This window comes from Centroberyx gerrardi, chromosome 5 (assembly GCF_048128805.1).
Source record: "Centroberyx gerrardi isolate f3 chromosome 5, fCenGer3.hap1.cur.20231027, whole genome shotgun sequence".
NCBI classification, from domain to species: Eukaryota; Metazoa; Chordata; class Actinopteri; order Beryciformes; family Berycidae; genus Centroberyx; species Centroberyx gerrardi.
Window position 1 is genome coordinate 5,292,129 of NC_136001.1, and position 144,179 is coordinate 5,436,307.

Consider the following 144,179-nt stretch of genomic DNA (forward strand, 5'->3'; position numbering starts at 1 on the left):
GGTAAATGGCCTAACTACCTGAGTCAGTACAGGTGTGACAGTGTTGTGTAGTCTGTTGGAAAGTGATGGATTAACATATCTACATAATGCTATTTAGTGATTCAGAAAATGGCAACGTTTGGCGATAACCGCTAACCTGCGCGCTTGGCCGGTTCTTAGAGCGCCGCTAATGTCTGATCAAAGAGTATGAGTTTTACAAGATAGTTATGATGCCATGGAAGTTCCGAGTGGATGCAGGTTTTCATTCCAAGCAGAGACCAGATGATTTTACTGATTAACACAAGTCACCATTCAGAAACAGCACAGAAACTGTCTATTCTCAGTATTTATGACCAAGACCTGTGGACCGCCAATATGGTTTCCAGCCTTTAAAACTACAACATTAGCTAGCCATATAGCTACCAAATGCCTACAACTGCTATTTGTTGCAACTCCCTCATGAAAATACCTCTCAACGCTATCGGTAGCTTACCAAATGACCTTAATGTTACGCTGTGTCGCTAACTCAAATAAAGCTCTCGCAGAAAAGAACATCCGTTCTAGTCCATTTGGAAGGGTATACGCGAGGACGAAACAGGAAGCAGAAAGGAAAGCTCTCGCTTCGCCTGCTGTACTCTCCGGTGTTACACGAGCTCCAATCCAGGAAGTGAATACAAAGCCCCGAGGAGGTTCGATCAGCAACTGATCTACAGCAAGCTGGAATGCACTAGTCTCTACCAGTTACATAATATGGACGACCACCTTATCAAGCGGCTGGAAGTTTGATTTACAGAAGTCAAGGAAGGGGAACGTTTGGTTCGCTGATCTGGGAACTGCATGGGAATTTACAAATAGTGATTCTCCAGGGGAAGAATCTTTCCTAAAGCGTCTCTGGTAGTGATTTAACCCGGAGAGACTGCACAGACTAGATGTGTTACTCCATCTGACAGCTCGGCCAATACGTTTTTTGTTGTTGTTTGTATTAAAACCTATTTGAGCTACATTTGGCTCGGAATGGATTGCATCACCTGCTGTATTTGAGCGACGTCAAGCTCGCCAAAAATAGGACCGGGAGTGTATCGATATTTTATTCAAAATAAAAGCGTTTGGGGGACAAAAAGTATAACGAAAATTGTTATGCCGTGAAAAGGATATTCTGGAAAAAGCGTGTATTCTCATTTTTACAGATGCCCCAGTTAAATATATTCTGTATTTTCAAAATTCTACTATCACAGTGAGGTATGAGATTTTCTTTTCTTCAGACTCGAAGCATTTTGGAGGGAAAAAGTATGTGAACAGAACAACAAAATACAGTGAAAACGACATTTTGGGACAACAAAAACAACTGTGTTTTCATATGTCTCCTTAAATATATTCTCCAATTTCATTTTATTCGGCTACATTAATATAACATAAATAATCGTAACAACGAGAACGTGTTACCTTGATGGGGATTTTATTTTAATCGTTTTCTACCGGACGTCGTATTATTTTTCATTCTGGCTAGCTTGACACTGCTCTTTATTATTGAATCGCATCCCCACCTATCACCCCATTTCCCCCCGTCTTGCTGAATGATGGAGCTCATACAGTATCCCGGCCCAGGGAGCTTCTCTCTCTGCTTTAGCGTTACGTTAACACCAGCCGGAGCCGGCGGCCTCCAGAGCAGGTAGCGGCCCGGAGGGGAGCGGCATGCGGGCGGACGTGGAGTACAGCCCGGTGGGAGAGGGGCTGGGGATGAGCGACTTCTGGCTCTACGTGTGGATGCGGAGGGTGGCGGTGATAGCGGCTCATGTAACCGGCCTGGGTCTGACCCTCATCATCTCACTGCTGTCCCGACCTGGAACAAGTGAGTGGACACGCGCACACACACACATAATCACACAGCTTCCCGTTACTTTCACACTGTACCTTAATGAAAATACACCATAATAACTGTAACCATAATAATCACTATAATATTCCTACTGTCTGTGGTAGTCAGTAGTAATCTTGTTATCACACTTTATGGTATTTTCTATATCTCCTGTATACTACCACTATAATATTCCTATAGGGATTTACAGTGCATCTCCTATGGTATCACTATATTATTGCTATAGTATTCCCATAGTGTTTATGTGGTGTTCTATAGTGAGTTTACGGTACTTGTATCTCCAATGGTATCCCTATAATATCCTAATATATTACTATAGGGACTTAATATTTTGCTGTGCTATTTGTATAGTATCTTTCTAAAATGTATCACAGGATCACTGGTTGTTTCTCCTTAGGCGAGACACCAGGCTGTGTATTATTTATGAGAGGTTTGGGTCATATTCTGATAGTCATTGTCAATACACTGGTCCCAGCTAATGGATTCTAAGATGCTTACTGCTGTTTCTTATTGTTTCAGGTCTGTTTTCCTGGCATCCAGTGTGTATGTCTGTTGCAGTAAGTAACTTTCTTTCTCACACACACACACACTTTTAGCAAATGCAATCATTATATATTGTAGGAACTTTGATCTTATTACAAAAATAAGCTGGATACCATCAAATACGTTGTATTTCAGCTATCCCACTTTTTTCACCTGCAACCTTCTCATTTGCTGGAACCTATCCCAGCATGCATTAGGCGAAAGGCATCACAGGGATAACACACAGACAAACACACTCACGCTCCCATTCACACACAGTTTAGAGTCTCCAGTTCACCTGACCTGCATGTCTTTGGACCGTCAGAGGAAACCCATGCAAACTCCACACAGAAAGGAAATTCTTCTTTCCATTGTGAATAATGGATAGGGGTGTTGGGGACAGGGAGGGGTAAAGGTAGCGACTGAGCTATTCTGTTACAAGCTGACCTAGAACACGCTAGGGAATGCAGCTTTCACACTAAAATGGCTGCTAGATGCGTTAGATTATCCAGTAGCACTATGAGATATGGTTTTGCTGAAATGTGCACACATACAGTACACACAGTAGGGTTTTCTCAGGTTCAGTACATTTTGATGCATCACCAGTATGTTCATAATAAGTTGGTTCATGACAAACCTGTCTTTCCCCCTGGTTTCCTTTGTGTTGCCAACTTTGACTGATATGACTGATAGTTATCCTCCATCATAGTGCCGTATTCAAAGCACATACAAAAGAATGCTATTTATAGCTCGTTCCATGTTGTTAACTACCACACACACACACACACACACACACTAGAGGGAGACTGATATATGGGGCTAATATTGTCCTTCCAGTCAGTGTCGTCCACCTCTGATATGATGGACTTTGATTACATATTTATGGTAGAATTGATCAATACTACACTGGTTGTCTATGAGAAAACCTTAACTGATTCTAATGAGCGTTTTGATCATTTTGATCAGATTCCACACAACTATGCATGATTATTGTAATTATCATCATCATCATCTTAGGTTTCAATGAAGAGTCTTAGTGTTCCATGATGGTCTAAAAGCTGTTTCAGATGCTTTTTTTTTTAATGACATTTGGGGGAAAATTTAAAGATATTGAATATTGGCAGAAACCAGGATGTGTCAAACCCTAAGACACACACACAATCTCTTCTGCCTTCCTCCATAATAATCAGGTCTTGTCCCTCCCCCTCCAGTACTGCCTGTGTATGACCGAAGGCATCCTCCTCTTCTCGGCCGAAGGATCCCCCTTCTGCTTCAAATCTCGCCAGGGTAAAGTGCGTCTCCACTGGTTCTGCCAGGCTCTGGTCCTGGTAGCCGCGGCCACCGGGCTGGGCTTCATGGTGGCCAGCAAGAACGCCATGGAGCGCCCCCACCTGGTCAGCTGGCACAGCCTGCTGGGCGTCGGCACGGCGGCCGCCACCCTGCTCCAAGCGGCCTGCGGCGTCTGCCTGCTCTTCCCCAAGCTGCTGCGGGTGTCCTCCCCCCCCCGGCTGAAGCTGTACCACGCCACCTGCGGCCTGGTCACCTACCTGCTGGCCACGGTGACGGTGGTGTCGGCCATGTTCTCCGACTGGTTCCAGGCCACGGTGAAGGGGGCGGCGTGGTGGGCCTTCCTCCTGCTGCCCCTCTTCCCCGCCCTGGTGGTGATGAACCAGATTACTAATGCCTACCTGCCCCGCAAGAAGATCACCAGCTAGGAGGGGAGGGGGGAGGATGCTTAACATTTGTTTTATTCACACGGTGGTGTCTGATACTCATCTGACGTTGGACTTTTCCTTTAACATTATCTTGTGAATAAAGCAAATCACCTCACACACCCTGCTCATCCTCGCACTCCAACCCCATCCGCAGACATGTGAACGTGTCACAGAGGGATTCTCAAAGAAACCCATTCAACTGGATTGCAGTGCTCTAATAATGTATACATACACACACAAAACTCACAAGAAATAGTCAGGTATGGACTGACTGACCTGAGACACTACTGCAGGCAAACTTGCACTTGGAGGTGGTGGACTTGTCTGTGGCTGAACTTGACTTCTTTTGTCCACTGGCCTCTCCAGAGGCACATTTGCACTATATATATCCAGCGAAGGTCTGAGACACTTTACTGTATGTAGACTGGTTTCCTCAAGGAATATGAAGCACCTACTGCTGCTTAGTTGTAGTAAAGTAAAGCTGAATGTGTGAGGAAACAGCAGCAGATGATTATATACCAGCCCTTTTCTTAAATTGTATTTATTCATTCGTGGTATTTTTTTTTTATGTTGTGTTGTCTGTCTTTGCTCCTTGAAGGTGCTATGTGTTGCATTTTATCATCAATAAGTCATTACCACATTAATGTTAAGAGACCATCACTGTGGAGATTGTCAGCCTCTACACTGCATTTTACATTGTGAGCTACAGCATCAGATTTGGATGGAAATCTGCTTTACGGCACAAAACAGGAAGAGGGCGCTGTTCTTCTAGCGCAAACAGAGCTAAAGCTTTCAGAGTTTCTGGCAATGGAAGATGGTGGAAGGAGTGAAAGGCCGATGGAAAAATAGCCTCCTAGATGTTTATCCTCTTCAATAAAACCAAAAACGCCAGGGAGGAGGAGCACCGAGGTTTGTGGGAAATGTAGTCTTAATTTGGAGAAACACTAGCGCTAACAATACCAGCCATGGTTTCATTTGTTTACAGTAATTATACCAAGGTATCAATTAATTTGACTATATACTGTATATTGATGTTTAAAAATGCTACACACAGCACCTCTAAGTCCATGAACTACTACTCATTTCAGCCAGCGTAGACATGTGACCCCTTCCTTTCCCATTCTGTCCTCTACCTTGTTTTTGTCAGCCGCGCTCTATTGTGTTTTCTCTTGCCTTTGCAGTCGATGGGAACAGTGCATGTGCGTGCGCTCCTGCGTTGTTTGGTGATAACAAGGCCGAAGGTGTTAGATTTCTCCTCGCTCGGATGTCATCGGCACGGTCTATTTTTAAACTCCGTTGCAGAACCGCCCTGATGCACAAAGACCTATTGAATGTACTGACCTTCCGGCGCCATGCCTCAACTCCTCCTTCAATAGGAAGCCTATGTATTTATGCAAAAACAAAGAAGTAGTTAATCCATTTGACCTTATATTCCTAAAGCAAGTCACCCAGTAGCAGCATGTTGTCTGGGTGGGTGTTGGTTAGTTCTAAGTCTTTGGAGCAAAGCTAGGCTTCTGAAAAGCAGCACCTCTGTGGTATCTACTGTGTCTGTTCATTTGTTCTGATAAAGTGCTATCAGTGTATTTGGAGTGGTGAAGGATAATTTATAGGGCTGCAACTAACGATTATTTTCATTGTCGATTAATCTATCGATTATTTTCTCGATTAATCGATTAGTTGTTTGGTCTATAAAATGTCAGAAAATGGTGAAAAATGTCGATCAGTGTTTCCCAAAGCCCAAGATGACGTCCTCAAATGTCTTGTTTTGTCCACAACCCAAAGATATTCAGTTTACTGTCAGAGGAGTAAAGAAACCAGAAAATATTCACATTTAACAAGCTGGAATCTGAGAATTATTTTTCTTAAAAAATTACTCAAACCAATTAATCGATTATCAAAATAGTTGGCGATTAATTTAATAGTTGACAACTAATCGATTAATCGTTGCAGCTCTAATAATTTAACATGTTTAGGTTTTTCCAAAAGCATCTTGGTTCCACTGACTCAACAGGGAGGCACTTAATGCTGGGATCCATTTGAGAAAACCAGCCAATAGTAGAGTATATGTGATTCGTGTTTTTCCATTTAAATATTCTACACGTTTAACTTCTTAACTGGGTTTGAAGTTTTCTCTAAATTCCATATTATTCCAGAAATTCCAGGACTTGTGGGAACCCTGTAGTCTGAATGCTCACAACTAAAATCACATTATGGAAAGATAGAGGGGTGTACAGTGATATAAAATATGTAGACATGTACCGCGGCAGAACAACACTTTCATATAAATTTCATAGCCATTCCCAAACTTTTCGAGTTTGATTTAATTCTCTTTTCTTTTTTTTATCTTTTTGAGACTGTGTAGGAACCCCACTTTACTTTCAGAAATTCAGAAATCATTCTTTCCCATTAAATTACATGAACATAGCACTACACACATCGCTCTTATAAATATGCATAATGTGCTTCATTCAAGCTGTATTACTCAGGACTTTACGCTATGAGACCATTCAGCGTGTTTATAAGGTGATCAGAGTCTTGGTTTCAGGAGGTTGGCCTATTCGAATCCTGGTCACCAGGTTTCTGTCTGTACTGAACAAATAAATACATTTGAATTTTGATCATTTGTTTTTATTCATCACAGGAAAAATCCATCCCTGACATCCCTGTGTCAGTCTCTCAGAATCAAAGAGTGAGGGCTTCTTTCTAGAGCCGCCATTTTGCACCAAGAGACGTTCAACAATCATACAGGGAGAAATCCATCGTAGAAGAGGAGAGAGACCAGTGTCTCCACCCACAGTAGCCTCGATAGACCAGAATGCAGTTCAGCCACAAGACATGTTGCCTTTTTGCGTAATTGGAACCGGAGCACAGAACACCGCAGCATTGTTCTCTCTCCACTCTCACTTTCAACTGAAAAAAGCCACGCTCTCCACTTCAAGCCATCTATATGCCCAAACACCTGTGTTTGATTGACAGCAGCAAGTTCACGCCTGTTCTCTGGGGGATGTAGGAAATCTCTAACTGAAGTCGAAGTAGACGAGGCAGGTTGAGAAAGCGGGTTCACCAAAAAAGTAAATGACAACACTTCATCACAAAACAACTCCTGGAATATACTGAACACCACAAATTGATATCTAACAGTGTAAGAGTGTCAAGGGTGGATTTGTCATTTAAAACCTTAGCTTCCTTCAGCAGTGTGCACAGTCACCCAATCTGCTTTGCCACTCGCCAAGCTTTCTTGCTTTCTTAAATGATTCATCATAAAACGTGAAAATTCACATGGTGAGAAATCAGTTATTATTGATTGATCAAAGATCATTACCATCACTGTGATCAATACTATCATCTGGTTTTATAAGTTATTATGTTTCCAAAACAGAATAGTAAGTTAATTAAAGTGACGTGCACATCCACCTTTTTTACTTAAAAGGTTTGGAGTAAGAATAAGTATGGACCTGCCTTGAGTTCTACAGAACGGAAAGAGTCCTTGGCTTGTGAATTATGACGGTTTTGTCTTTTTGTAGTTCCATTCATGATCAGAGGAGAAAATTAAAACCATAAAACTGGTCATTATCCAGAGGAATACTCCAGGGGTCAAAGGTCACAGTTCAGAGTTGGGAACTGACAGTTTGTCCTCACAGATGAACGTGACCGAGCCGTTCAGCAGGTCTTCCATGTTGACCGCCACCACCTCCGACGACGAACCCTCCTCCTTCCCGTCTCCCAGGGCAACAAACACCTGCTGGGAACTGCCCAGCTGCGATTGGTCCACAGAAATAACAGTCTCCGCCCCCTCGTCGCCTGTCGCCTGTGTCGGGATCGCCTGATTGGACAGAGAGCATGTCGGTCAAGCGTGTTTTTCTAACTACTAATCTCTTCCGTGCGTTGAATATTTTGGAAAGGATGGGATTTCTTCTTTAGTATTTTTAATACTTCTGGGTATACTGGCACTTAAAACTAGGGTCATGTGAAACACGATAAGACAGGATTCTGAAATATTTTCCATTTCAAATTTGATGCTTTTACTAGCTGTTTATCTCTTGGCTGGATCTGAAGATTTTAGTCTGTGTTCAATATGATTAAGGGTGCTCCGATCGATCGGCCACCGATCGTTATCGGCCGATATTCGTTCTAAATAGTTTGATCGGTGGTCTCTATAAAGGCCGATCAGAAGAGCCGATCAGATGATGCAAAACACGCGAGACAATTTCTCTACGCGCCGCTAAAATGGCTTCACCGGTCTGGCAGTTCTACCAGGTGTCTGAAAAAGACAATACATCTGCAAAAATGTTAGGGAGAGACGAGTTGGGAAGAGATCCAAACAGAAGTAGTCTCTTTGTGCGGTCTGTCTCTGTCTCGCTCGCTCTCTCTCTCTCTCCCCGGACCCGTCTGTTCGCCTCCCATTGCACACGCGGGCGTGAGGGATATTTTCTTTCCCATGCCAAGAAGACGTCCGGCTGAATTCCCAAAAAGAAGAACTAAGGGTTATTAACGTTATTCGGAATACAGCTGGGTTTCCGAGACTAGCAGATGAGCTGTATATAGGCTACTGTAGGTGCTAGTCAGTATCCACTGAGAGGACTGAAAACGTTAATATTTACTTTTTAACTCTGAATGTTTGCTCCCTCAATCCAGATTAATATTGAAAAATATTTTGTTATGTTGCAGTTTTTATAGTCTCTAAAGCTGGAGTAAATTGATAAAGGCCCGGTGTTTTCCGTCTATTGGAATTGATTTTTGTTGCCTCAGTAGGCCTATATATAATTTATTGTTCTAACTTGGTGTGTTGTGCACATTTAGCTTTTATTCTAATTTTTATTTTATAAAATTGTATTTATTTTATTCCACAGGAAAGCTATATTTGTTAAGATCTAAGCTGCTCCCAATAACCAAGCATAGGCTGCTATGGTTTAAGTTGTGTCTCTAAGAGAGAGAGTGGAATATGTTGCACATGTTGCCTGCCAATAAACAGTTGTCAATTCATGATACTTTCTCATCTCTTAATTTTGATACTTAATATACAATGTTGTTAAGAATAGTTAAATAAATAAATAATGCTACACGATGAATAGAAGGCTTCAAATAGACCCCATGATCGGTATCGGCCGATACTGCTTCCAGCGATCGGTGATCGGCCCCAAAAATCCTGATCGGAGCACCCTTAAATATGATGTATGGTAATATGATATGATGTCATCTAGGATAAATCACTCAATATTACAGATACCTTTCACAGCAGCACCAACTATCACAATTTATGAAATGAAAGTACAGACAGATTTTAGTGTCAAAGGTGGATTTGGGCTGTACGACAAAATCCCATAGTTTTCCAGACTTCTTGTCCAATTCCAAAACATTTCAAGACCTGGCAATGATTGAAGTCATTGCCGAGTTTCCATACCTGGGTAGGAACCGAAATGTAACCAGTATTTTCTAGTAGAATTTACCATCTGAAAGCTGAGGTGAACAGTATTTAAGTAGAAAGCCCCTATCGCCTTTCCCATATAACATGAATGCAGCAGGAGAGTTCTCTTACTGTGTGGGAGGTGGATGCCTGCTCCTCCCCTGCCTCCTGCTGCCCCTGCGCCCCCATGTGGCAGGAGAGCAAGTGGTCCTGCAGTTCCGGCTGGGAGGGGCACACCAGGGAGCAGAGGGCGCAGCCGAACGCCGAGCCGTCCCGGCTGCGGTGCTGGCTGCTGGCGTGCTCCTGCATCTCCTCCTCCCTGCTGAACGCGGCCGGGCAGTACGGACAACGTGCCGCCGCCGCCGCCGCCGCCGCGTCTGCGGGAGGAAGACACGTTCAAAGACAGCCCACAAGATGTCGCTCGTGGACCTTTCCTAAACCACCTACGCGGGACCGGGCGTCCTCACCTGGGTGTTCGGTCGCCTGATGTTTGGACAGGCTGCCAGCGCTGGGGAAGAACTTGAAGCAGACGTCACATTGGACCAGGGTCTTGAGCTGACGACTGGTTTGGCTGGCAAATACCTCGGGGTGGTTGGTGCGGTTGTGGTACCACAGACCTGATAGTTGCTGTGGACACAGAAAGAAATGTATATGTAATGCTGGAGATGCACTACAGGACTGACCAGACTAGTTCTAGAGAGAAAAAAAGTGAGAGTGTTTTTAAAACCCACGTGTCACACCTGATCATTTTCTTCTTTTGTCATTGTCAGGTTATCAATTTTTGGCCATTAGAGTTTGTTGAGTCAGAATCATCTAAAATGTTACTGGACCAGTGGTTACAATGGTGAAGCCATCCCTACCTGGTAAGACTTGTGGCACAGGTCGCAGCTGAAGGGCTTTGTGGCCGTGTGCGCGCTCTTGTGTTTGTCCAGCAGGGCGGCGCTGGTGAACACCTTGTGGCAGACGGGACACTTGTGGAACTCCTTCGGGTGGCACTCCTGGATGTGCTGCCGATGCTCCTCCAACGAGGAGAAACTGAGACAACACTTCTGACAATCGTGGGGCTCCGATATGTCTGACACCGGGTGGGATAAAATACTCAATATTATATCAAATAATATTTAAGCAATATGGTATTAATATTTATGGTGATTTTAGAAGAGCTAAGAGGCGTTGTTTGGCACGGTGAGAAACAGTAACAGTAGAGCTTTTATAAAACAGCAGTAACACCACTGTAATAACAAAGAACACATGTTCAAGAAATGTGATGAAATATGTTTTCATCAATAATAATTAAATGTTATTCTTCTGCCTTTCAGTAATACGCTTGAAAAAGTGGTTGCGGAGTGCCATACGTACCAGTATGAGTTTTGATTTTCAGTTTGTGCAGGAATATTTCAATGAACTGTTATGTGGTTACAGGTCTGTGTTTATAAATTATATCATGAATATACAAATTAACTCTCATTGGTTTCGGGTATTTTACAACGGCTTCAAATGTGGCTCTGCCAATCAGAACTCAGGACCACAACTAGCCGTTTCATATTGTAGATTGTCAGTATTAATTAAATATTTTTAAACTGTCTTAAATATCACTGACTACATTTCCATGCAGTCAATCATATTAATCAGACTTATATCAGATATCAGATACTTATTCCCAATGGCAGGACGTCATATAAACACCTAATCATTTTAGAATAAACCAACCAATGCTAATCCGGTTGAAAATGCAATCCTCTTGGAAGCCTGCATGTAAACGTAATCACTGTGAAATATGGCGATATAATAATTAGTCAATAGATAAATACAGTCAGATAGATACTTTTTTATGTAAATATATATCTGTCACTCATTCATCCAACTGTCAAGCAAATTGGAATTGTTGCAAAAAATAAAATATTAATTAGACTCCCTGAATGTAGAACTATATATATATATATATATGTATATACACACAGTATATATACGTATATATATGTTGAAAAAAAAAAAGTTATTCTAATGCACCAACTAATGGTCATACAACCGTGATGGAGACTTATACATTGAAGTGACAGCAGGTATTTCAGACATTTTGTCAGATATACAGACAAACGTTGCTACATATTTATTCAACAAATACGTTTCCATTGCTATTCAGCACATAACTTCTTTGTCGACAAAAACCTTTCTTCCTGAAGCGAGCATAAAAATATGGGATATTGAGGAAACTTTTCTGTTTCCATTCCGCTTTTATAATTCAGTACATCAGAATTAACCTAAAATACTTGGAAGGAAACCCAGCAACTGTGTTGGTTTCAGTTAATCAAAGCGTTAATGCATGCGTCCGTCTGGTGTGTTCTTACTGTGGAAGGTGTGGAGGTGGACTGTGAGTCCACTGGCCTGGCTGTAGCCTTTTCCGCATTCCCGACACACGTAAGGCCGATCGCCGGTGTGCGTTCGCACGTGACGCGTCAGCTCGATGGACTGCGCGAAGAGGGCCTCGCAATACTGGCACGCATACATCTTCCCTAAAACACACACAAAGAACACACACTGAAATGGCATTTACTGTACTGACTGGACATGTGAAAACACTTAGGATGCAGGCGTCCAAAAATCCAATAAAGACTAGATGCAAACAGAGCTCACATGGCGAAATGAAAGAAAAAAAAAAAATCTCAAACTGAGACGGCTCAATGCAAAGATTCCATTTCCATAATCAGTGCCACTTTTCAGCAGTGCAACAATGCTTGGAAATGTTTTGGAATTTTTCACTGAAGCACCTTGTTGGTCAGATGTAGATTTGAAATGGCTTGCATTTCAAAATATTGGTTTGAGAAGTTATTTCTTCCACTTGGGAGTGTAAGCACCCCTTGCAGTCTAAAAGACACACACACAAACACATAATATGTACATTTTAGGCATTTAGCTGATGCTCTTGGGCTGTGATCAGATCAGAAGCTTTTTTTCTCCAGCTCAAATGCAGAGTGTAGCTGTGAGCGTCACTAGTAACTGAGAGCAAAAGCTCAAAGGGCACAAGACATCATTGTGGTTGTCATGCAACACAAAGTTTGACAAAGAGATTGCAAGCTATCTAATTAGTGGTTAGCTAACTAAGCTGAGTAACAAAGGGAATAATGTTGAAAATAAAAATGAACGAGATTAAGACAGAAATTGCTCTGCTTTAGGACTGGACAATGAATCGTAGATAAACATATGTTGCGATCATGTAATTTGGCTCTGTTGATGCGTTTGTTATATTTTCAATTCCCCTGGAAGCCCTGGTGTGGTATATCAAGCGCGATATGAAGCCATTACACCTGGCCAATCACAACCTTTGAATGTGCATCGTCCACCATGTGTCCAAAACGACACACAGAAACTTAACCTAGACTATGTCTGGAAAAATGTTGCAACGAGCCAAGTGCAAAAGAACGGATCGTCCCAACGTTAAGAGCCTGAACCTGAAAACTTTGTTTTAGTTCCTAAAGGTCGATCATCATCTGTCATTCGGAGATACTTAAACCAGATGAAACCAGATGACAACAAACAAGTCCAGATTCTGTGCAAAATCTGCCTTAGAGTTATAGCTGCACCTTTTAATTTAATGTCATTTTTTTCACACTAAGATGTGACGGACAAAGATGGCTGTCACACATATGGAGAGGAGAGATCACACCAGATTTTGTCATTCAAAAGCATCTTAAGATCATGGCCTTAACCAGACTGTGTGTGTGTGTGTGTGTGGGGGGGGGGGGGGGGTACCCTCAGAGTGTTTCTTCTTGGTGTGGTAGGCGAGTGCGGCAGCCACGCTGAAGCTCATGTCACAGTGTTTGCAGTGGTAGGGTTTCTCTCCGGTGTGCAGCCGCATGTGGTTCTTCAGAGACGAGTTGGCACCGAACTTTGCGCCGCATTCCTCGCAAGCGAACGGCTTCTCTTCAAAGTGTTCGGTCCGCTTGTGGTAAATCATACCTGAAATATGACAGGGAGGGAGGGGAAACACGCTGATATGACAGAAGATGAGAAGAGCTCACATATATTTCAGTGCCAGTCATTTAATACTGGCCCAACAGTAATAAAAAAAACATTATTTTTTAAGCACAAGTCTATAAATAAGCTTTAAAAAGTGATTTCAAAGATGATACTGAGGCTGTCATGAATGGTTTCCTCCACCATGACGCGAATGTGGCATAACTCTCCCTGGGCCGGCTATTGCTCACCTGATGGGTGGGCGAAGGTTCGTCCGCAGAGGTCACAGGCCACCTTCTTCTTGACCCGCGCGGCGTCCGGGTGAGCCTCGGCCCGGTGGCGCTGCAGGGCCCGCGGGTTGCCCAGTACCTCCGGACACAGCGGACACTGCTGCTTGAACTCCTGGGACATGGAGCAGCGCTTGGCGTGGGACAGCATCCGACACTTGTAGGCAAAACCCTTTTTACACCAGCGACAGGAGTAGGGCTGGGAGGGGGAGGGGGAGGAGGAGGAGGAGGAGGACGACGAGGACGGGGAGGAAGGCTCTGTCGCCGTGGCTTTAGGTTTGCTGTCCGCTTCCGTCTCTCCCTCTGTGTTTTCATCCTCTCCGGCCTCCTCCTGCTCCTCTTCAGTGTTGGTGCTGTTCTGCTGTTCTGAGCCTGCTGTGGGAGATCAGGGAGATTAAAGTGCTCACTAACAAGATAAAGACTGCCTGCTACATGTAAGCTCCTGCTTCCCAGTTTGGATGTAGTAGATATAACTTGTTGTACAGTTAAGTGCTTTTGTTGGGAAATAACAAAATGGACTCAGTAACAAAAGCAGTTTTTGGTGGCGGTGGCTGTTGTTTTACTTTAGAAAAAGATTTAGTTACACACTCCTTATATTTGTTGGGACATTTATTTTATGCTTTTTCTATAGTTTATCATTACCAATAGTCTGCAACTCTTGTGTGTGTGTGTTCTATGTATTTACTAGCTAACAGAGTTAGTTTGTGTTGCAGCAGCAATATGAAGCGGAGAATATGGCCGTCAGCAATGTAATTGATGTTTTCATTAATTTATTATTGTTCAACTAAACGTAAAACAAAGACAAAGAATGAAGACAGACTTTCCCAGTCATATTTACCACTTTTTTGGGTTGTTTATGTGTGCTCAACTTGTAACTACATTTCCAACAGCACTTGAAGGCAGCACGATAACAAAATGTAGGTTTTTTTGGTGGCTGTTGTTTTAAAAATCATGGTGCACAGAGCCACTTAGTAGTAGTAGTAGAAGATGTGCATTAGGCATGTATAATTCATATTTTACCAAATTAGATTTAGCCAAAAGTTAACGCACACACACACCACCCTGACGTACCTGCAGTTTCCCATCCATCCCCCTGCTGTGTCTGTCTCTCCACCTCCTCCAGCAGCAAGAGCAGTCGTGGGGGGAAGGAGGAAGGAGCTTTCTGCTGGACTGTATGGAGCAACGTGAGGACCCCCGCCTCACTGAGAACCCCCTCCCCCATTCTGCTTATCAGCCTCTCCATCGCTGGGCCTGGATCTGCCTGCTCACAGCACTGACAAACCACCTGGGCGGAGGCAGAAGATCTATGTTAAAACTGTGTTTAAGACATTTTAATATTTTTAAATACTTAAATCTAGATCATTTAAGACTTCTCCAGGACCCGGGACAACCTGATTACCTGTCTCTCCTGTTCCCCGAGGCTGGTGTGCGCTGCCTGGCTCAGGAGCTCCAGGACAGACGGGACGTTGCTGAGGAGCTCCATCAGCTCGGAGGAATGTTTCAGAAGAAGAGCGGCGGAGCGATCGGACACCTCGGCCATCATCGCGTTGTTTTCCTCCACTATGCTCAGCAGGGGCTTGGCTTCTTCAGGCTCTAGGTTTATGAATATGAAGATGAGCGCCACATGGAGCTACTTCCGTCTGGGGTTTGTGATAAAGGCGCACATGCAAACGGCACACATGCAAATCTGCACATTCTATACATAATCTCTACATCAGTGAACACATTTCTGCCTCCAAGAAATGGTTGTATAAGTAAAACTCCAATCTGCCCCAAAACAGGACTTTGACATGGTGGGCAGCTGAAACTGACCTGACGCTCCCGGGACACCCTGACGAACTCTTTTACATGGTGATCCTTCTGCATCTCCGCTGCATCTACGATTCCTTTCCCCTTCCACCTCCGCCTTCACCTCAGCCTTGCCTGAGATCAAAGCACCCTTCTTGGGTGAGGCTACCCCCTTGCCGCCCACGCTCTTGAGCTTGTTGACCTGGGTCTGGGCGGACGGGACCGCGGCCGGCGGGTTTATGAGGCTGGTGAGGATGTTCTTGAAGCCGACGGCCACGTCAAACATCTGCAGGCTGTCTGCAGCGGCGACAATGCGGCTGACGTTGTGTTTGCCCAGAGGCAGCCTGCCGGTGTAGACCATGTCCAGCAGGCAGCCAAAGTCCTGGGAGGAAACGACGGCCGTGTCGATGGAGATGGTGTCTGAACCGTCGAGGAGAGACCTGACAGAGATGAGGAGAATTACATTTCTCTTCCAGTTTCCGAGTTATTCAACAACAGTCACAGATCAGAAACGGAATTTCTTGCTCTAAGTCAAAAGTGACTGTCTGTGAACGAATGGGTGGGATCTTTCCCTCTCTTTTCTGTCTGACTTAGCTGCTATTAATGAAAATAAAACCACTTATGGAAAAATCTACCCATGGATAGTCTTACACTGTTAGATATCATCAGTAGAAGCTCAAGTATCTGAAACTCTGACAACCAAACTGACCGGTTTGCTGAACAGACATAATCAACATTTACATATGTACTAAATAAAAACCCAACCGTGTGCCACTGTCGATTATTCCTTCTGATAAATGCAATTAAAAGTATTTCAACAGCAAATCAGGCTGCACATAGTATTTTGGAACATGTGCATGTACATGTTAGGGTTAGACGGATATATTAGATTGCCGATATAAGGCTGATATTGGGCTTTTATTAAATATCAGATATCAGTCAGTTAGTGCCAACCCCCTCCGATATGACGGAGGTCCCTCCCTGACCACAGCTAAAAGTCTGGAAAACACAAAAAGTCTGGAAAACCTGTAATAATATTTCTATTTTCTGTGGTCATTGTATTTATTCATTAAATTGTTCTATTATGATCCATAAAGAAATAAGGGGTGGGGGACTACCTGAACAGCATGCTGGAGGCGGCCAGCACTAGTTTATGTGCGCGGTGGGGACTGTCTCCAACCAGGATAGTGCAGTCACAGAAGTGACCCTCCTTCCTCAAGGTCCACAGCTGCTGCATCAGCTGCTTGCTGTAGTTGGGCAGCTCCATGTTACTCCGCTGAGGGCGCTGGAGAGAAAGGGAGAGAATGTTCTCCCTTTTCTGGAGAGAACGTCACGCCAAGCTCCTTTAAAAAAAATCTGTCAGTTTCATGTTTACTTGCTTATCGGCAAAAGCACACACCTACAAGAACATGACTGAGGATCTCTAATGAATAATTAGGGTCTACTGGTAAATTTGGCACTTATTTCGGTAAAATGTCAACTTTTAGAATTGGTTCACACCGGTCGCTACCGCCCTCTACCGTGTATTTTGGAGTTAGAATATTATGGGAACAACCACGGAAACCAGTTCGAAAAGTTTCATTTTTTTACTGAAACAGGAGCTGGTTGGTGTATTGCGGGGGTGTGTAACCATGTGCCATGGATAGCCGAGAGTCTGCAGGTTTTCATTCAAACCAGAGACTGCACCAGCCAGGTGACTTCACTGATTAGCACTCCTTCAACCAGAGAGGAGGAACTAATCAGTGAAATCGCTATCTGGTTGTGTGGTCGGTGGCAGGAGGAAAAGCCCGAGTTGTCAGACTACGGACTTTAGTCAGTTGATTTGGGGAAATACAGGTTCATCTGGCCAGGTATCGCCAAATAATCAGCCTTTCTCTAAAAGCTGTTTGACAACACGGAGCAGCTATGTTAATATTTGTTTCACATCGGCGCTCACTGCCCTGTCTCAGAGTGAAGCACATAACCTAGCTATTTCACAAGCTATTGTATAAGCTAGCCGGCTCTTGTACGGCATTCAACGCTAGCTTTAGCCTCTGAAGGAACATGTAATTCACGTTAGGTCGGTTAAAGTCCTGAGGGGGGGAGAGAAACGGCAACTTTAAGAATAAACTACAGACTAACATCCGACGTGCACTTCCCTTCCCCGTCTTTACCTTCAATGTTATTCAAATGATCCGGCTCTTTATTTAAACTTCATTGATGAACAATTCTTGGCTGCGCAATAAAGCTTGGCTGTTTTGAAAATGGCGACGGTGGGTAAAAAAAAAAAACGAATGGTACGGTGACCAACTGCGCATGCCTAAAACAGTAGTCTGACATGTCCAGGTCAGGTCTGAGATTATTTGGTACACGCCAACCCCCAATAAAATAAAACATTGAAAATAAATAATTTCTCTGTAGGTGTTGATGTTGCACAGGGAATGGACAGAAAAGTATAATCAGTTTGACTTCTAAGCACTAAAATGAAATTAAAATTACATTGTCATAATTGAATTACATGGTATTATAAAATTTAAATAAACACTGTACCACAAATATTTCATATTAAAGTGGGTCATTTGTTGGACCTAATATGTTAATTAGAAGTAACTAAGGACACACTGATTTGAAAATATCTTTATTGTCCATATGAAATAACAGTGAAAAGAATAGTACATACCACTGCCTGCTTCCCGTTTCTCACTTCCCAGCTTCCCACCCATGAGGTTTGCACTGATGGAACTCCTGCAGGAATTAGCCTATACATACCGTGTAGCTATCTATCTCTAAATGCCACATGGAGTATATTTCTATAGCTTTGTTGTTGAGGTAATAAATGTTCAAACATGAAGAGCAGTTACATTTGTAATACTTGATAGTTAATCGTGCATTCATTTGACATGTTTGAAGAAATTGCAGTGAGACCACAAGCTTCCACTTAATGGGAACACGATTCGAAAAAGAAATTGTTTCCTTAAATTTTTCTTTTATCATAATTAAAAAAAAAAACGAAAAAAAACGAAAAAAAAAAAAAAACGGTGTCTAAAACCAAGCCTATTTTCTTAAGTGACAGTACAAGTTTACTGAAGCCGAGCCCCAGACTAGAAGATATCACTTAGCTTCCTCAACCTGTTTCTATTAGGTCAGGGCAAAAAGCACTATCACAAAGTCCTTGAGAATGTATTGGGATCTTTAAATATCAAAAGCCAGCAATCTTTTATTTAATGTACAGAAAAAACAGCGGAATTGCAACATAGTCACAGTTTTATTAAAGAAAACCTACTCAAAACTTAAAAAACAAACAAATTAAAGCACTTATTTGTGTATGGACACTTGACAAATTCAAGCCATTTTGATTTTCGTCCAACGTCCGTCCAATTCAAGCATAGCTAAAGCAAAGTTTTCCTCAGTGCCCGAGAAGCCCAGTGCCTGCAGAGACAGACGTAGGTGATTAGACAGACACCGAACCGAATACATGCATTCTGCAAAAAATATCCGCCTGTATCATTTTTTTAAGAGAGGTTGGCCTAAGATCAAAAGCTTCAAAAGTTAAGAATAATCAAGATTCAAAACAAATAGAGAAAAAGCATGCTCACCTTTAAATCCTTCTTCAGGCATTCTCACTGAGAAAGAACAAGTAGATGACTCAATATAAGGAAATGTTATCGTGATTCCGCCATGGTTATCAAGGTGAAATGTCACAGCTGTAGTGGAGGTAAAGACGAGAACACCACTTACCCTGATAGACATCATCCATTGCTGCATAATCTGCTATGGGTTCATCAGCCTGCATGGAAACAATGGCAAGAAAAGTTTGAGACCCAAGAAAACCAGCTGGTCTGGAAAAGCGTCCATGGCAAGATTTGTATGCAAAAATACAGCCATCTTACAAGCCTTAATCATGAAGTGGGGCTGCAACGGAGAAGAGTGTCTCATCTCCACTAATTGAGGCACTATAGATTCATCCTATTTACCCAAATTCAATTCTGGAGTCAGCAGGGTGACTGGTGGGAAATCTTCTCCACCCACGAATTGACAAATCCAAACTTCAAGTAATAATCTGTGACATTTTCATATAAATAAATGTCAGTTTTGCTACTCTCTATCACTGATTGGTATTAAAATAGTGATTTAACCTATAGAAAGTGCTCGAAAGCCTTTACATTTGCTTTTCTGAACATCTGGTGTCTGGTAGGTCTTTCTTGCTGTTGTGGCAAAATTTGTTTCCATTAAAAAAATGTGTTTCCCCTGATAGTGCGTGTTCGCCTATATTTTACACCTGGGAAAAAAAACCCAAAATAATTTAAATTGTTGTGATCGTTTTCTTATCGCTGGCTTTTCAAACGGCAACAAAAAAGTTTTATAAACATTTCACAGGATTACAAAAAATGAAAGCAGCCTACCAAAAGTAACCTACCTAGTTGCCTCATAATGAATGGAGATCACACTCGTTTGGGACAGTACATCCAACCACGAGTGTCCATTGTAGGGCTGAAACGATTCCTCGAGAAACTCGAGTAACTCGATTACTAAAAATCATCGATGCAAATTCTTTGCATCGAAGCTTCGTTTAATCCATATAACTATATACACACTCAGTGTTTTGCACGGATGATTATTACTGTTGCACAACGCGCTGGAGAAAGAAAGAGAAAATAGCGAGGGGCGAAGAGAAGAGACAGGCCAGAGAAAACGACAGAAAATGTCCAAAGTTTCGGATCCAGTGTTGCCAACTTGGCGACTTTGTCGCTAGACTTAGCGACTTTTCAGACCCCCCTGGCAACTTTATTTCTCAAAAGCGACTAGCGACAAATCTGCCGACTTTTTCTGACCATGGGAAGCAATGTTAATGTGTTGAATCCCAAAGCATTTGGCAATAAATTGGTTCGGCTGATGCCGGTTTTCTCTACTTGCTTGTCTAATCCAGAGAGGTCTGACGGTCACAGCGCTCCCCACACACAGCGTAGCTCCCTCCCTCCGCTGAGAGCAGGGACTGTAGGATAGGGTCCACTTGTAATTGCTACCGGCGTACGCCGAAACTGGCCCGGGTGGGCGGGGTCAGCACTTAATATTAAAACGGGATGAGATGAAGGCTAGTAAAGAATGCACGTTAATTATGGCTATATGTAATGGCTAGTTAAGAACGTAAATCAATATGGTGGCTAGTTATGATGTCCCTAAGTTAGCTAAGTTTTGCTCAAGAAAATAACCACAGAAAATAAAATGCTGCAGTCAATTTGTGAAAGCCTGAGCTTCATTCATGTTATTATTATGATAGTCACACACACACACACACCCCACACACACCTACTCCCCTCACAGTGATGCATAAAATACCCCAGAAAGCAAAATATCAGGTGGTGTAAGTAGCAATTGGAGCCTAAAATGCACCAGTCCAATACAGCAGGTATATTCAGTTTAGTTTGATTGCAGTGAGTAGGGTCAGCAGGTGTAGGGCAACCCTTCAACATAGCAAATAAATGTACATTAGCCAGTCTTATGAACTTGTATGATATTTAGGCCTAGTAATAAATATCAATAATAATAATTATTTCACCTCGCTTTCAGTAAATCACAGTGTCGTATGGACAGCTTCGTGCGGACAGCTTTTCTCTTTTGTATATTTACTATTGCTCTTTAATAAAGCAAAAGTATTTCTTATCCGATTACTCGATTAATCGATGGAATAATCGGTAGAATACTCGATTACTAAAATAATCGATAGCTGCAGCCCTAGTCCATTGATTCTACAAGTTATCAGGCTACATCAACAGAAATATGTATGTGTGAGTTCTCGCTTTTCCTCTGCTGCCTCCACTGAGCATTGTTCTTACTCAATGCTTCTTATTCAATGATTTTGTACATCATACATCGGCACAACCCCATCTTTGTGCGATGTTTTCCTTGTGCTGGAGAGCGTTCTGAGTCTGCGTTTTCACTGACAAATGCTAACGAGCCATATTAGGCTGTCTAGCAGTGTAGAAATCACACATATTTTGACATGCTGCTGTGTAATGTACCTTGAGACAGATGATGCTCTCGGGGATGACGCCCAGACTGCCCAGTGTGGCCGAGTCGTCCGTTAGACATTTTCCATCAATGGAGAGGTTCTGGTCGAACGGAGCCACGGAGAAGGCGTGCATGATCTGCAGGACCACAAGCACAGTTAAAAGGTATTCTTGTGAATACAGTTTGTACATTTTAACAGTTTAAGACCTCCCGGTTAAGAAAAAAATGAACACATATCATTATTTTTGACTCTGCATGTGCGTGTTTCAACCAATGCGTTAGTCAAGATTGTAGTGGCTGACTAACCTAAACACTTTGCATTCTACACTAGTTGATATTTAATGAGAGAAACTGATCTTTCCAAATGATTAATGGTAGAGAAAAAACCGTCAGAGGAGAAAGAGTAACAGCAGCTGGAAGACCAACCCCTATCCATGAGATTTTGTCAGCAGCCTTTCAGACACTTGATCCTTTTTGACAAAGATGGATTTCTGAAGTATACTTATACTAATATTTTTTAATTGAAGCTGCTGATAGCAAATAATTTGTGCAGTTATTCAGTATCTTTAAATTTGACCATTCTCATGCCAAAGCATACAAGTATTCGGTTTTCCCCAGAAATAGTAATAACAACAACAAACATCCATGGATATCTGTGTGAAATATGATCAAATGATAATCAAAATGTTGCATTAGAATGAGTTCAGGTTAAGGGCTTCCAATAGATAATCAGTGTAGTATTGGTCAATTCTATAATAAAAATGTAATCAAACAAACATGCATTCTATCCATCCTATCAGTAGTGGACGACAATGACGAAACCATAACCACTTTTTAATAAAGATTAAGAGCCGTGTTTCAAGCTGGTTTTGGGCTTTCACCTGTATTTTCAGCTCCTTCAGGGTCTGATTGGCTGAGACGATAAGTGCTTTCTCTCCTCGGAGTTTCCTGTGCCGGGTGCTTCTCCTGATTCCTCCTGGTTTGACCATACTGGCCACAGGAACAGGACCTCCTGCTGCTGCTGCTGCAGCATTGCCGTCACTCAGCTTTAGACGCTTCGCTCCGTCCTCTGACTGGAGGAGAGAAAGTCATGTGACTAGGAAGTAAGACTCACATTGGGTGATGGCTGCATCATCTTGCAAGCACCAAAAAGGTATCTATCATTCGTCACATCAGTGGTGTCAGACAGTTGACTTGTGGCAACTGTGTGGCGTGTCCCTCAACTTATCCATTAGCTTATTGCTATAGCGTGGTGATGGACTTACCTGGCTGAAGTCTGGGTCTTTCTCTCCATCCACCTTAGGTTGCTCTTCCTTCTCCTCCTCTGCCTCTGAGCTGCTAGCATTTGGCTCTGGAGCCGCCTCCTTTACCATCTACACAATGGACAACATGAGAGACACAAAATTGGACTCTCTGTGTCAAGAACGGGATATCTGTGGTTACAGAGTTCCCACTATGGCCCAACGTAAAATTCCATGACTTAACCACGACTTTCTATAATTAAGTCAGACTGCTTCCATGACCTAAAAACGTCCTTCTTTACTGCTTTGATATTAAACCAGTAAAGAAGGTGAACAGTCTGGTTTTCACTCCGGCTGGGCTGAAAACTTCTAGCTTAATGCAACAAATGTGTGAAACAAGATGGAAATACATTCTGCTACACTCCGTAAAGTGATTCCCTGAAATTCCCTGACCTCCCCAGGGAATTTATCGAATTCCCTGACTTTCCCTGTCTGGAGTACACCTCTAAATACCATCATATTCCAGGAATTCCATGACCAGTGAACCCTGAAGATGAGATGAGGGAAAATATGGTATCATGGTATAGACACCATGTAAAAGATGCCAGTATACCGCCTGGCATTAATCAACAATGCAAATGGAGACTGTCCTCATGGATTCTTCTTACCCTCTTGTCTTCAATGACTTTGCGGATATAGATGGTGGCCTGGGTGTACTCTCTCAGGTCCCTCTGCTGCTGGAAGATGAAGCCCTCTCGGCACTCCCAACACAGCTCTGGACACAACAACACACACACACACACACCCACGTCAACTTTAAACTGAATCTAGGAAGATGAGCAGCCAAAATTTCAAACTACAGGACAACGATACGAGTGCATAACACTATGCAGAAAAATAGAACTCTGAGCATCTTGGGGTGATCCACTCGCCCCAGCGTTCCCACTCTTACCGGGGTGAGTGCTGTACTGGGTGGTGGAGTCGCTGGGCGTGGCCTGGCAGGAACAGTGGATGGAGATTGGATGGTCTACAATGAAGAGTCTGCTGATCACCTCCCATTCGCTGGGCCAGAGCAGAGCTATACTGTGCAGGACAAACATCACAACATGAGACCACAGTGGCACACGCTCAGATACACACACCGCAGTGCATGTTGCTGGTCAGTTCGCCCTACTGTGAGCTGCGCTGTCTGTGCCGTCATGAAGTGAATAGCGAGGCAATGTCTGAAACATAGCTTACATATGTTGAGGAGGTAATCCATTTATAATTAGCTGTATGTATTTGCTTCACAAAAGTAGCGATAATCAGATGGAGTATAATAGCCAGCTAATGTTGACAATGGTAAGTTAACTCATGCTTGAGGTAATAGCTAACAAAGTAAGATATTGAGCTTGCTAAATTAACTGTTAATAAAACACCCATTCTTGAGAATTGGGACATATCTTGTCTTACCAAAAAACCTTAAAATTATTACTCAACAAATTGATTCCAAATTTCTGTGGTGAAAAATTATATTTAAGTGGTTTATATACTTTCTTTTTTATTTTTTTTTACCTTCTATACCTGTTCAGTGCCCGAAAATACCCCTGTCCCAGATAAGAATTCACAATTTCAAACAATTAAAAAATGTGTAAAAAAACACTTCAAAACATAAAACAATACCTACTGATAACACAGCTGTGAAAATGTACTGTTATAATCCTCTTTGTTTTAAAATAGAATTTTTCTGAAAATGTTGGCCCTTGAAAGTTGTGTCCCAGATTTTTGTCAACACCGTCAGATTTCCACAAAAATGTAATTTAATCAGGCATAAAAGATTAGCTATGTCCTAAGGACCCTTGTCTCACTTCCTGGTTTCACAGAAGGCAGCAAGGCTACTCATGCACTGTAAGATATTGAGCTTTCTAAATGAAATGTTAATTAAATGCAGTCTGTGAGAATTAAATGCAGTGTGTGAGACACACTGGACTCCAGCATGCCACATAATGCTTTGTGTGGACTGCGTAAGATTGTTACTTGACGACTGCATTGGAGTGAATCCGTTCAGAGGTTTCAGAGGAGAGTTGTACTGTTACATGATGGTCTAAATGCTGTTTCAGAGCCTTTTCCACCCTGTCATGTATAACATTCTGCGGAAAACACTGGATACTTGGCCTTGAAAAACCCCACACTCACTGTTGTGCATCTCCGTTGACCAGGGAGTCGTAGGTGAACATGAAGCCTCCATGGGGGCAGAGCAGCAGGCTGTTGCCCACGCTGGACACTGGAGACGATTTAGTGGGCCTCCTAGAAAACACAGGGAGACATGGGAGAAATGGCATTTGCTAGGCTGACCTGCAATCCTGCTGCCGACCGAATCCGACACCATTTATCTTGACACGCACCAACACTGTGGCACCAAACGCCATGACATCACCAGTTTCAACTGTTGAATTCACTGTGGAAACAAACGTACCTGATGAATTTTCTCCACTCGTCCACAAAAAACAGAGGGACTATGTAAAGGACATCTGTGCCCTAGAGGGACAAAAGCAGAAAGGATTTTTTTTTCCACATTCTCCTACTTTCTCAATTGTTGTTGTATCCCAATATTTTCATTGCATTTTCATACAATATATTTAATAATTTTTCATTACAGTTTCATATTGTACATATTTTTCATTCACTTTTCTTTCGCAGGATGCTCTACTGCTGTTATTTTGTACACCGTACATACATGCTGTAATTCATATATTTTCTACTTAAAGGTGCTATGTGTTGCATTTTTAAACATCAATGTATCATGATGCCATGGTATACAAAGAACAGCGCACTCTTCTTTTATATCGCCATAAAGCAATATCGTTTGTGCTGTAAAACAATACAGCAGATTTCCCGCCGTTTCTGACCTCGTGGCACACAATGTAAAACGCAGCGTAGAGGCTGTCAATCTTCTCACTGATGGTCTTGTTTGTTTATGGTAATTATACTAATGTCTCAAATCTAACACGTTAATGATTTATTAATGTTAAAATGTTGCTCTTCTAGTTACACTTCTAGAGTTTGTAATTGTCAGCTGAGTTAAGTTTACCAACACCTATTTGCTCTCTTATTTTCATCCTATTATTATTATTATTTTGTTCCTATTTTGCTGCTGCAAGGACCCGATTACCCCACAGGAATCATTCCAGTTTCATCTAATCTTCAACAGCTTAATAGATCTGAGCAGGTTTTCATAGCTACAGAGGACTGACAGTTTACTGCTCCTCTTCGTGGCTACCTGTGGCCACTTGGTGAGCGTTGGCCGGTTCTTCTCCTGGAAGAGGTTGAGCAGCTGGTTCTTCTGGTCCAAGGCCATCATCTTACTGACCGCCTCATTGTCCTTCTCCTCCTGCTCCAATGTCTGGGCAGACAAGAAGGAAAAGTTTGCATACGACAGTTTACACAGAGGTTCACACCAATGCTGTGGCTTATTTGATAGCAGGATGCACCTTTCGTCAAGTTACATTTAAGATTTTTTAAAACCTTTTTAATGTCAGTGAGAATTAATCATAACACCAACTTTGCAACTGAAGCTGAAAACTAGACCTATCAGAATTTACGTCTGCATGACTGGGCTGTTTCTCATTGGGAAAAACCAACCCACAATTTTATTTGACTTAAAAAACTGAACTAAAACTGAATTTAAGACTTAAAATGCTTCAACAGTAGTCAAGACCATTTAAGGCCTTTTAAGAGTTTAGATAAGATATTTTGTGACTTTTGCATGACACTGCAGACACCATGTTAAGACCACTGCTTACAAAACAAACATTTTAGGTAATCTAATCACAAGCTTGAATTAATTTTAACATGAGGTAACAATTTATTACAACAATGAGCACATCTACTTTTTAATATCCATCTATCTCTCTAAATTTTGATACCATTCACACAGCTTCCATTACCATTTCTCCAAACGTAAAACATAGGTCTGAATGTAGAAAAAGGCTGAATGACTCATCGGACCATATTACTTTTTTCCATTGCTCAGGGCTCCAGGTTTTGTGTTCCTTACACCAGGTTATGAATATATTATGTATGTATTATGTGCATTGGCCTTGAATACAAGTAGTAGCTCAGTACAGTTCTTGTTGAAACTGTCTCACAGAGGTGTTTTTTGTTAATTTTTCAGTCTGTAGTTTTGTAGTGTTTAGTAACTATCCTGTTAAGTGTCTCTCTATCCCTGTTGGCGAGCTTTGACTTGCAACCACTGTTCTTCTTTGCTGATGCAGTTTGTGTATAACATATGTTGTGATGATTTTTCAGATTGTGTCCCTTGTCACATTCAATAATTCTACAGTTTCTGTGATTGATGCAGTTGCCATTTGACCTGTTTGGAACTCAGTTGCTTAATGTTTCTTTGAAAACTCATAAAAGCTCTTTTAAATCTGACACATACTAATTGGTATTCAACTGTGTAGCTGCCTTTGTAATTGTGATTTAGTTACTTCAAATTTTAAGTGTTTTTTCAGTGTTATGTTCCTGCTATTTTGTCTGTTATTTTGTATTGCAGCGTTGGTACGTCAGTGCCCACTCACCAGGCACTGCTGACAGGGCTCTTGGTTTTGGGTGAACTCTGGGGCTTTGGGGAAGTACGCCCTCAGCTTGGTCCAAACCTCAGATGATACCAGCCTCCGCTCAGAATCCAGGATGCTCAGACCCCCTGCAGCAGCAATACACATATAAGGAAGAGGATTAGAGCCACATGTGAAAAAGTGATTTGAGTTCTGAGATTAATCTCAGAATTCTGAGATTAATCTCAGATCTACAATTTTTCACATAAACCATCTCAATGTCTTGAGATGAAGGTTTGTGTGTGTGTGTGCGTGCGCGCGCATGTGAGTGAGTGAGAGAGACCAGGATTCGAAAATCACCTGCCACCAAGTGCCAAATACTGGTAAAATCTGTCTTTGAGAGATAAATCAATAAGGCTCACCTGCCACACTGGCTGCTAACTTTTAAAAACAACACTTCAGTTATATACAGTCTTTGCCTGTTCTCAAACTTTGTCCCTGCTGCCCACTGTACACTCTCTCTGACTGCGAGCCAATAAAATCAAGGCAAAACAATGGCTCTGTATCAAACAAGCTCCTGATTGGCTTCCTGTTACGCTGCTCTACATTAAGCGGTAACATCTAAACTCCTTGTTCTCTGCTGTCTGGATGGTTAACTTTCGTTCATTTATTCCCATGTGACAACACATAGGTGTGAGGCCAACAAAAAGAAAATACTAAGACAAAAGCAGAAAAAGATCCACTGTTCAAGTGAGACAGCAAGTTTTAAAACTCAAAATCTACTATTGTATCTTTATTGTAGGTAGGGTGACATTTTTAAGTGGAAAATGTACATTAAATGGCCACTAAAGTTACTCTTGGCAGATAAATGTATTTAGTTCACCAGCCCTGGGCAGGTGAAGCAAAAAGCTCATTTGGGACACCGTGGTCAGTACCGTGGCTGCAGAGGATGTCCTCATTGAAAGTCTTCATCTCCTCCTCGTTGCCCTCTGGGAGCTCTGGGCCGAACTCTACAACCAAACAATTAACCAGAGATGTAAGAGTCGCTACTCGCTATCACAGATTGATAGAACACACTAGTGATTCAACCTAAAGCCTAAAGCTTTTCCTTTTGCTGTTCTAAACACCCGGTGTCTGGTAGGTGTTTTCCTGGGAACAATGCTCTGGTATACAGGAAGTGATGCGTTTTACATTTGTGCTTTGTTTAGAATAAACAGAAGAAGAACTGGGTAGTTAGCATGAGCAGTGATAGCCACCACGGCTGAACAGACAAAGAAAAGAGCGCCACTGATAGAAACTCAAGGGAATCAGCTTTAATAAGTGTTCCCACACTTTTCAATGACTTTCACGCTCCTTTGTGGTGAAATTCAAGCACACAAAAATGGGCATGTTTTGGGGTAAGACACTTGGTCAGACTTAAGACATCATACAGGCTTCATTTTTTTTTACTCCTGATCTCTCCTTTTCCTAAAATCCACAAACTTTCAAGAATTTTCAAGAACTATGGAAACTCTGTAATAAGTAAAAAAAAATAATAATAATAACAAAAAATCGATTACCATTACCACTCCAGCCATAACAGCTACCTTTGCTGTTGGTGGTGTGTGGTCCCTGTCCATTGGTCTGGCCATTGCTGTGTTTGGTTTCGTGTTCGTCCTCCTCCAGCTGCTCCATAGCCAGCTGCCTCCAGCTACGCAGAGACGCCTTGCCCACCCAGTAGCCCTCACCACTGATACACACACACAGAGTCATATAAATATATACTGATAATGAGAACAGAAAGCAATGCACATTGTCGCTTTTCCTGTACATGTTTCCCACATCTGTATATTGAACATAATTGATAAGGTGTGTAGTTTTTTACAACGCATGTCTAACATCTTCATCTTCTTCTTTGCTTACCCTCAAAATGTGGTAGTTCAGTACTTTTTATACTTTTCATTTATACATTTCTACAAATCACGTTCATGTGTTGCCTTGGTTGTGTTTTGTTTACTACCATTCACTATCCTATCACAATTTGCTTCTGCAATGACACAATTTGCCCACAGGAATCACCTAAGTTTCATCTTATCTAATCTTGACTTGGATGCACAACATGACAACGCATTAACTTGCCGTGGGTGTGTTTACCTGAGTGTGCGTTTGACCTGGCTAGAGACTTCCCGGTAGTCCTCGTTGAGCTGGTTCTTCAGCCGCAGCACTCGACAACGCTGGCCCACACACTCCTTACACAGAGATGAGCCTGGACACACACACACACACACACGTGGTGGGACAAACCCAACACACTAAATAACCCTTTCCATGTACATTAATGGGAGAAAGGAACTCAGAACAACCATCCACCAGTATAAATATCCAACCCCATAGCCAGTGTCAAATTGAAAGGTCTTTCTGTGTGCTTTTATTTATTCCCCTTTCACAGGTCTGGAAGCACTGGGGGTAAACAAGCAAGTGGGAAAGATGTACCAGCCATAAATATTCTGATACATGGGAGAGACTGATGTCTGCAGTTTTGAGTAGGGCTGGTATAGCAAAACCTGTACCAAATACCAGTCGGTATTTTAACTATTTTTGCCATATAATATTAGTGGCTATAGAAATACTGTAGAAAATACATGTAGAAATACTGTAGAAAACAGTATTTCTACACGCCTTTATTTTGAAGGCTAAACGCCCAAACCGGAAATCTTGTTTCTGGTAATTCGAGCTAATCTTACCCATCTAGTTTTTGAGGGCCGGGATGCACAGAAACGTGACATTTTTTTAAATCAACAGCTAGAGTGGTGATTTCAGCTAAATAATGGTGTAAATGTCGGTCTTTTCAAGTCACTTTGGGATCGTTTGGCTTCAGGAGGCTATTATGCTGGGCGAGCTGTATGGAGTCATTTTATGGTTATTTTCTGTAATTTTTTAACTCTGAAGACAGGACCCCAGCAACTTCAGTTGTTTTGGAGAAGGCCGCTACGCAGTTCCGCTGTGGAGCTCAAGGCCTGCTGTATGGACTAACAAACTTTACCTGAATTTCAGCTGGCATGGGGGTGAGTAGATAATGACTGAATTCTCATTTTTGGGTGAACTATTCCTTTAATGGCACGTGCTCTACCGGTTGAGCCAAAAAGTTAGGTGGGATTAGGGCTGTCGCGGTGAAGGAATTTCCCCTGCGGTGATTTAGGGTGGCTCAACAGCGCGGTATGCGGTGTATGCGATAAGAAATCGCTGGATGACGTCACATGCTAATTTGCATATCAATATATAACCTACGGTCTCCGCTCGCAGCGGAGGGAGGGGGCTACACTGTGTGTGGGAAGCGCTGTGATCATCAGACCTCTCTGGATGACAAGCAAGTAGAGCAAATCGGCATCAGCTGAACCAATTTACTGGCAAATGCTTTGGGATTCAACACTTCAACATTGTTCCCCATGGTCAGAAAAAGTCGCCAGATTTGTCGCTAGTCGCTTTTCAGAAATAAAGTCGCCAGGGGGTCTGAAAAGTCGCTAAATCTAGTGACAAAGTCGCCAAGTTGGACTGCGGTTACATGAGACATTTTTTTTCATTCTGAATGAAATCATTCCGAAGGAAGATTGCTACGCAAGTGTTTACATGAGCGCTAAATATAACGATCGCATTAAGATGTGCGTTTACATGCTCCACAGTATTTAATCAGAATAAAAGTTTCTGACATGCGCAAAACACTGAATCCAGCACTCTAACATGGGCTTACGTTTTTTAAAAGATGGACCTGTGTCGGTTATTTCTTTACTGCTGTTCTTTCTGATGAAGCAACAGTTTTATCAAAACATACGACTCCATAAGTGTCAGAAAAAGACGTTTTGTTTTGCCCGTGCAATGATTGGGTCCATTTGTAATTTTCACCGCTGTAAACCGAAACTGGCCCGGAGAGGCGGAGTCAGGACTTCATATAAAAACAGGCTGCGCCGCCTAACGTTACATCAAGCCCGAGCGCCCCGGGGTAAATAACAAGCACATCCATTCGAATCCTCCCGGAAAAAAGGGGTAACGTAATTGACATTACTTACGTTAAATGCGGGAGCATGTGCAGAAAGAAGCAAGATAAAGAAAGTGATCGGAATGAGTGTTTACATGATGAAATTTTATCCATCGACCGGATTATGAAAGGGTTATACCACCCCTCTCAAACTGAATGAAATTTCATTCGGATCGGCCAGTTTATTCTGATTGAGGCGTTTATATGAGGCATTTTTATTCTGATTGGGCTACTATTCTGATTAAAAGGCTCCATGTAAACGCTGTTGGCGGGAAACAATACACTCTTATTGTTTTCATTATGAATTTATTTAACATTCAATACACACGCATTGAAGTGTAAAACAAGAAGTGCCTAGCCTCATGAAAAAAAGAAAAAACGTGAACATAGCGTGGTTGTGGCGGTTGCTTGCCATCCACCGCGGTTGGCTTGTCTATAGCGCGGTATTGCACTAGTGCGGTTATTGCAACAGCCCTAGGTGGGATGATGGGCCGCGCTGACCAATAAGAAGTCCAGCCATCGCCTTACTCTTACCACATGCCAGTCAACCTGTGGCATACTGCTGTAATGGAAAATACCACAGCCTAATGTCTGACAATAAAACAAAATAACAAAAATGAAAGAGTCTGAAATCTAAATTTTGCCAGTCTTCATGGGGCAACAAATTTTAGACTATTGATTTTCTTATTTTCAATTTTGTATCAGAATATTAAACTGATAAGTACCACACGGCCCGTTTTTGAACTGTACTGCGTTTGAAGCTCTGACGACCTGTATCAGTATTGAAGAAGCCCATGTTTTGAGAATAGATCCCACCCTCTATGTGTCTTACCGTCCAGTCTTGGTCCTCCGCCGTAGCGCTGGTAGAGGAGCTGGGCAGCTGGCAGAGAAACCCTCTTGGCATCTCCCACCTTATCGGGGTGCAGTTTGCCGTGGGAACACAAAAAGAGGGAGTTGTCGATTTCTTTTGTGGCGGTGGAGTCGTCCAGCCACTTCTTCAGCCACTCCAGGGGGATAAACTCATACAGCTGGCCTGAGGAGGGGAAGTAGAGGGACGCATCAAACATGAGGAGAAAAATAACCTGTATAGCTGCAAGCATTTTAAAACTTATAGTCCATTTGCTTTGGTCTAAATCAGAGGGCGAGTTGTTGCATTTACGTACTGGTTCAGTTGGGTTTCACATGGCAAAATTTCAAGTGAACCATAATTTATTAACCAAACATGAAAATGTTTAGTAAATTTGACTCAAACAATGGCTTTGCAATTATTAATTAATTAAACTTTCTATCTGATATGATTTGGTTTATCATGGCCAACATTGCAATTACAGCAGTAGTTGGCTTTGATGATTTTGACTGGCTGTCACCCGGGCTACAGGTGAGGATAACACAGTGGTAATGTGGCTCTGTTGTATTCACAACTGTGGTAAATTTATGAATTAGGTGAAATGACCAGGTTGCAGATTTTGTGCGCTGCCATTCTGTTACTGTGGAGTTTTATGAATGAGTCCCATTGTGTTTTGACTAAGGGCTGTGTCCGCAATTATAGACACATAACCCACAGCTGAATGATCACACTTTCAAGCTATTTATATGGCCATGCGCCCCCCTAGATTGGTAGCAACAAGTTCACGCCCCTTCCCTAGGGGTTGTTGAAAGTCATTCTGGAAACATAGGGAATCACTAACTAAAGTAGAAGTAGACGAGGCAGGTTGAGGGAAAGTGGGTACACCAAAAAGATAAATTACAACACTTCACAAAATAACTCTTGGAATGCACTGAACATCACAGATCGATGATCAATAACAATGTAACAGTATCCAAGGTTGGATTTATCCTTTATCCCATAATTCACACCATGTGCACAGTGCTTCCTGTAGTTTGGTTGAATCACTCCAAACAAAGCTCCAGGATTGGTAGAAACAAGAAACCTCTCTCTCAACAAGGTCTTGGTCACATTGCTGTATTATCACATGGCCAAATGGCCCCAAAACACCCCAGGGTTCAAATAACTGCTCTAAACCAAACACTAATGCTCCAAGCAAACAGAGCTCCTTATAACATATTTTAGTTTTAACTGCACCCGTAAACATGATGTGTTTACATTTTACTACAGGTTCAACGTACTAGCGCACAAAATGTACGTGTTATATATATAGCCCTATGGTTCAGTTTTCATTGCAAGTCTAGTGCCAGTTGAGGACACACGTTACATAGGTAATGTTTTACTTCTTATTCCAAGTTCAGTGCACTACAGCACACAACTTAATTTCCCCATGCCTAAGAGAAAAAATGGAAATATGAATATATCGACAATGCAGGTTTACATAAGAACACACAATATACTGTGTTGCTTATATGAGATCTCTGGAGATTTCAGTCTTATCATACATACTGCTGTTGTCATGTGATTTTCAGGTCTTTACTTCTGTTTAAGGATTACATGCTGGAATCGCTTTCAAAACCCATTGGATTAACTCAAATCCATGGTGGTCCATCTGAAAACAAGGCTGTTTTTCTTCATTATATTTGGGGAAATATATAGCAGTAATACTGATATATCAATGACATGCATTATTACATAGCTTTGTTGAATACGCAATTATGGTTGTCCAATGAACACATTTTAAGGTCTGTAGAAGAACTGCCTGCCGTTTCACAAGCAGTCTGCTCAATTTTGATGATTTCTAATTAGCACCATTTTGTGTCAAATAGACTAAAGACAAATTTGCTTGTAATAAAATCATTTTGCATCAATATTTTGTATCAAATGATTTTAAATGTATGTAGGCTTGTAATAAGTGGGATCATGACATAAATAAACTCCTTCAGGGTGATGCTATACTTTGTGTCACGGTCTTCATTCACCCTGCTGGGGCTTATTTTGTGATAATGTCTGGCTCCCTTACATATCTATTAGGGGTGTCACGATTTCGATTCTAAATCGAAAATCGATCGAAATGAGCGTTCGATTTCGACCTTCGAAATCACAAGCAGGTTCGCGATTCTCCCAGTATTTTTTTTCTCTCCACCCCTGCCTACTTGCACACGTCTGAAGAAAAAAAAACATTTCAATGATGACACAGCGTAGCTGCTAGAGAGTGCCCGTTCTATATTTCACTATAGCGCCCAAGAGCGCCCGTCATTTTTAAATCGTTTAAAATGTACCAAAAACTGAAAATCAAGTTATCAGCTTTGTTTCATATATACTTCAAGTTGTCATCGATGAACCGGAACCGGAAAATACTGTATATCTGGTGACACTGAGACGTTTGATTTTCCCCGGGTTTAGTCATCCTCCACTGGTAAAAATGGCTTCACCGGCTAAGCGTCATGCTTTTAAAACCTTCTGGAAGCTGTCAGATTGTGCTGTGAGACAGAACCTGACCCGCCGTATGTAATGGAAAGTTACGAAGACATTGTGAGTTGAAGTCTTTTGATCGAAATCTCTTGTTCTTGTTCGATAAAACAAGACACAAGATCACCTTCACTAAACAGGGGGAACTACCTGCTCTCACCGCCGGAGACGGACGCCGTTTTCCGGGAGGCGGTGCGCCGAAGACTCGGTAGGAGGACTGGCCGGGTTGCAGCGATTTTTATCCATATAAGTTTGGCGACTTTTTCCATATTTGTTTGGCGACTATTATTGTCTGATCTTATTACTGTGTGGGCTGAAGCGCTGGAGGTTTTGTATGTATTTTGAAAGCTTATCGTTAGCCAAGATAGGAAGGATCTGTTGTGTTGTCATACTGTGAATGACACTTAAGTAAGGAGACGCCCTGAATCGCCTTGTCATGTATTTGGTACCAAATTAAAGGGAAAGTTGTGTTTTTTTAAATGGAAAAACTTTGAAAAAATTTGACCATATGGCTTTAGTGTGGTACATTCCAAAAAAAAAAATATGGCAGTTATATCACACTTGATACCATCTTTTTAAAGAAGAATTTAAAAATGTAAATGACAGTTGTCAGGGCATAAAACCAATGACCTGTTGATCTTTACAAATCAAGACTCAATAGTCTAACAATGGCATAGCCGTCAGTGCTGAAAAAAAAAATGTTTAAATCGAAAATCGAATCGTGACCTTAAAATCGAAAGTCAAATCGAATCGTGGATTTGGAGAATCGTGACACCCCTAATATCTATATATTGATACTATGTATGGAAATTGTTTCAAATCATGTATTTGTGTGGAATCAGGACCCATAGTGTCAAAACTGAATCATACTGGAAGGTCCTACACCAAGCCAATCCCAAGTCCTACGATTTATGATACAACAGATCAACTCCTGAATCCTTCTGACATTCCAACACCGGAGAACAGATGTATTGATGTCATTCTTATACACATCACTAAATTATTTGCTTTTGGGAAGTTTTTTTTTTCAAAATAAGAAATTATCCAGAGTCTACTCAGTAGAGCCAAGGTGCTGTGGTGTAATAGCAGAATTAGTACAGACAGGGGAGCTGTTGTGACAATCAGGCAATATCCCCCATTACTTTGACTGTCCCTTTACAACACTATCTGTCCTTCTGGTGTGTTTTGAACTCAAATTCACATGACATACTTCTTACACTCTGTTTAATGTTTCTGGTTAAGTGGACTGGGGGGTGTCAGGGAGTGTTTTTACCGACCGTCTCTTGCGGGTAAAAGCTCGTAGAGCTCCTTCACCTCCTCGTGCTTGGCCTTGCCCTTGTCCACGCTCTGTTTCCTCATGTCAGCCATCTCACTGCACCACTCCTCAAACTTATGGTTGTCTCGGTCCACCAGCCTCTGCAGGAAGGCTGGAAGACATGGCAGAGGTACAAAGGAAGGCATCAGACAAGGACAAAATTCTGAGATTGGGATATTTTTGATTGTGTTAGAATGTCATGTGGGGATGCCAAAATTTGTTTCCCTTAAAAATGGATTTACCCTGGTGTCCTGTATTTTCCTTTGACTGGCTTTTTAAACGATAAAATGTTTTAAAAATATTTCACAGGATTAGCAGAGAAACATGGATGCCTGCAAGATTTTCTTTGCCCAAAGTAAAATACTGTTCCCCATGCAAAGCTGTTATGTCAATAATATTTGGAAATGTTTAGCAACTGTAAGCGCAACCTTACATTTTAAATTTAGATGTTTAACCATCTACCCCACTGGTGTTTTGATAAATTTAAGGACATGTGATGCTGAAAATTGAACTTCAGTGTATTTTGAGGATTACAAACAAGTTAAAAATAATGCTGTGTAATGTTTACAGTGTAAGCTGCCATATTGACTTGACGTCAGAAAAGTGCATCTCGGAAACCTTGGGGTTGAGAAATCTTGCCAGAGTTTCCTACTTGGAATTGAAGGGTCGTTCAATTGCATTTTTCCATGTAGGAAGTCGGGATTTCCGAGCTATGCCTATATATGTGACATGGAGGTTATATAAAAAGGTTAGCAACTGAGGTATGTATTCAAATATGCATAGTCTGTAAAAAAAAATGTCTCACCATCTATGGATCATGCTTACAATGCTGCTGGATGTGAGGTGTATTTGAGGATCGTGTGATGCCTAAACGCCCTCACCTGGTACCTCGACGTTGGTCCTGGAGGGGTCTGAGGCTGAGCTCTCCTCTTCCTGGACCTTGTACACCAACATGTAGGCATTCCTAGAGCAGTGGTAGCCTTTACTGCACTTGGGCTTCCGCGCCTGGGACTTCACTGTTTCAGCTAGGGAACAATAATGACCAGGAGAAGAGAAAAAAAGACCTCAAGACGTGAACCTCAGACATCGCAGTTAGCCTTGGGCCAATATTCGATAATATCGAACAGCGCGATAACCTCCCCGGATTTCCCACACATTTCCAAATTGTGTATTTTACACTGTATTATGTAATGAATTTAAAATGGCTGCAGATGAAACTGTATGTCCAGTTTCCTGCCACTCACCGATGTCCTCCTCGATCCCCAGCTGCAGCTTCTTGCCCTCCATTTTCTCGATCTCCTCGTCATTGAACTTGTACCAGTCGCTGGTGCGCGCGTCCTTCACATGGGCGATGTAGTGGCCTGAGTAGGCACTGACACCCCGGTGGATCAGCACAGCGCTCAGTTCGTACACACACTTCTGGTCTGGGGAGGCAGCCCAAACACATACACACATATATATAAAAACAGACTTACTTTCCATGGAGTTGTATTCTCTGGCTGTTAGGGCGTATTGTTATTGTTGTTGTGATGATAATGACAATGGTAATAATGATTATCACTATTATTATCATTACTATTATTATTTCTTGACTTACTGTTTGGGCTTAGTATGTGCAAATGTAACTTATAGCAATTTAAACCCACTTTAGCCTCTGTTTGAAGTACCCCCCCCCCCCCCCCCCCCTATTGCTAATACCTTCTTTTCCTTCCAGGAAAGGCCCCATGTCCAGCTGCTCTGGGAAACTGATAAAGGTGTTGAGCTTCTTCTTGTGACCCGTTTGTCTGGAGAGGACATTTCAATGAAGTACTGCAAAACCCTTTGTCCCATACAAGTAAACAACATACGTGCACTGATGGTATCAGGGCTGGGCAATAATTCAATGTTATCATTTATTGTCTTTCAGTAGAAAAATACGGTGAAGAAATGACAGTTATTGTGATGCACTATGCTATTGTTTGTTTCACAATACTATGATATAAAGCAGTTACTAATTAAAATCTCTCACAAAATGAGATCTGAAATAAATTAGGGAATATTATTTGAAAATTACAGCTTTATCATACTTTATATTACCATGCAGTTCAATGCAGTGAATGTCAATTTGATTATTTAACATTTGATTTTGCATATCTTGGCAGATATTGTGATATATCAGTATCAAAAATAATTTCTTAGGATTTTCATGATAATCTGAATAAACTGTTCTTATCTGTTAACCTATTCTGAATAAACTATGCTATTTTATCATCATTATTCATTTTTAACCAAGCATTGTCACACAGTGTTCAGTACAGAGCAGGGGCTGACCTGTCGAAGACAAAGCGCATGAGCTGCAGGTTGAGGGTGGGGGGGAGGCTGTGCAGTCTGATCCTCCGGGTGGCGCTCTGTTTACTCTGACAACTCTCACAGAAGTAGCGGTTGTCCCCGTCCAGCTTCTCCTCCTGCAAGGTGGAAGATGATGAGTTAACAGTGTACGCAGGACACAAACAAATACGCACTGAACAGTATATTTTCTAGCATAGTATTTACTTTAACCTGGGACAAAAAAAAGCTAGATTCTAATGCTTTTTGACCACTGGACAAAACTTGTCCACTGATTTGATGCTACTCAGTGCTTTAGGTTTTCTGTGTAGAACTTTTTAAAGCCACAATGAAATGAAAACTGACTTTTTCACCCTTTTATCTAAATTTCCATGTCATAATATACATATTAGGTGGAGCTTTTGCATTTTTATACCTCCTTAAAATTTCCTGCATTCTAGGGCCTTAAAACGCAAAAAAGGAAAAGCCTTTAGACAAAGAGGGTTAAGAACCAGAAATCATGACATTCCTTTGGTTTGTTGGCAGGGGATCTCAAAAGGTTTTGAATGGATTTGCACAAAACTTTGTAGAAATGTTGGTCATGGGGCATAGAGGAACTCATTAATTTTCCACACTGATTGGCCAAAGGGGGGCGTGGCAACGGGTTCTCACATAAAAGCAAATAACTTCCGAACGGATTCACATAACAGCATCAAACTTTATGTGCCTATCAGCAGACATAAGCAAGCCACCCATTAATGGACCAATCAAACAACATGGGGAGCTCATTTCCTGTTTACCACTTGGTCCAGTGATAGAAGGGCAGCTCTAATGGAAACTGAACAGATATAGAGCTGATGGGCCATGTGGTGTTGTGATTATTGCAAGAATTTGAACAGGCAGATCTCATGTCCCATTTCAGGTCCAGTCATGAAAATGTGAAGCATCTCCTGATGTGAAACAAGTTGGTAATGTGGCATGGAAGAAATTATTAACTTTTGGTGAAAATCCCACATGTGGAACTGGCATGTGGAACTATTGACAATTGCATAGCACTGGTGGAGGAATGCGCTCTACTAGGTCTGTGTTATCTATATTTTTATGTGAACATTCCAAACCTGGCTTCTAGAAAATATTTTTTGAAAAATAATGTGGATGTGTGGATATAAACGACAATGGAAAACAGAAATAAAGCATTCCAGTCGCAGATGAGGGGGAAATTGTTACACAGTGGCAAGCAAGGGGTCAAAGTGGCACAACACCACTGTTACAGTTTTTGGGGAGAACCCTGTTGTATTTGTTATATCAAAAAGCCATTACTTTTACTACCCGGAAAACAGTAGCAGTAGTTTAACCTCATTGCGTACCAGTATAATACCACCACTGATTTTTGAACAATACCACCCCTCCCATCAAATAAAACTGCCTTTCTCTCCCTAACACATATCCCATTGGTTTACACTTGTGAATGATCCCTCCCCACATTATGTCCTGTCCCAACATCCTGTTTCAACAGGAAATACATCAAATTAAGGAAGCAAGATGCTCTCAAAATGCCATTTCATTGTGACTTAAATGGACAAGCCCAACCGACTTCATCAGAAGGCATCCCACATTAAATCATGAGGATGAGGATTTTTTTCTTAAATGCAAGAAAAGGCATTTAGACAGCATGCTGTCTAAATGCCTAAATAAATAATTATAAACATATATGTGTGTATACTGTAAGTAGAGTGTTATGTGTAGTCCACTGTCTGTTATATATCCTACGCTGTCACCTTGCATTGAATATGAGGTCCTGTTGTGTCTGTCAGTTATCAATTCCAGCAACGTCTCCAAGACAAAGTCTTGTACAGTTACTGTAATTGGCAAATAAAGTGATTCTGATAAGCATAATATGATGTTTACATGTGCCAACCCAAACTGAATTGTGAATCTGAACATTCCAAATATGAGTTATTGGTGTGGATGTAAATGCATTCAATGTGGCATGGACATTTAAGTGTTACCTTGAGGAACTCTGTGACGCACTCTGTGAGGTTCTTGTGGCCCTGGATGTTGAGCTCCAGTTCGTAGAATCGGGACGGCAGTGGAGATGCTCGACCACACTGGTTACAGCTGGGGGACAACAAAACCAAGACAGAGATTCCACCATTGCACTTCAGGAAAATTTATTTTTCAGGCCCAATATTGCAACTCAAGCATGCCCACCCTGATAAAATCATGACAGTCAACCAAATATCTGTGTATCTCCCCGTAACTCTGATCACAATCCAAATCATGACTAATAAAAACATAACCTTTACATTCACAAAGCCAAGCCTCATAAAAATACCCAGCATCAGGCTTGCTCTGTTAACCTGACAAGAATAAAGTTTCCATCTGCCTCAAGAATGGAAAGAAATGGCTATTAAATCTACTTTCACTTCTGACTGGCACCACATCTGATAAAGTGCTACATAGCCAGACGGCTTGACTTTATAAAAAATGCCCCTAGGAAGAGAGAACAACACATCTCTCCGAGCAACCAGAGAACTTTCCCTCTGCAAAAAACAAACTTTTTCTATATTTCAAATTACTGCATTCTCTGAAATGACCAAATCTAATCTCTGACACAATCTCAAAGTAACTTGTAATGCATCCAGCAGCTTGAGAATTCAATGGACTCAGACCACGGTACCTTTCCCTCATTTTTATGTGAAAAACAGAAAGGCTAACGTAAAAAATGTCATGTTTATGAGTCAAGGCCCGACGCCTCCCTTGAGATAAAAGTTCAGGTTGTATTTTTGTGAGGCTGGCAAGGCAACAGAAGAAGTTTGAGCATTGGGTGGTCTTACACAGTCACGTAGGAGAACTGTCCACAGAACTGCTGCTGGATGACGTTCTGCAGGCTGGGGCTCTTCTGTTTGGACAGCGTGTCCTCCAACAGAGACAGGAAGAGCTTGGAAAACTCCTGAGCGTCCTGGAAATTAAAAATCTGAACTCAGTGCTGAGAGTGAAGGAGGAGAGAAGGAGAAGGTGAGCTGGGGCCTATACTACGAAGCAAGTTAAACAAAGTCAGGGTATCTTTGCCTTAGCTGGCTTCACTAAACCTAACATTGGCGATCCTGATAACCGGTCTCACGTAGCTGGTTATCAACTGGCTCTGTCAACCCAGGATTTACCTATCCAGCTATGAGCGCGTTCACATGAAAGAGGCGGGGTTTGTAACAAATAGCCAATCACATGCAACATGGACAGATCTAAATCAGACAATTCGGATAAGATAAGATGAAACTATTGATCCCCGTGGGGAAATTAGATAGTTGCACAGCAAAAGTAATATGATTCAGCGGGGAAAAGGACATAGAATATAAGCGCAAAACTATAAAAAGAAGTAATAGCCTAAAAATAGGCGAAAATAATAAAATAGTCTAATCAAACAATAAAAGCCATAGACAATAGCCCTAATTATAGGACGATATAAGCCCTAATATTTCCTGCTGACATTTTCAACACATGGGTATCGGAAAGAAATGGATAGCTAACATTGGGTTCTTCTCTCAAGAAGAACAAAGTCTTATAATGAATAACTGTCAGCATTACAAAACATAACCGCGAAAAGTAAAAGTTGTTTCTGCTTCCAAGGCTAGAGAGGATTACTGGAGGAACTACCCCGTCATTAGGACACAGTGGGCATATTTTTCATTGATAAAATAGTTTGTGGACACATTGAGGCTGTAAAAAGATTTTCTATTCATAAAGTCGGTCTCTTGTTCTTCGGGGCTGCGGTAATGGAATATGAAATAGCTGACATTGAACCAAACACTGTCGGGAATCCAAATAAATAAAGTCAGCGCAATTAATATATGCAACAGTAACTTTAATCCATTAATAATATGGTCAATGCCTACCTGCTATATCTCCGATATAATAAGTTATCATGGAAAACAACGTGATTCTAATGATCTGTAAACACGTCGCCCTGCGAACAGCACTTCTTAGGCTACTGTCTGTTAATTCAAAAATAGCCTAACAGTTTTCAGTTTTTTATTGTGATTTTCATTTGTATATTTGTCCATATCAGGATCCTGTAGGAATGGTAACTCCCTGTTTCCAGAGAGCTGATTGGTCAGAAGGCGGGCCTTTCATACGTTTTGATCCGATACCCTGAACTTAACCTGCTCCGGAGCAGGTTAGCCGTGCAGCATAAGTTACCATGGTGATCTACCCCGGTTAAAAGTGAACCACCTTCGTGGGACTGAAAAGCCAGGGTTAAACCCAAAGTTAGCTCACTAACCCACTAATCTCGCTTCATGATACGGGCCTCAGGTCTACAGACATGGATTAAGTTTAGTCCTGGCACTTCAAGGAGGACTAACTCAAACTGGCTTTCGCAAAGACAGTTTAAAATTGTCCTCGATTTAAAGTCTTCTGGATTAAAAACTTCTCCACCCTTGGATTCCCTCACACTGTTGGATCTCATCAATCTGTGATGTTCAATGCATTCCAGTAGTTACTTTGCATTGAAGTGTTGTAATTCTACTTTTCCCTCAACCTGCCTAGTCTACTTCGGTTAGTGTTTTCCTGCGTTTCCCAGAATGCCCGTTGACACCCCCCAGAGAAGTGGTGTGAACTTGTTGCTTGCAATCAAAGCAACAATCAAATTCCCAAATATTGTGTTGGCATATTGGCCCAATCCCAAACCAGCCCCTAACCTCTCGCCCTATCCACTCCCCCTCTGTTTGCGCGTTCACGTGGAGGGTTCGCCATATTAAGGGCCATCCCAAACCAATTAGCGTTGAGTGTAAGTGAACTGTTGGTGACGACTGCTTTCAATTCTTCTGGTAGAGTGGCGAGGGCGTCCCACAGTTTGGCAATTTATTCCTCCCCTTCATTAGAAGTGCCCTCCACAGCTGTGAGTGTAACGTGATTTGGAGTGACACTTGGTGGTGAAGTGGTAGTGGGTAGGGGCCAGTTTGGGATTGGGCCATTGTGTGTTATGTTTCTCCCTTGTCCATGTCAGAGTGTGGATGTCTGATGAGCTGCAGGTGGTGTGCTGTGATTGATTGGTGTGTGTGACTGCGTAGGTGTGTTCTGGTTGCTGACTGGCCTGGTGTGACGGCTCCGTGGATTTAAGGCCAGCTGTCCGCTGTCTATTGGGCTCTCTCTCCTTCCGGCTCCCAACGCATCAGCGTGACTAGCCTTCAGCTCAGACCCATTTATTCTTTTGGTAGTAGCAAGAGTACTACTAGGAAATGTACTGACAGTGTGATTTAAGCCAGGTGCTCTTAAATCATGGAAATCTGGTAAATACAAAATAGACTTCTAGCAGTCCAGGAAGTTGGAGGGTTGAGGAGCCATTTGGTTTTGATGCCATTTTTTCTCCCGTTTTGCCTTAGGGAGTTAGGTTAAGAGTTTGTAGTTTTGTTTCCTTTTATTTTGTTAGGGAAGTTACACTTGCTGAGTTTAGTTACTTCCACTTAGATTTCTTTCAATAAATTGCTACTTTGGACTGCCATCCTGCAAATGCTGGTCCTTCTTGAGAGCAGGGAAAGAGAGGGAGTCACAGTTTTCATGTGATGCCTAGGTTTCTCCTAGGCAGGGGCGTAACAGTGGGCGTACAGGCATATAAATATGACTAGGTAGCCACTAGTTTGTTACTCAAAGCACAACATGTCTTGTGGCTGCATTGCATTCTGGTCTATTGGACCTGTATCATTAGGTATGTAACGGTTGACCAAACTCAGTTTGGTCTATACCTCAGTTTTTGAGTCACAGTTCAAGTTAGTTTCAAAAAAGAAAAAGAGCTCACACTGGATGTTTTACTTTATTGAACTCTCCGCTCAAAGGATCTGAGCAGCACAACACAAACGAGTGTGGAACACACACACACCTTCACTTTTCTCAATTTATTTTTGTGAAATTGTATTATCCAGTCACTGTATTTTGTGTCCAGATAATATTTCCTCACCTGGGCTCAAAAATATAAGGCACTCACCAATACAAAAGGAAGAGGCAATAATTAGTTTGGGGATGGAGCAGACAGAATTAATGTGCAATGACTGAAAAATATAATTTCAAATATGTCCAAACATCTGTGCAATTTCAGTAACCTTCTTGTGGTCTGTGGAAACACCTTTAAAGTGCAATGCCCCTGGTGTCCAAAGTGCATATTACATCAAAACTTACATTCAAATTTGAGTTAGGATAGAACGATTATTTTTTACCATGAAGGAATTAACATTAACTACATGCCATCATGCTTACATTGTGAAAGATACAACGGTGTACTAATATGCCCACATGTGACTTTTTATCCCTGAAGACAGACAAAGAATCTATTTTTAATGTCCTGTATCCATAATTCCATATCCATAATAGCATTAATATCTTGGTGATTGTGTTTTGTATGCTCTATGTAATTACAATAAAAATCAGATTGTTTCAAATACCTCAAATACACCCACATAAAGATTTTTGCCCCCCCAAGATGGTAAAATTAATTTCCTTATTACAGTCACTTCCTATTATTTTGATATGCTCTCTAATATTATCTGTTATTAGTTGGATCTGTCTTCTAGTTCCACTGAAACATCACAAAACAAATGCATACCTAAGTCCATTTTAGGATTTTTAGAAAATTTTCCACACTCGAGTCGATTGAGGCTTTGAGAATCTGAAGTCATGGAATTCATAGTCCAGAAGTAACTGAATCAAGTTTCCATTGCCATGTTCTTGAAAGCCATTTGAAAGTTCAATTTTCATAATTTCTGGCTCCTGGCTTCAGCTGTGAAACCAGCCCCGTATTTCTAAATGAACTCTTTGGAAAAGAAGTTACTAGATTTCAATTAGGGATTTACCTGTTGCTGTCCCGTGTCCAGCCCCAATGCTTTGACTAGCCCCGACGGGTCGATGTACCTTCTGTTGCTGTTCTGCAGGAGTGCAAACAGATACTGGAGATGCTCACAGATGGACTGAGGTTCGTAGTCTGAAATACATAGAGAGGTCTGTCTGGGATTGTGAAATGCTTGACATTGACAATATTTTGCATTACTCACTTATGTATACAAATAGTCTGAAGGCTTCAAGCAGATGCATTTGTAAAACTTCAGGAATAGTTAACTGAATTTGGCTAAGATAGGGACTCGTTTCAGCACCACTTTCTGACTTTTGAAAATCTTGTCTACACATCAACAAACCAGGGCAAGTAGATCCAGGTAAGATTATTTAATTGTATGTCTCTTAAAGAAGTGACTTTCTGCAGTTATCAATACTGAGTATTGGGGGAGAAAGCCTAAATGCCGGTTGGTGGTGACAATGAATCCTCAAGGTAGCTAATGCGGAGGCTGACTGCATATGCACTTCGATGGAGGTGTGTGTACTGAAAAGTGAAAACACTCTACAAAATCTGTTTAGGGCATGCTGACTTAAACCAGTGGAATAAAAAGGTGCCAACATAAAGTGTCCCTAATCTTCAGTTTTCTTTACCAGAGTCAATGTTGTGCTCCTGTGCTCTGGAATTATGGCACAGGTAGAGGCTCCTGCGCAGCTCCAGGTTGTGGAACCACACTTGCAGGAACGTGTTGACGTAACATGTTGCACCCAAGTTGGTCAGGCCCACAAATGTGTTCTGAGAAAGAGAGAAATCAACCATCTCTTTTCAAACTCTTCCATCTCTGACCTTATGCATGACTTCTATAGACTTCAGCAGTCCACCAAGAATCTACATCAGGTGTGTCAGATGAAAAGATACCTTGTCTCGACGTTCTGAATTTGGGTCATCGATATTGTGGAAAGCGTTTTCATCGATCTCTCCCAGCCACGCCTGTTCGCCAATACCTACAAGACAATTGGGGTTCCCTTTGCAATTCCTCCTGCAAAAGCAAAATATCTTCATTAACCTTGTGATTCCGTTGCCCAGTTCACACTTAACATTATGTTGTTGTAAAGCTAAAACGAATACCTACAGTTCTCATGCTAAACTCCATTAAAAAATGGCTTTAAGGTTCAAGGTTTAATGATGCCTTGCTTCAAAAATTGACTCAAGAACGTTTATGAATCTAGGAGCCACTTTACATACACAGACAGATAGAGAGATAGATAGATAGATAGATAGATAGATAGATAGATAGATAGATAGATCATCACATACATAAATAAAGCAATATTTAATTCAATAAAATATCAATACACTGCTCCCTACCGCCCACCGTGGTATATTTTGGGTGGAAGAGCACTGCGTTAATAGCAGGCAAACCAATTATAAAAGTTGAAATCTAGTTATAAATAAGTGTTGTTTCGTGAAGTGGATGCATGCCGAATTGAAAAGTGGTTCATTTAAATTGGTAAACCGTCTTCAGAAATGTTGTAAGAGTTATGTACGTTTGCCGATAAGCAAGGAAACATTACATTTTCAGACTTTTGAATGGAGTTTGGCAAATCGTTCTCTACGGGAGACCTCAAGCTATCCATCCACCGTTTTAGCTTCTGTTGCTACAGACAGTTATTCAAAGTGCGTGCTAGCTGACAGATGCTAGCACATTTTTGGGGTAGCATTACTTTCAGAATAGATGGGTGTTATTAAGAAATGTGCACAATGTACCTGCAGGCTCCTCTTTTGCAGGCCGGTACATTGACGCGGTATGCTAGCTCAATGTGTTCCCGACTGATATCCTCTGGTTTCACCGTTTCCACCCAACGCCAAGCTGCTTTCTCCAGCTGTAAGCGGGGCGCCATAATCCTAGGACACAACCACAGTCAAATATATGGGTAGACGGAAAAGATAACTACGTGATACAGCGGCCTAGCCGAACTGTTGTCATGCTAATGTAGCCGGCTAACTGGAGCCAAATAAACTCTAGTATGTGATGGTCAACCTAGCTATGTGTAGCTAACCTAGCCAGCTAAGTTAGCTAACATTGGCTTACTAGCTGCTTGATTACATTATTCCCCTTCAATAGTGAAATACCAACCCACGAAGCATTGAAATACAAGAAATCCCGATACATAACATTTGCACACTACGTCAGAACTGATAACTACCTCAGCGGTAACGTTAGCTAGCTAGCAATGTAGCCTGACCGGCAAGCTAAACTATGCTAGCAAGTCATTTTACTCGTGCATTTAGCTAGCACTACATAGCGAGTTTATTTGGTTAAAGTGGAATATATTCCAACCTTTATGCGTGCAGCTGCGTCAGCAAAATATGATTTATATATTTTCACATTTTATTCATGGTTTATTTTAGATTTAGCGCCCTTGCGTCAGTTTATAAATAAATTATTTCCTCGCTCAAAAGCAACACGACGTCAACTGGTGACGTAGGTGACGTCTCCTTTGTTATGAGTGGAGGGTGGAAAGGACGCTGCCTTCAGGTTCTGTCGGAATTAACGACATGAATTAACGCCATTACGAGTTGAGAGCGGATGAATACGAAGTTTATTGCAGTCGCTTAAAAAAAAGAAAATCAGCCCGATTTTTCCAAATTAGAGATAATTATCTCATAATTCTGAGAAAAGATCTCGTTATTCTGAGATAATTATCTCATAATTCTGTGATAATGATCTCAAAATATTTCAACATATTTTATATTTTGTAGGCTATGTGAAGACTGCATTATATATAATTAAAAAAATTCAAGCTGTTAATCGTGGTGTGGGAGTTAATATCAAATTACTGATATTCTTCTTCTTCTCCAATTTAGTAGGCCTAATTGGAATGGAGTGTCTATAAGAATTGGCAGAATTATTAATAAGAGAGAAGTCCATATTTATTTGTCCATACAAATGTTAGGTAGGCCACTGTATGTTCACACGGAAGAGGTTGACTTGGAAAATGGACATGGAAATGTACATGAAAAATAAATAGATGTAAAAGTTATGTTTAGCTGCCTGTTAGTCCTGGTATCAAAAGCTCAACCAATCAATTTGAGAGTGAAAAAAAAAATCTGTCTTCAATCCAATAAATTGAAGACAAGTCAAAATATAAACAAAGCCAGTGGTGGGGTCACAGTGTTTCCACAGAGATCACCATACTGCAATTATGATTGCGGCTTTAAACCCCATGGTTTCCATGATTTTTGTTTCCATGATGTTTTCAAATATGCTATGGCTCAGGATAAGAATAATGTTCTTCATGATGTCTTGCAAATAAATGTAGTTTAGTTAAAAGCTGAATTGAATTAGTTGAAGTAAATGAATGTGGGGACTAGTCGTCACAATACTGGACCCTGATTGGCTGAGAGCAGCAGTTCAATTTAGGTAAACCTGCTGAGTGGAGGCTTTCCAGCTCAAATGCTGCAAACTGGCCCTGATTGGATGTATTTAAGTCACTCTTTAGTGAAGGAGCCAATCAGGACCATGTCCAGTTGTGATGCGTCTGAAACTGCCTGGAAAAAAAGTGTGAACGTAAAGCCCTATGATGCATGGGTGTACATGCATACTGAAAAAGGCAACATCCTGACAACAAATTGTACATGTATGGCCAGGTAAGTGTCAACCGGGGGTATACACATACACTATGAAGCTAGCTAACTCAGTTAGCTAGATTGCTACTTCAATAGCACCCAGCTGCAGACCTGGAGAAGCCCCTGGCTAGGCAAGGCGAGGTTAAGGATAGGGGTTAGGGTGAGTGTGCTATACCAGGCCAGGGGCTTCTCCGGGGCTGCAGCTGGACGCTACTGTAACTGCTGATTTCTGGGGTTGCTTTTATTCTTTCCAATCTAGGGTGCAACTACGACTAGCAAAGCATGCGAGGCATGATGTTAAAATATATGGCCACTTACTAAACTAAAATCTTTGCTATCGCTTCTTGGAACTCAGATTATTAATAGATTATTAATTCTTTGGTGTTTTGCCCCTATAATGTTCATTTTCAAACATGTTTGGAATCGAGTTTTCAAGAATATGCCCACCAGCACCAGCTCTAGCCAGATTCTTGACAGGGATTGAAAAGACAAAGATTCTTCTTCATCCATTGCCACTGCAAAATGGAACGAAACAAAGGAGGAGGCCAGACGGCACAGCAGCAATCTTCTGACTGAGACACTGGTGGGAGAGGAATAGCAAAGAGTGACCAAGTGAAAAAGGAACTCCACTTCTGCAACTACATTTGGAAACAGATTGTCATTTGAAATTGAAATTTTATAGCTTCTTCGTGATTGTAGACAAATTTTTCATTGCAATATACACCATGGCACTCCTCATGAAGGAGTACGTCGAACCCGTACAGTACTGGAAGAATGGGTACAATGTCTTTGATGCTGTCGTCCTGGTTGGGTCCTTCCTGCCCATGTTATCCAGCACAGGAGTGTTTTATTCGGGACTGTCGCTGCGGGCGCCTGCTGAAAATACTCTCCTTCTTCCCAGGCCTCCAGGTCTGGATGGAAACTCTGATCAACACCATGAAGAAAGTGAGCTGTATCGCAGGCCTAATGTTTGTGCTCATGTTCATCTCCGCCCCCGACACTGGTGATCCTGAGCGATGGCGAAGCCTAGGCTCCGCCCTCCTGACAGTTTTCAGCTTGGTGACTTTTGACGGCTGGACAGAGACGCAGGAAGCCCTGGACGACCTGGGAATGGGCTGGAACCGAATTTTCACCATAGTCGTTATCCAGGGCCGGATTAACCAATAACAGGGCTCCTGGGCACACATGTTCTTTTGGGCCCCCCTCCTCCACCCACACATCGAAACTCAAGATACTAGCCTCTTCACAATACAAACGTAAACGTTTTACAGGTTGAAAGTAATCTGAAACTCATTTTTAGCTATTACAAACTGCTATTCCTCTAGAACTGGATCATTCAATTTGAGAGTGATAACATTTGTCCAACAAGGCAAGCTTTAGTTTGAGGTGGTGGGGCTTCCCTTTGCTTACATTTGGATTGCAGATTGTAGCTTTAAAGAGGCGAGGTGACAGGTGGTGGGAATGAAGGACCAAAAAAATTGTTAAATGTTGTGATTTATTGAAAAGGATTGACTCTGTCTGTACCTAGGGACTCAGAATATTTTGGGGCCTCTGGTGGTCTGGGGCCCCGGGGCATGTGCCCTGCATGCCCGGTCGGTAATACAGGCATGTCGTTATCATTATTGGCCACCTCTTCATCTTCAGTATCTTTACGGCCGTGGTCTGCAAAGAGATGATTTGTGCACACAAATGATGACAACAATTTGAAAACCAAGTAGGAGAAATCGCTGGCCCTGAAGATACAAGCCATCACCCAGAGGCTGAAGAAAGAAACCAGACCAATGCCAACCAAGCTGGTGGAGCAGTTTAAAAAGTCCCCTTTCTACGGAGGCAAAATGGTGACGGAAAATGCACGCACTAGCTTGGCCTTTGCCGATCTCTACCTCACCACCCTAAACCGTCAGGACTACACACTGAACAAGTTGAACTGCGTGAGCTGGTCGAAGAGAATCTGCTGAAGAAGCAAGAAAGGAGAGAAAGATGTGACGCGGTTCTGGGATCAGAAGAGGGAGGGAGAGGGTCTCACTGAAATAGACAACTATAGAGAAAAGCTGCAAAGAAAATAAACAAGTATTGATACTTGGATTTCTTGTTGACTTGTGTTCTGTTCAGCCAACTTCTCCATTTAGCACTGTCCTAAACAAATCTCACAGAATAATGTTTGCATGTACCTAAAGCTCTGGGGGAAATAATGAAATGAATGAATGAATGAAGCTTGAATCACATTTATAAAATTAGAAATTGATCATATTGCCCTCTGGTAGTTGAGTTAAAAACTCAGCAAGAAAGGATTTGATCTCTGAGGGGAATTTGATAAAAAGTCATGGGCTATTACATGAGATTATATTGCATAATAGTGGATGAAATGTGAGCCATTTCTATCTAAAAGGATTTTTGCTAGTGTGGCAATTTAGCCCAAACGAAGCAAAGGGGGTGAATACTTATGCAAAACAGATGTCTCTGTTATTTGAATTTTATGCTTCAAAATAAATTTCTACACATTTGTTTTCACTTTGATGGAACAGATTGCTTTGCATAGAACTCACACACAAAAAATCCTGAATAAATGAATTTTGAAAATAACTTCATAGCACAAAAATACTTTTGTAAGGCACTGCATATTATGACGTCTGGTTAAAATGTATTTCAAACTTGAAACTTCAAAAGTCAAAACACCACTCTTGCTGTTTTATATACAAGATAGCCTACAAGGTAGGCCTACAGGAGTGTTAACTTTCCAGGCGGACATTGAGGATCCTTGAGGCAAAATTCCAATTAAGCTGTTTACATGGGTTGCTTATATAATTATTCCATTCATATTCCCATTTGCATGCTGCGGGCCATAGTCCGATTAACAGGAGAATCACTGGAGACACGGACAGTTTAAATGATATCCGTTTCTCTCAAACTCCTGAGCATGGTGACAGTTTCAGCCTCACCCCAGAAATGTTGGGATTCTGTTTTTTCTGGCGTCAGCCATCTTTGTCCTCTGGAAACAAGTTCCAACCCTCTGGAAGGCAGAACGACTGTTGTCAAACAGTTGGACTGCCGCTTGTGTTGCATAATGCCATGAATCCTCCAATAAGAGTGATAGTTTGATTAAGGTGTATACATGTCTAAAATGCCCTTCAATAGGCATACCTTGCTTATATAGGGAGGAATTATGCATGCTGACTGGTTTAAGCAATGTGGATTTTAAATGTGGGTGATTCTTGACACTTGTTAATCCATATTTATTTAACCTTAAATGTATTCATAGTGGTAATTACAGTAGGATATGCGGGAATTTTTGGTAGGCTCTGATATTTCCCATCTGACATTACAAATTGTGTGTGTCAACACAAGCAGTAAAAAAAAATAGCAAATCTGACGATGTTTGCAGTCCAAGATACTAAGTAAGAAATTCTAAGTTATATTCACACCAATACAATCAACAACACTCACAAAAAAAAGAGAAATGTCTGCTGTAGTGTTGTTTATGGTTGATTTTTAAATTCATAAATACAAATGATTTTGGATGTGCAAACACATAAAGAATGTTTTCAAACCGAAGCAAGAAAAGCCTGTTCTTTCAATCAGTCAGATGGCAAAAACTAGGAATATAACTGGAATGATCCTTTAATATCTACACGTGTGGCAATTAATCCCAAACAGATGTATGACACTACATTGCATATTCCAACATACCACAGAATTTCTTCCCTCTTCTGGATGCAGACGGGGCCACGGTATCCACGGCTCATGACCTCTTCGGTGATTTCTTTCACTGTGCCTTCTGTGGCTGTCTCAATCTGACAAGTAGAATAGGAGATGGTCATATAATGGCGTGTGCAAAGCTGTAGACATGACAATCAAAGTAGATGGCAAACAGACTGCTGTAGTGAGAAATTTTCTCCGTTATAACATTGAACCTCTAGACTAGAGTAATGCTGGCCAATGACATCTCAGTCCACTTCTCCCATTTCCACACCTCCTCCAATCCTTGGGGTGTTTTTTTTTGTTTATTCTTGTTTATTCTGTTTTTAGATGCAAAGCACCTCATGGTCCTGGAAAGCAACTCACTCATTCACAGACTCACAATTAGCGAGATGAGGACAGATAAGTGAGTGAGTTACTTTCCATCCCATCAAATAAAGTACAAACTGTATTTCTAACGCATACACAGGAACATGGATCCAAATATTTCATCATTTGCCCTAACTCCTCAAAAATTAATTTAACAAATATTGATAGTGTGAAAACCCTGATCCTTAGTTCATAATCATATTAGGATGGCATACCTGAAGTTGGACCTGTCAAAATCCAGCAGGGAATATTTGGGGCACTTCCCAGTTTGGTCCCCCTCAAAGAATTTCTGCTCCATGCCTGTAACCATTTCTTCAGCCACACAAGTTATTCAATTAGCATGATACACATCACTGCCCATTCCATGTAAATACAGCCCTTTATTGACGACATTGTACACAACATTAGACTGTAGATAGTACTACACAGTCTGGTGTAGTAGGTACACCAGGAACAGCAACAGAGGGAGGCTGTGATCAACATATCAGGGAAACCCCTGTCTGAATGTGCTATTAAAGTATAAGGGTTTATCCACTCGCCAGAGAATTTGACACAAAGATTGACCTCTTCAGATTCTATAGAAGTCTACACCTCAGAGCATGGTACAAGATGAACTCTTTATCTTCAGTGAGTACCAGTGACTCTGTTCAAAATGGGCCTCAAAAAGCACCTTTTAAGCCCAAGTCTACCTTCTGCCTTACTACCCTTAATGCTACATTAAATAAGTTTGCTAAAAAGATTGACTATGAGGTTGGTAATCTATTTAAGCAGAAGAATGTTACATGTAATTATCACAATCTCTCTAAAGATGAACAAAGTGCTTTAGATGAACTATTGAAAAATGAGGACTTGGTGATTAAAGGTCCCATATTCTACACTTTCCAGTGTTTTATTTTATGTCTTGAGGTCCATTCAAAGCTGTTTGTGTGGTGTCATGTACCAAAAACACTCTCAATCCATTTTTACACGTTCATTTTCCAGCATCTCTCTGAGCCTTGCCAAGTACAGGCTGTTTCTGTCGCTGTGTCTTTAAGGCTCATTAATATTAACGACCCCTCTAATCTGATTGGCTAACCGTTTCAAGAGTGAAACATGAGACACCACAACCCCGGCAGCTACAGGTAGGGAAAACTCTACGGTAATAAACAATGGGCCTCATGCATAAGCCTATATCATCACATGCTGCAGCAGGTCAAGTCTCAGTCTAAAATTGTGACTCAAGTCTGACTCGAGTCCAAGTCGTGTGATTCGAGTGCCCACCTCTGGTCCTTAGTGGCTATATCCTACCTCATTTCAAGCCTTGTGAAAGTTTGGAGATGATTTCAATGATTTCCCATGCCTTGTTTGCACCACAAAGTGCATTGCTTCTGTGCTTTACAAGCTCTCCTATTAAACACTAGTAAAGAGCCCTTTAAGACACTCACGTTTTCACACAAGAGTTCTTGTTTGCAACAAATTTGTACCAGCCCCCTATTATCATTTGTCAAAAGCTAGTGCAAGTCCATGTGATTTGTAACCATTTATCAAGGTCTGCAGGCCATCCAGTGTATGTACCCATTGTATCCAATGTAGGTGGAATGAGTAAAAGAACTTTATTGGGCTGGGCCATTGCCCTGATGTTAAACATGTAATGTTTTTTTTGGTGACTTTGCTTTTGTTGGTCAAATCTTGGTCAATACAGACATAACTAGCTTGTAATGCTATGTCACCGCAGTAATGAAATGCAACAAAATGCAATTTGTTCAAGAAATAGCTGCAACACAATGCTTAATAAAACATTCACATAAAGAATCAGGATCTGATAGGTGGATGGTGGTTGACATTCCATAAAACAAAACTCTGATAAAGTTCAACAGAGTCTGCACTCCACATTAACCTACATTTAGTATCCAGTTTGTATGTGGGACTTCTTCGCCATGCGCTCACTTCCTTAAGTGACTAAGCATATGTTTCTTCAGATGGGAACTCTGGTAGCATCCTTTGCCGCAGACGGCACACTTGTACGGCCTCTCGTCTGAGTGAATCTTCAAATGATGCTTCAAGCCGTACTTCATAGGAAACTCTTTGCCACAGATGTGGCACCGGTGTGGTTTGTCCCCCGTGTGAGTAGCCAGGTGATATTTCAGACCCACGTTTTGCCGGAACCTCTTGCCGCAGAACGTGCAAAGGAACGGTTTTTCCCCGGTGTGGACCCGCATGTGCTTGTTCAGGTTTCCGTTCAAATGGAACCCTTTGCCGCAGATGCTGCAAAGGTACGGCTTCTCCCCGGTGTGAATCCTGAGGTGCTTTATCATGTCAGCGTGGCTACCGAAACGTTTCCCGCAAAGCTCGCACGCCTTGGCTGCGACGTGAGTTTGCAGATGAAGCCTCAAATTCTCTCCGGCCTCGAAATGCTCGCCGCACAAACCGCAAAAATCGGTGTCCTTCGTGTGCTTCTGCACATGATTCTTTAAAGCGGTGATGTACATGAAAGACTTTCCGCAAACTTTACATCCATGGGGCACAGCGTAACTCTTCTTGGGTTTCCTAACCTTAGCACTGGAGCTTTGCATTTTTGCGCTCTTTGCTTTCAAGGCTGACTGAGGGCTTTCGCTCCTTTCCCAATCATCACCACCACCACCACCACCACCATCATCATCATCATCATCATCATCATCAGAACTGTTCCAGCCCTCGCTTTGAGCAGCGGAACCGTCAGTTGAGAGTGGCTGGAAGTCACCGCTTGCTTCTGTTACTTCAAAGTTTTCCCCGCCCTGTAGTTCTGTCCTCTGTTCAGTTGAGGTGCTGGGCAGAGAGTCTTCCTTTGGGTTTACAGCACTCTGGGTCGGAGAATGATGTGCAGACTTCGTTTGGCCTTGATCGCACTCACTTTTGATACCTGTCGGGGTGAAGATGAATTTCAAAATATCATCTCCACCCTGATTTGCCCAGAGTTCATTTCCAATCGGCTGTGGCTCGAGGCTGTCGTAGTCCAGACTAAGGCTCCAATCTTGCTCTTGCTGCTGCTTGGCGGGAGGTTGCTGGTGGCCTGGTGAGAAGGATAAACAGAAAAATTAGCTGGAAACAAAATGAAAAGCACTGCTACTAATTTTAAGGAAAAATCCACCCTTGGATACTCTTACACTGTTAGATATCGTCGATCTGTGACGTCCAATACATTCCAGGAGTTGTTTAGTGATCAAGTGATGAAAACCCCTCGCACTGTAGATCCCCAAAGTGGGAGAACCAAATGCCTTCAGATAGGCTGAGTGGAGTTAAAGTGGAACAACTTTTTAGTAGGTGGATTGGGTACACTTGGCTTTTTAATGAATATTCTTTCACACACATTTATTTTTTTCATCCACCAAGATTTTGCCTGATCGTTCTACAAGCATCCAGGCACCTGATATTTGCTATAACAAGTATTCTCCCACTTTGACTTTTTGCACATTATTCTTGTACTAAAAAAGTAGTTTAAAATACTTTCATTTGGGATTTCTGTTGTAAGTACTCTCTTCTATCAGAATGTAGTGACAATTAAAGAAACGTATGTAAAAATATAAAATTAATTTAAGAGAAAAGTCTAGATTTTTTTCAAACTTCATCTTTGAGTTACAGTGAGAAATTTTTAACACATTTTTTCTTTTCAAAATTGCTCCCATTTTACATTTCTTGCTAAGAAGCCTTACACCAGGTCCCTTCATTACATCTTAATGGAATTTTAGGGTGTAGTTTGGAGTTGGAATAGCTGTGTCACTTATGGATAGCAGCTGACTCCGGTTTCTGCGGTTTCAAAGAAATAAACTATCATTCTTTCATATGCAAAAGTGCAGAGGACGCACTCTTCAGAAGGTGTTTTTTTTTTCATTGACTTCCGTAGTAAAATTAGAGATGATAAAGTACACTGTTAGTTCACCCTCTGTACTGTTTTATAACAATGTGACAACTGAAACCAAAAGCTGAAAAAGTAGGTTCCTGTTACACCAGACACATCCGATATACTGTGAATCAATAAAGTACCCCTTTTACATATATTAAAACACACCCATGTTACTTGTTTTATCTTATTGAATGTTGAACAGCCCTGAAGTTTTTAAAAGGATTTCCCAGCTTTCTTGTAGAAGTCCAAACCCAAACCTTAAACTACCGTTAAAAAAAGTTCTTCAGCAATGATGCTCACTGAAAAAACTAAAGCAAATGATGAGTGGAATGATGGCCAAGGTGTGAAAACCCCGTACAAATAAATCAAGACCCAACAAATTTATGTAGAGTTCATTCATTCTTTATTTTGTTGAAAACAAGAATGAGGGCACAGGGAATGGGGCTGAAGAAACATGCTCTGAAACCAGAATACAATACAGTGAAGATCACAGGGAGGGATAGTAAATGTTTTTCTATGATTCTCGTTCTGCATGCATATTGTCATTTCCACTACCGCTGTATTCTTTGCCGCAGACACTAAACCTTTCTAGGTTCCCTCCTAGTTTCTCCAGATTCTCCTAATTAGGGATGGGACGGTCTGCTTATCTCACAATACAATTTGATACGCAATATGGGGTCACGATTCAATACAACCAAGATATAATGAAATAAATAAGTTGCAAATCTTTCTAGCAATGGCATTGGCTCGCTAGAATGTAAACAACAATTAAAAAATGGCATTACAAAGTGCAAATGATATAATTTGGATGGAGAGCTTGTGAAATTGTGATGGGCAAGCAGTCTCATTTGTGATTACTACAGCAGAATAAAATGGAGCTAATATCGCGATTCCTTTTTCTGCCCCACGATACATATTATCGTCTTGTATTGTTTTTGTATTGCGATACATTGAATTTGGATATATCGTCCCATCCACAGTTTGTTCCGTACGAGTGTTCATAAGCCTTTTCAATGTACCACTCTGAAGGGTTTGTCACAGATGCAATGCAAGTGAATGGCTTCTCCTGTATGAATCCTATGTCTCTTCAATTTACCCTTCAGGGTAAATCCACGAATGCTTTGTGTAAAACTCTCAACTCTCTCTCTCTAGTGAGATTCTTCATAACAGCTTTCATTTTCACATCTTCATTTTTTTAAGTTGAATTGTTTACCAGGCAACAAAATTAAATGCGTCCCCCCTCCCCTCCCTCCCCCCATTATTTACCCTCATTCTTTTTCAAGCCATGTGTCAATTGATCCAAGATAAAACAAGCCTGCTGAAACCTCAAACTTTCTACAGACTCTAAAAGCGCTAAACACCACCCAGCTTTGCATCTCTTTTTCTGCATGCCAATAATTAAAGAATTCTTATTTTAGGGTGGAAAAAAACATTCCACCTACTTCACAAAGAGCAGCACACATTTTCCTGGGCAACACCATACATGTCCGCAATTTGACAACTTTTCACTTTTAGCATGTTTAAACTTGTCTTCCTGCACTCTCCGTCTTTGGTCACGGCCACGAAACAGAGAGCTTCTTCTCTCTCTACCATAAATAAAAAAATGTGAGAAGAGGTTTTGGTGAATGCACATCTTCATTTTGTTGGTTCTGAGTTCCTCTTGTTCCTCTTGAACCCGTGTTGGCTCTAGCTCCTCCTGGCCCAGGTTGGAGCGCTGTTCCTCCTCATGAGGAACCTCCTCTTCACAGCCAAAGACAAAAGGATGCTGGAGTCTGGAGGGAGTGACAAAGAGAAAGTCTGCTTGATGGAAATGGTAAAACAATCCCCCTTTTTCAGACTAATCTGTGATCTTTAGTTCACTCCAGGAGTTATTTTGTCATGAAGTCTCTTATATAGGGAAATTAAAACTAGATTCTAAGTATTATAAGTATTGTGTTCACCATATGCGTGTACGCAAACAGATGTTGAGTGCAGTACCACACTCCTGGTTATAAGTTGAACTGGTTGAGCGATGAATTTACACAAAGCCACTTCTGATAGAATATGCACTTTGTTGTTTTTGTTCTTGTCTTCCCTTCCCCTTTCTGCATGTTTTTACTTTTAGTGCGTGTGTGTGTGTGCAGGTTCAGGAGGGTGGATACGGGTGGGTGTAGGTAGGCGGTTGTAGGTGTGGGGTGTCCTCTTTGTTTTGTGGTTTGGGTGCCAGAGTTTGGCACAGTTGTACAAAGACGATCAGTATGTAACTGCTGATTCTGATAATGAGAACTAAAGTGTTAAAACAGTTGGATGATAAATTATAAAGCCAAATCTACCACTAGCACCTTATCTAAGCTGAAGCTTCACATAACTACATAATGTTTAGACAAATATATTACCCAATTGAACAGGAAATGTAACTGTGGAAACTGGAAACTACTCTAACAGGTTGCTCTGAAGTGAGTTAGGCGGCTCCAAGGGCAAATTTCTCGACTGAATATATTTAGAACCCAGTTCATTTACATCATACAAAATACATAGAAGAAAGGAAGAGGGTTAGGGCCACATGTGAAAAATGTATTTGAGTTCTGAGTTTGAAGTCAGAATTCTGAGATTAAAGTCGGAATTCTGAGTTTATTTTCCCCAAGGGGATTAATAAAGTGATATCTTATCTTATCTTTAAAGTCAGAATTCTGACTTTAAACTCAGAACTCAAATACATTTTTCATGTGGCCCTAATCTTCTTCCATAGTGAGATGGCTGCAAATAAGAGCAACATGATAAGAGATTTGTCGGAGTTTCTGGCTGTCAGCGTCTCATTCAATCTATCAGCCAACTCTGAATTCAGGATTCCTACACATTTCCATTTCAAAATCCCATACTTTTTTCCCCCAAAACTTAATTTCTTGACTGGATTTGAAGATCATGATTGGTATTCAATATGATGCACGCTGATAGTGGCTGGACAATATGGCTATCAGTGAGTCTAGGCCACATCTATAGCTGAAAAGTCTGCTGTAAAGTCTTTGCTATGCAACGGACAGAGACTTACATGACTTACACACCTTATGAGCAGCGAGGAGGGAGGAGGGCCGTTGGCTGATCCTGATACCCGGCTGTCTGATTCAGGTCGGACGCACGGACACAGCGCTGGTATCCTGGGGCATCGCCGTGAGCCGTAGTATGTCCATCGGGGGAGATTAGAAGCAAAAACAGCTTCCAGGTAAAAACTGCACACTCCCTTGGATGCCTCCTCTCACTGATGGCCAGGAACTGTCAGAGTCCAGTACTATGAATATTTTATGAAATGTATTCTTAAAGAGGAACTAAACCCCAAACCCAAATCTGCCTAAAGCCTGACATCTAAAAAGTAAAGTAAAAAGTATGCTACTGAAATTGCCATCTCCTATTGGCTGATCTTTGATGCCAGGTGATGTCACCTTCTATAGAGTACAGCAGGTGGTGACATCACCTGGCACCAAAGATCAGCCAAAAGCAGATGGCAATTTCAGTAGCATGCTTTTTACCATTAGATGTCAGGCTTCACAAAGATTTGGGTTTGGGTTTTTAAAGAAATAGTTCACCCCAAAATCAAAATTCAGTCCTTAAGCTATTGTTAGTTACTCAGTCATTACAAAATTCTGTCATTATACAGTCCCTATATCCTCTACTGGGCAGGACCATGACAATGTTATAGGCTACATTAGCTCATTAATTCATTCATTTTCTCTACACACTTAACCCTAACACACTGTAAAGGCCGAAACGTCATGTCATATATTACCAGCTGTGTAGCCTGCTTTTGCCAATAAGCAAGGCAACATTACTGCCAGATTTTTAAATGGAGTTGATGGCTTGATGTACTCCATGCAGGAGAGAGCATAGGCGAGAGGCGAGACTAAAATAAAACAGCAACTGTGTAAAAGCATACATCTAGGCAGTGAAGGCAACACAGAAGAAGGTAGCAAATTCAAATCAGTGCTGTTGATTCCGTTCATGCAGACATAATTTACAGGCTAACTAGCTAACATATACTGTAATTAATCTAGCAGGTGTAGGTGTAGGTCTTGTAGGTGTGTATTTGAGTCAAAAAGTCACACATTTTCAAGATAAACTAAAAAACAGCCTTGAAACGTAAAAATATCACCAACCTGTTCTGTGTAATTTGATTTCGGGTTTGAGAACAGCGTCCAGTAGTTTTCGCTGCCGTTCAATCTCCTGTTTGGACCGACAGGCTTCCTCCTCGTACTCTGCTATGGTCCTTTGAACAACACCAAATATTTCCTCCGCAGCCGCATTCAGCCGCTGGCTGACAAGTGCTCTCATCAGCTGCATTTTGGCCATTTTCATATAAACAGACAAAGTTATTTACTGATTTGTTAACTAACGACGATGCCTCACTTAGTCCATCTATCTACACTACAACAGCCATCTTTGGTAGGTTCTTCTTCTTCTCCTTGTGTTTTTGGCGACTTGCTTCCCTACCAGAGCATTACCGCCACCAACTGTTACAAATACAATAGTGTCCTTAAATTCTACTTTGAAGACATGTTTGTTGTAAGAATTTGAAATGGTATTCCCAGTATTGTGCGGGGAAAGAAGGTTTTGAAGTCTGCGTTCTTAATTGTTGTACGTTCCATGTCTTTGGAACGTTTGCGTTTTTCAAAGTAAAAGCTCCTTAAAATATATGCAAATATCACCAATGAAATGCCTTTTGCTTGCCATATAGGGATAGCCAGACAAATTACGTCTACTAATTTGTAAAGGTCTGTTTAACCCATAGCAGCCAGTGGCAGAACTGGCTAAAGACTATAGCATAGGAGCTCTTGGTGTCAAGTCAACCAGAATAAGCCACCACTGAAATGCCCTGTGCTTTGTCATACACAAAACCTATACCAGACAAGTTGGAAGGATGTCTGCTGTCTTGAAGTGTTTTTCAGGGTTAGACTGGGACACAAAAAAAATCTGTTATGTTGTCATATCTTAATGATTCAAGCACTCTTGTCACATAAAGAACCCCAATAGTCCTCTGTAGCAGATTCCAACATAAGTGAACTTTATTGTCTACATTCAGAAAATGTAATTGTTCACACCCTGGACTGCTTTCTCATTAACATGTTGTCTGTATAAGAAATGATCTGACTGTGGCAACTAATGATGTATTACAGCCTACTGAGCACCTCTTTGCATTTGCTGCTGATGTAGCTTATCAGCTTAGCTGTGCTATCAATACCCTGCCATTGACTAGGAAGACGTTCTGTGCTGCAACACTGCATGGCCTCAGCTGGTCACACTGTCAGTAGGCTGTGCAGGATGCTGGAGTGAAGGCAGGACTAATGGAGATTCTCAAAAAATGATATTAGATCAGAATGTCCATATCAAGTTTTGATTGGTATAAGAAATGGCTGAAGCAAATAGGGGATTGTATCAGCACATACACTTTTAAGGTTGTGAGTAGGCTTGTAAGATTGCATATGCAGAAATGTTGAGCAACTGTATAATCATGTATTATACTTAGTCCATGGATTACAAACTCTGCAGAAACCAATGCACTCCTGCAGATGGTTTCTTACTATTATAATGGAGTTGCATAATAAAGTTGTTCCTCCATTTTAAAGCATTTTTTTTTAGCAAGTACAATTAACCAATGTAGTACAATCAATAGTTATAGTGTGTGTCTTATATTCTGAACTTGGTCATGGATGAATCCACTTGACAGTTTCTGCAAAACTGCTATAAGGCAGCCCATATTTAGGAATGGAGAGCCATAATAGCCATATTATTAGGGGATTTAACCTTCATTATGCAGGTACAGCTTATAGCAGGCATGTGCTGACTGAATACGTATGAGATAATCCCATTCAACATATTGCAGTGCTGCTCCAGTGGTTGCCTCGCACGCACTAGGATTTAGTAGCCTATCCACAGTATATCCAAGTGCCGTGCATTTTAAAATGTGTTGACTGCAGAAAAACAGATTAAGAGACCAGTGAGCAACAAGCCCAGTTCTGATGGAAATCTCTATAGCACACCATGCGTTTAATCAACTATTAAGTGCATGTATTTATTGTGCAAACCCCAACTCAAACAAAAGATCCAAGGAGGAGAAAGTGTTTCTATTGGGTTTCTGTATGTAGAGTCAAAATTCTGTATGCTTGTTGAAGTAGTCCAGAAACATGCATTCAACAAATAAACAATCCTGCTTCATACTTAGTTTATGGATTAAATTCCCTGTAGAAATGAATGTACTCCGGCAGATGGTTTGTTATGAATGTTGTATAATTGCTAAAGCCTCTCACTTGTAGGCTCTTTCATCTGCATGGCTGTAAGCCTACTCAAAGCAATTGGATAAGGCTGACAGCTGTGGGTTGTTGCCTGCAAAATACATGTGTATACCTTTGGTGCCTTCAAGTGCTGTCGGAAATATTAATATTAGTGCTAATGAGCGGCCCACAAAGTGGTAAATGAGACAGAAAGTGAGAATTTTCTGTAATACCGAGATGTGACGTTTAGGGGGCACAGCGCAAGGAAACCATGTGTAATTATTATTAAATATAAAACTACTTTTGGCTAATTAATCAATCAAAACACCAATTACATGCAGAGGTGTCCTTTAACTAACCCTAAGGTATGGGAATGTCCCTGCATCTAATAGCCTATCATTGCCACCAAAACTTCCAAATCAGCTTTTATTGACTAAATTTCTGACTGATGACTGATATGTTATGATAGACTATTATTAAGATATTATTTGGTCAATGTAGCATGTCTGATTTGTATTGTCTCCTCTTCATTTTTAGCACTGCAGCACAGCTCTGTGCTGCTTTGATTTTTAAAATAAATATCCTAACCGCCACCAAAATAATAGCTACATTTGTTACAGGGTCCATTTCGACCAAATCACTTGAATACGCGACAAATTGTAATTACGACTGTAAACTCGGAAGAAAATGCTTACGAGGTGACATTGAATGCAGCATGTGGTCTGACTGCTCAAGTGAACAAGTGAATGGATGAGCCCCCGCCCCCTGTTCCTGAAGAGAGCTGTCTACCTGAAGGAGCCGGGTTCATCTACGGAGATACCTCAGTAACACCTTCTCCAGACCGCTGCCAAGGTAAAAACTCACTTTATTACACTTTTATGACTCGTTGACTCATGTTATTGACATGTTTAAGCTGTATATTACATACAATATTGTCAGTCCTTGTTAAGTAATATCCCTTACTCATGTTTTATGTAGTTCAGTGTTTAAAACTTCGACTGAACCGTTAATGGCAGAGAGATCAAGTTAACTCATTTGGGTGGCAAGATAAGTAGCTCGTGCGATACATTCCGTTCTCTCGGTACGCCAAATTCCATTCAGTAATCTAGCAATTTAATTTGTGATTAATGTTAGATTGCGACAAATATACATACTCGATGAAATATCACTCAACGCCTTTTCTAAACAGTAGGAGCAGCTCTTGAATTCGGCATACAAAAAAATCCACGAAGCAGCACTTAATTCAATATAATCTCAATTTTAGAGTTTGTTCACATTGTTCACTGTCTACCACGTCTTATTGTGATGGAATGACGATTTCGGAATAACGGGCGAAGTTGGAAAATTGAAACTCTTTTGAAATAAATGCTGCTTGTTGGGCTATATGTACGCCGAAGGGAAAATTGTCGCCTATGGATTCAGAAAAGGTCTTGAGTCACGTTTTATGAGGTGTGGAATTCTGTCGAAAAGTAATGCGACATTATTGAATGGAATTTGTCTCAAAGAGAGGAGTCGTGATAGGCTACTTTTTCTTTTTTTAATAGGCTATACATTTCAAATTTCGAATATTTTGTTAAACACAGGTAGCCTATAACTTTAACGCATTTCATTCATTATTGGTTGTTGTCTCTCTTGTCAAAGTGTTTTTACAGCCTTGGGATGTTTTCTAAAAAAAAATGTGGCAGTACTTCTCTAAAACGGTGACTTTTATGGGTAGGCTACACATTAACACTGTTTGGATTAATGTATTGACTACTATTTGTCTTCACCAATAGATTTTTTCCCTTTTCCATCTAATTTAGCATGTCAAGTTTAGGATGTAGCCTAGACTACCTTTGATGACAAAAACCATCACCACATGATATCCCACTATTGGATGTATTTCAGCAAACCCGCAGGCCATGATCATTTTGTGGTAGGCCAGAGTTCATTGGCCTTTCCCTTCTGAACTGTCAAGGGCAGGATTATAAAACGACCCAATTTGTGTTCTGTCAGGGAATCAGCCATTAATCTGTTCCCACAACAGACACAAGGAATACAGGAGATGACATGGAGGGAGGGAGGGATAGATGGAGAGGTTAACAAGCCACAAGTATTTACCTCTCTAATCCTATACCTTTTTGGGTCTTCTGTAACTGATAGGTACAAATGGGCTTTACTCAACTAGGACTGACCTCAGCCATGGACATGCAACTGTTTATGTAAGCAGAACACAAGGGGAATGTGGGGTGACGGCTTAAAGGGTCGTGGAACAGCCATATTTACTTATTTATCTAAGTGAGCAACCGCACAAAGGCCTTGTGGTTTGGTTGTTAGGTCTGTTTGTACATGTGAAGTTGCTTTTGAGACTCAGGTTTGCTCCTGGATCCATTCCTTCACCAATTCCAGTAGGCGTTGCAGTTTAAGAGTGGATTTATTTGGATATTTATATGTGATATATGGACAGAAGTGATGTAATACGCTACCATATAATAGGTGAGGGGGTCATCCTGCCTGAAAGAGTTGCAAACCCACTTACAAACACTGAATTGTATTTACATTTTTCTAGCTTCAGGGACAGCTTGCCTGCAGTTGGAGGCCACTGGAGCTAAATTAATGTAAACGAATGTAAACGGAGTGTCAATCTTTTTTGTTGTTTCCGGTTCAGGAGTCTACGGTAACGTCAGAGCCAAGATGGGGCGTAAAGAGTTAACCTGCACCTGGAAGAAAAGCACCAACAACATTAAGGATGTGTTTGACTTCAAGGGGAAAATGGGAACGTAAGTAATGTTGTTGAAAATAAAAAATGGACAAGAGAAAGTTAGCAATTGCTCTGCTTGCTATTGAAGAAGAGGATGAGGAGCCCTTTCAGAAACGGAGGATGTGTGAGGATGCTTACTTCCCTTCAGGCGCTGCTAATGTTTTTTTATATATTCATATTGTGATTTAGGCTGATGAGAAGACTGGATTTTTACATAAAAATCTTGCAGTGCAGCTTTAACCCAGCCTCAGAGAGCTGTTACTGGATTGAGTGGATGTACTGAGAGACTACTTTATCTGTTCCTAGTCACCAGGCCCAGATTGGCCCACTGTTCCAGGATAATCTGTTTCATCACCTCCCAGAGAGATCCATGTAAACCAATTAGCAACTCTGAGGCTGCCCGGGGCTTGTTTTATCAATGGAGGCCTCTTACACTGTCTATGTAATGGACTCACAGTTAAACCCAGCAGTGGAGGACAATTTCGTGAAATGAGCACAAACTGTGCTGCGGACACGAATAATGTGAAGATTGTGTTTTAAACATAACCGTTAACGGTTAAGTTTAGGCAAGCAAAACAACTTGAGTTAAGTTCGGCTAAGGTTAGGGTAAGGTTTTGGTCATGGTTAAATAAGAAAAACTTTTGCTGAAAATGAAGGCAAATGTATACCCCCAGAACAATACACTGCAACAAATGGGTGTTTGAGTTTAACCCAAGTTGTTGTTGTCTCAATGCTGCAGTCTGAACTTCTGTCTGCCTTGTTACCTGGTCTCAAAGCTGCTTATAGCGCTCCCTCCTCGGTTGGCTGTGAATGAGTTAGGCCTGTGTCTGTGTGTCTATTAGGTTACTGAGCACTGACGTCAGAATAGAGCAGCGCGGGAACATCCTAGCACCAGTCAATTATAGGATTAAGAGTCTGGATGAGTGTGTTTGAGTGTGTGAGTGTACTCAGCCTATACAGCAAGGAGGTGGTCTAGGCAGAAATGAGTGCATGTGTTTGTGCAAATGTGAGATAGATTTGTAGTGTGTGTGTATGTGTGTGTCTATTCTAGTCTATTTGTTTTATGTTCAGTCAATTAATGATGGGGTGTCCTGGTGGCTCAGAGGTCTCAGGCACATACCATGTAAACGTGGGTTCAAATCCGGCCCACAACCTTTTTGGCATGTCATCTCCCCACTATGTCCCAATCTTTCAATCTAATAAAGGCAAAAATGCCTTTGAGGATGGCATTTGTTATTTAGCATATCCATTAGGGTTTGACTGATATGGATTTTTGAAGGCAGTTCCCGATATTTTTGGATTGAAACTGCTAATAGCCAATATTTTGTGCCAATATTCAGTATCTTGACCATGTTCAAGCTGAAAATATTACAAGTAGTGTTCTCCTCACAGACTTTTATTCATGGCACGGTAGAAAAGCCTCTGAAACAGCATTTAGACCTAGCCTGATGGAACCATCCGTCTGGCTCCAGCACTTTAGTAAACAATTGAGCTAGGGGCGCCACCTTGTGTTGAGCAAAAGAAACTTCACCAAATCAGGTTAAACTATGTGATGCAATCAATGGGCGCTGCATCTACATGTTTGTTGGCATGCATAGCTGATAACAACTAGCACCTATGTATCCTGAAGAGCTAGCTGTAATTAAATTATATCTACCTATGTGACCTATGTTGACCATAACCCCCTTGTGGTTTCCGCGATACACTGGCATTGTCAGTATATTCTATTTCATTCAGCAGCCTAGACCCTGGGCTGCTTAGTACAAGTTGGCAATGGGTGTTTGAGTTGAACCCAAGTTGTTGTCTCAGTGCTGCAGTTATAGCACTCCCTCCTCGGTTGGCGGTGAATGAGTCAGGCCTGTGTCTGTGTGTGTATGAGGTTACTGAGCACTGACATCAGAAGGATGTCTGAAATCACTGTGGACACCAATCTGCATACTTGTGATCTCCAGCTTTGTAGCTTCGCTGATCTGAGAGCCTACATGAGAAAGATCAATGGTGAAGCAGTGATGAAACTGGGGTTCTTGACTTGGGAAATTGTCTTGGCTACTAACAGATCTAACTGATGAATCAAGCTCTTGCTGAATCCAGTTGGAAGAAAGGCTAAATCATCTCCATGACTTATGCCCTCCTCATGACTTATGTTTATTTTTTAAGGATCTTATGTTTTCCATTTCAAAACTGCATCAATTAAACTAACCCCGAGAGCCGCCATTGTTGTTTTTGAAACCAGATGGATCTCGTGCACAATATGATATAAAAATAATAATAATAATAATAAGCTGCAACCAGCTTGGTGTGTTTTGGGGGAAGCCAGCATGCATGAAAAAATGGTAGTGCTAAATTGACTCACTCGGGTTTAGAACCTCATCTCTGGCGTGGCAAACCTATGCTGGCCTAACCTAGCTTGCATAGAGTCTTTATAGAGTGACTTGTACTATCTGCTAGTCGCAGCTAAAAACACGTTGACTTGCCATGGTCAGGGAGGAACCTTCATCATATCTGAGATGGGCAAAACTGACTGGACCATATCTGATTTTTAATAAAAGTCAAATTTTGGTCCAATATATCAGTCAAACCCTAATGTCCATTAGGCCAAACCACTACAGAACGAAGTGCATGACATAAATATGATCACAATCGTAGTTCTTGGCTGCACTGTGTAGTTACCTCTCCTTGAGACGTTCTAGGTCAGAACTGCAGTATCATCTGTACAGATGTTGGGATTTGACGGCCAAAATGTAGGCTTACTCCCTGGCACACCTCGCTATGGCCACCGTCTGCGTGTGGGCTGATATAAGGAGGTGCCAATCTGATACCTAGCCAAGAACGTCATGGCCTGTCTGGGTTGCATGGTGTAGATGCCAAGGTAGCTGGGTTAGGCTAATCTACCAGTACATAATGACCGCAGACTTGATCAAGGCTGTGCTTTAGGATCTGCCAGGCTGGTTATGGTGGTTTAGTGGTAATGTCATGTAAGGAAACTGGGTTGACTAGTCTGACAGACACAGCAGCCTTATTCGCAGTCAAACATGTAATAGTCGTGTCATTAAAGTACAGGGACATTTTCATATAAATAAATGTTCGTCTATCTTATTGATATAACACATTGATTCAACCTACCCAGTTCATGAAAGCTTTTACATTGTCTGTTCTAAACACCCAGTGTCTGGTAGCTCTTTCCTGGGAAAATTCCTCTGCCGCACAGGAAGCGATGCGTTTTGTGTTTCTGGTCTGTTTGGAATAAACAGAAGAAGAACTGGGTAGTTAGCATGAGCAGTGATAGCCACCATGGCTGAACAGACAAAGAAAAGAGATACTAAACTGCATCAACAGAAAATCCAAGGAAAAAGACGTCTCAGTACTGGACACACTGCTTGATTGACAGGCGATCTCTGGGAAGTGCAGTGCAGAAACACCACAGCAATGAGCGCTGAGCACCAAAGAAAAAAATACACGTTAACTGTAGGCCTATATGTTATCTATCCCAGATCTCCTCTACCCATTTAGTCTGATTTTCCTGTTAACTCCTCCTCTTCTCTGTGGACATGGCAACTATACTGTCGTATATACTCTCTATACTGTCAATATTCAATTTAAACATTGAATATTGGCAGTTGGCATCAGCTTTCAAAAACTCATATCAACCCTAGTTGTAAGATTAAGCATCATGGCTCTCTTGATCCCAGATCCCATTCATAAATCATTCTCTAGGATCCATTGTGAAAATGAGAGATACTCTGTATCTAAACCATGGATTATTCTTCAAGTTATTAAGTTCTATCTGCTGGGTTTATGCTGTGGTTGAACAGTGCCTCCACCAGTGTTAGTGCTCAAGTGTTGACGATTCGGGTTAGCTCTTATATAACGAGCCTTAAGGCTAATCCCACTGTACTTCATGTACCAAACCACTGTACCATCTACAGTGCTTAAGGGCTAAAGCAGTGACAGTCAGGGGTAGGAAAGATACAAACTCACACTTGCAAGTCTACCAAAATATCTAACTCAAGTAGAAGTACTGTTACTTTATAGAATTAAATTTACTGGTGTAAAAATCTACTGAAAGTGGTAATTCTCAAGCTCCTGTTTTTTGTCCATTACATAAAAGAAGGTCAGGAAATTCACAGCTTCATTATTTTGAGCATTGCTATTAGTGTGATGTTACTTTTTATACAAGTAGATGAAGTTCTATCATACATGACTGCTACATACTTGTTGCTATCTTTGTGTAGGGGGTCTTTCTCAGAGGTTTTCATGGTGAGAGAGAAGACAACGGGGAATCTGTACGCCCTGAAATGTCTGAAGAAGAAACACCTCTGTCAGAGCAACCTGGAGAATGAGATCAACGTGTTGAAGAGGTAACACACACACACACACACACGTATGCATGCATACACTCATGAGCTTGCACTGCTAAAACGTCCATCTTGACAAGTCATATAATTTAGTCCTGAGTCTTGAATTCTTGTTTTCCTTAAAACAAGTGAACAAATCTACCAATGTGGTATTTAGATTAGATTAGATTTAGATTAATTTCACTTGTTTATATTGTAGTTTCACCTGTTTTGAGGATTTTTTCTCAAAACAGGTTTTCTGTTTCTATTTTCTATTGACTTGAATGTAGTTGTGGGAAAATGTGAGATGCTGGGTTTGTGGGAAGTGGTGGAAAGCCCTGAAGAAATCATATTATGCGGCCAAGGATCAAAATTGGTTCAGATCCTGCATCTTTCAGTTTAGTAAGTAGCTTACTTGGCTAGCTAAACAACTGACAGGAGGACACAGATAGGCAGAAATTATGTTATGCAGGGATATTTAAGAGCAGGTTACGAAAGGATCTACATATAGCATTTTTAAACATCAATATAAACATCAAATTAATGGTGATACCTTGGCATAATTACTGTAAACAAATGTGACCATGGTTGAGACAATTGGTAGCCTCTATCTCACACCAGTGGTATTGTTAGTGCTAGTGTTTCTCCAAATTAAGACTACATTTCCCATAAGCCCCGTTGCTTCCATGAGCCAGTATCTGGAGTACTGTTAGCATGTAAATGGAACAGTGAAGATAACATTGTTTTCTCTGTCTGTCTCCCTGTGTTCAGGATAAAGCATGACAACGTGGTGGGGCTGGAGGACTTCTATGAGACTCGAACACACTATTACCTGGTCATGCAGCTGTAAGTCTCTACATATTAGACTACATAATATTACTGTGGTAGAACAAAACCTGGATACTGTGTGTTATATCCATATTAACAGGTCTACAGAGGGCCATACACATGTACAAAAGTTGATATGAAGATGATACAAAGTGATAATGACACAGTGACAATAGTGATTTCTTGTGTGTGTGTGTGTGTGTGTCCAGGGTGTCCGGGGGGGAGTTATTTGATCGTATCCTGGACAGGGGGGTTTACACAGAGAAGGATGCCAGCACAGTGATGAAACAGGTGCTGCAGGCCGTCAGCTACCTCCATGAAAACAGCATCGTACACAGGGATCTCAAGGTAGGACACACACATACACACACACACACACACACACACATTTGTTTAGTTCCCACACCTTAAACTGCTGTTGTCTCATCCCTCCCTCACCACCGCGACACACACACACACTCACACACAAACTCTCTTTCTTTCCGAGCAGCCTGAAAACCTGCTGTACTACAACACAGATGAGAACGCCAAGATCATGATCAGTGACTTTGGTCTGTCTAAGATGTCGGAGCATGGTGTGATGTCCACAGCCTGCGGCACTCCAGGATATGTTGGTGAGTCGTTGCTGCAAATCCATGTTACATGGAATTCACATATTGTCATACTTTACATATAAAGTATGTATTATTACTACCCTGCTCCCTCAATGATAATCACTGATCTGTGCTGCTCTACAGCGCCTGAGGTTCTGGCCCAGAAACCCTACAGCAAAGCAGTGGACTGCTGGTCCATAGGGGTTATCACCTACATCCTGTAAGTACACATGCATTTTTATTCCCTATGAAATGGATAACATATAGGGCCTTATATGGCAGTATTATTTTAGAAATATAAAAACAAGACGCAGTTTAAGTAGGTAGTCAAGCAGTCATTATTATACATATACTGTATATATTATTGGAAATGGCTGTGATTCTTTTTTTTTTTTCCTGGATCAATGTTTTATCGAAAATGACTGACTGAAATTTTACATGTTGAATATGGACACAAATACATTACTCTAAATAACACAAATGACTTTCATTTTGTTTTTAACATATTGAAAATGTAGGGATTTGCATATCAGTTACAACACCTTTTTTCTCAGTCAGAGTGCATTTTCCTGTTTCATTCAGATGAAAACCAATTAGATGGTAATTTACAGAGGGATTTTTTTTTTTTGATGAATTGTTTACACTACTAATTTATAACTACTAATTTAAAACTCAGATTGAAAAAAGTGTTTTGCATCCAAGGAATATGTCATCTTGAAAAAAATGGCTTTTGAAGCTGGTATGAAAAAATGTATGAATTGAAAAAAATATTTATAGTTAATTTTGATTATTGTTTTGTATAGTTTATGAAAGCACAGTAGTTACCGAAGCAAAATATTACAATATCTCAAAATTGACTTATCCAGCCAAAATCACCATCTTCATCTGCGGTGCCTCATGCTTAATGCTTAATGGAATGTGACAGTGGTAGTGGGCGGATACATTTACCTTCAACTCAAACAACCCTGGTTCAATTCCCAACTCATGACAAGTTTTTTCTGTCAAGTTTTTTTATTTAACCTTAACCAAAACTTTGTGCTATTGTCACTTAATCCTTTCATGGTGGAGGAATGCAATCGTCACATTACTCATGTCCACAAAACATAATCTGTGTTTTTGAGATTGAGACAGATCTAAAGGAAGTCGCTGTGATTGTTGTCTCTCTGTCGCAGGCTGTGCGGCTACCCTCCGTTCTTTGAGGAGAACGAGACCCGTCTGTTTTCCAAGATCATGAGGGCTGAATACGCCTTCCACGCGCCCTACTGGGACGACATCTCTGAGTCAGGTGAGACAGCACCAAACAGGAGCTCGATATGATCCCAGTGGCACCTGGAGATCTTACACGATGCACAGAGTAAAACTCCAAATCCCACAAATACATGGGATCTCTCTCTACATGATTGCTTTTCATATCTCAGCCTTAAACTTTGATGTTTGGATAACTAAGATCCCACTGTACTTGCTGTTTCTCAGAATTTTGTATAGTCTCCTTTGCAATTTCTTTCATTTTCAGACTCCTATATAGGTGTTTTGAATGTGTTCCTCCCAATGACTGTGTTGCTTCAGAAAAAATGACAAAGATAGCACCTTGCCCCCGGTTGACTTCAGTGTCAGCTAAGTATAGAGCAGGATTTGTTCAGAAAACCTCAGAGCTTACCCAATATATACCAACATATCCACTGACATCATCTCCTGAGGATGGCCATAGTGGTTGACCTATTTGGACTAGGTCAGGTATAATTAGATGCTGAAAGGCACGGACATTGCTCACTTACCAGGAGTCAGGGATTAAATGAGCTGAAATTAGGATACGTGTTACAAGAGTCCTTGTAACCCTAACAGATCTAGGATTGGTCCTTTCCAGGACAGGACAGAATAATGTGACTGAAATTGGCCTCAAACCTACTTTTCCATAGTAAATCAGCACTATTTTCCAATGTTAGGCAACAATCATTTTTTGTTACATTTTTTCAGCTCTATCTAGAACAGTGTCAAAAATAGCAAGCTTTTCTGTGATGGCTTGAACTTACCTGAACTAAATTAATTTACCCAACACTGTCCTGCAATCTGGCACTCAAGGTCAAGCAAACATACATCAATTATATATAAAACCTAACATCCTCTACCACTATGACAAGTACTAACACCTGTCCATGCCATGTTTCAACAGCCAAAGACTTTATCAGGAATATGATGGAGAAAAACCCCATGAAGCGCTTCACCACTGAACAGGCACTCAGGCACCCCTGGTCAGTCCTTTCTATTCCACACACACACTCTCACACACACAATCACACAATCACACACACACACACACACACACTTCCTGTTCCTTCCAAACTAAACAATGTCATGACCGGTTGCAGGATTGTTGGAGACACAGCAAGTGACCAGGACATTTACCAGTCTGTCTGTGAGCAGATCCAGAGAAACTTTGCCAAATCCAAATGGAGGGTGAGTAACACTACTGATGGACTAAAGTATATATAAATGTACATATACATGGTTATATGTGTGTATACAGCATATAATTACAGTTTGTAATGGCTTTAGACAGGGAGTTCAACTTTGATGTACCAATATCGATGCTGCGTGTGTGTGTGCGTGGTGGGTGGGTGATTTTGTGACTGAGCATGCGCATGTGTGTTCCTGTGTAGGTTTCAACTAATATTTTTTTTCAAGTCTGATACCAATATTTTTGGATTAGACAATATAGACAATATTTTGTGCCAATATTCAATGTCTTTAAATGTGAACATTTTCATGCCAAAAGATTTTAAAAAGTTATTAGCAGTTCCCTCAGAATTTCATTCTTGCCAGGGTGCAAAAGCATCTGAAGCAACATTTAGACATGGGACACAAAGCGGTATTAGCGGTATTATAACAATAACAAGTGAAAACTAGCTTAGCACTAGTTACATGCTTGCTAGCGGTTAGCGTCTTGGCAAATGAAAATATGATAATGAAAAATCAAATAAGATCAATAATAGCTCACTACTAGAACTTAACTGATGTTACTGGTAACATACACTTAGCAAGGCGTACTATGTTTACGTTACACCCTCAACAAAGGATTAAGGCCATTTACAACAAAGAACTCCAACAAACAATATGCAAAACCTAAATCAAACAATCTAATGTTGTAGAATGAAACAATTGACCTTATCAGGAAACTGGAGAACTTGAAATGAATCTTCTTCTAGCTAGCCAAACACTTCCACAAGCAATATGAATTAAAATGTGAAATGGAAAAATCTTCAATCTTCCAGTATAAGTGCAGTGAAAACTAGCATCAGCAGGAGCATCAGCTGCTCTATAAAGGTTTCTACCGCAGGCATTTCAGACATGGCAGTTCAATAAGGACATAATAAAAAATACTACAGTCTCTTCGACACACAGACCTTCTGACAAGCAAAAGATAGGTAGATAGATATTCTTGCATACTTGTATGGAATTAAATTAACATGTCACATTCGAATCAATTCAGGCTAAGGGCTTCCCATAGACAATCACTGCAGTATTGATTCTTTTCTACCATAAATATGTAATCCATCATTCATCATATCAGAGGTGTGCAACCAACGTAACCCTCTTCCTATGTGTGTGCATCTCCAACAGCAAGCCTTCCACGCAACCTCAGCCATCAACCACATGAAGAAGCTGCAGATGTCCCACAGCGAGCCCCCTGCCTCCACCCTCCTCGTCCCCAACATCGTAGTGGAGTCTTCCTCCCAGTACCCCCTCAGGGCGCTGGGGCCCAGCCACAACGAGCCTGACGCCCTGGACCCCAACGGGAACGTCCCCGCCCCCGCCAATCACCTGATGCCGCTGCCTTCCAACCCCGAGCTGATCAGGGGTCTTTGCCCACCCCTAAGAGCCAGTTACAGCGAGCCGGGCCATTCCCCCGTCGTCACCGAGAAGAGCATCCACGCCTACCGCCCAGAGAGCGACACCCCCTTCAGGCCATCGAGGAGGTGAGGGTCATGTCGGATTTACTGTACATCTGAGCTGCCAACTAGGAAGAAACATTCGAGTCAGCCTCCTTCCTCATGGTGATTACACGTAGGACATGTAGGAATTTTTTCTAGGCTCCAATACCTTCTCCATCTTTATCCAAACTCCACTGAAGTGTGTACATAAACCAAACACCTAGCCATCTTTTTACTGCTCCAAAAAATGCATAAAATGTCCCATCAGATTTCTCCGAACAGCTCATGCGGCATAATCCAAGTATTTTGTAGCCAAATGATTACACTGTGGGTCCACAAGTCCAATGCTTACCTCATTATCTTGTGTATTTTCTCAATGTGACACATTGTTTTTACAATTTGTTGTTAATGTGTTCTGGAGAATCACTGCATTTACACTTTGTAGTTAATGTAACCAAATGTGTCTCTGACCACTTCTGGAGGTGGTTTGGGTGATCAGATCTTCATTGCCTCTGGGGTGCATTTACACCTGGATTTGATATGTTTTTGCTCAGTCTGATTACAATCTGATCACTTGCGATGCATGTTAAACAGGGTCAGAGAAATTACAGTACCTGAGATGCCACAGTAGGGAATTAAGAAAGGACAGTAAGTTAATAAAGTACTTAAGCCTAATAGCGCCGCGGCAGTCTCCTTCAAAGCAATAGAAGTTGCTGGAGAGTTCTGCACCATGCAGTCACAAGATTAGTTCAGATGCTGTCAGAAATATTGCAATTACAGGTAGAGCGTGCTTCAACGACTGAATAAAGTGGCAAATACAAATGGGAATTCAATTACTTGAAATTTTCTCACTTGTTCTTGTATTGTGTTCTCTCAAGTAAGGCATTAAGTAACTCCACACAGCAGTTTCTTTAAGTAATAAAACAGAGTTAAACCCACCAAAGCTGTATGTAGTACCCCAGACAATTTGTACAGTGGGAATCATAGGGGAATCGATAAAGAATCCGATCGATAAGAAGAATCTACAATGGCACTGGAATTGGTAAAATCCTAATGATACCCGGCCCTAGTTTTGCTTTGTCACCTACTGTGTGGAGAAGGTTTCCCACCAGTGATCATAACCAACACCAGAATTTAATTTGGGGAAACAGGGTGAATTTACAGCGTACCTCATTAGGAGGATGGGATACTATTCTCTGTTGCAGCCCCACTCTGTGATTTAGGCTAATAGGCTGATGTGCATTTTTGTGTGTTGCAGTCTTCATGCTGTGGATCAAGGGAAGGACAGCAAAGACCAGCCGCTCCAGACCGGAGTGTGTTCTGTCATGTGATTCCCTGGGGGACCTAAGAGGAATTTCATGTAGGTAAAGAGTAATTTCTTTTCGCCAAAATTCAGATGGAGAAAATATAAAATACTGGCTCAACCCGGCATGTCACTGACAAACATGGTACCACCTTACAACTGCCACCATATATACAAGATCTCTCTCTTTCTTTCTCTAGTTTTGTTTTCCTGAGTTGGTGGAACTCAGTGGCATCCTTCTTGGTGTGAAGGCATCTGCTGTCGATGTCTGTCGTGGGCTTCTGAGAAATGCCGCTGCAGAAACCACATTCCATCAACAGATACAAGCAGTATCTCCACTCACTCACAACATGGACTGGAATGTACGTCCATTTTATCATGCAGTGAACACCACATCAAAACAGACACGCGAGAGTATGGCGTGTGTGCACATATACAAACACACACTCACAGAATCCATTCAATTTAGAATTTTTGATGTTAAACCAATAAAAACATTTTTTTTCTCAAAACTATTTATTATATTTATATTATTCTCAACAAATGTTACTGAATAATATTGAAAGCACGGAATTTATTTGAAATGTTTTTAGATGACATGCCATGTGAATGCTAATTAAAGTGAATTTTGCTGGCTTTGAATTCCATTTAACTGGCATGGCTGTGTGTTTCATTGAAGTATTCAAGCACATTGGATTTCAATCTGTTATCTCATCAGTTTGAGCCGCTGACATTTCAGAGTAATGTATTTTGTATGCTCTGTATTTTTTGTTTTTTTTGTTTTTATATTTTGTTTTTGTAATCTGAACTGTAGGAGTTGCTGACAGATACTTTGACAAATATCACTGTTTGTTCCTTAACACTGTTCCAAGTCAAAATGCACATTTTGAAAGGGGAGGAGCGGAGAATGTTTCTTTCTGAAAGAGATTAAACTTACACTTTACTTTGGAGTGGAGTCATCAGCACAGGACACAGGATGTTGACCATTTTGTGTGATGGCATGTAAATAAGTTGCCCTCATGTTGAACAACTGAACTCATCAAGCAATATTTACATGCAGTATGTACTCATATGGCTCTAGATAACCACTTGAAGTAAAGGGTTAATGTTGATTTACATGTGCCACTTTTATGCCATAAGCTTGTGCAAATATGTTGTAAACACTAGTTATATTATGAATGTTGAAGATCCTGAATACACAAATGTAGTGACATGCATATAGCTTCTTCTTTTATTTTTTTCTCAATAAATATTGATGTAACTACTCTTACTACTCTGTCTGTGTTGAATAAGCATGAATAGCTGCCCCCCCCATCATTCTTTCCACTTCCATATAGCTTCAAAACACAAATCCAAGTATTAATTAACCACCTTTTATTTAAATCTTCAACACAATATTTTGAATACTACATGGCCATTGATGCAAAACAGAAAATAAATAATGTAACATTTCCCCTCGTTCTAATGCCTAAAAAATGTATTGTAGCACAATGTTCACAGCAGAGTATGTCAATACGTTAGTGGTCCTGACTAATAGAAGCTGATTTTGGGTCTAATGCTGCATTCCAGAGATGTCAGCAAGTCGGAAATTCTGGCCTCCTGCTAGATAAAATGCAACAGAATGAGCCTCTAAGTCGATGATTTTCAGCGTCATATGACATTAAATCTGTCAAAACACAAAGAATAACACTGGCTGTTGCAGTATTTTACATTGGGCAAAGAAAATCTCACAGTCGTCCATGTTTCTGCCCTGGTTTTTCCGAGCTGGACCACTGGAACACAGAGGTTGTAATTAACCTACCAGCTGGGAATTTCCGACTTCCGACTTTGAATGGAACACAGCATAATTATAGGTAAAATCCACCCTTGGATACTCTTACACTGTTATTTATCATCAGTCTGTGATGTTCAATGCATTCCAGAAGTTATTTTGTGAAGTGTTGTTTCCCTCAACCTGCCTCATTCTACTCCAGTTGGTGAAATCACAACATGTCTTGTGGCTGCATTCTGGTCTATTGAGGCTACTGTTGGCGGAGAAATTGATCTCTCTGCCTCTTCTAAAATGGATTTCTCCCTGTATCATTGGTGAACGTTGGTGCAAAATGGCGGCTCTATAAAGAAGCCCTTGCTCTTTGATTCTGAGGGACCGATGCAAAAACCTCACATTTACTGTTGATAATTGATACAGCTGAAAAATATTCTGCTATGAAACTCCATACACCAAACAACAAAATTGGCTCACAGATGCAAGGTACATTGCCAGTAGCTGTTTTTAACAGTGTTAAAGTGTTTTAGGGTGGATTTGTCTCTTAGTATCATCACAAGCGAAGACTGTTGTTGACAGCTGGACACATTGAAAACCCCCATGCTATAGAAGGCCGTTACGGAGTGCCATCTAGTGATGGCAGCTGAAGATGTTTTCTCAGCCCAGGCAGGCGGAGAGGATATTGGCTTTGCCACGAAGTTTTTCCAGAAGTCCTTTGAGCTTGGCATCGAGTCCTTCAAGCATCCCTGACTTCTTAAGGACCTCCTCCTGAAGCTTCCTCAGCGAATCTGCTTTATCTGGAAAAAGAAAAGGAGGGAGGGAGAGATTCGGGTCAGCAGAGAGAAAGGACTTAAATACAGCAGTACAACTGGTCCTCTAATATCTCCTAAAGATATTAATTCAGACTAGAGTTGTTTGCCGATTTATGGGCCAATGTACCAGATATTGGCCAGTTAGTGTCTTCCACCTCAGATATGATGATGACAGCTAATCAATATGGATATATGGAGAGTTTTATTGTCCCATCATCCCATGGTCTAAATGCATGATGGTCTGAATACTGTTTCAGAGACTTTTCCACCCTGACAAGAATACAGTTCTTGGGGAAACGCTGAATATTTGCAATTTTTGGGCCATGAAGAAAGTCAAATAATAAATATTGAGTATAAAAATATCTGCAATCCACATCTCCAATCAAAAAATCGTATCAGTATCAGCTTTCGAAAACCTGTATCGGTCAAACCCTATCTTAAGACATATGAAATATATCATGAATTAGAGATGGTAGGATCTTTAGAAACTAATATGAGTTTGTGATACATATACTAGCTATGGGTGTGGGTTTTTTTTGTGCCCATGCTGTATTACCTGCCAGAGCCTTCATGATGTCTCCGGTGTTTTTGACCAGAGAGTCAGCGTCCTGCTGTAGGCTCTTCAGCCGGTCCCCCGCCGTCCCTGCCCCGTCTCCACGCCCACTGCTGGCCTCCGCAGCCCGAAGACGCTTCAACTGCTTCTCCAAAGACAACAGGTCCTACACACACACACATCCTTGTATTACTACACTTGTGAGGGCTTTCCATTGACAACATCCACTCCCTAACCTTAACCCTCTACGTTACATGCTTAACTTGAACCCTTACCCTAAATTAATCCTAATTTTAATCTTAAAACAAAATGACCATTCTTTATTTGCAGGCAGGTAGGTCTCTCACCTTTGCTGCAGCATCAGCTTCTTCCTCAGCTTTCCCAGCGTCTTCTGTTGCATCCTGGGCCAGTTGGCCTCCAGCCTGCAGCAGGTCTTCGAGGTCGGCCAGTTGGGGTTTCATCCCAGTGGTCAGCGCTGATACGTCCCCTACAGCCTTCTCTGCTGGGCTCAGCTGGGCCTTGGCCTGAACGAAGGGAGGAGGAGGGAGGCAGGGAAGACAGAAACAAGGAGAGAGACCATGAGGGAGGGAAGGATGTACATGAAAGAGTGGAGAGAGTGAGGAGAAGAGTTCAGGAAACAGGAATGGCAATATATGCATTCCTGTGCCTCCTTGCGACCTAGGATGCATCGGATTGTGACTTGGCCGCCGAGAACGAACGGGAAGCCCCGAGATTCACTGCGAGAACGGCATGTCGTGTCCAAACAGAAAATAAACAGCTGTGCGTCTGAATGGATGCCGTGACGTCAAGCATTCTCCGCTCTCGCATTCTTGAGAAGTTCATTCTCTCTAAGACAACTTGGGAGGAACACTCTTCACAAGGACACAAGTATTGACTTCGGCATTCCTGGATTAGATCATCACCAGGAATTTAGGTTTGAATATAGGGTTGATGGTAAAATGTCAGGCTGGACAAGTCGGTTAAACTCACTCCTCTGCTTGAAATACCATCATTGGTCTGGTCATTGGTGATTTTGAATCAGCTTGATCGATATTACAGGTGACTATCATGCTGGCCAACGCAGGAATTGCTGGTTTGAGACTGGGAAGACAAATCCCTCCTTCTGCACCTCCATCCCTTCTCATACCTCCCTCCCACTTTCCATAACAACCCTCTATCTCCTCCCCATCTCCTTGCCTACCTTAGCCAGGTTTTTATTCAGCTTGTCTGTGATGTCCATGCTGTCCTGCACTTTCCCCTCCAGGACAGCGAGGGAGCCCTCCACCGAATCTAAGCCCTGCAGCAGCCCGTCTACGTCAGCCTTTACTCCCAGCGCCGCGTCCCTGTAAAAGTGCAAGCAGAGAAAAATATTTTACACCGGTGCTACATCACCATCACTGCAAAGACACACAAGAAAGTTAAGAGTTCAAACCAAGAGGTCCTGTTGTGTATACCACATTTGAACGACAGAATGATAGTCTCAAGCTTGAGTTGTAATTATGTATCAGGCCATGCCCACATTCACCACTCAAAACCAAATTTAGTCATATATAAAGTCCTTCATGTCTCTAAATCCACCCTCAATCCAGTGGCATCAAGATGATCCTATTTATGGGTATCAAAGGGTTAACTAACCCTAACCCTTGCTAGCTGGGTACCTGGCATCCTCGGCTTCTTCCAGCAGTTTCCTGGCGGTGTCCAGCTGTGGGTCAGCCTCCTTCAACACCGCAGTGCTGTCTGGTAGACCAGCAGCCAGGTCCTTTAGCTCCTCCAGCTTCCTCTTCAGAGCAGCCAGGCTGAGAGGGAGTTTGGCTTTCAGGATCCAGTCGCTCACTTCCTTGATGTCAGTGAGGTTGGAAGACGGGCCTGGATAGAGGGAAATGTGTATTTACACTGTATCCTAACTAGCCCTAACCCTCCTTCCATGTATCCACCCATTTAACCATCCATCCATCTATCTATTTAACTATTAGGCTCCTTACTTGTCAGGAAGTCTTTGAGGTCTTTGACGACATCACGCGCCTGTTTCAGATCTGCTTCCAGGTCATCTCTGGCCTTCTTCATCTGATTGGACAGCTTCTCTGCAGACATTCTCACCTGATTGGTTGTCTCCTGTGTTTCCTGGAGCTGAAATAAGAATTATCCAACCATGATATTGCTTAATAATCGAAAACATGGCTCGAGAAACTTGAGAATCGAGAAAACGCAGCATTGTCACAGTGTTTAAATATGAGCTTACCTGCTCAGCAGCCTGTGTGATCTTCCCACTGAGCCTGCTCAGTCTATCCTTCACCTCCTTGGCATCGTCCACCGCCCTGTTGCTCAGAGGCAGGGCGCCCACGCAGTTCTCCCCACGACCACAAGTTGGCACTTTCTCCGCTGGACACAACTCGCCACCCTCACATTGGAGAGGGGTGCAGGGGGTTGAGCGAACAATGCCACATACCTGAAAACCAGGGTCATAGATAGATGGGGAAAGGGGAAATGAGATTGTTATTGTCCCATAGTACAGAATGACCATATAGATATATTATGGTCATATATTATTATTATTATTATTATTATTATTGTCATTATTATTATTGTTATCATTATTATTATTATTGTTATATATTATGGTCTGTATAGTTTTTCCAGTTTTTATATTTTACTTTCTACAAATTTTTTACTTAAATTACAGACATGGCAGATTCACACAGAATTAAAATCACTGATGATCTATGCAATTATTACAAATCATTGGACGTTCCCAAGCAACATTAGTTCAGTGCGCATAAGGCTTTAATTGTTTGTGTCAATTACAGGGGTTGGACTGGTACTAGAGACTTGTGAAGGAGGAGGCAACTTCTGCTGATGTTGTTGCAGTTCCTACTGGTCACCAGTAGAGGTTGATAGAGGTCATAGGTTTCTTAGCGCCCCTTTAAGGGATGGATGAATGCAAGACTTGGGATGCTGCAATGTACTGTCATGAGAAATGATGTGTACCCTACATTGCATTATGTTTCTAAGTCAAAAATACATTTGAAGGTTTCGGACTGTATGTTGGTGTCATGGAGTGGATTAAAGGTGCAGTTCTCATCATGCCAAACACACCATAATCCATCTTCCTGCTAAATGAGATGTCAGGTAGCCCTGGAAGGTACCTGTTTGGCAGCGGGGGTGAGGTCAGGTCTGGAGACCAAATGTTGGTTCAGTTTCGCCAGATCTCTGGTGTTGGCTGGCTGGACTTTGTTCTGAAGGTCCAAAGTGTCTTCTCTGACAGCCGCTGACTGGTGCACTGTCTTGCCGCTGGCCTCCACACTCTTGGCTGCATCTGTAGACTCATCGTAGGCAGTCTTGATGGCAGAAAAGGCTCCTGAAAAAGAGAAAAAAACTCATCAGCATGAATATGTTGTATGTATGTATGTATGCTTTTACCATATCAAAATGCCTGTCAGAGAAGTAAACCCACTGACATACTAACACTGTAGCCACGGTATCATTGATTATTACAGCCATCACTCGTAACCATACTCATTAGATTCACACTTTGGTTTCCCCAAATGCCAGTGTGAGGTAACTGATCTGTGACTACAGCGGAGCAGTATCAGTGTTTCGGTGTCTCTTTGTCTCTGACCTGTGTTGTTGCTACTGCCGGATTTGATCAGGGCATCATTCTTGGCGTTGTACTCCAGACCCAGCCCATCCAACAGAGCCTGGAGCTTGTCCAGCTGTGAGCCCAGACCAGGCACTGTCTTCAGGGGTAAAAGGTCACCGTTCACCTGCTCCATCTGGTCCCTGGAGAACAACAACAGAGAGGAGTAAAGGCTTGTGCAATGGGGCAGTAGCTGTCTTTCCATTCAACTTTAAAAGGAATTTTTAACAAACTGAAAAACGATAGAGACTTATACATGGCAGAGACAGCGCATGCATTTCTGGGAGGTCATGGTTGTACATTTCAGAGCATCCAAAGCCACTTCTCAATTGCTGTGCAATGGGACTGATCCAAGCCTGTGTCATTTTTTATTTGACTTGCTATTTCTCACATATTCTTCTCTCAACAAAAACCTTTTCCGCTTCAAGTGAGCATAAAATCTCTTTGGTGAAATAGACGATTTTCTTATTAGATACGTCATTATTTGCATAAACGTACTGGGATGGAAACCCAGTTAATGGCAAGCTGCTTTTTCATCCTGAACATCTCAGCACTCCCTCACCTGAGCCTGCTCAGCTGGGAGAGAGCATCATTGATCTGTCTGGCAGAGTTGGGCGGAACGGGGATGGAGTCCCGGATCTGGGTCAGGCTGGCCTCCAGGGCCCGGATGCGGGGGCCGTATTCGCCAGTGACCCCGGGACGAGTAGGGAGGCTGGGGGAGAGTCTCTCCAGGCCCAGGGTGAGGTTTTGTCGCTGTGCGTCCAGGGTGAAGAAGCAGGAGGGGCACATCTCACAGGCGGGGAAGGAGTCGCAGTGTCCTCGGCTGCAGGAGTCACAGCGAGCCCCGGTGACTCCCAGTCGACACAGACACGCTCCTGTTTTCTTGTCGCAGCCCTCTGGAAGGGTCCCTTCAGAATCACACTGACATGCTGCAGAGGAAATAAGGAGAATGGTAGATATGTAGGGAGAGTGGACCAGAAAGACCATTAAGTCTTGAGATGTCTTTGTTATTTAAGTAAAAGTTTCATGTCTTAAAAGGAATGATAATGAATTGGAGCGAAAACAATTGCGGTTTCTCATTTGAACAAGAAAAGAAGTCTCTGAGAATCTTTGGATGCGTTCACACCCAGCATGTTCTGAGAGGTTTATTAAAACTCTAAAGTGTTTACTCCTTCAGTTTGGCTCGTTTGGCCAGGTGACAGCGATGCCATTCAAACTCAGGTGGCACCAAGTAACGTCACCGAGACCCCTGAAAATGTGAGTCTCTGTTCTCTAACAAGAACTGCAGTGTGGTTCGTTTGGGGTTCATGGGTATAAGGAGAAGGATATTGACATCTGAGAGCCAGTTCCTTATGCTTGGAAAGCCAAGCATAACAAACTGCAGTCTGGACTGATGCTTACATTTAGCTATTTCTTCATGTGTTCTTAACTGGCATGAACACTAGAGCAGAAGAGTCTCTCATGAAGTCTCTCGCACTTAGCTGAAATTACAGAACCAAAATCGGAATTTGTCCCCCCTGCCCCCCCAGGCAGAATCTATAATCTGATGGGATGACAGTTTACCAAAACTCAGTCCAATAAACCAGCTACGTGTGAGTCCATGTCACTTTTGTTTACATGCCCTGGTTCACTTGCATTTAGGCGGTCTGAACCTAAACAAACCAAATACAAAAATGGAAGTAAACTTTTCCACTATGGTCCGGACCAAAGAAAACCAACTGGAGGTGTGATCGCACCGTAAGCGTTCAGTGATTGGCATTCCAACAGTAATGTGACCAATGAAAAAGGGGTGACTTACGTCGACAGCGTATGAGAGGGTCTCCATATGTGTTATCTGGGCACTCAGTACAGGTTCGGCCTCCAAAACCTGTTCTGCACTGACACTGACCTGTCCACTGGAGAGGAGGGACAGCATAGATTTTTAGTTTCATCACCAGTAAGGACACATTTAACATTTAACAAACTGGTTAAAAAGGCTGACTACAACACCTCCCACCCCCAGTAGTAGCAGTAGAAGTAGTAGTAGTACTAATGGTAGCAATAGTAGTGTGAGTAGTAGAAGTAGTAGTAGTAATAGTAGCAGTAGTAATAGTACTAGCATATACCTGTTCACAGGTATCACTGCGTGACTTGGTGGGATCACAGCCACAAGGTGCACAGCCTCTTGCCCAGATTGGCTTCCAGTAGCCTTGGGCACACTGTTCACAGGTCAGGCCGTGGAAGTGGGGACGGCAGGGGCACTGGCCGGTCACCGGGTCACACACACTGGAGCCGGAACCGTCTGGAGAACAGGAACACTCTGGAAAGGAGAGTTAGCATGGGCGTGAGAGAGAGGTACTGTACACTCACACAAAAACACACACAGATACATGCAGTAGTGTGCAGTCACACGCATACATACATATCCATATGAAATAGGTTTAAACTGATATATCAGTCTGTGGGATATCAGATCTGCTCCAGTCAGTGTGGTCCACCTCTGATGTGATGGATATAATGCAGTTTTTCTGATTACATATATATTGCAGGATTAATCAATACTACACTGGTTGTGTGTGGGAAGCCCTTAACCTCAACTGATTCTAATGACACATTTGGATTAGATTCCACACAAGTATATAGTACTAGTAGTAGTAGTAGTAGTAGTAGTAATAGCAGTATCCTGGGTTTCAATGGAGAGTTTTAGTGTCCTATGGTGGGACAACATGGGGGAATCATTGAATACTATTTTTTTTTTGGTGTGAAAAACGGTCAAATTTAAAGATATTGAATTTCAGCACAAACTATTGTCAGAATATCGGCAGCTTCAATCCAAAAAAATATTAGTATCAGTCTTCATAAAATCTAATATGAATATGTACACACACACACACACACACACACACACACACACACACACACACACATAACTCCTATAACTGTAGGGATCATTAACCTAAATACCTTGAGTATTAGGTGTACTTATGCATTTAACATTTAGTAGCATGGAATGAATACCTTTCCCTAAGCAAACTGTAAGCCTGAGCTTAAAAGTGATGTGTTGACTGAATAAATGCAGTGTTTAAACAAAGCAAAGTGTGGTGTTCAGGTGTTAGGTGACTCACTGGTGCAGCCCAGGGGGTTGGAGGCGCTCAGGCCGTAGTAGCCTCTCTTGCAGCGGTCACAGCGCGGACCCTCTACATTGGCTTTGCATTGACACGACCCCGTACTGTCGTCACACTGGACCCCATCCACTGCCCCCTCCGCACTGCAGAGACAGCCTGGCAGCGACAAAACAACGCAACCATCAGCCACTTTGAAAACATTCAAATGCTTTCCACAAAGTTGGTGTTTGAAAATGTTCACTCTCCTGTGTTTTTATCACTTTTTATGCAAGAAAGTAAAACACTTTTCTCAGTATTAGCTTACAGTGTTTAATACTCAACCTTTTTCATATCAAGAACCCCTAATTTAGTCCACATTAGGGCCACGGACCCCCATTTGATGAGATTTTGTCTCTCAGACCCAAATCTGAGAACATTTTTATTGTCAGATATGATTTTGTCCAGAATTCCATGACTATCTGTATTGTAGGTAGAGAGATAACAGTGAAACTATGATCAAAACAGTCATTCTTCTACATTCTCTAATTGTGTTAACTTCTTGTAAATGAAATAATAGTGAAGTTTAACATTTTATCAATTTGCTGGGGACCCCCTGGAACCCACTCAAGGACCCCTGGTGGTCCCCGGACCCCATGTTGAGAACCACTAGCTTAACCAGTGCACATAATTGAGGCTAAACCTCTAGCAAGAAAAATTATTCTGCACAATAATGAACAGAAAGGGTTGCATTGTGTAGGCTTTGACTTGTACTACGTAGGGCAGTGGTTCCCAAAGTGGGGTCCAGGGACCTCCAGTGACCTCCTTGAGGGGATCCAAGGGGTCCCGGTGAAGACTGCTTTAATTTTACTGTTATTTCATTCATCGGACAGTGAGGGAATGACATAGAAATGTGCGTTTTGATCAGATATTTCACTCCCCCCACTGTCATCTCCCCTCCTATAGTAAAGACAGTTGTCCAGTTCTGCAGCAAATCATATCCAACAACAAAAAAAATCTTCTCAAATGTGGATCCCTCAGACTAAATCTTATTAAATGGGGGTTAACGGGCTGGTTTTTTTTTTTTTTTTTACTACGTTTTTTATTTACATGGAGGGTCTTTGACCACTTACGTGTGCAGGCATCGGGACGGTCCATTCGGCTGCGGGGGTTCGGCTGGTAGCCCGGGGCACACTGGTCACACTTTGGCCCTGCGGTGTGGTGCATGCACCCCTCACACACACCTCCGCTCCTCCGTCCACTGGCCTCGTACACTGCCTGGTCAAAACGACAGCGCTGGGCGTGGTTGTTACACTCACAGCCTGTAGGGAGGGGAGAATGGTTAGTGCACACAAGTACTGCTGACCCTAAAAGAATTGCATTCGTCTGGGTTTCAGTGGAGATTATCAGTGTCCCATGATGGTCTAAATGCGGTTTCAGAGGCTTTTCCACCCTGACAAGAATACAATTTTGTGGGAAACACTGAATAGTTTTTGGGGATTTTCTGGCATGTAAATAGTCAAATTCAAAGATTTTGAATGTCAGCACAAAATATCAGGCAAAATCGGCAGCTTCAATCCAAAACTATCAATATCGAAAACCTTTACTGATCAAACCCTAATTTACAAAACAACTGCAGTATGTAAACCATGGAAGCAAATGAACATGGTGAAAACCCTTTGGACGGATGTATTACACATATGGGTCAGAGCTTACGTTTGCAGGTATGAGTGTTGCCTTCCTCAGCCAGACTCCAAGGCAGGTCATTGTAGAGGTCAGCACAGCGCTCACAGTTCACACCAGCTGTGTTGTGCTGGCACTCGCACTGAGGATTCACCTACATGGAAGCACAGAAAACATGTGCATCGTTCGCCTTACAACCGATGTGCATGAACTAGAAAAAACACTAGAAACGAAGATTAAATTCAACTCTTGGAGGCCAATGGAGGTTCTGGAAAACTCTCTTCATTGGTACAGAAAAACCAGCACGTTTCAGTAGAAAGCCTTTATCAGTGTTACATATGGACATACTGTAGGTCACCAATCAATCATTGGTTCTGAATTCTCCCCTGATGTGAATTTCTCTGTAAACATGGCTTCCAAATAGATTTCTGGTGATTTTCGCTTGATCTTTGCTCTTCATTGGAATGATAAAAACGACCAGATCATACTTGGACTGAAGTGCCACACCTTGCCATACCCAACGCCCATAACTGGTGTGAAAGTGGAGGTAGGTGTTGATTCAAAAGATCTGGTTTTCTTACCCACCACAGTAGGTTATGCCTCCATCCCATTTGCACACACACACATACCCACAACCCTCCAAAACCCCACCTTCATATATACCTGTATGCTGTTTGGTAGTGGGTTGCTGGAGGTATCTGGCAGGCATCGGTTGGCGTGTCCATGGCACATACAGCTGCCCATCACCTTCATCTCTCTCAGGGCGTAGAACTTGCTCAGAGCTCGGCCCGGCAGGCGCGGCACGTCGCCCAGATCGGTCAGCCTCACCCTCAGCCCCGTCAGCCCCGCCATGTCTGTGGACGAGACAGCTGTCAGTCAGCGGGGGCCGCAGCCTCTCAACGCTTCTGTGAAGCATCCGTCAACGATGCACCGAGTCATTTAGAAAGAAAAAAAAAGCGACTGACCTTGAATCTTCTGGCCGTTGGGAACCGGAACGTAAGAATACTGACGCAACGGACTGAACTGGACCTGAAGGAGAGAAAGGTGAGCAGTGGAAAGGGTATAACTGCTATTGTTTTGCACACCCTCATAATTGTAATTTTTTCATTCATGGTCAAGACCCTTTATAATTCCTGTATCATCTATACATTAAAGCTGCTACATGTAGCATTTTAACATCAACAAATCATTACCAGAGTCATTCTGAGACATTATTAGAATTACCATAAACAAACATGACCTTCATCAAGAAGTCTACCGACCTTTACACGGCGATTTACATTGTGTGCCAATGTTGGATTTGGCCAGAAATCTATGGGATTGTTTTACTGCACAAAACAGGAAGAGGGCGCTGTTTCCCAGCCAAAAAATCACTTCCAACATGTTTATCCTCTTCAGGGAGGGGGAGGTGGGACTGGACGCAACAGGGTTTATGGGAAATGTAGTCTTGATTTGGAGAAACACTCGCACTAACAATACCACTGACGTGGGATAGAGGATACAAATCTTCTCAATCATGGTCTTATTTGTTCATGGTAATTATACCAAGGTATCACAGTTCATTTGACAATGATATGTTGATGTTTAAAAATTATACACATAGAACCTTAAAAACATATAAGATTAAGGACTAGACTAGATGAGGTCCCGTAACAGGTCCTTTATCCTTACTATCTGGTCTTTGTATGGGTTTCCTCCAGTAGGGGGCAGGGTGTAGCAGTATGTTTGGTCCAGGGTACGAGGCGTCGTCGTGGCAACCCCAGGAAACGCTGTTTGGCAGTCTGAAGCCATGTAGAGGGCGGGTTGCCATGTCCTGCCTTTATCCAGAGTCCTCTCTATAACTAGAGCATCAGGACGAGGGCCCTGCAGAGGCAACGCACATGAGTATGGAGGGCATTCTGGGTCAAAATTCAGAAATCATATATAAGATTGGATGAATAGAAATCAAAATGAAAATTAATAAAAATAAGTGATATTTGAATGCACAAACCAAGAAACACATATTTTTTTACCATCAGCAAAAATGTGTACACCATAAAATCATTTTCTAAAGCAGATACATATTTTGGAAAAACATTTTTTTCCACATTATGTACCAAATGTAAAAAAAACCATGTTTTCATATAATTTTAGTAACAAAATATTTTTGTAACCAAAAATATACATATATAAATTGTTGAATCCGCATTTATGAATCAAATTACATGTGACGTTGCATATTTCAGCATATACCCAAGTATTTTTTTGCAAATGGTGAAAAATATCTATATATATTTACAGTACTTTTTTATTCATTCATGTTTATTTCATTCATTCATTCATGTTTATTTCTATTCATCCTATTTCAAGCGATACTAAGCAATTTTTCCTGACCAGAGGGTGACAGAAGCCACAACACATTTTGTAAACACACACAGCAAATCTACTGGGTGACGGAAGCCCTTAAGGACAAACCGTGCATAAAGGCTAATGGCTAAAATAAACGTACCTACAGAGAAATATCGCCGGTTACCAGTCTCGCTTTGCCAGATTTTTCTCCCGCTCAAGGTTACATGTCCCACAATGACAAGTGAAGAGGCAGGTAGCAAGTTTACTAGTTGAAAACGTTTACTCGCTCACTTCATCAATTCTGCCATTACCAGAATTTTTCTCAAGGATGGGAGGGGGAGAGTGCCGCTTTCAAACAGCGAGGGAGGAGACAAGCTAGTTTTAAAAAAAGGAAAAGCTACGACTCGGGCCGAATTGGACAACAAGCTTTAGGAAAGAGGTTAAAACAACAACACAGCTGACCCACGTGTGTGGTTATTTGTTTATATCATTACGTCTCACGGAAATCTCCACGTAGCACACGTTAGTTTCAGGATTGGTTATAGGCTCTGAAATCGCTTATTGCAGGTTTAAGATATATTTATAATTTTTGAACCAGAATTCCCTCCATAAATTAGGGTTAAAGCTCAAGTTTGTTGAAAACCAGTAACTGTATTCATAAAACAGAATAAGAGTATTTATTTGGGAGTGAAGAGATTCATATGCTTGATGTGATCCACCAGTGAGACCAGATAAGCTTGTACCTTGAAGCTCAACACCAGGTTGTCAAGCTGGAAAAGATCATGGAGGTCCAGCTGGAGAGTGACTGGATTCACATCTATAGGACAGACAACCAAAATAACATTTAGGTCAAGTAGAGTAGGTAATAACTAATGGATAGCTAGATAAGTAGATAGGTACCTTTCCCATCCTGTCAATATATCTGTTCTAGCACTAACACTAACACTAACTTCTTTCTTTCTTTCTTTGCCCACCTTTCTTGGACTGCCACCATCTGTCTGGTCCAGCAGTAGACAGGACGTCCTGGACAGTGTGGGCCAGCTGACTGGTCGGGTTCCTGGAGTCACATGGACAGCACTTCATCCTCCGCTGAGATAAAAAAAGAAGCAAAATCAATAACAGTGTACTTTTGATATTGCAAAATTGTGTGTGTGCGTGTTTGCACATGTGCGTGTGTGTGTGTGTGTGTGTGTGTGTGTGTGTGTGTGTGTGTGTGTCAGGTGGATTTCATTAAACGGACCCATGGACCCAACATCAACTTCCAAATTTGTCTCTTTGTCTCCCTGCCATGCCCAGTAGAAAAGCCCAATCACTGGTCAGGTCACACAGTAAGAGAGGAAAATCAATACGCCTCAGATGGGAAGCCTGCTGACTATACAGTGCTGTTTTACTGAAAAATTCAAAATAGCTCTGCACAACACTCTTCCCCAGAATTCTGGTGTCGGTATGGAAACTTCTCTGTCCACAAGAAGTGACAAATCACACCTTAAAGCAATATTCCACTTAGTTTTAACATGGGGGTTATTCAGCACTTGACCGCCATGAAAACCAGAATATAAACTAATCACCAAGATCAGATGCAGTCGAGTTTGTAGTGTTCAGATTTTAACTTCCCATTCATTTGAATGAGGCACGAAAGTAGCCTGAAAACTGACATTTAACATCGATCCTGCTTTTAAGACAACAAAGCAATCTTGGGTCCATCCTCTTTTTGCATTTTTATTCTTGGTTTACACTAAAACTAGTATTTAAAAATACAAGTAGATCCGGTCCTCCAAACAGGAACTCTCTCTCCTAAATGGTATCCCTCCACTATGTTCTCTTCTATCAATAAAAATGCTATTTGGCGAAATTATGTTCTACAGCGTTGGACCCACAGTCAAGTGAAAATCACAGTAGCGGGATCTGAATAAAAATCTGAATGCTACAAACTCGTCCAGCTGCATCCGATCTTGGTGATTAGTTTATATTCTGGTTTTCATGGCGGTCAAGTGCCAAATAACCCCCATGTTAAAACTAAGTGGAGTATTGCTTTGAGTGAAATACAAACTGTCTCCTACAGTCTCGCTCTCAAGCTACCGCCGAACACAAAACACCCAGTATGTTTGCGCATGTATGCACTCACACAATCCCCCATTATGAGCGATCATGCACATATATCAGTGAAAGCCAATAGGATCCTAGTATTTAGTATCCTAGGTGCTCTGGACCTGGCTGCCTCTCTGGCACAGAGGGCATGGCTGGCTTCCCTGTAGGGAAAAGGTCCCACTGGATGCTGGTTGTTTCAAAACAGAGGCTTCGGCCAGCGTACCCCACTGGCTATCAGTCTCTGTTGATCTCCCACTCACTCTGTGTTCATACCCTCTAAAGAGAAAAGGTTCTATGTAGTACCAGAGAAAGGCTCTTTAAGCTTATACCACAGCAGAGTCCTTTTTGGTGCTGTAAAGAACCTTTCAGAAAGGTTCCACGCTCATGATTTGCTGTTCTAAACACCGGGTGTCTGGTAGGTCTTTCCTCTGGCGCACAGGAAGTGATGCGTTTTACATTTCTGGTTTGTTTGGAATAAATAGAAGAAGAACTGGGTAGTTAGTACACGACTCTCTTGCTCTATCTTCTCTCCTCCTTGGCTTCAAATTACAATTTCAAAGGTTCACAAGCATAAACCTCCCAATGTCGACCTGGAAACTCCTGAACAGGACCCAAAGTTCTGAAGAGCAAAGTCACACCACTCTAATACCGACACTCTTGCCAAAGCAAACACATTTGTTTGTGGGTTTCTGTGTATGTGTATGTGTGTGCGTGTGTGCGCACGTGCTGGCTGTATGGGCTAGAGGGCATACACACACCAATATACACAACAGAACCAAGGACCTTACTGATATTTGGATAGGAAGGGAGCTGTAGCATGTTAGCTAGCAACTAGCTAAGATCTACTTGACAGGAATCAGCACTGCCCATTTCTCATTTATCAACTCACCCACGAGTGACTTAATAACTTACTGATTAAAGGTGCTATGTGTAGCATTTTTAAACCATTAATAAATAATTTACAAATTAATAGTACTTCCTTGGTATAATTACCGTAAACAAATGAGACCATGGTGGAGATGACTGGCAGCCTCTATCTCAGTGGTATTGTTGGTGCTAGTGTTTCTGAAAAATGATGACTACATTTCCCATAAACCCTGTTGCTTCCTGTCCCCCCTCTGACTCCCTGGTGTCTTTATCTTTACTGAAGAGAATAAACATGTTGGAAGTGATTTTTCCATCGGCCTTTCACTCCTTCCACCATCTGCTATTGAAAGAAACTCTGAAAGCTTTAGCTCTGTTTGCTCTGGAAGAACAGCGCCCTTTTCCTGTTTTGTGCCGTAAAGCAATGCAGAAGGCATTGGGCATAAAGTACGGTGGCCAAAGTACTATATACTCTCAATATGAAATGACACATTGACTTTAAGGTTGAGGAGCAGATTTTTAGCTTTAATGTCAGATGTACAATGACGTCTGAAGTCTGCCAGCCACTAACACCACTGGACTCTTAATATTTTATTTTCCAGCCTTTTTGCATCTCAATGATGCAGACTACTTGATCATTTAGTCATGATGAATAAATTAGCAATAGACCGCTATAGACCAAAGACTCAGTGCATGAACCTCCCTGCACAAAAAACCACACATAGCCAGCCATCAGATACGACAGCAAATTTAAGGCATAAAGCAAATCAACAACCCCCAAAATAAATCCACACCACTAAGCTAGGTCACGTTGAGCAATTTGATGCTCGGTGGGTTAGGCTGTGATGAAGCCGTTCATTGGCTGAAACCTCCTCTGACCCTCAGGGGGAAAAGGGACCAGCCTCGACTTTCTCCATTCCCATTGGTCCATTCTTGAGTATTGGGGACGGCTATTGTCAGTTCAAGGGGCCACGATGGAAATACATCACTTAATCTGACCTTTATCACCTGCACGTTATTTTGAACACATTGATTGTGATTCAGTGCAAGCAGAATCCCATTAGAAGCACAGACAAACTTCAATCTTAAACAAAGCCTTTCACTCTGTTTAGGCTGTTCAGTTTCTGTATGCATGAAAGAACATCTTTAAACCTGTGTTGAGTGATGTGTGAGTGTGTGTGTGCATGTGTGTGCATGACTGTGTGCTCCATCTCCCCATCTCATTTTTGCAAACTCTCTCTTATGCATGTTCATGTCTGGGAATAATCCTTTCTTTTGTATTCTTTACTTATTCTTTACTTGTAACTGGAAAGACGCTGGTTCAAATCCCCCAGACCGTCTGGGAGGATATGAGTGGGGAAAGTGAATAAGTAACATTCTTCCTCCTCAGCAAGTATTGTCATGGTGCCCTTGAGCAAGACACTGAACTCCCAGCCGCTCTGCGTGAACGTGAAGCAGGACGTTGCTGGAAAAGAGCCTGCTGGTCAGTTGACTTTTCCCTGGATAAATAAAGGTTATAAAACTTTACCTCTTTTATCTTCCCAACTCAACCCCTCTGGATCATCATCTATGTCTGCAATCTGTCTTTCTTTGTGTCTCTCTCTGCCAAGGAGGGGTCACTGGCAGACATGTCAGTCAGATAAAGCCCAGCAGATAAACCCTGGCATACTGCACTGTCCTCTGTCCACCTCCTCCACACATACAGTCCACACACATTGGTCCACAAATAGCAATGCCACCAAGCCCTGCACTGATCCCAGCAATATAGTAAATATTATTTGATAAATGATTGTTATGTATAGCCCCTCCCACCGATGACCTCATCAGCTCATTTAAATTTCAAAAGGTTTTCTGAAAACATTCAATTTCAAGTGACTTTTTTTCATTTTGGAATGAGACTTTTCCAACAAGCTCTCATAGAGTTTGAATTGTCACCTTTGGAAAGTGAGTCAATCTTATCTAATCTTAAACTATAAATATTTAAGCCTCTCAAAGGCTCAGGCCCGTCCTTGTCACTTTTACCACTGCTTTACCTCAATTACCCCAGCAAGGTGTGAAAGGGAAATTCTTCTTAACTCTCTGTGAATATAGGTTAAAAGTGATTCAACGTGGAGGCCTTAGTGCAACGCATTTGCCAAGGTCTAGAGCTTTTGGCACTACAGTGTATGTCACCTCAAACACACCCAGACACACACACACACACACACACACACACTGTTTGCATTTTGTCATTACCAGCAGCCTGTTGCGCCAGCTGAATGTGCCTTGGATCCTAAGTTAGGGTGTAAAGTCTACACTAAATGTTATGTTGAAACAGTTTGACACTAAAGCTGTGTCTGTTTAGTTGCACCATGGAGACTTAAGGCACATCCTAACTAGTACAGCATAAGGGAAAACTAACCAAAACATTGTTGGAAACTGTAACGTTTTCACCTTCTGTGGCCAATAACATGCAAACCATAATCAATTTCTCCTACCCCAATAGATCCTTTTCACAAACATCTCTGATGTACTTCCACAGGGTATAGATCAACCATCCATCATCCATTGCCAACCAACAATGTTAAGAAGCCAACTTTCTGTCGTCTCAGACTTGACGTAGTGTAAAATAAACAAAATGCTAACTGGCTAACCAAGGCTAACGGTAATTTCTGTGCTGTTAGCATTTTGTGACCCTCGATCAAATCACTTTTTTTAAAATTTTTTTAGCTTAGCTAACTTGCACAATAGCAAGAAAGAAAGGATGAACCTAGCTAAATTAACATCACCAAACATCAACAGCTAGGTATGTTATGAGGATTCATTTCTATGTATAGGACTAGATGTAGTGACAGTGGTTTAACCATTCATTTCAGCAATGTAAAAGCTATGTACAAATTGTTATTTATTTTATTGCAAGCTAGCTAACATTGCAGTTTGGTTCTTCATCAGTTCTTCATCAGTTCAGCAAGTTTTCCCATCTATCAAATTAATATACCAAGTTGGAACTATTTCTGTTGGTGTAACTGTTACAATTTTAGTAACGCCCGAACTTGGATTTAGTGAGAATTTACGTTCGAATTTACGTTCAAAACTACCTAAAGTTAGATAAACTATCTAACTGTAGGTATCACAACATGAAACCTGCTGAAGCCTGTCAACCATAAACCAAATTCACAGTCACAAAGTTACGAGCTGCTTTTCACCTTTTCACACCTTTACTATCACCATCGCTTTACCATCACTTTACTATCACAGTCAGATTTCAGGATATCATAACTCTAAAAGCCACTGGAAATCAACAGTTTCTGCTATAGCATTAGGCCTACTACAGTACTACTGTTATGTTCACTGAAAGTGAAATAATCTGGTAGTGGGTACGGAGGCTTAAACATACTTCCTATCATTTGATTATTTCTGTCCAAACCTGATAACTGGAACAGTCTGGAAAAGCATATGGAACAAGATCTGACTGGTTGTCTCTGAAGACTATGAGTTCTTTCATCCTTGTCAATGTGGGTTCTGTAATCTTTAGCTGTGTGGTCATGTTTGAACAGTGGTGTGTGTGTGTGTGTGTGTGTGTGTAGGTGTGTGTGTGTGTGTGTGTGTGTGTAGGTGTGTGTGTGTGTGTGTGTGTGTGATTCTGTCCAGATTCAGACATGCTTGTATTTGTCAGCTGTGAGGCATGGCTGAGTGTTCCTGCCCCTCCCTGTCTGGACAAGGTGTGGCTCAAGTAAAAAAAAAAAAGAGAAAAAAAAGAAAGAAAAAACAGTGAAAGCGTCAATCAGCGGGGGTGGGTGGGTGGGGGGGATATCCACACCTCACACAACTATCCATTCCTTGAGGGAGACAAAACAACGCAAGGTATGAAGGTTATGTAACATATTCCAGTGGCTGATGGCGCTACTCTTTTTCTGTTCACAATGAAAATCTACTTATATGAATTTGCTTTAGCCGTTGGAATACAGCATTTTGTATGAAAATAAAAAAATTCCAGGTGCTCCACAGTACAGCAGCCTATTACTAATGCCTGTACTTGTGGTGCATGGGTTAGAACAAGGCTTCTCAAATGTTTTCATGTCTTGGACCCCCACATAGACACACATTAGACCCCGCTGGATCCCATTTGATCGGATTTCATCCCAGGGATCCATATGGAGAAATTTTAGTTGTTGATTTAGTATTGAATTGTAGAACTGTCTACACTGTACATGGAGAGATAATAGTGGTGAGAGTCAAACCTACAGTATGATGATGATAATATTCAATATCATGGAAAATATTCCAATATTTGATATTATCGAATATCACCCCAAGCCTAATATTCAGTCTTAAAATCTTTTCATAAAACAAGTAAAAAATTCTGCCAATGGGGTGAGATCATTCCACTTGTTTCCAGTGCAATTGAACTTGTTTCCGTGAATTTTCCACAAGCCAAACATCAACATCTTGAAAAAGCCGATCACTCCACTAGTATCAAGAAAATGACACTCGATTCGAGGAAAGTCTCGAAGCAAGTTACTTTGCATTGGAAACAAGTCAAATAACCTCACTTCACTGGCAGATTTTTTCACTTATTCTGAGGAAAATCAGATTTTAAGACATTAAATGACTCATTCAGACGAATACTTCTCACAGTGCGTACCGTGTACTTTCAGTGATGGGACTCTGTGGCTTTGTGCTGAGCCAGCAGATGTGGTTGTGAGTGGTTTCCAGGCAGGATCCTTGCGTGGCCAGACGCTGGTCAAAGAGTACAGTTGCAACATGAGGCTGCTGGTAGACGCTCTGGCACTGAAACCAGACTATTTCACAAAAAGGGCAGCAGGCAGCGTGGCCAAACCGCTGCCGCAATCCAGCACGTCTACCATGACCCCTGCCCCGCTCCCCTATACCGACTGACTGTGCAAAATTCACACACAGGCCCATGCACAGTCGGGATGGACAGAGCCGGCTGCGGGAGTGACTGTGTGTGTGTGCTAAGGTTCCCAACTGATATGAGGTTTTCAAGGCCGATAGCAATATTTTGGGCTCAAATTCAGTATTCAGCACTTCCTGCCTTTCTCTCTTTCTCTTTCCATTTGACTAACTGCTGTAGGCTGAATTCAGGAACATCTTTTTCCCCTCCTTCACAAGGGTTTGTAAAGGCTGTTTTTGAAGGCCAATACCTATACTACTTATCTTAACTGAAGCTGCTGGCAGACGATACTGTGTGCTGATATTCACTATCTTTAAATTTGAGCATTTTCATGCAAAAACAAATTCCAAAAACAATAAGTATTCAGCGTTTCCCCCAGAATTGTATTCTTGTCAGGGTGGAAAATGCTCTGAAACAGCATTTAGACCATCATGGGACACTAAAACTCTCCATTGAACCCATGCAATTACTACTATTACTAATAATAAAACTGAAGAAGAAGAGGAAGGAGAATGTATACTTGCGTGGAATCTGAACAAAATGTCTCATTATAATCAATTCAGAGTTAAAAGAAGGACTAAGAACTGTGCTCCTACCACTTGGAAGGGGGTGCAGTAGACCTCGGAGCCAGCCAGGCCGCAGGTAGAGGAGGCGTGGAGCTGGTGGGCCCGGCCCTGGAGCAGGTCGCCGCTGGGGGGGTAACAAGCCCCCCGGGAACAGTCGCTCTGGGCCGACGATACTGCAGCCACAGCTGGGCAGGAGGGAGACAAGAGGGAATTCACTCATACAAGATGCAGCAATGATCCCAACATCCCCATTCATAATCCATACTGACGCTCATCGTCAAATGTACAATGTTTTCAATCGATCAATATGGGTTTTGAAGGCCGATACAGTATGATGATGATATTCAATATCGTGGAAAATATCGGGATAGTCAATATTTTCACCCCAAGTCTAATAAACTTAAAATCGTATTTTTCTTAAAAAATGATGCCAATGGGGTGAGATCATTCCACTTGTTTCCAGTGCAATTGAACTTGTTTCCGTGAATTTTTCCACAAGCCAAACATCAACATCTTGAAAAAGCCGATCACTCCACTAGTATCAAGAAAATGACACCGGAAAAGTGTTCCTGTCAGCCTCTGAAACAGCTTTTAGACGGGACACTAAAACTCTCCACTGAAACCCAGACTGATGAAATTCTTTTAGGCCGGATGACCCACCACACCTAATCTATGGTAGGGAAACCCTGGATTACAGTAGGCCTTGATGAATAAATGAATGAATAAATAAAAAGAAAATCAAATGTCTCTTCACGTTTTGCAGACTGTTTTTCTGTAGCTGTGGTTAGGGAGGAACCTCCATCATATCAGAGGTGGACGACACTGACTGGCTGATATTTGATATTTAATAAAGGGCCAATATCGGCTCCATATATTGGTCTAACATTAATGAACTTAACATTTCAAGCATGTACCTTCCCGTCTGGACGCTTCCACAAAGTTCAACCCGGAACTTTAAAGAAACCTTCACAGAAACCAGTCTGCAGGTTTTCGTTCCAACCAAACGCTACAGTTCCAGGATGAACTTTTGTGGAAGGGGAGGACAGATTGTAGAACAACAAAAATGAGAGAAAAACTCTTACCTGCTAGCAGTAACAATATCCTCATCTTCTATTCCTCCTACGAGAAATTCTTCAACAGATGAGACGACAAAAGAAACGTCAAAGTCAGCACATATACTCCCAAGTCACCTGGAATTGGGAGTCCAAATCACTTCATTTCATTTGAGGATGTGAAACTCACCCGGTAGTTCTATGTGTTTTCTGCTGAGAATCTTCTATCAGGTCTCTAATCTGCTGTTTGAGTGCGTGTTGCTGCTTGGCTGCTGCTTTATAAACACTGTCTCACCTGGACGGTATGATACAGTGTGTGTCAGAGTCACACCCTTCACCTCCGCCGCCACTCCCTTCACTGCATGAATCAACACACACACACACACACACACACACAGACACACATAGAAACACATAGACGCCAAAGCTATTATTGTAAAATAAAACGAGGTGTTAATAAAAACGTCGTCATAAACTGATGACTGACTGAAAATGAGACTTTGTGGAAAACTGAGCTGAATCTAACTAAAATAGAAGAAAAATTGTATATATGCAGGGTAGAGGACGAATTTTGGGGTGGAGAATTTATGATTTACTGTTGTAAACATTTACAAAATACCTGTTCTGAACTGGAACTAAATAAAAACTCATGAAACTTCAAATCAAATTCAATCATCAAAAATACAATAAACCTGAGACACTCACACTAACATATGAATAGATACTGATATGAATATGAACATATGACATACATATGAAAGATACACACACACACACACACACACACACACACACACACACACACGTAAACAGCCAAGCCAAATCAGTAGTGAAAGATTGAAAGATGACATTTAGCTGACTTTCTTTTCCAGACTGACTGGAAAAGTAAAAAAAATAAAAACTTAAATTCCTTAAGCGCCACTGCAAGTGTGGTCAAGTTAGCATGTGTCTCCACAAAGCATAATATTGGCCTCTACAATTTCTCAGCAGATGTGATCCCAAAGTATTAATCTCTGATCATGTTGTCATTTAAAAAGTCACCTATTGAATTCCCTGCTGAGGTTTCTGTACATTTAACACTGAATTCCATCAGTCTGGCTTTCAGTGGAGAGTTTTAGTGTCCCATGATGGTGTAAAATAAATGCTGTTTCAGGGGCTTTTCCACCCTGACAAGAATCCAATTCTGTGAGGAAACACTGGCACGCACACAAACACACACGCCGACACACACAGTGTGTGCCCTGCAGGCAGTGTTTAAGGCTCGCCAAGCTGTGCGATAACACTGTAGTACTGCTGATCATCTCCTGTGTGTAATGAAATAGCCGCCCGAGGGCCCGCTGAACACACAATCTGTTTTTCTCCGCTCTCCGCAGACACACTGACTAAGTTCCAGGTAAAGGGTGTGTCTTCTGACTCAACACACACACACACACACACACACACACACATACACCTTCAGACGGGTCCTGTCACGCCTATTCAGGATGGTAGATGTGATTTTCATAGTAACAGCCCGGTGTTTCCTCTTCTTAAACATTTGTCCTCGGCTGCCATGTGAAGCTCCAATGGGACGGAGCCGTTGTTGGTAATGTGATGAATGTCAGCGCTCATAAACAGGGAGAAACCTCACTCCTCACAGACTGTGGGAAAAACAAGCTAGACACAATTACAACCACATAATACCGCGTAATAGGCTTCATTAAATTGTGCGACATAAGGAAGACATGAGAAAACAGAAGAGGTTTTGCTAAATGTGTCAGCGCTACAGGTTGTGTGTATGAACTAAAACAGGGAATGTGCACTTGCTTAGGCGTGCACACACACACACACACACACACACACACACCATAGACTAGCGTTCAAATAAAAACAATTATGCCTCTCTTTCTAGAAATTGGTTCTATCTGGTAAGCTTTCATTATTTTTTACCACATTATTGTATACACATATACATGAAAAGCAGCATTGAAAAGGGTTTTCATTTAAAAAAAATAAATATTTTATTGTCTTTTTACAAATCGAAGCCGATCGAGGCAAATTAAATACCGTTAAGCTGACGATGAATCATCTGAATTTAGGCAGTAAGGAGTGGAATTTGTTCATTTTTTTCTCCAATCACTTAAAAGTAAAGAACTAATGCAGGGCAAAACCCTAATATGAACATTTTACATTTTTGCATGAGAGCAGGGAAGGTGAATTTCCACTCACATGTCCAGATTCACACCCTCCCAGTGAAAGGCGCAAACACTGGACACTCCCTTTTTGATTTATTGTGTTTCCACATCACAAAACTACATTTCTTCTCATTTTTTAAATTTTTTTTTTACCAAGAATGTTTTTTGATCACTGTGTGGTGTCTGCAGTTCCTGAATTCAAACTTTCGTCATTTCAATCACACAAAGACAGCATAGTTTCGATAATTCAATATATCGCAATACAAAAATGTGACAGTCCGTATGGTGGGGCAGAAAAATGAATGGTGATATTAGCTCCATGTTATTCTGCTGTAGTAATCACAAATGAGACGACTTGACAATCACAGTTTCACAAGCTCTCCATCCAAATTATATTATTGTTACTTTGTAATGACATGTTGAAATTGTTGTTTACATTCTAGCAGCCAATGGCATCACTAGAAAGATTTGTGTCTCAGAAATAAACAGAATTCTGCACAGTCAGGCTTTGTTGTCATTCAACTTTTCTATACCACATCGTATCGTGGTTGTATTGAATCCTGAACCCAATATCGTGTATCGAATCATATCGTGAGATAAGCATATCGTCCCATTCCTAAAAAATACTCGGTCCAAAAGTCACTTTTCATTTCATGGTGACTTTAAAATGTTACTCGTAGCACCTTTAAGCATCGGCCATGTTGCGGCAAAGAGGTCTTTGAGAGGTCAGACAGGTGGGTCGGCCTCGTCCGGCTCATGACAAGCCATCAGCTGACTGGAGCCTAAAGCAACTGGGTCATCTGATAACCCCGAGGGCACAAGAGCTAAAGGTGTGTGTGTGTGTGTGTGTAGTGGTTTAAAAGATGGCAAGACTGTATGAGTTTATACTTCTGGACCAATGGAATGGCTGCACAGGGCAAAGTCAGCCCAGCCATATTCAGCGTTAACTATAACTATATAATAATAATAATAAGTTTATTTATATAGCACCTTTCAAGAACAGATGTCACAAAGTGCTTCACAATAAAACAAAGAAAGCAAAATAATAAACAGAGCAACAGACATTAAATGCAGACATCCAGCTAAACATCACAAAAATGGATAAAGAAAAATTAAACAAAAGCAAGTCTAAACAAATTGGTCTTGAGCTGCTTTTTAGAAGTGTCCACAGTGTCCACAGATTTTAAGTCCAGTGGGAGAGAGTTCCAAAGTTTAGGAGCCACAACCTCAAAAGCACAGTCACCCTCTGTCTTAAGCCTGGAGCGAGGAACAACCAACAAACCCTGATCAGAGGACCTCAGAGTCCTACTGGTAATATAAGGCTGCAGTAGCTCTTTAATGTAAGCAGGTGCCTGATCATGCAAGGCTCTGAACTGATTACAAGAATCTTGAACTGGATTCTGAATTTGATGGGAAGCCAGTGTAAAGACATCAGGATTGGTGTTACATGAGACCTTTTGGAGGCCTTGGTAAGAAGCTTGGCAGCAGCATTTTGGACCACTTGTAAGCGGTTTAGGGATGTCTTGCTAAGACAGGTAAAAAGAGAATTGTAGTAATCAAGACGGGAGGAAATAAACGCATGTATAATCATCTCCATCTCAGCTATGGACACAATGGACCTGAGTTTAGCAATGTTTCTCAGCTGGTAGAAACAGGAACGAACCAAACAATTTACATGTTGGTCAAGACTCGAAGCCTGGCCCATAGAAACGCCTAGATTACGGAGGGTAGGTTTAACAGAAGAGGACAAAGAGCCAAGACTTTCCATCACCTTCGGGTGATGGAAAGTCACCTGGGGCAGAAACAAGAACTTCTGTTTTGTCAGTATTTAGCAGAAGAAAATTATCAGCCATCCAATCTTTTATAGAGTTGAGGCACTTCAGTAGAACAGACAGTTTTGAAACATTTTGTGGATTAAACGAAATATATAATTGAATATCGTCTGCATAACAATGGAAGGAGATACCTTTAAAATCTCTAATTATCTGCCCGAGAGGGAGCAAGTATAATGCAAACAGCATGGGGCCCAGGACTGAACCTTGGGGAACACCACAAAACAGAGATTCAGTTGATGAGACATATTTATGAACTGTAACTGAGAAAGACCTGTCTGACAGGTACGAGGAGAACCAATCCAAGGCTGATCCAGAGATACCCACCCACTGCCTGAGCCTCTCAACCAATATACGGTGGTCCACAGTGTCAAAAGCAGCACTGAGATCTAGTAGTACCAATACAGAACATTCTCCTGCATCACCCTGCATTAACAGATCGTTTGAGACTCTGAGAAGAGCAGTTTCTGTTGAATGCAACCGACGGAAACCAGACTGAAACTTATCAAAAATGTTGTGCTCATCTAAGACAGCTGTAAGCTGCTTAGCAACCACTTTTTCTAATAGCTTAGCTATAAAAGGTAATTTGGAAATAGGCCTGTAGTTCTGGGGCAGAGAAGGGTCCAAATTTGGTTTTTTGAGAAGTGGTTGAACAGCAGCTTGTTTGAAATAGGCTGGGACATGACCAGATGCCAACGAGTTATTGATTATTAAGAGCAAACATGGACCAATGGAATCAAAAACAGTAGGTACAATGTCAAGGGGAGGTTTTCATTGTACTGACCAGATTTGTGACCTCTTGTAATGAGATTGGGGAAAAACTATCCAGGATTGTTGGCCGGGTAGGGCAAGAAATCGGAATAATTTATTTTACCAACAAAGAAGGAGAGAAAGTTGTTGCACTCATCAACTGAAGAAATTGGAACAGCAGGTGATGTAGGAGAGACAATGTTACTGATGGTATCAAACAGGATTTTGAGATTACGTCGGCTATGGGATACAGGGTTAGAAAAGTATGTCGCTCTGGCATCCTTAACCATGTTATGAAAATCTGTTAAAAGTTCATGCTGATAGTGAACTTGTAGACGTGTGGATTTCCATAAACGCTCTATTTTACGACTTTCGTTTTTTGAGAGCGAATACTGTCATTCATCCAGGGGGAGGAATTAATCAGAGGAGCCAATCTAGTCTTTATAGGAGCAACTTTATCCAGGACAGAAAGGCAGTGCTCATTAAAAGACTGTACCTGGGAATCAACATCAACACAAGTCAAATAGAACACAGTTATGATCTGAAATGAAAAGATCCTCAGCAAAAACAGAATCAACATTTAAACCAAGAGTAAAAACAAGGTCCAGAGTATGCCTTCTGATGTGTGTAGGGCCTGTTACATGTTGAGTGAGATTAAAAGACATATAACTGTGTATAACTATAACTGTCTGTGTGTGTGTGTGTGTGTGTGTGTGTGAGGGGGGTGGTATCATGGAAAAATTTGAGTTTTTCTTATCTTTATGCGTGTTGCCATGACCTGAAGATGACTTTGGGACCACTGCATAACTTACCTTATCTCTCTGTGTGTGTGTGTGTGTGTGTGTGTGTGTGTGTATGCATTCTTTAGTACTATCCAATTGTGTGTGTGTGTGTGTGTGTGTGTGTGTGTGTGTGCGCGTGTGTGTGCACGCGTGGCCAACTCCACAGGCTAATCTAAAGCTGAAAAACCTCAGACCTTTTTAAATTCCCAATATGTGACTGTCCCATTAGCGTTAACGGGAAATTCACAAACACCATCACAAAGACTCTTATTGTATGCAACCGAATATCAGATGGAACAGCACTTTGGAACAGCACTTTTCACGTGCTAAATGTCGGCCAAAATACTTCCAGGTTTTACCTTCTCTGTTGCCAGCAGTTCCTTCTAAAGCCCCTTTCAACCAGCACAACAATAAGATTAACCTTGGAGCACTTAGAAGTCTACTTGTTCACCACTTCGTATCCTAGTTGAGGCATTGCATTGCAGATTTAATAAAAAAAAAAAAAAATCAAAGTAAAAAAAAAAAAAATCAATCCTCTTGGACAATCAGAACAAAACAACCCATATGCCTAATATAGAAAATGGAAGAAAGGCTTCAGGAGGTAGGACAACAATAACAAAAAATGCACATACTTGTCAAAGGGATGATACCTGCTCCAAAAATACTTTAGATTCAATTTGAACTGTTCTTGCATCTTATACAATTAAAAAAATAAATATATACTGTATATTGAGGCTACAATACTCCAGCAATCATATTTGCCTGTCCATCCTATAGGCTTGGTTTCAAAATAAGGTCAAACTGGATTCCTAAAAGATTTTCTTATTGCATGCCTACAGGACTTTCTGACTGACCCTATAGAAATAGGATACGTGTGTGAGGGACAAATGTTCTTAAAGATGCTGCATGTAGCATGTTAACCTCAATAAATCATTACCACATTCATTTTAAGACATTCATATGATGACTGCAAACAGTTGCCACTGGGTTGGATTCGGGTGAAAACCACCTGAAATTGGCTTTTCAATGACGTTTGGGACGTTTTGGGTGGCGGATACCATTCGCTGTGGGCGCGCTGTACGGGCGTGGCCAGTGGTGAGCTGCTCGTGGCTATCAAGGTGAGGCTAGTGGTGACAGAACAGGCAAGTCACAGCAACGATGACGATAGAGGAACGCAGTCGGAAAAGACAGAACAAGTTGCATATTGGAGCTCTGACCTTGTGACCAATGTATTTTGTGTGAAAGGCATTACAGAAACAAACTTGACTGTAGATTTGTGTTGATGATGCATAATTTGTGTTTTTCATTGACCACTGCCCACGGTCAGAAGCAGACGGCTGTCTCCGGTGTTTTTCCATTCCCAGACTGTTCAGTTCGTCACGTCCCTTCTTCTACGTGTCTTTACCTCTACTCAGCTACACCGAAGAAGAGGGAACGGGGGAACACAGTGATTCTCAATGACGACAGGGCAGCCGATGCAGTGATTCAGAACAAACCGTTTCTGCATTTCCTCTGTTGCCCTATGTTAGTCACCATTTGAAGTGTGTATGTGTGTGTGTCAGTGTGTCTCAGTATGAGCATAGGTCACAGCAGCAACGTCCGTGTCAGGCCAGCAGTAGTGGTACAGGATGACTGGGTTTACACAACCTTTCCCCTGATTAGATGCCTGTTGATTTGATAGATTCACATGGACTCCATCAGCAGACTCTGGTTCTGGGAAGAGCCCTGACCACCTGCATGGCTTTTAGCCTACCTACAGTGTTTTCAAGCTGGGTCAACGTGATTACAATTGAAGAACATAGTGTATTTCATCAAATTTTTTGCCACTCAATATATTTATATTGGTGGTTGGTTTATAATTCCTTCTTATCATATTTACCTTGGCCTGAATAGTGTGATAATCTTTCTGCTAGTTCTGTGTGCTGTGTAAAAACAGTTGATAGATCTAGCTAGAAAATCCAAGGAAGAAGAAACAGATGAATCACTCAGAGGAAGGCAAGTGTGCTAACAAGGAAAGCGACCATCTCCGAGCCAGTGAACATCATCGTTGCCCTCCAAAGACGAAAAGCACTCCAAGATGACAACGGACAATGAGGAGCGATGTAGATGTGGCTCTTTTCATCGTTAATTAGCTGCAGTCTACATTGAGTTTCCTACTATGTTGTGTCAAACAGCTATGTGGCCAAAATAAAAAAAAAACAACAACATCATTATCACTTTAAACATCAATTGCCAAAGAACCACTGTTCCTTGGAGCGAAGATTAGCTAACTAGCAAACTGGAACGGCAAAGAAGGAACTCTGGTCAAAATATAATATAAAAATGTAAATGATAATTCTTCCTTTTTCATTCATTCATGACTCTGGCATTCATGAATTCAGAAGGTCAGCTAGGCTAGATAACATTTTTACAGTTGTAGCAAGAGCGCTATGATTCATAAAATCAGCTAGCACCTCTCTTACCTCTTGCCTTTTTCACTGGGCTTCAGTCTAATGTTACTTAGCCAGAAAAACTACTTATTTGACTCATATTAAAAGGCAATGAGGCAATTTTACTGCCCACAAAAGCTTAGGTATGTGCTAGCCCCTCATTCTTTTTCAGGTGGAAGTGTTGAATTTGGAACTTTTAACCTCTTCCTCCCTGCCGGCCCCGACACTGGGTCCATCATTACAAATGCAGGTTGCACAGCCAAGCTTTGTTCAAACCCACAGAACTTTATTTTAAATTCTAGTCAAGACAACAAGTTTTCCAAAGTCACCAAACATGCTGAATTACAGGGAAATGTGTATAAAATGATGCACAAACATCTAGATTTTTTCCATTTCATATAATGGTGCAGCCATAAAAACATGGCGTCTTGTATTTTAATATCTCATCCAATATAAGCAGCTAGAGCTTCAAGTAAGAGTTGGAATGAGCAGATACAGAATATAGTTGTGACATTGTTGTACAATTAGGATTTTTTTTTTTCTAACTTTGAAGCTACTTAAGAGGAAATTTAAGGGTAAAGTCAGGTAAAGTCAGGGTATAAGGGGTTAATCCATAGCAAAGACCGAGAGTATGCTTATGAATGTAGCAGGGTTGATTGTTACGCCTGTCACAACCTACCCCACCTCCTGAGCTACGTTTTGCTGCCATGTGCTAGCATGGCAGCAAACAGTCTTAACACCCAACCCCACAATGCCACAACCAACTCCACTCTCCCCTTCAAGCTGGGTGTAAGTTAACTCACTATTGAACCCCAGATACACTATAAAATCCCTATAGGAATATTATAGGAATACTATTGGACATAAAAATCACATAAAGTACAGTAAGGTGACCATAGACTCACCAGTGAGTAAACTGACACTGCAAGTCCCTATAGGAATATTATAGCGATACTATAGGACATAAGGTGATTATAAACTCACTATTGAGTATCACAGACACAGTATAAGCCGCTATAGGCATATTATAGGAACATTACAGTGATACTATAGGACATTAAAAACTCATAAAGTACAATAAGGTCGCTATAAACTGACTATTGAGTCACACACTATAAGCCCCTATAGAAATATTACAGGAATATTATTGTGATAGTATAGGACATAAAAAAAACCCTCATAGAATAAGATATAGATGCACTGCAATCCCTGTAGGAATATTACAGGAATACAGTAGTGATGTGTGTATAATGCTCTTACATAAAACTGGGCCAAAGTTCCTGGCTCCAGTCACCTTGTTTTGGCTCATAGAGACGTGATTGGGTGCTTGTGAATATTCATCAGTCATCTCGGTGTGGGTGGAGTCAGACAGTCTGGGGCTTTAAATACCAGTAGTACCCAGTAAGATGTGCGCTCTGGCTACACACTGGAAATCCTCAGCAGGTTGTCCACACTTCAAAACCTCTGAAAAAGGACAAAAGCAACCACGTAAGAGTAAGTTTATTCTTTTGTTCTTAAAGAGATCATGTTCACTGGTGAAATTTTAGGCTGCGTGCTGTTAAAGGTAATGCAATGGAGGGACGAGCCTGAGTCTGACATATCAGAAGACATATTAATGTAGGCTATAACATCCTGGGATGAGTTCATATTTCATAATCAAGTCTTGGATAACATATTCTGGGATAAGCTTCATTCTATGCCAAATGTATTTCTGTAACATATGTAATTCCATGTAGCTATGAAAGCAGGCATTTTTTAATGGTTGCATACTTTTTCTACATATAGGCTATTATAGGCTACATCCTATGGTTAAAGGATATTTTTATAGCCTATAGGCAGTTTCCATATATCCTGGGTGCAGTTCTGAACACTACAGATTTGACAAACCAGCTGCAAAACTGTTATGTACTTTCTATCTTTTTACATAGCCAATTGAATCCTAAAAGGTTCTTAAAATAATACCACACGAGCATAAAGTAATATTCAAAGATCATGAATATGTGGATAACTCAGTTTTGATTTAAAAAAATAAATAAAAAATAGATAGATAGAACCTTATAATTACAAGCTCACAATATGTCAATACATATCATATTTTCTTAAAATATAGGCTAAACATTTTGTGGCAAGTATGTGGCCTGGCTGGGCATATGTTTAACTGGCTGAATATCACTATAATACCTAGCTTACAATCCACCCTTGTGTCCCCAGCTGAACCAGACCCAGACACCATGGAAAGCATGCAGGAGTTAATCCCCTTCGCCAAAGAGATGCTGAGTCAGAAGCCCAGCCGGGGCTTGCTCAAGGTCTACCTGGTCGGCTCGGTGTTTGCGGTGCTGGGGACGGTTATCGGCCTGGTGGAGACCGTGTGCCATCCCTTCTCCTCCGGCGAGCCGCTGGACGCCGAAATGGTCCTCATGTTGGCCCGGGAGCAGAGAACTCTGGAGGCCGAGAGGCGGCGCGGCGCGGAGTTCCAGGGGGCGGAGGAGGAGGCCACGGCCCGGGCTCCCACCCTCTCCAAGGCGCACGGACTCGGCCACAGGAGCCTGGCGAACCGGCTGCACGCTTCCTAAAGTGGCTCGTCCCGAGTGACTTTTATTGAGGCATATTTATTAGGGAACTGCTGCAGTTCCTGCCACACCACTACGGTGCGCACAACGCACACAGTAAAAGCTTCAGTAGACGGCTGAATGAGAAGTCAGGTGTCTGAGCTGCCTGTCTGCCACGCTGTGCTGCTTACTAATGCTGCCTTCAAGTGCTGTCGCAAATTAGGCGGACCGTTGTGCGCACGTGAACAGACACAGAAAGTGGTCTACTCGAGTCGCTGAGATGTGATGTTTAGATGTCGGAGAGCGTGGAAGCCATGTCAATAACAGATGGTAAAAGTGATGTGTACAGTAGTCTAACTAAATTAGAACAGTTGCTCCTCCAGGGTTCCTGGAGATGGTCCCGGGTCCCCAGCAGACTGAAGAATACTTTAATATCCCTATATTGTAGCCTAATTCACTGGGATGTAGCCTACCACTAGAATGTACAATGACTAAAGGCTTACTAATCATAGGTTTCACTCTCACCTCTAGCCCAGTGTAGACAGTTCTACCATTCAGTAACAACAGAATTCCTCCCTTATTTGTCTCTGGGATTAAATCTATTCAAATGGGGGTCCGCAGGCTAATGTGTGTCTATTCAGGGTTCCATGAAAACGTTCAATAACCCCTGAATTAAAACGGCATCTAGCCAAAAACCTGGAGCACATTCCCTCCTCTTCATATGGCTGCTGAAGCACAAAGTAGGCTAGCCTAGCTCTGCATCGCTTGGTTTCAGCCACCAGAAAACTGCTTCTGTTACAGGGCTCGTTTTGTTCTTATTTTCGACCAAAAGCACTTGAACGCGTTTCAAGTCATATTATCTACGACTTCTGAACTTTACAGTAGAGATTTCGGAGGAGCACTTGAAGGCAGCATGAGCCCTGCGCTGCCCGCTGGAGAGTCTGTCCGGCTCGGCTGCAGAGTGCCGCTGGGTCCCGCTGTAGCGCCACCTGATGGCGGATAAACCAGACGTCAGAACCGCTGCTGTGGGCTGGTGGGTGGAACTGAACTGCCACTGCCACCCACATAAGGGACTTTTTTTTATGTAAAGCTGTAAATATGAGGTTTTTTTTCCATATCAATAAAGACAATTTTATTTATAAAGTCTGGTTTCAGAGTGAATTCCTAATATTCATTAAGGGTTTTATAGTCTATGTATGGTACTCAATAGTGAGTTTATAGTGACTTTATCATACTTTATTGTAATTATAATCCAATATGGTAATTTATACTAATATATATTAGGCTTTATACATGGTAAGTACTACAAACTCACTATTGAGTTTGACACACTAAGTCCCTATAGGGTGTGTTATAATACTCACTATTGAGTACCAAAGACACACTATAAGTCACAATTGGGATACTAAAGGAATATTGCATGAATAGGCTACCATAGGAGATTAAAAAAAACCCCAACAAAAACAAAATACCGTATGCAGTAAGATAAGGATATTAGAAGGATATTATAGTGATATTTTGTTGGGGAAATTACTGAGTGTCTCCAAGTAATACAATTCCCATGCAAATAGGACTTGGTTCCAAGAGGATTAAATGCAGTATTATATATAACTAGCCAGTCAGATAACTTGCACTCTGAAAAGCAGTATGGTTCTTTAATTGGCTCCATGCCATTGAGGTTTAACTCAACCAATGAGATTATCTCTGCCTCCAGAGCAGCGCTGCCTTTGAGAAATGATTGTAGAACTATAACTACAATCTGCAGACTCACAACAATCCAGATATCTGCTGCATTTATGCAACTGGGCATTAGTTACATGAGAGAAAAAATTTGATAATTTAGAGTTTTCACATTTCAGGATTATCATCAAAGCTTTTACAAGGCCATCAATGAACTGTTTTTTTACAGGATGGGCATCAATGGCAGCAATGCTCTTCAAATGCAAATCTTTCATCAATGACCTCCATTTCAACACCAAGCCTCCTTAGGATGGCTAAGTATGGTGAATTCCCCTTTCTTGTAAACCTAACCCCCAACATACAATGTTGCATAGTGCTGTGTTTACCTATTCTCCATTGAGCAGTGAGCACTGGTGCTTTGAGGGCTGACTGGGGTTTACAGGGTCACAGGGAGGTTTGACTGAGTCACAGACGACACATCCAGCAGCTTGGCTCACTGAGATACCACATGGACAATGGGCCACCGGCGACTTGACACATAAACACACATGAGCGGGACAATTTAAGTCTGAGTCAACACGATACACTTTGGTCTAAGAATAGTTTGAGTGATGACCTATTTGAGGGCAGACACAGATAACCCTAAATCTCTGGGCACAGTTGGCCTAAACTGAGAAGAGTAATTGTTCCCTTTGATATATGTAAGAGCCCCCCCTACCTCTTATTGTTGTGTGGAGCTGAATGAGTGTGAAGCAGCCTGTAGGTGAAAGCAGTGATGTAGTGGGAAATAATAAGGTGAGTAAACTATGACCTCCAGTTGGGGATCAGCATAAAGCAAACAACCACCAACTTAAAGGAAAATCTATGAAATTTCCAGATGTTTTTTCCCCCTTAAAAAACCCTATATTTATACATCTTACAGCAGTTTGATACTATTTACTAAGAGTTTATATCATAAAGATTTATGACAGGCTAAAAAGACTTGCTCTGCAAAGTAAAAAGGTGGGTAAACGTCCACTTAATAAAGGTTAAAAAAAACATTTTCTGACATTTCTGCCCATGCAGAAAGTCAGCCTTGTGTCCACACACTTGACAAATTAGGAACACTCTAGCTTTACAACATACCTATTTAACTAAGGGTCAGAAGGTCAATGATGGAAAGATAAATCAAAGTGACAAAGGGATGGGGCAGATATTTACGCTTTGAAGAAACACAGGGATTTGACTTGAAGGGTTGCCAGTGGATACAGAGGCAACACACACAGTTTGAAGCTGCTGAATTTTGCCAAGCTCTCCCCAATGTCAACCAGCCAGCCTGCGATGCCACCTGAATGAATAACAGCTAAGATATTCCACATTTCTGCAGAGGGAGAGATGGTTACATGCATGTTTTGGCTTTAAAACAAGCGTGTGAAAGACATTTTTGGTGCGTCTTCAACCAGTTGAAAATGTATCATTTAAACACTTATCTAGGAGACGGCTGTATTTTTCTGTGTTTATTGAACATATGTACGTTACAAAAAGAGATCGACACTGAAATATTTGCACAGTAAATGTTAATCAAAATGTGTGCAGTGTGTAGTACAACAAAATAAATCACATTAGCCTCTAAACTGTTCAGAATAATAATAATAAAAAAAAAGCTTGGTGAAAACACTTGTCCTTTTCTGCTTGTGTACAAGGTTGTATGGATTTGATATATGACTCCATATTTCTTTCAAAAATACAATTTCCCACATTGAAGTGAAGGATGACATCCCTTTGAAAATCAGGCTTTTTTAGAATAGTCATTTTACTTTCATAAATTCTCAAAGAATATTTATTAAGGACAGACCCAGCACAAGCTAACACACGACACTGGGATTCATCATCCACAGGTTGCCCATGAAATGATTCAAAGACATTTGTTTCTATCCACGTACTAAATGTAACCTTAGAGTGAAAGTCTCCCTGGCTGAAACGTCCTACTGGGGCTCTGACATTACGTGGGTGTGACGCACATCCACGTGTGTGTGTGTGTGTGTGTGTGTGTGTGCGAGTGAACCTATACATGTGCATGTGTGTGTACTGTACAGACGCATGTGTATCCTGAAAGCGAGACAGATGAAGGAGTCGGCATACTTAGCTACGTCGCAGCCTAGCAACCTGGAGGTTAGAAACACGGTATTTATTCAAGCGTATGGCGGCCTTACCAAGGGCACAAGTCAAAAACCCCTAAGAAGACAGTGCAGGGGGGCTCTGTGTGATTTAGCTGCACAACAAGACGCAGTGGGCGAAATGAGGAAAGGTTACGGTGCCACTCCATCTAGAGTACGCCACGAAGAAAGTTTGCCGGCGGGACACATGTACGCATGGCTCACCCTCACACGGAGCGTCCATCAAGATCACAGGAAGACAGGAGGGTTCACTCTACTGGAAAAGACCATTTCGTGGCCAGAGGAGAGTAAAATGTCTAATTCAAATGTCTTATTGTGACCTTGTGCCCTTGTTTTGATGAATGATTGATTAATTTGTAAACTGTTCCCAACAACTGTGCCCACAACTTAATAAAAAGTGCACAAGTTCTTTTCATGCACAAGTGTTTTTTTTTTTTTTTTAAGTGTGTGCTTGACTGATTTCACTCACGTGATATAATTAGTTGAATTTATTTGATTGCAGTAGTTTAATTATCAGGATATTTTGTTGAATAAAGATATATTTTGTTGAAATTAGTAAAAAAGTACTTGAGTATCGGTCAACAAGGTCTGCAATGGGGTTGGTGCGACTGCACTGGCTCTATATATGAACTCATTACATGCGCATGTTTTATATCTATTTGCACTCTTTTTATGCAACTCAAGTGCATATTGTATATAATGTGTGCACACAATAGCAGGTTGTGCCCACAAGTTAATACCACAAAATATTTTTTTTCTACAGAGGCCACTGCCCAGGATCTGTCATTTCATGCTCAACCAGTCCAACCTCCACACAGAGTAAGAGGCTTATGTGGGGGACAAGAGTGGAAGTGAGCTGTGGAAGAAAGAGTGGAAAGTTTGAAGGAATTACTCCAAGGGAGAACAGCTGTTGTCACCAGGAGTCTGACTTTGTTGTTGTTGGGGCTGTTTCCCCAGCATGGACCAGAGCTAACCCTATCCAAGTCACACTTTTGGTCAAAGCTCTGATCACGGCATCGCACACATGTGCATTTTCACTACTGAAGAATCATTCCTACATCTACTTCTTACATCTAAAATAAAGTAGAACAAAAACATCCAGTGTTTATAATAAACACAGAACCATACAACTGAAAATCATTGTCAATTTTGAAAACTGGCCAAATATAAAGGGTTGTAGCTCTGAAACTAGTCTCTGAAACAGTGCGTGTTGCTGCCATAGTGTGTAAGAGACTATTTCTTAAACAGGCAAAACGTGCTGTGTAGGAGATTTTTGTTATGAGTGATGCTAAAACAACCCTTATTCATATCTTTCAAATACATTCATACTTTTCAAATACATACTGTACCCTGCATTACCTTCTCTTCACAACAGTCACGGCAACATAAAGACAGCAGTCTCTTCGTCTCCTGCATATCACATTTAAAGCATGCACACCATAGTAAGAGGTCCACTCATTCACCTCCATTCACTTCAACATGCCATAGTATCGGAACACATCAGCCCAACCTTCAAACACACCAAAAAGATTCCTGTTCGTTGTTGCACTGCCTACCAGCTTTTCATGTTCGCCACCAACCGCCTCGCAGTCGGCGGGCCACCACCGACACACTGGACGAGCGTTCTGCTCTAAACAGCCACAGTGGTAACGTTTTCGTCGGTGCTATCGGGGGCGGTTACCACGCCCGTTGGGGTTCCGTTGACCGGTGCGTGCGGGGTGACTTTAGCCGGTCGGTGCTCCTTGTTGTGGGTGCAGCTGCGGGCGCAGAGCTGGCAGGAGGCGCAGGCCGAGTTGCAGCAGGGCAAGAAGCGGCAGACGCTGACCCGCCACAGGAACCAACCGGGCGACCAGCAGCACCAGCAGAGCACCACAGCACCCGCGACCACACCCAGGATGATGTAGAGCGCCAGCAGGGACACCGAGCCGGGGGATTCTGGGGAGGAGTGGGGAGAAAGGGACAGCATAAACAACGATTCCCTATGTTCACGTGGCGGACATATTTGATTTAGGTCATACTCGAGGTGGGCAGCCCTATCTGGAAGACGGTGAAGAAGATGGAAACAGACGCAAACTCAATGGGTCTTTGGACAGAAAGTTTAAAATCTACACAAAAAATATCCTTCAGTACTGCTCAGAGAAGAGCCGAGCTGGAGAAGGTCCAAATCAAAGGCTATAGCAACTGGATTAAAGGAACATCCATGTTGCTAACGTTAGCTATAAGCCGTCAGCTACTTCTTATTTTTAACTTTCTATCTCCAAACCAGTCAGGTTGAATTGTGTAAGTCGTAGCAGACAATTAGTTTTAACAGTATCGGTTTTAACCAGCTACATTCACCTAATGTTGCTCTTAGCTAGCAGACACAGCTAACAAAAAACAATTTGACCGTGAAAGAAACACCACTATAGGATATGAAACATAATATTAGCAGATTACTAATGTTAATGCTGACAATTAATAAGAATTTGACTTAGCTGATTTGGAGATAAATATAACATTACCAACATGTAGTAGCTGACTGCTTATATTAGCTAACATTATGGGTTAGGTGAACCAGGTGTGTTTCTGTCTGCCTTGTTGTCTTCACAGTAAAGTTTCCCAATTATGATATAAATCAAATTTGGCCACTGTGTGAATCAAGTGAAATAAAGAGTGTATACAGTCCAGTGGCTCATTTGTGGTGATGACAAAGAGACCTAATTAATGATCAGAAGGTGATCTCTGCTATGGCTCCTTAGTGGATCTTTTCTATGGAGAATACAGTAACAAGCAAACATACTTTATAGCATATTACATACACAGAAGCACTGCTCATACACCAACGTGATTTATTATACCACGGCAGTATGTGTCTATATGCAAACTAATAGATGAATAATGCAGAACTTAATTCTCCTGTCGTGTGACGTTATGGAAATTAATTTGCATACAAGAACAGGATTATGGGAGTTATGTAAAAAAAATCACAGCGGTGTGAAGATTAATAGCTAAGTAAAACTTGAAACAATGATTTTCACCACACTGTAGTTTGATAGCGTGATATAGTATAGAGGTATGAAGGTAGTATAGAGGATACATATAGGGCAGAAGAATAACACATAGGCCTATAGAAGTGGACAGACTGAAATTAATCACATTGACAGACAGTTTACGCATTTTATAAGTCGGTTGTAAGTCTTAAACAGCCTTTTAAGATAGTTATCATGAAATAAATCAACCTCAAATATTGGTGGGGTTGGAGCCCACATACTCTTTAAAGTCCCAGTATTTATTCACATTTATAGAAAATACAATGAACTCCCCAATAGCCAACAGGCAAATCTCAGTTGGTACCTGCTGCACAATAATTTAGCTTAGACTAACTGTCTTCCGTGGCTGTCCAGACAAGAAAAATCAGATTCTGGCTTTTAATCGATCTGCCTATTCATTCATCCTGTGGCCCCTCGGGCTGGGCAGAAAAAGGTGCATTCAAATGGATCTCAGCTAGTAAACAGCTGGCAGTTTGCACAGCAGGCGAATGTGAATCCTCTCTCCTACTCCCAGTTGAAAAGACAGAATAGAAGAATAGCTGTTTTCTCGGCCCAGACTTGGCCCGGTCTAAAAAGCAATCAGAAGCTGACAGCCTAGCCCAGACAGTCTCTATTTGCACCTCTGGCGCTGGAATAGAGACAGATCATTCAAAAGGCTACATTCAGCCGTGAGAATCCATCACCATTTATTGGTGTACACCGAGTGTTTAGATGAAATTAACAACTCAGTGGTCACCTCCATTAGTTTTACGCCCTGTCATAGACCCACTTTGCATCCAAATGGACACTTAGTTAATTTGTGTACGTACCAACTGACTGTAAGACCCAAACAGTACATTACACGTTGATTTATTCCTGTCCAAAGTGGAACGTTTGCCTACCAAGCGCATGAGAATTACAGTATCGAGTAGCAACACCATTGTGAGATAGGGACAAAGCACATGTTGGTGTATGTCACATTGGCCGCTCACCTGTTGCTGATTCATGATTGGGTGCGCTGTTTGGCATGCCACAGTTCATATGCGGAGAAATCGGCACTGTGGGCGGATTTACAAAAGGTGGGGGTGGGGTTGCTATCAGCGGTGGAGGCTGAGGGGGTAAAATCTGACCTGCTGACAAAGGAAAGATTTTTGGATCCAATATTATAAGAGAATCAGGGTGCTAGGGTAGGAGAAACCATTTTATTGTATGTTAAAGGATAAGTTTGGCGATTTTGGGCCTATATACAGTGTTGGGAAAGTTACTGAAAATTAGTAATTAGTTACAGTTACTAGTTACTTCTCTCAAAAAGTAAATGAATTACTTTACCAATTACTGCATAATAAAAGTAATTAGTTACTAGGGAAAGTAACTTTTGCATTACTTTTAAATGTCTGCTTCAATTCTCTTATTACACATAGCTATATTATTTTAGTGTTGCTGTGGCACAGTGTGGGACAAGACAATTGTCAAATTTTATCTATCATTGTACCCATTATCACTATGATGAAAAGTAAGTAGTGGAACAATAAAACACAATAGATATGTTTTGATAGGCGTATTTATTGTAGCCTCGACAGGCCTTCAAATCAAGCATTAGTACACTGTGTGGGCTAAGTTACCGGACTGGTAGCAGTGTTGCTAACTCTTTTCCAAGGAAAGTAGCTATTGGCTGCTGAGAAAGTCGCTAGAAGTCGCCAGATGATGTCATACGATAATTTGCATATCAATATATAATGCTGCACTTGTTATGCACGCCGCGGCGTAGCCCGTTGACTCCGCCCACCCGGGCCAGTTTCGGCGTACGCCGGTAACAATTACAAGTGGACCCTATCCTACAGTCCCTGCTCTCAGCGGAGGGAGGGGGCTACGCTGCGTGTGGGAAGCGCTGTGATCATCAGACCTCTCTGGATTAGACAAGCAAGTAGAGAAAACCGGCATCAGCTGTACCAATTTATTGCCAAATGCTTTGAGATTCAACACATTAACATTGCTTCCCATGGTCAGAAAAAGTCGCCAGATTTGTCGCTAGTCGCTTTTGAGAAATACAGTCGCCAGGGAGGTTGGTAGTCTTTTGATTCACTTGCGCCACCGTAAAGTCGGATGATGTTATTCCCAACACTGCCTATATGTAATTGGTCTCTTACCTACCTGTAGTACTTGGAACCACAGAGAATAAAGTCAACTGTCAGTTGAAACGGTGAGCTACGTTGCTAGGCCTCTTGCTGCTAACAATGAGTCCAAATGGGGTTTGTCAAAATATCTTCAAAAAAGCCATTTATAGGCTCCACAGCTGAGAGTAAACATGACACAGTTCCACCAATGTTCTCTGTGAGTCCAAGTACTACAGGTACTGTATGTAAGAAGCCAATTATGTATAGGTCCAAAATTGTCAAACTTATCCTTTAAAGTTTGGATATCGACATCGCAACAAACATGCACCGCCCAACCACCTGACTGACCTTTGCACCCGGTGGTCAGGTTTTCTTCCAAGTCACTTCCGTCCCCACAGTTGTCAATGCCCTTGTCGTCACACACCAGGCTCAGTGGGATACACTTCCCATTCCTGCAGGTGAAGTAGGGCTCACCGTTGCACTCTGACTGGTTGAAACCTGAAGAGTGAGAGACCATCAAGGAGGATAACAGAGGAGGAGAATGCCTGAGTAGAAAGATCTAGTCTGCTGTTTGGGTGTCACGTAATGACAACAATGAATTAATGAACAACCACAGTTTGTTATGACTGTGGTTAAGCCATTTTTTGGAGCAGCCAACCAGCATTCAAGGTCTAATACTGTACACATTCAAAATTTCCTCTATTGATATACATATAAATAGAGAATATTAAATGAGGATATTGTTCAAATTTGATTTTGTTTGAGTGGTTAAATTTAAAGTTATTGCATTTTCAATTGCATTCACTCATTTTTCCACCGGAAGTTTCAGACATGGTTGAGTATTGTGAGGACTTAACTTCAATTCAATTTAACTAATTCAATTCAACTTTTAACTAAACTACTTACATTTGCAAGATATCATGAAGAACATTATTCTTATCCTGAGCCTTGTTGTCAAAGCACAAGGATATTTAAGGAGAGGATCCCCAGCAACATAAACTATAGTTGAATTTTGCCATTATTATATTTATCAGAAGGTGGAGTAACAAGAAAATATGTACACATGGTTATTTTAATCCTGGATTTTATTGCCCCCACCGAGGATAAAGAAAGTTGTGAAATTCATCAATAAATCACGATGAAGACAAAAAGTATTTTCCGATGTGGATCCCTGAGGCAGAATCCGCTCCACTGATCATCAGCGTCTAAAATTAATATCTGTTTAGGGGTCCCAAGAATGAAGAAGTGAGATGATCATGAGGTGATTTGTATCATTTGGTATATTTTCATATTGTATACTTTCATTAATTTTTTTTCTTTGTCTCAGCCTAGTGCTGTTATTTTGCACACCCTCACAATGCTGTAATGCAATTTTGTCCCATATTTACATTCATTCATTTCTGTTTAATATGTTCTTGATATGTTGGAATTGTCGCTATGTTTAAACCCCTAATTTGCTCTATTCTTGTTTATATTCTATTTTTTCTTATCTTAGAACTATTCACTGCTGTAACAACTCATTTTTCCAAGAAAGTTTAATCTTCCATCATCTTACGTACGTTCCACCAAAATACCTGAGACCCCAAGCATCCATAGCATAAATGGACGTGTCTCTGTCTGTCTCACCCAGCCTGAAGGAGGTGAAGTCCCCTACAAAGTCGACTCTGGGCTGAGTCCCCCGGGTCACCAGTCGCAGGGTCAGGTAGTTCCCTGTAGACAGCACCGGCCGGGGCGGGCTCTTCCCACACAGCGGCGGCCCAATGGGCGGCGAGTTCCTGTCCCGACCGTCGTAGAACTGAATGTAGGAGCCGGCGTGGCACGGATCCCCCGGACCCTCGCCGGGCGTGGGCTCCAGTCGCGGGTTGACAGGGGCGGAGCCACGAGGGGACTCGGGTAAGATAGGGGCCGGACTTAGAGGCGCCACTCGCAGCAAGCTGTAGACCAGGAAGAAGCGGAAGTGGAACTGGACCTTGTCTTTAGGGGAAGTGGCCTGCATGGTGAGGTGGCAGTCGGTCCCCATGGTCACGAAGTAGTATTTCTTGGACTCCTGGTGCGAGTTGACGATCATGCCGTCGCCCCGGATAGTCTGGCCACAGAAGTCCACCACGTTCACTAATGGGGAAAAGACACCAGAGATGGTATCCTCAGTTGGAGACGATCTGATAACGTCTCAGTTGTACCGTGAACTTGGGCATTTTTTGCACTTTAGTTGAGCTAAAGAGCACAAATAAATAGTTTTTTGTCTTATTCACCAAGAAATGTATGCAAATCAAGTTCATAAGTCAACCACTTGCAAGCGTAAATTGTGAGCTTCACCTGTAACACTAATCTACCAAGGCTGCCACCGTGCGCCCTATATACTTGGAACGTTCTCTGATCTGATCTGACATCCTAGGATGGAAAGGATTTCCTGGGTATGGGCTAGTGCATGGCATTGTGATTTGGTCATGTTGGTGATATGGCGCTTCTCCCTGCGCAAACATTTAGTGAATCTGGGCCTCTGAGTTGCTCACAGACACTTCAGCAGGGTGGATGCCTACTGTTGCAGGGGCTTAAGGACGATTTCCTGGTCTATGCCACCCTGATACCTGCCTAAATGTATAGCTAAACAGGGCAGCTAAAACAAAATCTTACCACACAAATGAGAACACTGAAGAGTTAACTGACCTTAGAATATGAATAAGAATAACCTTCTCTGATATTTAAAGTTTTAGGTTTGCCAGGAAGAATTTCCCTTATAGCACAATGGTAGATGTTGAATGTGAATCTGGTCTGTTAGAGGGTGTGAAATCAAACATGATCAGCATGGTCATGGTTTGAGAAGCAGCTCCCTGCTCATCCTGAAAGAGTCTAAGGACAGATGGGGTGGGCAGATCCTGCTCCAGCAGCCCCCACCCAGCCCCCCACCCCACCCTGCCTCTGGGCTGCAGGCCAAATAATGAGAAAATTTACGACCACCCCTGGAGTTTATTAGCTCCGTTTCCCTGGGAGACAACTAGATCCTCCTGCACTGACCTCCAGGAATGTCCCAAAGCCGGGGAGCCCCTGTTGGTGGGAAACCGCTCATCCCCTCTCCACTGCACAAGTAAATACAATGCCTGGGGGACACTGTCCAAAACATGCATGGCCGTAGGACGCCATGTCCCCAGTAAAGGTTTTTTACAAGCTGAAAATTCAACACTTTTAAACACTATGATTGTAATTGAGTCCATTTCAGAAAGCAAATGCAGAGGGCGGGGATGGGTCAAGGTCCTGGATGACACACTGTAGTGAAAAATGCCTCTGAGACAGCATTGTCTGGAAAGGGCAGCTGCCTCATTGGCCGTCCATGTGTTATCCTGTCATGTTTGTGACTCAGTACAAGCTCACACTTTACTATTTTAGACTTCAAGTTGAGTGACTGCATTCAGTGAACAATCCTGCTGTATGCCAACCTCTGATGCAAACAAAGTAGAATAGAACAATGAATAAACATGAACAAATACGCCTAAATGAGGCTGCAGTGTGTGAATGGAGTCCCATGGCTCCTGACTGTTACAGGCCTAGTTCATTTCAAAATCATTAAATACTAAACTTGTTGTTATGATGCTTTATGGCTACAGATGATTTGATCCTTTAGTTTGGAATATAATTTTTATAAGTAGCTATTACTGTTGCATAGCCTGCATTTTGTAGGCTATGCAAAATAAGGAAATATTGTGCCTTACTTCTTTACATCTCATAAAGCAAAATAATATATATATATGTATAGATATATATATATATATATATATATATATATATATATATATATATATATATATATATATACATATAAATAATAATATAAAATTTTCACAGTATGTGTGTGAGACTTTTTGGAAGGAAAATCAAATATTAAAATCTAAATCAAATCGTCTGCATTTTCTAAAATCCATCATCCAAATTGTTATGAAATTAACTAAAACTTCTACTAGGCTGATTAAACTAGTACTACTACTACTAGTAGCAGCCTGCTACTACTAGGCTACTACTAGGCCTACTAATAATAATGAGAAGGAGAAGAAGAAGAAGAAGAAGAAGAAGTAGAAGAAGAAGAAGAAGAAGAAGAAGAAGAAGAAGAAGAATTAAAAATTAAGAAAGCCTAGCGCACTTAGAGCGCCATGCTGGGCACTGAGAAATAAATTGCGCACACAAGTCAGTGCGTCAGACTGATGGCAACAAGAGACAAGACGCACGAATCAACGCCGGTACCAGTGTTTAAAATCGGTGTCCGTCTCCTTACCGGTCTCGATGGCTCTGCTCTGGAGTGCCATAAAGCCAATCAGGATGAAAAGCTTGGCCAGGCGCTGAAACAGGCGCTCCGCCACCAACTCCATCACCGGAGCTGCGAGAAGTGCGCACTGGAGATGCCCAAAGTTAAAGTTACACAGGTGTTATCAGCGCCATTATATCTGCGGATAAAGTTCGCATTCTATTGGCAGAGGGAAGAGAAGGGTTCGCCTATAGGAAGGAATATAACGTCCTTTAAATGCTTCCTCTGGCCGCCCTGCTCTCCATCATACTGGCTTTCTTCCATTTGAACCTCCTCTCGGTCCCCCCCATCGACGTGTCCCGCCGCTACCATGACAACGCCCAACCAATCAGCTGTCAAGGTCGGCCGGAAAAAGCTCCGAAGTTGAGCGATTTTGTTTTAAAATAAATAAATAAATAAAAGCCTTCCCACCGTGGCCCTGATGTAAAATTCCACGGCTTTTCCTTGACTTTCTAGAACTAAATCACAGCGCTGTTCTTAAACCATCTAATGCAATGAATGTGTGAGACAAATTGGAAACTAGTGACCCATTTGTAAAGTTCCCTAATATTCCTTGACTTCCCCAGAGAATTTATCAAACTCCCTGACTGTCCCTGTCTGGAATACACCTCTTTAAATTCCATGATAGTCCAGAAATTCCATGACCAGTGAGAAGGCTGGAAAGCGTACAAATTGTCACGTTTGGGTTAAAAAATAATAATGAGAAATAAAAAATTATAATAAAAACCCCATAACCCCAACTTTGGTGATTTTTCACGTCTTAACTTCAATTGAAGGATTAGGCTACTCGGCTAATTTGTGTTACTTTCATTGTTCCCAACACATTATGTTAATTGCAACACATGCAGACACAACATATGGTGAAAGTAATATATGCTGTGTTGGAAAGTAGCTCAAAGGTGTGCTGTCCCAAACTAGACACACTGATGTGTTGAATCGGACAAATCCGTTTCAAGAGTGTTCATCCCTTGTTCACTGATTATTCCCTTAAAAAAAACAACATTAAACATTAAACTCACAAATGCATATCCATCAAGATAAAAACAAGGTTGTTCTCTAACGTCCTGATAAGATAATATTTTGGAAGTTTTTCACCCAGCAGCGATGATAAATTCATATAATGTGTACAAAACAAAACAAAACAATAAATTCGTCATGTTATGCAGTGAAAATGACATTTTGGGTGAAAATAAATTAGATACAATCCAATACAACAATTAGATTAATTTACTACAGATTTCTCCTTAACGGTACTCTTAGCCAAGGGTTAAGATAACCCTAGGCTAAGAATGTGCTGTGTGAAAAGCCCTAACTGCTGCAACAGCTGTGCTGTCTTCTGCACTTCTGGATCATTTGTATCTATTATCATTGCTATTATTACTCTTATTTTTTAATTTATTTGATCCACTTGCTACAACAACCCTCCTTCCACTTGTTTAACAGAGTACAGATAGGTGAAACGGTGCATCAAATCCCTCCTTACCACCAGTACATGAAAACATCACTACCAAGCAAAAGTGTGTTTTTTTGTTTATTGCTACTTGTGTCTTGAGATCAGAGACGTCAGGTAGCTGGTTGATGCGCTCCTGGACCTCCTTGGTTATGTGTTATGTGTGTGTGTGTGTGTGTGTGTGTGTGTGTGTGTGTGTGCTGTGTATACGTTTATGTTCATACATGTATGCCAAACTAGCACACAAATAGAATGAGTCCCACTTTCCCTTTACAGAAATTGTTTTGTTTACATACTTGAAGCAATGTACTTTTTTTTTTTCTGTTCCAGGATAGACATTTTGTTTTGAAGACTACGGAACAATAAAAAAGTCATTCTATCAGGTGGGACATTTAGTTGTAGAATTGCAAACATTCAGGGACTTTCCTCTTCATGCGTAGCTAGTTTGTCATGTCATCATTGTTTGCCTGCAGAGTTGACGTTTTGTTAGAAGGGTTAGTATTGGTGCTAATGGTGCCAGAGGTTTTCTGCAGCAGTTCATCACTGGTGAGCTGACAGCTGTACAGATCTCAGAGAGACTGCAATAAATATATTCATTTTCCAATAGACTTCTGCCTTGAACCTAAATGAATAGGAAATGTGACCTATTTTGCTTTAGTTGGACGCAAAGCTAGGTGATGATATTACAGCATGATGATGATGAGACAGTGGGAGCAGTGACAGGTGACAGGTCACCTCAGTACACTGTTACATCTGTTTCTGCTCATTCATTTGTTCATAGCATACACATACACACATACACATGGCTTCTGTAGATCAATGGCAACATGATTAGAGTTAACCTACTGTGGGATCTGTTTCATCCAAAATTGAATCTGTGCTGAACTTATACTGTTGGATATCAATTTGTTCAGTGCATTCCAGGCACTGAACTTTTCCATTTCCACAACTTGTCTTGTGGCTGCGTTGCATTCTGGACTATTGAGGCTACTGTCCGTGGAGAAATTGTCTCTTCTACAGCGATTTCCCCCTGTAGGACTGTTGCATGTTGGTGCAAAATGGTGGCTCTAGAAAGAAGCTGACACCAACACCTGAGTTTACCTGACAGTCCATATAGAGGAATTATCCAACCACACACTTTGTTGTTAACTTACTCTCAGCCTAATCTTCTAAAGAAAATAAAGATGTGAGTAAGCCCTGGGCTAAGAGTTGGCCATGGGTTAAATGTCTGTGTGTGAACAGGGGTTAAGCTAACACTGGGCTGACTGTTAGCCCAGGGTTAAGATATCCCTAGGCTAAGAATGTGCTGTGTGAAAAGCCCTGTGCATGTGCAACAACTTCCTTACTGACTGCTATAAGCACTAATTATGCTATTGAGGGAAAACCCATAGTTTATGGGGTATACAATACCTTTTTTTTTTTTTATGCCAGAAGTTATATTTTTTATTCTAGCTGACGACCTTGACACATGCTGATATAGAGGAGGAGGGTGTCCACAATCCATTGTCCCGCCCCCATTGGGTAGCAGAGTGCATTCAGACTGGGACCAGTGGGCCAGTGGACTACATTCAGCCATCTGTCTTCCTCTGCCTCATAGATACAAAGTTCAACCACTGCCACTCATACGTCCCTCATTGCAATGCTGAGACAAAAAAGCCACCTCAAACACAAAGGGATCCTAGGGCTAGTGTGTCACTCCCATGAACAAATTCAATTAGAAAAGTTCATTTCCTGGAGAAAATGTATGATGATAGCTGAAAGCAGCTGTTTTCTTCAGCATGAACAATAATAACAATAATAAGTTGGTTATGGAATTACCAAAAAGTACCAACTAGTTAAGTGATGTGCTCAAAAAAGGACTAACCCTTTACTGCAAAGCTACAGATATTGAAAATTCAACTTGTCCTGAATAATCTCATATATATTTTGTGTTGATATTGGGAGATTTTAATATTTTACTTAGCCTTTAAAATAGTCAAGTTCATAATGGCTGCACCTAAGTATAATTAGTCAAAAAAACAAAACAAACATTTAATTGTAGCTATACAACATTTTCATGTTTTTTCTCCATAATTTCTTCATAGTTTAAATATCTTTTATTTAATATCTTTATAGTTTAAGAATCTTTTTATGGGAAAAGATGAAGACGTTTTTTTTTCATTTTCATGAAAATCCATTTCCACATACAGAACGTTTTGTTGCTGATAGACAAATTATCATATTTATTGAGTTTAACTTTTAACTATAATTTCATCTTCAGTTTTCTCAGTTCCAATGGAAGTGGAAGTTCCCCAGAATAATAGAATTGATACTCTTTTGCCAGATTTAGATTTTTTTGAATTATTTGTTGTTTTTTCTAGAAAGAGCTCATACCTGTGCTTTTATTTTGAAAGCAAAATCACTAAACTGGAAGCTTTCTGCAGCTTGTTTAATGGAGATACTATCAAACAGAACCCTTCCCCTTTTTGTCCCAGGATTTTTTTTGCCCATTTCTTTTTGCCTTCATTACAGTTAAAAGTGTAGAGACAGGAAAGAGAGAGGAATGACATGCAACACTGTCATGAATAACCTCCTCTGTCATCTTAACTTGTTAGTATTTTGAATGATTTAAATCAGAAATGTCATAAGCTTTTTAGGAAATATATATACTATATATACACACACACACACACACACACACACACACACACACACACACACACTGTATGCATCATTTATACGAATAAAACAAAAACAAAATTATCACTGCTATTTATTAGACCAAATAGATAATGTGGCATTCATAATGTTCGTTCATTGCCTTTACCTGCTTATTCGGGACAGACAATCACTCACTCACATTCACAGCTATGGACAATTTAGAGTCTCCAATCCTCCTGACTTGCATGTCTTTGGACTGTGAGAGAAAATCAGACCGCCCACAGGAAATCCACATGAACACAATGAGAACACACAAACTCCACACTTCTCGCAGTATTGCTTTATTTTAAATGAAAGACAGCAGAGGCTCAATAGAGATCACAACCGTACATCAGTAACAGTGAATTTCTTTACCGTATTTCATCATATTGAGTATTTCTGCATCAGCATTTCCCAGAGAACACAGTGAATGTTTGGTCATTATAGGCATTCTGCAGTTTAGCCTCTAGACCCGTGACAGTCTCAGGCTGCACTATACCATTTTGATCCGGCCCAATGAAATAAGAAGATTCCCATTAGGGTCAATGCAACAGGAGGCGGTCCAGTAAAACTCAGCCACCCTAACACATCTGTAGCTGTAGCTGCAGGAATCATTTGATTTCCAGGAATCACACCAGTAACTACATAGGCTGGGGCGCAACTCTTTAGGGTGTTAGCCAGGTCCTTCTCATGTTTCTTCCACTGGCCACGGTTGAAGCGGCCGCCCTGAGGGGCCGCGTTGGTCAGGGTGAAGGTGGACTCCATGGCACGTGGAGTGTTGGTATGGAACACCGGGTAGAGGTGGCCCCTGTCATAGCTGGAGTGCTTGTAGTCTGTGTTCAGAGCCTGGTGCTGACCTATATTATTGGAGAGGCCCTGCTTATGATTCATGCAGCCGACGTTTACATTATCCAGCTGTGAATATTACAAGAGACATAATGACAACAGATACATTGCATGTTTTTAAAGAGTAACTGAACCCCAAACCCAAAGCTGTGGTGAAGCCTGACACCTAATGGTGAAAAGTAGGGTACTGCACTGGCCTTCTGCTATTGGCTGGTCTTTGGTGCCAGGTGAGGTCACCACCTGTTGTACTCTATAGAAGGAGACATCACCTGGCTCAAAGACCAACCAATAGCAGAAGGCCAGTTCAGTACCCTGCATTTCACCATTAGGTGTCAGGCTTCACCACAGATTTGGGTTTGGGGTTTAGTTACTCTTCAACAGAGGTAGTAGAAGTACGCAAATTCCTTATTCAGGTAAAAGAGCAAATACTCATCTAAAAATGAACTCTGATAAAAGCTGAAGTACCATTTAAATTCCTTTACTCAAGTCGAAGTATAAAAGTACATGGTCTTAAATTGACTTAAAGTATAAAAGGAAAAGTAGTCGTCTAAAAAAGGCATTTCTAATGTTCTAAACTGGTTTTCTGTGGAGCGTTAGATGAGAAAAGTCTGCAGCTCAAATCACTAACGTTAATTCTAGCACAGCTGAATTCGCTAACGTTAATTCTCTGCTCTCTTGTCGCTTCTCTCTTCTCCCTGTTGCCTCTCTCTCTGTCCCTTTCCCGAGAGTAACAAGTCTGTTTTGAAATTGAGAAGAAAGTATAGATTTTTCTTTTGAAATGTAGCGAGTAAAAGTAAATAGTCTTAAGTGAAAGAAAAATTCAAGTAACAAAGTATTTTTACTTCCCACCTCTGGCTTTTAACCCTTATCATACAGAGGAGTTAATGATTGGTTAAAGGTGTGTTCCAGCCGAGCTCAGTTCCCATAAAAACCTGCACCTTTTTTTCCCTGCTTTTTACTCTTATACATGTATACCTGTTCGAAGAAAACTTAACAGACAGTACACATGTATACACAGGGGTACAGTCTACAGCTCCGCTCAGCCGGAGGCCAGGTCAAAGGTCAGCTCCCGTCAACCTCTTGGCAGCCAGCAGAGACAAAAAGCACTGAATGGGACGGAGACGCTCTGCGCCCGCCCGACAAAATGAAGCACACACACACACACACACACACACACACACACACACACGACATAAAAGCGGCCTATCACCAACCTCCCTGTCCTGGTTATGGAATACGCTGTAGCTGAGCCTCATCAAAGTCCTGCTGTGACAGTAATCATTGTAGAAAAATCATCGGGATGGGACGATATGCTTATCTCATCAACGTTATCTCTCAACAATTTAAAAATGTCATTACAAAGTGTAAATAATGTAATTTTGGATGGAGAGCTTGTGAAATTGTGATGGTCCTCCCTCACCCGTGTCGATATTTAACATAATTGAAGATAATTAGACACCTGAAGTTAAAGCAACACTACCTGTCTTTTCCTATTCCCCTGAAAGCAAAGGAAACAGTACTTTAAGATAATGAATCACAGCTATAGATAAGATTGCACTTTAACTTGGAAAATAATAATAATAATAACTGTATATTCTGTAAAAAAGAAATAGAAACTACAGACCATATATTTTTCTCATGCGATCTCACAGTTATCTTGGCAAGATATGGAAATGGTTAGCAACATCAGTCACTTGTCTTCCTACTCCTATGTCAAGGAATAATATTATATTTGGCATATTGCATATTGTAATCTTTCAGAATTAATTCAAATTATATAGAAAATTCCTGAAACTGCCTAAAACTATGAACTCCAGGTTAGTAGAGGAGGAATGTATTTGATCTCAAATGGAGTAAAAGTCTTCTTAAAGCTGCAATATGCTTATTATTTTTTTTTTTTAACATTAATTACATTGATACTATAGGCAAAATCTTTGATGGCCCTACATCATAAAATACACATATGTAACTTCCTCAGATATGTGCTTTCTAGGGAAACAACTATGTTAAGCCTTAGCTGCTTTTCTAATACTGAGCCATGCCTGGGAATGTTCTGTCACCTTGAATTAGACAACACACTGTACATAAACTCATCCTTTGTGTAACTCTGCTGCCCTCTTGTGGTTGAATGTATACCTAAGGAAAAGAGCAATTGATATTTACTGTTGGTCTAGCCCATAGTTTGGGACCTTGTTCGTAACATTATACATTATCAGAGGTGTGACCAAGTCAACTTTGCTCGAGTCCCAAGTCAGTCTCAAGTCTTGAAGCACAAGTCTAAAGTCAAGTCCCAAGTCTAAATGTAAGATAAGATAAGATAAGATAGCACTTTATTAATCCCCTTGGGGAAATTCAGGAAGAAGGTAGATTACCAAGTCAAGTCCATGTCATTAATGTCAAGTCTCAAGTCTAAATGTAGAACAGCAAGTCAAATCAGAACAAATCAAGAGTCCAGTATCAATTTAATATCCTAAAGAAAACTAAATATCTAGGACTTTTCAAAGCAATATGGTTTTAATAGGATAAAAACTTGGTAAGAGCATCATGAGTTTGATTTCTATAATCAGTTTCAACTTCAATAAATTCAATCATTCCATACAGGGGGAGAAAATTAAACAGTTTTGAAAAAAGTGTAAATGAAAATCAGGGAAGTCAAAATGATTTGTGCAATAACCTACCTTTATTGACAGGTGCAGGTTCAATTCAGACTGGAATTATGTTTATCCAAGAGGATCTTGGTCTCTGGCCTCCCCACTTGGAAAGAATTGTACATTTGAATGATGAATGATTTTCATCTTGACAGATAGCCATCTTTTCATTTGTATTATGTTGGAGACTGAATTGTGTTGGGGACATCATAACATCTTGATAAATCAAGCTAAAATTGACAGTTGTCTAAAACCACATTGAACATGTGGCCTAGTTAGCTGCTAGCTGTTGGCTAGGTGGTGGCTAACGGCTACGTAGCTCACTGGGCGACTACATGTTTAAAAATGTGATCATTTACATTACATATGTTGTTTGTTCCAAAACGGTTTGAAACCTCACTGTAGTGATTACACATATGTAAACATACTTCAGTCAAATTCTATACTTCCTCTGCTAAATATCAAAATATGATAACACTGCCAATAACTAGGCCTACCATGCTAACTCCGGAGGCCGCACGGATATGGCAAGCCGTTTTAACATTTAATCGAACCACACTCCTATCTATAATTACATTTTAGATATCCATAATAGCATTTCTCCTAGTCAAAATTGTATTCTCACTAGTCAGAATGGTAATTAAAGATATCCACAATAACATTCTTACTAGTAGAAATTGTATTTCAAGATATCTACAACTTTGATTGTACTAGTCAAAACTAAATTTAAGATATCTAAAAATCCTTAAAAAGTATAAGTAGCCGTTTTAACATTTAATAGCTAGACTGGATATGTATTGCAGATAGGCCTATCTGTAATTCAATTCGTCCTAGTCAAAAAGAACATTTCAGATATCCACAACGTCATTCTTCCTAGGACAAATGACGTCACTTTTGCCATTCATGTGTATTGGGCTTTCAATTTCAGATATCCACAATTGCATTTTTGATCTGCAATAGAATTCTTACTAGGAAAAACTCCCATTTCAGATATCTACAATCCAATTGTTACTAGTTAATTTCAGATATCCAAAATGAAAAACCATTCCAGATATCCATAATGTAATTTTGAATATCCAAAATACATTGTGACTAGTAAAAATGTCATTACGGATATCCACAATTGGCATTATGACCAGTAAAAATGCAATTTCAGATATCTACAATTAGAATTATGACTAGAAACAATGCAACTGCAGATATCCACAAAATATATCTAGATATATAAATATATCTATATAAAGATATCAAAAAAAAAATAGAACAACTACGAAACAAGGAATAAAAAATAAACACAAATAAAAATAAATATCAAGCCTCTACATAAAAATGTAGAAAAATGTTATTTATTCCTATAGAGGGAGATTCAGTTATCAACTTGCTGACTGCTAGAAAAAGTCAAACTTTTGTCCTTGTCTGCCTCAAATGTAAAGAAGAAAATAAACAACGTAAATAATGAAAGTAGTTTGATTAATCAAACACAACTGGTTAGCGAGCTAAAACTCCTGCGGAAAAAATAAAAAAAACTCCCGCGCACGCGCAGTCCTCGCGCTGCGGTCCGGCGGCTCGGCAGGAACCCGAACGGCCGTTTGTTCTCCTCAGCGGTGTTTCAGCTTTCAGGTCAGTTATGTTGTGTCTGTGATCTCTGATTTCTCCTCTTGGCTTCAGCAGCTACAGTCAGTCTGTAACTGATGAACTGATGATTTCACCAACTCACAGAGGAAAGACAGAAACCTAACGTTAGCTTAATTCTGGTTAGCAACATTTAAAGAGTAAGAAGCGAAGCTAGGCTGCTGTATTTCTGCCTCTCCACCATGTTGACGTTCCAAAACAGCCCAACTGACAGAAATCTATCCGTCAATAATTCTGTCCGTTTTCTGACGGATCAGTGTGGCCGGCTTAACTGAACCTAAAAAAAACCTAAAACACTTTTTTATCACCTGAAAACCGATGTGTTTTAGTGTTGTCGATGGATTCAGATCTAAATCTTGACATTTTAGTGCAAAGTTGTTGGATTCTACAGATTGTTATAAATACACATGGCGGCTGCCCTCTACTGGTTGAAGCTATTGCAATTGCTCTGGCAGCTGTGTGGTGGAATTACAGAAATACGTCTGCCCCATCATTACCATGCTAGCATGCTGACGCTAACTAGCATGGTAATGACGTCAAAAGTAGTAAGACTGTAGCTAACTCTTCTTCTCTGGAAAACCCTTTGCGATTTTAGCGCTCTCCATTTGACAAATACTAAGCTGATATTGATCCGGTATCGAAACGATCAGCACCAGCTTCTTTTCCATTTCTTAGTTGTAGGTGGAGGATCAGTGGATGTAGAGTCTCACATCAGTACTGCTAACGTTTTCTTTTTAGATGGTCAGTTTCCAACTTCTCTTTCTCTAAGCCAGTCCCCCCGTCCCCTCCACTGATGATGTTACCATCTGGCTCAAACAGAAAAGACAGAAAGTTAGCTTAATTCCAGCTAGTTAAGTATTAAATAATTGATTCTAACTGACAATTTTACCATGTTGCTGAGAATCAACAGTAAGAAACCTGGCTTGACTGCAGTTTGTTACTGAGGCAGACAGTCTACTAGCACTAACTCTTCCTGTTCCTCTTCCTCTCTAGCTGTACATGAAATGGGGCATCAACGTCTTATCAGCTTCCAGTCGACTGCGACTGTGATTCTTATGCTTCTCAGCATTTTGAGCGGAGCTGCAGGCTGCAGCGCAGGCAGCGACATGTTTAAGTGTGGAGGCGACACGGAGGCGGAGGGTGGCAGCGTCCGGCTCTACCTGGGCCTCGACAACCTGGAGGTCAGCTGTGCTGTGAGCGGCGGGTCGGGAGCTTTGACCCGTCAGCATCAGAACCAGATGCCCATCATGACCATCTACAACTCCAGCAGCTCCCGCACCTTCTCCTTCATGTTCAGCGCCGACCGTTCGACATGGCGGGTCAACGTGTTGAGGCAGGACGTCACGGGCAGGACAGACCCTGCCCCGGCGCACCAGTGGTACGTGGAGGTCAGCATGCCGTCCGGTGGAGGCGGCGTCCTGCGGCCGGCGAGAGGAACTCTGCTGGACGTCGTCAGGGAGCCCGTCCTGCAGTGGACCATGGGAGAGGAGATGAGCGCTGCCTCCCTGACTTCTCTGCTCCCCAGGGTCACCGGATTAAAGATCGCCCAGTCTCCTTGTGCCGGCGACGTGGCCGTCGTGGCCCCCGTGTTTGGTCCCGGCGAACATCCCGGAGTGGTGCTGGGCATCACCCGGTCCGCCTTCACCTCCCGGACTCGTTGGTTCAACGCCACCAGCTCCCTCTGCTCCCTCATCGCGCAGCTGTCCGGTTGCCGGGGAATCTCGGCGGTGGACGTGAAGCTGACCAACTGCCACCTCTTCCTGTTGACCAGCAGAGGGCTGTTCGTCAGCCGGGACCTGCTGCGGCCCGCCGCCGCCCCGCTGGACTTCACCCTGCTGCTGCTGCCGGCTCTGGCCCAGATGAGCTTCTCCTCCTGCAGCCTGTGGTCGTCCTCGCAGTGCCTGGCCGACCCGATCTACTACACCGACGACACCGTGAGTCTGACCTCCAGCCTGAACTCCCGCTGTGTCTACAGCCGCTTTCCCTTCAGGCAGTGGCACAGCTGCCGGGCCACTACCGGCCAGCACTGCCTGTCCTTCCTGTACGATAGACAGCAACAGACCGGCCTGCTGTTGACTCACAGCGACGGACAGGCGGCCACGGTCTCCGTGTTCGCCATGGAAGGGGAAGTTCTTCGAAATCGCACTAGGTTCCCTCCGGTCACCGTCCACTTCCAGCCGAGGGGACTCTTCCTATTGGACGACCAGGTTGTCCTTTACGGCTCCCAGGTGTGGTTGTCGGAAAGCAGAGGCGCGACCTTCCACCTGGTGTTTTCTCTGGAGGGGGAGGAGAGCGTTCTGGACGTCGTGAGCTGCAGGCTGAGCAGAGTTGTGGTCTTCCTCACTGATAGGGGCCGCCTCTACCTCATGAAGCCCGATTTAAACTGGCGGTTTGTGCATCTGAGGATGCCGGCGCCGGATCAGAGCGCCTTGCTGTGCGATCACATGGGCGTCCTGACGGCGCTGAGCATTGAACCAAAAGCACCCAGCGGGTTTGGTCGCTCTGTGATCGACACCGAGCAGCTGATCCAGAAACAAGAGTCTGGCTTTGACCGGCCGCTGGCGCTGCAGTTCATCTCACCCACCACCGTACTGCTGCATGAACACACACACATCCCTCGTGACACACCTGCTGAACACACACCTCAACACAGCAGCCTCTTCTCTCCAGCTGACGTTGGGAAGCTGATCTTCCTCAGAGACGGAGGGCAGGTCAGCATCACTCAGGTCTTCCAGGAACACCACCAATCAGGTTTCACCGGCGCTGTCATGGGCACCATCTTCCAGCTAATCAAAGGCACCTCCCTGAAGGCAGCACCGCAGCAGGTATGAATTTCTATCCTTTGCACTTTGTGACAAACCTGCTTTTAAAAGTGCTTTAAAATTTTATTTTAAACTTTATTGATCCCGTAGAGAAATTGGGTCGTTGTAGCAGCAAATCGTAACAGGATACAGCAAAAAAAAATATATATACAGTATAGTGTATATATATATATATATATATATATATATATATATATATATAAGTAATAACAGGGAAAATGGGGTATTACACATATTACAACATTAGAACATAAGTTAAGTAGAAATGTATGAATGATAAGTATGAAAATAACTAAATTACACCATTATAAGGATTTGCAAAAAAACAGCAGAACATACTGAGACATAATAAACGACATGAAACTGTACAAAAACATTGACGAATATGCACAATGAATTAGGTGAAAAATTAAAAAAATGTCTAGATGAAATTTATAACAAATAAGAAGAATATGAGTGATAATTTAGGTTTGATCTGTCCTCAATTCTGAATTATCTGAATGGAGCAAATCTGTAATATGGCTAGTATGCAGAGGAACAACAGCCCAGAGGAGGTGAGTAATGCTGCATGTTCTGTCAGTATCAGAGTCGTATAAACCATGAAGAAATGAAACAGGATGATGGACTTTAATAAGCTGAGCAGAAACCCTCCGGCTGTCAGTTACAGGCTCCGTCTTCCTGTTCAGGCAGCAGTTAGGAAGTGAAAATGTTCCAGTTGTAGTTCTGTCTCCTTCAGGTAGGACACATAGCTTCCTTTTAAGGTTCCGTGTTTTGGCCGAAGGAAGCATACAGTGGCTCCTCAGGTGGAGCAGGAAATCCCACAATACCTTGCAACATCAGCGAAGAAGAACGAAACTTCAGAATTTCCCGCTTCGACAAAATGTTTTCCAAAATGAACCTATGACCGTAAAAAATAAAATACATCTGACATTTTAAATTCATTGGGCCTCACGCAAGAACCACTCGTACAAACAAATTCGTTCTTAAATCACTCATACGAGTGATTTAAGAGAACTTGCCGCATTCACCAATTTTCTCGTATTTAGAATTTTCTCTTGGGTACGAACAAAATGTACGAGTGGTCCAGACCTGTCGTACGAGTCACGTACAATCAACCTGCTGTTCTCCAAAGCAAAAAAAAAACTTTGTTGTTGACTAATGGATTGTATCTCTGTCACTTTGAAGAAATTTTGAGTTTGAATATATAAATGACACTGTAAAGTAATCATGTTGAGATTAACCAGTACAGTGGTTACAGCAACAGGAAAAATAGCAAGGGAGCACTGATGTCTTTTTCAAAAGAAGGTAGTGCGTAATTTATTTTACCAGAGCCGCATAAAATCTCCATGTGGGTTAGTAGCCTATAAGTGCACTCAATACAAAGACAAAACAAAAAACACTAATTTGCCAGGTTATTTGACAAACACTCAGATGAGACAAAGGCAAGGTTAGATTGTATTGGGGAAATACATTATAGAGGGAGATAAATCTGATTTATAGGCTATTTTACTCCAGTTGATAACTTTAATGTGGGTAAGTGCAAGTGAATCTAAATTTAGGTCTTACCAGGTTGAGGTGCAAGTCGCTGTCCAGGGCGACATCGCTGGACACCTGACAACCACATTGCCAATTATGGCAGGTATAGGCCTATTCTTTCATCTGTCTATGTGACGGAGAATTCCTCCTGGCCCTCCTGTTGCAGTCATGGATCGCCTTGCTTTTTGCGTCTAATTTCATGTCAAGCCATTTCTTTTTTTATTTCTGTGACGGTGCCCTAACGACAAATCACTATAGTCCTATAATATTCCTATAATACTCCGATAGGGACTTAGAGTGTCTGTGGTACTCAATAGTGAGTTTATAGTGACCTTATCATGGTATTTTTGTCTTCTGTAGTATCACTATAATATTCCTATAGGGAATTATAGCTTTGTTGTGATATTTATTTAGTGTTCATCTAAAATGTATAGGAATACTATAGTTGTTTATTGCAAGGGAACGCACAGAGTTATTTTTCCCCATTCCTTGGCTTTAGCAGGGCCTTTGATTCCACTATTGAATTATATTAAATAATATTGCCGCAAGCGGCAATTCGAGGGTTCATACCTTTTTTGCGCTCAACAGAAGGAAGCAGCTCAATCGGCCAAAATTAAAGCCGCGAGCAGCAACGAGCGGGTTTCAGGTTTCACAAAGGTTCACAAAGTCACTTCAGCTAGTTTAATTCTGTTTAAAGAAGGAGCGAGACCAATCACACACTTGTTTCATCATCACAAAGGCTGCAGCATTTCGATAATTGCACACTCAAAGTTCCGCCATTCGTCCCCCCTCCATCGGATTTGAACGAAACTCGGTGTGTATGTTCAGGAGATAGCGCAGGATGTCTCCAGTGAGTTTAATCAGGATTGCTCAAAGGCATCTTGAGTTATGAGCAAATATGTGATAGGCCACGCCCACTTGCACCGATCAATGCGGCACTTCAGATTTTGGTTAATACTTGCCCCCAGAGCATGCACACCAATTTTGGTGAAATTCCGTCCACGGGGTTTTCAGGTACATGTTTGTGGCATTTGTGGCGCTCCCTATGGGTCGGGCTCAAAATACTTTGGGAAACCTATTCCCAAACACGGACTGAAGTTAACTACCAGGATTTATGATGATCGGACAAATGGTTAATGAGTTATGGCCAATTGCTAAGCCCCGCCCTTTGCGAAGATATTTTGGTTGATGGCGGCCATGTTTTTCGACCGATCTTGCTCATTTATAATAGAAATGTGTATCGCAGTCCCCCAAGGCTGTATACCAAATTTGGTGTTGATTCGGTCAAAATCCAAAAAGTAGATTAATTAGCGAAAAATCCATCTAGGCGGACCTTTATGGTCCAAATGGCATTTTTGTAGAGCACATTCAGCTGGATTAGTGTGTCAAATTTCAAGTCAATTGGACTTACGGTGTGAGGGGCGTGGCCTTTCCAAAATTGAATTAATTACATTAATTACATTAATTACAGCGCCACCTACTGGCCGATTGGGCTCATATTTCTCGGGAAGCATTTGCAAGTCACTTCCAGTTATTAGGCCAAGTTTCGTGGTTTTCGCTCATTCCCTTCGGGGTATGAACCCTAATTATATGCTTCGGTTGACTTATTTCTAATAGTAGGACTTCAATCTCAGAGCTGGTAGACTTCTTCTTAGTCTTCCTCTCAGTTTTATGAATGAAGCTTACCGACATATGGGCCGGACGCCTAACCTTATATGGTATTATTGGGGCATCAATTATGCAAATTCACAATTCTCATGAACGCGCGTTCATTTAGAACAGGTGGAATTCATCATGTTTACGCAGGTCATTTATGACTGTTTTCTGAAGATACGAGCGTTTGGTGAATCTGACGTGGCACACTAGTCCACCTCACGAAAAAAGTATGAGAAATTTAAGATAAGAATACGAAAATGTTCTTGCATGAGGCCCATTGTGTGTGAAAATTGTCAGCAGTGAATCATGTGACTCGATTTGAGTCCAGTCAGTGTAAATGAGCGTTAGCGTCCTGCGTAGTTTAGCTAGCTAGCGATAACGTCTCTCCTGCCTCAGTTTGATGGAGGAGAAATGAACTGAGAGAAAAACCACAGGAGGAGTTTGATCATTTCTTTAATGTGTTTTAAAAAGCAGTTTGATCAGACCGGCTGCTGGAGGAGTGGAACGTTACTGCAGTCACATGACCAAGGCTGTCTGTCTCTAAAGGTGGTTCAGACAAGGAGCTGGTTAGGAAGCTTCCTAGTTAGGAAGCAAGGAAGGAGGCATCCTTATGAAGGAGACAAAGACTGATAGGGTCCACTTGTAATTCCACCCGGCGTATGCCTAAACTGGCCCAGGTAGGCGGAGTCAGCACTTGATATTAAAACGGGCAACGCCGCAGTGTACACCAGACGGCCCGCTTCAACCTGCCGGCTGAGACCGCCAATGACGTCACCAGCGCTCTCCTATTGGCTGAGTTACTGAATGGCGGTAGAAAGAGAACCAGACAAAAAACAAGCATTATGAGGATTTACGTTTTCTCTTGCAAGATGTAATGTAGGATATAATGCTTTCTGTCCTTGTACCAGCATGTTTTGTGTTTACACCACGCAGAGCTGCTGAAATAAGGATTGTTGTTGTAAAATATCCGAGCAACACCCGCCAGGTGCCTTCTGCACTTGATTTTACCTGCGAACTCCGCCTACGTCAGGCCCGTGCGCCCCGGCGTGAATAACAAGTGGACCCGTTATCAAAACCAAGAATGCCAAGTCGATACTTGTGTCCTTGTGGAGAACGTACTTCCCAGGTTGTCTTGGGGAGAACGATCTTCTCATCAAAGTGAACAGAGACGCTTCCTGACAGTTTCATATGGACTGTGTGTTAGATGATTAATGAAGACACACAGTTGTTAGTCTTCCCAGCTGTTAACCGGCTCTGTGCTGCAGACTGCAGCGCTGCTCGTTGTCGCAATGAATCTTGGGGCTTTCAGTTCGTTCTCGTTGGTCAAGTCTCCATCCGATGCTTCCTCAATATTTTGAGGTTGGCGAGGAAACTTCCGGGGTTTCTATCCGTCCTCTGTCCGCTTGTTCTTTTGATTTGGAATTGTGCTTTGGTGGTTAGATATTACGTAAAACGCGTCACGGAGGACACGAGAACGCACAAGAACGCATATTGAGAATCAGCCAGAGCCTTTGTAAAGTTTTCTTGTTTAAAGCACTTCACAAATAAAGTAAAATAAATTTACTTGCAGGGCTGCAGCCTATTGGTGGAGAAGGAGAGGGAGGGGCTTAATGTGGAACTGCGGCTACAGGGATTGGACACCTGCCCGTCATTTGGCTCCTCCCACATTGGGCAGACAGTGGTTGCCCCTGGTTACAGCAGCTACCTGATCATCAGGGTGTCGCCGGGGGGCGTGGCCGTCGGCAACCCGACAATGCCAGCTTTAGTCCCGCCCAGCGGCCTCCACGCCGCAGGTAACTGGCTGCTCTATAACTCAGCCGGATTGGCCAGCTGGGGCATGAGAGAGGGGCCGTGCCGCCATGCTCTGCAGTCATTGGACGGTTTGAGAAGAGACTCGTTGGTCAGAATTCCCATCAGAGAGCAGCTGAACTTTACCTTTAGAGCCGTCATGACTGACTCGTCCTGGCCCGTCGTCCAGAGGAAGAAGCTGATTGTTGTTTTGAGCAGTCCTTCGGCCATCCGGCTCTCCGCCGAGCACCGCTGGAACGCCGCCAACAACCACCTGGTGACGGTGCGGGCCGCCAGCCCGCTCAGCATCAAGACCATGACCCCCGTCCGCTTGAGTATCCCAGAATCCTCTCTGCTCTGCACCTCCTCCTCCTTCTCCTTCACACTGCAGAACTGGTGTCCTAAGGGATTGGCCATCGTCTACCTGCCCTCTCAGCCAATCACAAACCGGGCCTGGCTGCGAGGCAACCCGATAGACAACCAGGGTCGACCGAGTCTGATCGACCTGCCGGTGAACTACCGTCCCCCCTCTGGACTCGAAGACCGGATCTCGATCTCCGACAACATCTACAACGCCGACCCCGGCCGGCCCCTCCCCCCCGGGCGGCGGCCGGGTCGCTACAAGCGCTGCGCCGGGAAGCACTCGGCGGAGCAGTGCCGCTGCACCGACGCAATGCGACTCTCGCCGCTGGCCGCCAACTCCGACTGCAGGCGGCGAGTCCCGAGGCTGACGACCCCCGTCCTCAAACTGCGGCTCTTCTTGCGGATGCCCGGCCAGCCCGACCGTCCGCTCCGTTCGCCATACTTCGTCAGCGTCATCGAGGTGAACGACCGAGATGACTGGAAGGTGGCGGGCCGCGGCCCATTGGGAAGCCCCACCCAGGCGGCGCTCGACCCCGACGGCCTGCGGCTCGACCTGCTCGGCTCGCAGCTCTTCCATTTCCGGGTGGCGGTGGTGTCCGGCGTGGCGCTCTGCCCCCTGGAGGAGGAGGTGCAGGTCTACGTGTTGCCATCGCCCTGGCAACCATGCTGCTGCTGAGATACCTGCTGCACTACATCGCCAAGGTATTCAGGTGTATAAATTACTAATAATTACCATGATAATGCTCTCAGCAGACTGAAGCTCAGCTGTTCACACTCCAGACTGCTGATATTTCCGAACTCTCTGTATTTTCTCAAGAGTTAAAGTTTTTCCAGATAAAAGCAGATATTCTGGTTCTGTGGAGAATCCCTGGATCAATAAAACCTTTCATTTTATTCAAACTTGGTCAATTCTGATACGAATCATCAGAAATTACAAAGAAAAACTGAATCCACATGTATCAGAACTAGTATCGCAGGTGATCAATCTGATATGCAATGTGACTGATTTGGCATGAAATCCAAAGTGTATTGATTACTGCAGCGTTGGACATCAGATTCCAGAACCTTTAAATGACTATAAAGGTGAAATTGAAGGACTCAAAATTGCCATGTTTGGTACAACATGACACTGGTCAAAACTCATCATGGAGTGTCATTTTGTATTCATAATCTTCAAAGAATCCTGGTGAAATCAGGAAATCATCACAGGTTTCTGCTCAGAGAGCTGAGGCATACTGATGAGTCTGGGTGCAAATTTTGAATTTAGAAAAATCCAGTATTCTCAAGGCCATCTGTCAAAATGGCCTTGAAAATACTGAAACTTTGGGGAATGATGCATCTCATCGCTCCACTCTGGCATTTAAAAAATTGCACCAACTGGCCTGAGGGGGGCACTGCAAGTTTGTTTACTTGGATTTAGATGAAACTTGGAAGAATGATGCACTGAGTTCTCATTTTCATCTGTTCGCTCATCCATGTGCTGCGTAAAAAAATCTCAAGATGTCACCGATCTGATTTTGACAAAACTGCATCTCACCGCTGCATTCAGCTTTCAAACCGACTCCGATTGGCCCAAGAGGAAACTACAGTTACAGCTCAAAACAGGGAGACATGTCCCTGACGCTGAAGAACAGCCGTCTGTCTTCCGGACTGAACACCAGAGACTCATTGTATTCGTCAGTAACTGAACACAGACAGACACAGACACGACACGTTTTTCCATCATCAGTTAAAACGAACATGGAATAAATGCACAAATCTAAGACAAAACAAATTAGGATTATGGAACTCACCCTTTTCAATGAATTTGCGACTAAGTGGGATATCAAGACTGGTTTGTGCCTTTCCTGAGAAAAGAGAGATTTTGTTATTGTCATTGATAGCAGGTGGCATCTTTAGGCTGTGTGTGGTTTAGCCTACACCACACCAAATATGTACATACATACCAATTTTTAGAACGTCCTCCACCGCTTGTTCAGCGAGTTTGTTGATATTATATGACCTGTGGGCACCAAGAGAAAAAAGAGGAGTGAGGAAATAGTAAAGATCAGGCTTATTGAAGATTTACTGATAAAATAACAGAAGGGATGAAGCTAACTATGACTATGTCCTACTATGTGTCTATGTTGACCAAAAACACTTTGGTCATTGGGAATAACATTTAGCTTTTTATATTGATTTTAATATCAAATAATCAAGCAAACTTTTTCCAATCAACCGAGCAATTTTCCAATGGCATTATGTTGACTCTAAATCTCTCTCTAAAAAAAAGTGCGCTGAAATCCTTTTAAGATCTAGAAGGGTTCTTAAATACATATTTTTCTACGTTCAAGTTTCATCTAGAATTTAGTCATAGTGATTGGTAAAGACATTATCAAATGACGACACATCTATTTTGCTTTTTGGCGACACTATCCATAGTTATATCCAACACTAAATCACTCAATTCTCTCAGCTTTGTCAAATTCAAATCAGGCAACCATTATCTAAATGTAGATACACAGACAATAACCTGATTGCTATGATTCTCCCTATTGAGGACAACTAGTTGCTTGAAATGTAGCCAATCAGGTACAGTTTGCTACAAATTTAGGAATGTAAGAAAAAAAAATGTTCTGTCAAACATTCAAAACATTTTACTATTTAGAAGCGTGGTGTTTATTCTTCTTTTATTCTATTCTTTTTGGGAGACCCACAAAGTCTCAAACCTAGCAGACACCCTAGCATCACATGGCAGGTGGTTGCTGAGACAATCTAGCACTAGTGTAACATTTTCTCTTTCATATACAGTGTGTCGTGAGGCGTACCAGGCTTTAGATCCCGTCCCTGTGCAGATGCTGAGGCCTGAGCTCTTCTGCTTCTCCCATGGGCCATCATCCACTGAGATCTCATACTAGGAAGCCCTAAGGAGCGAGAGGGTGAGATTGGGTTTGAAGGATTTACACTTCACCCTGTGATGGACAGAGATCCGCTGATGAGTGCTGGAGAGATGTGGCAGGGCGGCGGTGAAAGGTTCTGTGTTGTGTTCCAGTCGAATTGGACCGATTAATTTTTTTC

The 144,179-nt window shown here is 41.8% G+C and overlaps 8 protein-coding genes across 11 annotated transcripts; 4 read left to right on the forward strand and 4 right to left on the reverse strand.

Moving 5' to 3' along the window:
- Nucleotides 1-670: 670 nt before the first annotated feature.
- On the forward strand, nt 671-4,092 carry cyb561d1 (cytochrome b561 family, member D1). Its single transcript, XM_071902892.2, has 3 exons — nt 671-1,828; nt 2,375-2,412; nt 3,589-4,092. The coding sequence occupies exons 1-3, from the start codon at nt 1,672-1,674 to the stop codon at nt 4,090-4,092; spliced, it is 699 nt and encodes a 232-aa protein (XP_071758993.1). The 5' UTR covers nt 671-1,671.
- Nucleotides 4,093-6,704: 2,612 nt separating this feature from the next.
- zbtb40 (zinc finger and BTB domain containing 40) lies at nt 6,705-17,766 on the reverse strand. The gene is made up of 12 exons (XM_078283436.1): nt 17,679-17,766; nt 16,644-16,868; nt 15,550-15,965; nt 15,137-15,330; nt 14,809-15,022; nt 13,702-14,112; nt 13,247-13,453; nt 11,845-12,009; nt 10,357-10,571; nt 9,964-10,123; nt 9,629-9,873; nt 6,705-7,915 (listed from the first exon to the last, which is right to left on the reverse strand). The coding sequence occupies exons 2-12, from the start codon at nt 16,790-16,792 to the stop codon at nt 7,694-7,696; spliced, it is 2,598 nt and encodes an 865-aa protein (XP_078139562.1). The 5' UTR covers nt 16,793-16,868; nt 17,679-17,766; the 3' UTR covers nt 6,705-7,693.
- A 360-nt stretch (nt 17,767-18,126) lies between these two features.
- Nucleotides 18,127-47,561, reverse strand: usp48 (ubiquitin specific peptidase 48). Of its 4 annotated transcripts, none has more exons than XM_071902881.2 (28): nt 47,437-47,561; nt 46,863-47,000; nt 46,014-46,134; nt 45,749-45,890; nt 45,121-45,248; nt 41,116-41,240; nt 40,288-40,396; nt 38,285-38,418; nt 37,673-37,758; nt 37,219-37,398; nt 36,856-36,999; nt 35,937-36,086; nt 32,134-32,334; nt 29,423-29,534; nt 28,876-29,018; nt 28,225-28,299; nt 27,314-27,438; nt 26,014-26,136; nt 25,210-25,271; nt 24,930-25,040; nt 23,707-23,837; nt 23,423-23,529; nt 22,779-22,886; nt 22,395-22,586; nt 21,525-21,650; nt 19,243-19,291; nt 19,101-19,127; nt 18,127-18,933 (listed from the first exon to the last, which is right to left on the reverse strand). In XM_071902881.2, exons 2-28 carry the CDS (start codon nt 46,994-46,996, stop codon nt 18,911-18,913), a joined length of 3,168 nt encoding a protein of 1,055 aa, XP_071758982.1. In that variant the 5' UTR covers nt 46,997-47,000; nt 47,437-47,561; the 3' UTR covers nt 18,127-18,910. The 4 variants fall into 4 exon arrangements, 3 of the variants coding, with proteins under 3 accessions (XP_071758982.1, XP_071758981.1, XP_078139561.1); XM_071902880.2 differs by having other exon boundaries at nt 28,849-29,018; XR_013504863.1 differs by lacking the exons at nt 18,127-18,933; nt 19,101-19,127; nt 19,243-19,291; nt 21,525-21,650 and having other exon boundaries at nt 22,554-22,586; nt 23,707-23,832; nt 28,849-29,018.
- Nucleotides 47,562-54,576: 7,015 nt separating this feature from the next.
- Nucleotides 54,577-61,051, reverse strand: LOC139914545 (uncharacterized). Its single transcript, XM_071902885.2, has 2 exons — nt 60,777-61,051; nt 54,577-55,818 (listed from the first exon to the last, which is right to left on the reverse strand). The coding sequence occupies exons 1-2, from the start codon at nt 60,973-60,975 to the stop codon at nt 54,713-54,715; spliced, it is 1,305 nt and encodes a 434-aa protein (XP_071758986.2). The 5' UTR covers nt 60,976-61,051; the 3' UTR covers nt 54,577-54,712.
- Nucleotides 61,052-65,561: 4,510 nt separating this feature from the next.
- LOC139914546 (calcium/calmodulin-dependent protein kinase type 1D-like) lies at nt 65,562-76,643 on the forward strand. Its single transcript, XM_071902887.2, has 11 exons — nt 65,562-65,647; nt 69,861-69,986; nt 70,734-70,808; nt 71,000-71,138; nt 71,281-71,404; nt 71,528-71,603; nt 72,556-72,668; nt 73,554-73,632; nt 73,750-73,837; nt 75,002-75,357; nt 76,571-76,643. Exons 1-11 carry the CDS (start codon nt 65,562-65,564, stop codon nt 76,641-76,643), a joined length of 1,335 nt encoding a protein of 444 aa, XP_071758988.1.
- Nucleotides 76,644-77,972: 1,329 nt separating this feature from the next.
- Nucleotides 77,973-100,225, reverse strand: lamb3 (laminin subunit beta 3). The gene is made up of 23 exons (XM_071902879.2): nt 100,125-100,225; nt 99,965-100,013; nt 98,913-99,067; nt 91,445-91,559; nt 91,214-91,287; nt 89,814-90,005; nt 89,108-89,171; nt 88,806-88,996; nt 88,176-88,296; nt 87,593-87,781; nt 86,484-86,639; nt 85,485-85,678; nt 85,178-85,274; nt 83,942-84,308; nt 83,362-83,522; nt 82,889-83,100; nt 81,985-82,191; nt 81,728-81,872; nt 81,404-81,611; nt 80,947-81,088; nt 80,093-80,269; nt 79,749-79,911; nt 77,973-79,177 (listed from the first exon to the last, which is right to left on the reverse strand). The coding sequence occupies exons 2-23, from the start codon at nt 99,987-99,989 to the stop codon at nt 79,038-79,040; spliced, it is 3,495 nt and encodes a 1,164-aa protein (XP_071758980.2). The 5' UTR covers nt 99,990-100,013; nt 100,125-100,225; the 3' UTR covers nt 77,973-79,037.
- Nucleotides 100,226-110,120: 9,895 nt separating this feature from the next.
- On the forward strand, nt 110,121-111,570 carry LOC139914547 (G0/G1 switch protein 2-like). Its single transcript, XM_071902888.2, has one exon. It carries the CDS (start codon nt 110,133-110,135, stop codon nt 110,472-110,474), a length of 342 nt encoding a protein of 113 aa, XP_071758989.2. The 5' UTR covers nt 110,121-110,132; the 3' UTR covers nt 110,475-111,570.
- A 22,493-nt stretch (nt 111,571-134,063) lies between these two features.
- LOC139914538 (cation channel sperm-associated auxiliary subunit beta-like) lies at nt 134,064-141,798 on the forward strand. Its single transcript, XM_071902877.2, has 2 exons — nt 134,064-135,782; nt 140,542-141,798. The coding sequence occupies exons 1-2, from the start codon at nt 134,064-134,066 to the stop codon at nt 141,796-141,798; spliced, it is 2,976 nt and encodes a 991-aa protein (XP_071758978.2).
- The last annotated feature ends 2,381 nt before the right edge of the window (nt 141,799-144,179 follow it).

Bases quoted from the DNA above. Each gene is read 5' to 3' on its own strand.
- cyb561d1 (XM_071902892.2), top strand. From the start codon at position 1,672: ATGCGGGCGGACGTGGAGTACAGCCCGGTGGGAGAGGGGCTGGGGATG. The intron at 1,829-2,374 runs GTGAGTGGACAC...TTATTGTTTCAG, and splicing joins GCTGTCCCGACCTGGAACAA to GTCTGTTTTCCTGGCATCCA. The intron at 2,413-3,588 runs GTAAGTAACTTT...CTCCCCCTCCAG, and splicing joins CAGTGTGTATGTCTGTTGCA to TACTGCCTGTGTATGACCGA.
- zbtb40 (XM_078283436.1), bottom strand. From the start codon at position 16,792: ATGGAGCTGCCCAACTACAGCAAGCAGCTGATGCAGCAGCTGTGGACC. The intron at 13,454-13,701 runs GTGAGCAATAGC...GTCATATTTCAG, and splicing joins AACCTTCGCCCACCCATCAG to GTATGATTTACCACAAGCGG. The intron at 12,010-13,246 runs GTACCCCCCCCC...TGTGTGTTTTAG, and splicing joins CAAGAAGAAACACTCTGAGG to GGAAGATGTATGCGTGCCAG.
- usp48 (XM_071902880.2), bottom strand. From the start codon at position 46,996: ATGGCGCCCCGCTTACAGCTGGAGAAAGCAGCTTGGCGTTGGGTGGAA. The intron at 45,249-45,748 runs GTAAAGAAAACT...TATGTATTTCAG, and splicing joins GGAGCACAACATTGACTCTG to ACTACGAACCTCAGTCCATC. The intron at 29,535-32,133 runs GTAAGACACATA...GTGTGTGTCCAG, and splicing joins CGGAGGACCAAGACTGGACG to GCTCATCTCTGTGTAAGGAG.
- LOC139914545 (XM_071902885.2), bottom strand. From the start codon at position 60,975: ATGAAAATGGCCAAAATGCAGCTGATGAGAGCACTTGTCAGCCAGCGG. The intron at 55,819-60,776 runs GTTGGTGATATT...CCTTCTCACCAG, and splicing joins AATCAAATTACACAGAACAG to GCCACCAGCAACCTCCCGCC.
- LOC139914546 (XM_071902887.2), top strand. From the start codon at position 65,562: ATGGGGCGTAAAGAGTTAACCTGCACCTGGAAGAAAAGCACCAACAAC. The intron at 73,633-73,749 runs GTCAGTCCTTTC...GACCGGTTGCAG, and splicing joins CAGGCACTCAGGCACCCCTG to GATTGTTGGAGACACAGCAA. The intron at 75,358-76,570 runs GTGAGGGTCATG...TGTGTGTTGCAG, and splicing joins CCCTTCAGGCCATCGAGGAG to TCTTCATGCTGTGGATCAAG.
- lamb3 (XM_071902879.2), bottom strand. From the start codon at position 99,989: ATGAGGATATTGTTACTGCTAGCAG. The intron at 86,640-87,592 runs GTAAGTGGTCAA...TGTCGCTGCCAG, and splicing joins CCGTCCCGATGCCTGCACAC to GCTGTCTCTGCAGTGCGGAG. The intron at 79,912-80,092 runs GTGAGAGACCTA...GTGTGTGTGTAG, and splicing joins AAGCTGATGCTGCAGCAAAG to GACCTGTTGTCTTTGGAGAA.
- LOC139914547 (XM_071902888.2), top strand. From the start codon at position 110,133: ATGGAAAGCATGCAGGAGTTAATCCCCTTCGCCAAAGAGATGCTGAGT.
- LOC139914538 (XM_071902877.2), top strand. From the start codon at position 134,064: ATGTTTAAGTGTGGAGGCGACACGGAGGCGGAGGGTGGCAGCGTCCGG. The intron at 135,783-140,541 runs GTATGAATTTCT...ATTTACTTGCAG, and splicing joins TGAAGGCAGCACCGCAGCAG to GGCTGCAGCCTATTGGTGGA.